Source organism: Podarcis pityusensis (assembly GCF_964106645.2).
Source record: "Podarcis pityusensis genome assembly, chromosome: 2".
Lineage (NCBI taxonomy): Eukaryota > Metazoa > Chordata > Lepidosauria > Squamata > Lacertidae > Podarcis > Podarcis pityusensis.
Genome location: NC_138029.1, coordinates 19,104,519 through 19,248,697, shown reverse-complemented (window position 1 = coordinate 19,248,697; position 144,179 = coordinate 19,104,519). Strand labels below are relative to the sequence as shown.

Sequence of the window (144,179 nt, the reverse complement as noted above, 5' to 3'; positions counted from 1 at the left end):
TTTTTACTTTAAAACGTTCTGTGAGAAAACCACTCCTCTTACTATAAAGTGCTGCCCACTGAAACTTAACCCTTTGAAGAATACAAGATGGCAGCTATCGTGCCAATTAGCAAGGAAAAGCTAATGCTCTTCTAGGCTGAATCAACAGTAGTATCAAGGGAAGTCACAGAACCACTCTGTTCTGGCTTGGTCAGACCACACCTGGAATACTGTGTCCAGTTCTGGACACCACAATTTAAGAAGGATGTTGACAAGCTGGAACGTGTGCAGAGGAGGGCAACCAAGATGATCAGGGGTCTGGAAACCAAGCCTGATGAGGAACAGTTGAAGGATCTGGGTATGCTCAGCCTGGAAAAGAGGAGAATGAGAGGAGATACGATAGCCATCTTCAAATATCTTAATGGCTGTCACATGGAAGAGGGAACAAGCTTGTTTTCTCCAGCTCCAGAGAGTAGGACTCAAATCAATGGCTTCAAGTTACAGGAAAGGAGATTCCGACTAAACATCAGGGAAAACTTCCTGACAGAAAGAGCTGTTCAACAGTGGAATGGACTCCCTCAGGAGGTTGCAGACTCTCCTTCCTTGGAAGTTTTTAAGCAGAGGTTGTCTGGCCATCTGTCATGGATGCTTTAGCTGAGATTCCTGCATAGTCCATTGGTTGGACTAGATGACCCTTGGGTCCCTTCCAACTCTACAGTTCTATGATTCTTGGCAGAGGGGCATTGACGCTTTTGAGTAGCACAAAGCCCTTCATTAGACAAAGTGGGAGAATACTAATTCCTGGTTCCCTAACAGTTCATGTAATGCATGGATCAATGGTTAAAGGCTGTTGTTAATGCCCCAAAGGAATGGATCAGCTACAAATTTTAGGCTCAGTTTGTTTTGTATCTGAAATACCAGAGGTTTAGTAACCATCAGGTCACAGCTGAGTAAAGCACTGCAGCCAAATTGTGTTGTGATGTATGAAAAAGTGAGATGAAGAGTCACCAGGACTGCAAATCTCTCTCTCTCTCTCTGTCTCTGTCTCTGTCTCTCTCTCCCCCTCTCCCTGTCTCTTGTATTCCAGCTTCTTCCCTGAAACCTCTTGTCTTAGCTCTCATAAGAGGCTCTCAGCCCTGCATTTCTGCCTCTTAGAAATATGGGTTCCTGGAACAAGTGTAGCCAGACTGCCCGGAATCACTCTGCTTTCCACTGTTATGACTCAAGTCACTGACCACAAGCCAACCAGGAATTCAATGTGCTTAAGTCCTGTGCACCTGACTGTGGACAGCGAATATACAGTACATACACTCCTGCTACTACTGTGGTTTAACACCAAGTTAGTTAATTCCTTGCCATCCTTCAACTTCTATTTCTAGTGAGGTTTACGAACTGGTATCATGTGATTTGAAGCCAACATCAATTTCAGTTTCTTCTTCCTTTTCCTAATCTGTTTTTGGGCATCGTCCTGCTTCATTCACTTTGCTGGCAACAGACTATGAAAGATCGTCCTTGAGGAGCAAGAGACTTCAAGACTTGCTTCCTTGTACTTAGGTTTGCAGCAACCCATTTCCCCTCCTTTTTGAACATTTGTTACACATTTCTAGAATTCTAATTGTGTTCTAAAGTAAAACTGACAAACCACTTTCTGAGGTTATATTACGCCATCACAAAGGGTTTTTGGGTTGGGCAGTAGAGTTTCAAGAGCACTTCGACTTGAAGAAATGTGCAAAATCACTGACAATGGCTCTTTTCTTTTTTAAAGCAGAGGTAAGCTGGAGATTTAAGAGGATCAGCATCCTTAAATAGCTCTGTCTTGGTGGCAAAGAGCAGCGTGTGCTTTGCCTCCTCAGGATCAAATACACCTGAGGAAATTTCTTTCTGCTTTCAGAGCAGATGTGCTGGGGCCAAATTTGCCAACGGCATCATTTTGTGCTTCTAGGAAACTGTCTAGATCACATCAGAATACAGTGGTATCTCGGGTTAAGAACTTAATTCGTTCCGGAGGTCCGTTCTTAACCTGAAACTGTTCTTAACCTGAAGCACCACTTTAGCTAATGGGGCCTCCTGCTGCCGCCGCGCAGCTGGAGCACGATTTCTGTTCTCATCCTGAAGCAAAGTTCTTGACCTGAAGCACTATTTCTGGGTTAGCGGAGTCATTAACCTGAAGTGTATGTAACCTGAGGCGTATGTAACCAGAGGTACCACTGTAGAAGAAATGTTACATGTATACCAGCTTTGTACATAACTGGACTCAATACCTGGAAGCCCATAAGCCTGGCCCCACAGGAGTTTCCCATGCCCCCTAGTACAATGAAAGAGTGCAGCCAGGAGGCAGTTTGGTCTAACTAACTTGAGTAGCTTCTTGAGTCTAATAATAGTGTTTGACAAGAGGCTCAAGTAACTAGATGCCATGTGGAGCATCTGACCTGTGTTGCACCCTGGATCTGCAAGGGGCAATGGGATCATAAACAGTAGCATTGAAGGATTCAAACATGTTTAGAGAAGAATAAGTTGCAGTAAGTTCAATGGACGTTACATCCCGTTTGTGTGTATACAAATATTTCTGTAAAGCTTTTCCACGCCAAGTGTCTACAAATTATGGTGGTAAAGTAGTTAAAGGGACTGTTTACTCTGAATAATTTCTCCTGGGATCATAGCAGCACTAGAAATTCACCTAAAACGATTGGCTGGTTAATTCAAATCTGCACGTGAAATGCAACAAACATTCCACATCTCCTTTGGTCAATGTATCCCCCTTTGGATTTTCGGCTGCAGTTCTTTCACATATATACAACCCCCTTTTGCAAATGAACAGCCCCACTTAGACGCAAATGTGTGCTCTACCACTACAGTCCAAAAAGATAATTACAGTGGTACCTCGGGTTAAGAACTTAATGCGTACTGGAGGTCCGTTCTTAACCTGAAACTGTTCTTAACCTGAAGCACCACTTTAGCTAATGGGGCCTCCTGTTGCCACCGCGCCGCCAGAGCACGATTTCTGTTCTCATCCTGAAGCAAAGTTCTTAACCCAAGGTACTATTTCTAGGTTAGTGGAGTCTGTAACCTGAAGCGTATGTAACTTGAAGCGTATGTAACCCGAGGTACCACTGTAGTGTGGGATCTCTCCTCCCCCCCACCACCTTGAATCCTTCCTACAAAAGCCAAGCAAAAATAATCTCTTAGGAAGAAATTGCCCTGGTAAACAAGATAACCAAATGGACAGCTGTGGAAAGCTGAAGAACAAGTGAGCAATGTCTAACAACCCTTTGTAACAGGCTCCTAAAATGGAAACAAAGTCAGATACATTATTGATGGAGGCTTGCATAAGCAAACAGATACAGTGACAAACACCAGGACCTCCTCAACCATTCCTGATAAAGGGGCCCATCAGTTTAGAAGAGGGGGAAATATCATCGGAACAGAGCTTTTACATCTTAGAAGCCGAAAAGCTTATCTTTGAGTCATTCTGAACATTCTTTTTTTAAAAAATAAGAAATAATGAATGGAAATAAGTTGCATATCACAGAAGACATGACGGTGATGCTCTAAATGCACTTGCAGAGTCTCTCTTGTTTTTAAAGCCAGAGTGCTCTGACTGCTTACACCACAGGATTCCCAGTGCTTTGTAGACAGGCAGAGGATGTATACAGCTGCAGTTCTAAGAACTGTTACGCTTTCCCCAGTTTCTTGAGCAGTGAGAGGTTCATAAAATCTTAGAATTGTAGGTCTCCAACTACTTTGGACTACAGTTCCCTTCATCTCTGACCAATGGTCTTGCTAGCTAGGGATGATGGGAGTTGTAGTCCAAAAACAGCTGGAGACCCAACTTTGGGAAACACAGTTCTATTCCAATGCAGGAATATGGGGTACTGCTGTAGGATTAAGTCTTGTTTGGATTATTATTATTATTTATTGACTTTATATGCTCCCCTAAACTAGGAGGTCTCAGGGCAGGTCACAGAATAAAATCAGAATATAAAACCACAAAATACATTATCAATTTTATAATATTTTATTTGTAAATACAGAAATTGGGGAACAAGGAAAGCAGCAAACAAATAACTAGATAATTATGATAATTTATGAAGAGTTACAATACTTAATTACCGTATTTTTTGCTCTATAAGACTCACTTTTTCCCTCCTAAAAAGTAAGGGGAAATGTGTGTGTGTCTTATGGAGTGAATGCAGGCTGCGCAGCTATCCCAGAAGCCAGAACAGCAAGAGGGATTGCTGCTTTCACTGCGCAGCGATCCCTCTTGCTGTTCTGGCTTCTGAGATTCAGAATATTTTTTTTCTTGTTTTCCTTCTCCAAAAACTAGGTGCGTCTTGTGGTCTGGTGTGTCTTATAGAGCGAAAAATACGGTACCTAGCATTCTCTACGGCCTGTTTTATACAAACAGGCAAGTGAAGGGGGTCATGTATGATGTAACTGAATGGACCATTTCACCCTACAGGTAAGAGAATCACATTTATAAATGTCCCATACATTAAACACACACACCCCTCTGCAAGTAGAAAACCGTCACAGCAAGAAATGGTTTCTCCTGAAGAGGCGAATTCTGCATCATCATGAGTTTTTATTGATCCATTCACTTTATTAACTTATTCATTGCCTCAATTATCCTTCATGTGTAGAACACAGAATCATAGAATCACAGAACTGTAGAGTTGGAAGGAAGGAGAGTTCACAACCTCCAGAGGGAGACGGTTCTACTGACGAACAGCTCTTACTGTCAGAAGGTTTTTCCTGATGTTTACTTGGACTCTCTCTTCTTGGAGCTTGAAGCCACTGGTTCGAGTCCTACCTTCCAGAGCAGGAGAAAACAAGGTCCTAAACATCTGAAGGAGAACAGGCTGGGGGTGGCTGACTTAGCAATTGCTTGGGGTTCCAACAGGTTAAGGCTTTCAGTCATCCCAGTGAGAATTCTCAACACTACGGTTTGCCACGCAAGCCCCAAACACATGTGTTTAAACTAGATCTATGTGCAGTAGCCCAGAGATGGAAAGAGGAGTCCACCATCACCCAGGGGAGACCATTCCACTATCAAACAGATCTTACTGTCAGAAAGTTCTTCCTGATGTTTAGCCAGACTCTCCTTTCTTGTAACTTGAAGCCATTGGTTCGAGTCCTATCCTCCAGACCAAGACTATATAATAACAACACTGTAATAATGAAGCAGACAGAGTGGCTCACCTAATGTCACCTAGTAAGTTTACAGCAGAGATTCAAAGAGGAACTTCCTGGTTCCTAAGCGCTATAATGCATATATCAGTGTAGTGTGTACATGAAATCAGTGCTAGGATCAGTATTTTGTCAGTATGTACTTGGTAAAAATGTTGTTGCCTTCATCTGGCTTACAAAGGGTCACGGTGCTGGACATTTTTAAGAATATTGAGGAAGCTGAATTTGTTGGATTGATTAAGCATCTCAGGTTGTAATAGCAGTACCATTGTGCACAGAGCAGCTTGTGCTGATGTTGCTCAAGAGATAGGCGAGTACTTTAGGCAAGAGGCAGCCAGCAAGGGTTGAAGGACAATAATCTGGTGGCCCTGGAGACTTGGTGTCCTATCTCAGTGATATTGCCCAAACTGAGGAAAGGTAGTGGATCTTGGGAATCTTTATATCAGCTGGTGGAATCTGGTTGGTCTTCAAGGGTTACCTGATTTCCTAGGTCAGGAAGATTGTGGACTGTTATCTGAATGCCCCAACTGGAACTGCCTGCACTTACTTCTCTAATCTGATCAGCCACCTGGTCACACCAGGAGCCATTGTCTCATTTGCAGGGCATGGTTAGAGATGGATTAGACCCATGTCAGAATCCCCTCTCAGCCATGAAGTTTACAGAGTGACCTTGGACCAATCACTACCACATGGGAGGTGGGGATCAGAAATCCAAGTATACCGTCCTGAGCCCTTAGAGGAAGTGGGGGGTGGGTATGAATTTTTTATTATATCTCACTTTTCTCTTAAAAAACTGATGAAGTGGATTACAAATAAAATAAAAGGTAGACAGTTAAAAACAGCAGTCAGACTAAAAGCATATAACAGCAGAATCACGAACGTAAATCGAACACTAAAAGCACACTGAATTATTTTTATTATTATTATTATTGCAGCAGCAGCAGCAGCAGCACTATCCTTATGGCCTTTTCATATTTCTCTTCACCCAAGGCTTTTAAATAACTTGTCCTTCCAGTTCTTAAATCTGTGTTTTAACTTTGGGGTTGCAATGAGTTTTGTTTTCTTATATTTATGTTGCTTTTGAGTTTATAGGTTTATGTTTTATTTTGAATTTAAATGATTTTATATCAAAGCTGCCTAGAAAACTTTATTATGAAGCAACATACAAATACTACTAATAAAATAAAGTACATCATAATGAATTCTTCATTATGAGCCCAGCTTGGCAACTGAAATGACAGGAGTACATTCTAATGAATCAAATGCTGGATTAATCATTTGTCACGCCCTTTCATAATGCTTTAAGCTGTTTGTTTGCCTCTCTTCATTTCTAAAAGATCTGAACTAACACGGATCCATTCTTTCATCACCTTTATTGGGTTAAAACAACAACAACACTCTGAACTTTTTTAAAAAGTGCAAAACCATACTAGAGTTTGAGATTTCCTGGGGACACACAAAGAGCAGCAGATCAGTGCGGTGCTAAGCCAGCAGCTGCATCAAACCTGCAAGAACTGCTTTTCTTCTTCTTCTTCAGAGGAAAAGGAAAACTGGGAGAGAGAATGGCAATAGGAGATAAGACACAGGACCAGGATGAGCCAAGGTGGGGTGGCCCACCTTACAATTTTTGTTGGCAGCAGTGATTGCAGCCCACTGAGGACATGAGAGAACCATGGTGGGCAAGGATTCCTTCTTGTATGGCCAGCTGACTCCATCACTGTCCTCAGCCAGTTGCAGGAGTCAATGAGATTTCCTACCAAAATCTAAATTTGAATTGGCCAATCAGGGTCTTTTTGAGAGGCGGGGCTTTGGTGATGGACCAGGTGAAGCTAGTCTTTGCTCAGGTCTGGCTCCACAGCAAAGAGCGCAGTCAGCATGATTTAGTCATTAGGCAGCACCAGATTTGGTTGTATCTGGGTAGAGTCAGTGGTTTCCTGCTCCTCTTTTCTTGCCCAAGAGAGATAATAATATTACTGTCCTTTAAGTCACGACACAGAACTCAGGTTGCATTTGCTTATATTTGCAAGTGTATAACTCATGAAAGCACACTAAAGTCTTTCGAAAAGGAAGTGGAAAAGTAAGCCAATGTGATTTAAGACAACTGCAGACACGAGCCAAAAGAACGAAGCGTATGAAACATAAAGGAGCAAGAGAGACACATAAACGTTTAGGAAATGACTCACCTCGTCCTGATTTGTCATTGAACAGTGACTTTAATGTTAATACATTTTACAATCGACCGGCAAAATGTTCAACCAATGCTGGGAATGTGTTTGGAAATGTGGTCATAAAGAAGGGGTGGTAAGGGGTGAGCAAGTATCAACCCAACTCCATCTTTCCATTCCTTTGTTGCTGTTTCTTCCATTGTTTCAGATTCTCACATCTGCCATTTCCTCATCTGCACTCGTTCCTCAACTATCTCCTCCTCTTCCCTTTTATTTCTCTTCTGCTGCAGAGCATTCTTGCGGTCCGATGAATGAAACGTTCAGCAACGTTTTTAAATCTTGGAGGACATGCCCCTGCTTCTCTAGATCTTAGGTCATTTACCTATTAGCAGCTTCAACCACAGTGAAGCCATCTCCCCCTGCTGTCCTTCAAGTTGCATTCACATGCTGTTGTGCACACCAAAGTTGGGGGGGTGTCTTCATCCAAAGCAGCTCCCACCACTCAACTCCTGTTCATGAAGCTTCCATAAGCACAGGGACAGTGGCTGCCTTAAATGTACACGTCTCGGCTTAACTGTGAGGGCAATGTGGCTTATCTTTTCAAATTGGATGGAACCTAGTTTGAGGGAAAATATATTAAACAGCGAGGGACATGGGTGGCGCTGTGGGTTAAACCACAGAGCCTAGGACTTGCTGATCAGAAGGTTGGCGGTACGAATCCCCGTGATGGGGTGAGCTCCCGTTGCTCGGTCCCTGCTCCTGCCCACCTAGCAGTTCGAAAGCACCTCAAAGTGCAAGGAGATAAATAGGTACCGCTCCGGCGGGAAGGTAAACAGCGTTTCCGTGCGCTGCTCTGGTTCGCCAGAAGCAGCTTAGTCATGCTGGCCACATGACCTGGAAGCTGTACGCCGGCTCCCTTGGCCAATAAAGTGAGATGAGCGCCGCAACCCCAGAGTCGGTCACAACTGGACCTAATGGTCAGGTGTCCCTTTACCTATATTAAACAGCAGTGTTTCTCAAGAAACTACAGGATAGAGGTGGATTGTGTGCATGGCTGGGGAAACTCAGCCAGATGGGCGGGGTATAAATAAATTCTTCTTCTTCTTCTTCTTCTTCTTCTTCTTCTTCTTCTTCTTCTTCTTCAAATGGCAGCAGTGGGAGCGCACTAGAGCCAGAGTAAATGGTCATGTGTACACAGCCCTAGATGGTACCCATGGTGGTGGTTGTTCACCTGTGTATGTTCAAATGTATTGCTGACTCTTTGCTTCTGCTGCTGCTAAGCCTAGCAATCATTGCCCCTTGCCTTAGCACAAAGTGAATTGGTTGCTAGGCATGCAAATGGGTCAGAGATGAGGGTGAGGATTAGAACACTAGTTTCTGATTTCACAAAGGCACTGACATACATTCTATAATTTACCGTGTCCAGGTGCCACTCAATAGGGAATGGTTCTGTTCCTAATTAATCACTGTGCTTAAGGTGTCCTCATTTTACCTTTGGGGCAGATCTAGCGAGCGGGAGCTGCCTTTTCTTCTTTTAAAAAAGGTATACATACAAATGCACTATTTTGTATTTATAACCTCCCATGAGTTTAAGGTGATGTACTTGGTTCTCCTCGCCCACTAGAATTCCCAGTATTGAGGCTTCTGCTTCAACTTGCAAGAGGTTAAATCTCTAGAAAATCTCAAGTTTCTAGATGAAGTTGGATATGGATGCCTCTCTAGATAGTAAGTTCCATGTAATTGAGTTGGATTGGGGGGGGGGGTGGAGGTTGAAAATAAAACAGGATAAAATAAAAAGTTTGTGGTCAGTTTATTAACAGAACATAACCTGCCAAAACAAACAGCCTTCAACAAGATGGAACAGGGTGGGTGTGAGAAGACTGATGCCAGGCAGAGATCTTTGATGTGAGACAGGCTTCACCAACCTGGTGCCCTCCAGTGGTTTTGGATTGTGGGTTGGGGCTGATGAAAGTTGCAGTCTAGATCATCTAGAAGGCACCAGGTTGGTGTAAGGCTGGTGTAAAACAACCATGTCCCTTTCTTCAGCTGTGAAATGATGAGTGGTAAGCACTAATGTCTTCCAAGAGAAAGATATGCTATCCCCATGTTCCCAGTACTGATGGGGAATGAGACGGCTCTCTCCAAAGTGAAAGGCTGTTTTCCCCATCACTCTCAGCTTTCAGATTGTACCTCTCCCACCTGAACTGGCAAAGCAGGAAAGGAGGAATTGGTCGTTATATAAGATTTGGCCCTAGGATTAAAATTTGAGATACTGTGCATTGCACAAGACTACACAGTGAGCTTCAAGCCTGAGCAGGGATTCAATAATGATGTTGTTGTTGTTGATAATGATAATGATAATAATAATAATAATAATAATAATAATAATAATAATAATTTATTACTTATACCTTGCCCAACTGGCTAGGTTTCCCCAGCCACTCTGGGCGGCTTCCAACAAGAGATTAAAAACACATTAAAACATCAGTCATTAAAAATTTCCCTAAACAGGGCTGCCTTCAGATGTCTTCTAATGTCTTCTAAACATCAGATAGTTGTTTATTTCTTTGACATCTGATGGGAGGGCATTCCACAGGGCAGGCACCACTACCGAGAAGGCCCTCTGCCTGGTTCCCTGTAACTTGGCTTCTCGCAGTGAGGAAACCGCCAGAAGGCCCTCGGTGCTGGACCTCAGTGTCCGTGTAGAACGATGGGGGTGGAGACGCTCCTTCAGGTATACTGGGCCGAGGCCATTTAGGGCTTTAGAGGTCAGCACCAACACTTTGAATTGTGCTCAGAAATGTACTGGGAGCCAATGTAGGTCTTTCAAGACCTGTTTTATGTGATCTCGGCGGCCGCTCCCAGTCACCAGTCTAGCTGCTGCATTCTGGATTAGTTGTTGTTTCCAGGTCACCTTCAAAGGTAGCCCCATGTAGAGCACATTGCAGTAGTCCAAACGGGATATAACTAGAGCATGCACCACTCTGGCAAGACAGTCCATGGGCAGGTAAGGTCTCAGCCTGTGCACCGGATGGAGCTGGTAGACAGCTGCCCTGGACACAGAATTGACCTGCACCTCCATGGACAGCTGTGAGTCCAAAATGACTCCCAGGCTGCACACCTACTCCTTTGAGTTGAGTTCCCAGATTCCTAGTCCCAGTTGAGCTAACGAAGGATGGCATACTGTCTCACCAAAGCCTCTGCTGCAGCCTGGTGGAATAGCTCCTAACAAAACACAGTTTCAGAAGAGGTGGAGCCAAAATGGCAGATGGTCCCGGCTGAGTAGGTGAATTATTATATTTGGCTAAATAGATCAAATGAGTCCAGAATACCACCCTGCATGACATTTTGGACCTGAACCCCCAAGGAAAAACTGGCCAGCTGCCAGCACAGCATTTCAACTGGCTGGTACTGCAATAGTTGCCTCAGAAACAGGGATGGTAGAGGGTGTGAGCAGCTGAATCGCTGTTGACAAGAACCTTTGCTCCATTGCCAATGCAACAAAACCCAATAAGACCCAGGGATCTTGCTGGTATGGTTTAGGGGGTTGACAGGATGCAAGATTTGCAGCACTGTAAACAGACATTGAAAGTTGGGTTGTTGGAGGTTCGGTTTCCCACAGCTCCTTTGACTAGATGGGAGAGGATACATGGGGAACAGGAGCTGACCAGATTGCTTTAAACAAATCACTCCAAAGATTAATGAAAAGACAAGTATTTCAATTAGCTTTGGGTCAGGCCCCAGGATAGATTACTCAATGTCAGTGCCAAACCTTGGGAATTAATCATGAAATGTAAATCATGTCCCGAAATTGTGACAAGCATTTAAACAATAAATAAACCTGACACAATTTAAAGCTTGATCGTTGAAGACAAGCCAAGTCTCTGATACATCTTGTCTTTCCCAGAAACAAATTGGTAATATTACATTAGTCAATGAATTCTGCAATGTCACTGAAATTCAAGGCTGACAACAAGCAATACAACAGAAGGTGCCTGAAAAATTGCTTCCATAGCAAGTGGGCATCTGTGCCAAGCTGTTGTCCTCCCTTCGGTACATCTGTTAGTCTGGAAAAACTGCCAGGAGTTGAGTTTATCAGAACTTGTGCAAGCCAATCATAAACCTCTGTAAATCTACTTTAATGCAACAACAGCAAAGAGTCATGTGGCACCTTAAAAGTTAACAGATTTAATGCAATGACCTTTCCTTACAAGTTGGCAGAGGGGGGAAAATTTGCTTAAGATGCACAGCATAAAGTATGCAATGGAAACTTTCTCCGATAATTTTGTTCTGCACAGACTCTGGATGAAGTGTTAAATCATTCTTGATTACTTTGCAGTAGGAAAGGAAAAGCAGGATTTGTATGCATTGGCTTTCTACGGTCTTAGCTCTGTAAATTGCTGGCAGGGGTACCAACTCAAGCAGGGGTATCAACTCAAATAAAATATGGGGGGCAGGTAAGCCCCACCCTGCTTAATCGATCACATGATGTGGTGCATGCACACCATTTGAATGGCAATGCTCATCAGCTTTGGGGGGCCTGGCCCCCTCAAATATTTTATTGGGGGCCCCAAAGACCCCTTTGCCCCTAGGAGTTGGCTCCTATGTGTAAAAGCATCTAAGGCTGTGTAACAACAACAACAACAACAACAACTTATTATTTGTACCCCGCCCATCTGGCTGGGCTTCCCCAGCCACTCTGGGCGGCTTCCACAAAGACCGAAAATACACTAATATGTCATACATTAAAAACTTCCCTAAACAGGGCTGCCTTAAGATGTCTTCTGTATGTCAGGTAGTTGTTTATCTCTTTGACATCTGATGGGAGGGCGTTCCACAGGGCGGGTGCCACTACCAAGAAGGCCCTCTGCCTGGTTCCCTGAAGCTTTGCTTCTCGCAATATGTGTACACACCATACATTTAAAGCACATTTAGAGTACATCTCTCCCAAAATCCTGGGAACTGTAGTTTGTTAAGGGTGCTGGGAACTGTAGCTCTGTGAGAGGCAAACTACAGTTTCCAAGATTCTTGGGGGCAGAATGCTTTAAATGTATGGCTTGTACAAAGCCTAATACTTAAAGCAATTCCACTGGCTTCACCTGAAAGAAACAACACATTTGTGTGCTTCATTTTGGCAGGTATTTGGGCTTCACGTTATTTGGTTGGAGGGAAAGGCCAACCTTTGCTCTCTAGGTCATTCTCCATCATACTTTGTAAACAAAAGCTCTGTTCTTTAATTCTGCAAGACTACTACTTGCCCAAACAGTCGCATGAGTAAGACTTGCTAATCTCTTACTCCATACCCATGTGGTGGGCGGACTAGTTTTTAAGTATGCCAATCCCAACTTTTTTTTTTTCCATTCTCACTCTTCAAGAAGACTGAACAAACGAAATCAACATACACCAGGAGGAAGCCAGGATTCCTGCCTGATTGCTCTTCTGTTACTTAGGAGGACTTTGGTGTTAAAGAATGTCCAACAGCTCATGGGGCAAAAAAAGGAAATATTTGACCAACAAGGATTCATTTGAGACTACAAAAAACCCAGAAAAGTGAGTATTCTCTGGGCAACAAGTCAGAACTAGCAGGTAACATCTGCCTCTGAACTTAGCAGCAGCAGTTCCACACTGCGCTCACTGAAACTAGCACTCAACATCTGCTACATCAAAAGTTGACAGATCTTGCTTCCATTCTCCACCCCTATCCCAATGTTTGCTCCGAGACTTGTAAGTTTCTTATGCATAATCTTATGTCTGACTGATTTCAGTTGAGCCGTGTTTCGGTTGAGCCATGGAATGTGTGTGGTCATTATGACAGCATCACTGGGGTTTCTGCATGAATTTACAGGTCTATATTGTTATCAAATGTTTCTGTGCAGGGACTTACTCACTGCTAGTACTAACCTTTAGACTTACCATGTAGTGTTGGCTTGCAGCACTGGAAGCTTTCAAGTACCTATATGTCCTTTTTCGTCTTGGTTGAGATTCTTGTCATTTGGCTTGAGCAATCTGTGGTATGAAGGATTTGATTTGGTTATAAAATGAAGATTGAAAAGGCAGCTGTTAGAAGAACTGCAAGCACCTCGTTTCTGACCTGTCACTCTGCTAGGTTTCTGTCTCTCAAAATGAACAATATGCACATATAATTCAAAGTGACTGTGATACGTATGAGGGTAGGGGGCTGCTGAGGAAACCTTTGTATATCAGAGATTAAAATGACAACACTGGAGTCTTCTTCTAAGAAAATAATCTGTGCTTGTTAAATTCACCCTGGTGAGTTGCTGCTGGAACAGATATTGGCAATGATGAGAAGTTGCGTTTTGCAATTTGAGACTCTACCAGGAATGATGCAAGTTTAGTTTTTAATGGCAGCTCCCTAAATTTACTAAATAGCCTTCAGAAGACGCCACCTATGATTATATATACACTATGTTACCACACTATTCAGGAGGAAAATGGCAATCCAAAGGATATATGGGTCTGTTATTCAGTTTGTGCTTTTTGATTTTTGGTGTAATCCAAATATTTAAATACCTAGAAAGGAAATAGTAAAGCCAGGGTTATATTCAACAGACAATTCAAACTGTCATTTTTTGCATTTAAAGCTTCCCATTTACAGCATCTACTATAACCTCCCCTTAGAAGGAAAAGCCTGGAACATAATAGCAGCAGCTGGAGATTAGAAGAGATTGCCATAAACACATTCAAGAGTTATTTATATATTGTAATTTTTGAAGATATTTTGTTGTAAGCCAATGATATAAATATAGGTTAGATATAATGAACAACCCACTGATTTCTATGAGACTACTTTGAGTATGACTTCATTGTTTGTTTGTTATGGGTTGACTCCAGAGTTTGACCCTTTATGTTCCTGCAGCAGAAAAGTAGTGAGGATGACATGCTAGTACTTGACCCATACCAGTGATGAGGATGTTCTATGCCTTATTTGGCAGCAGGCCCACTGAATGGTAGGTAGATCCCAGGTTACAGCCAAAAGTAGCATACCTATACCCTTCCCCCAAAGATCTGGTCCAACTTTCTGCACAATGTGACATCAATGTGACATCATGCTGTAAGTTTCCTTGCCCCTGCTAGTGGGAGCCAGTGAAATGGAATAGGGCAGGCTTCCTCAACCTCTGCCCTCCAGATGTTTTTGGCCTACAACTCCCATGATCCCTAGCTAGCAGGACAAGGGGTCAGGGATGATGGGAATTATAGTCTCAAAATATCTGGAGGGCTGAGTTTGAGGAAGCCTGGAATAGGGTCTGGGTGAACCCCACAATTTAATGGGATCTCATTACACAGGGAATTTCTTTTCTTTTTTCATTAAGTGAACAAGAACTAGGCACAGGTATAGCTATCACCCTGGTGTCTAATTCTACCCCAAGAAAGGGATCTGCAGCCAATCCTGCCTCATTTACACATGGCCATGATTTGTGTTTCCCAAACACATTTGTCTCATTTGTACTATATTTTTAGATGCGCACTTAAAGCTTAGGCGTGCACCTAAAAACGTAATGTTTGAATCAGTGTTAGTTTGCACTGCTTCAGTGACTGGCACAGCATTACTCCTTTGCAAGTCTCACATCCATAGGATCAAGCTATCAGTCCGAGTCAAAATAATGGGACAATGTGAACTGTGGCTTTGGAAATGTGGCGTAAGCTGGCTTGAATACATCTAAGTGCTCCTATTTGTTTTTTAAACTGCAGACTTAAAGGATGTTATTCTGATCTATACTTTTGGGGTGCTTGGCAACAATGCGGATTGACCACAATCATTCATGATACTTTCCTAATCAATCATTTCCCTCTTTGCTATCATTTTGCTATTGCTAGCCTTTTTCAATGCAATTCCTTTTTGTTCTTCTGCATAACACCTCTTTGATAACAAAACTTCCCCCCAGCTTTGTTACTTCTTTATGTTCAGCTGCAACTGATGTGCTTTGAATACGGCCTTTGTTTTTAAGCCTGAGTTACACACAAAGGGCCAAGCGGGGGGGGGGGGGTGGATGCTGTCTTTCCGCTGTCATTTGACGGAAATTCAGTTTGCTTGCCAGCCTGGTAATTCTTTTTCTTTAAAAGGACACTTCTGCTTGGTTTCAACTGCAAGGCTATGTACTTTGTAGGACAAAGTGAACTGTATTTAGCTGTGCCTCACATGGAAAAGAAATTATGAGCATTAAGAGGAAAAGAGAAATAAATGTGTTTCGAAACAATAGTAGTGACGCATAAAACATGATTAGAAGTTGCTACTTTGGCTAACAATCGCAGAGCAGCTCTCTCACAACTGAATGTTTAAATGACTCAGCTAAGAGGGCAGTGTTTGATTCCATGAGTCTTTCAGACATAATGGAAACCATGAAGTATGCCAATTATATGACAAAGGTAAAGGTAAAGGGACCCCTGACAATTAAGTCCAGTCGCGAAAGACTGGGGTTGTGGCGCTCATCTCGCTTTACAAGCCAAGGGAGCAGGCATTTGTCCACTTCCACAGACAGTTTTTCCAGGTCATGTGGCCAGCATGACTAAGCCACTTCTGGCGAAACCAGAGCAGCACACCGAAACGCCGTTTACCTTCCCGCCAGAGTGGTACCTATTTATCTACTTGCACTGCGTGCTTTTGAACTGCTAGGTTGGCAGGAGCTGGGACCGAACAACAGGAGCTCACCTGGATGTGGGGATTCGAACCACTGACCTTCTGATCGGCAAGCCCAAGAGGCTCAGTGTTTAGACCACAGCACCACCCACGTCCCAGTTATATGATAAAGATCCATGCAACTGGGTTCTTATGCTGTTAGTTCTTTCAAACATTCTTCTGTTTGCAAATCAGTGACTCTCATGCAACTGGAAGAACATCTATTAGTATCTGGCTGGTGGTAGAGACCACAGTTTCTGCAGCATCTGACCTGCCAGTTGACCAGCATCCTAAACTCCTACCTCTTTCTCCCTCACCACTTGCAATTCTAGGCTGCGATTCTGCGACCTCTTCTTCAGCAGAGGCTCAAAAGAATTTCTATGGTCAGTTTACCAACACACCTATTTCACAAGTCGGGGCAGCTCAGCCATTGCAAATTGTTACAGATAGGCAGAGAAAGGCATTCAGCAATGCATAATGCCATGTTTCCCATGTTAGCGACAGCTATGGGTGTCTAAGCGTGAATCCTGACCGAAAAGAGGTAAGCCCAGGCTGGCGACTCATGTAGAGACGCAATACTGAAGCCAGTTTGTGGTCCTGCTTTATCTCCAACTTAAACAACCCAATAGCATGCCAAAACCACTGGATCCCAGCAGAGGTTGAAGGTCCAGAACAGTGACTCATGAAGAGAAGCACAGGGCAGCCTCTTCTGTGGAGAAGAGCAAGTGTCCTGCATCACACCGTTCTCTTTTTCTTCAAGCACCGAATGTGAGAATTACAAGCGGAGCATCTCTCTTGAGGGAGATGCGCTGAGCCGGATGAGAACAGGATTGGCACAGAAAGGCCCTCGAGAGATACGTCTTTTGGACGTAATAGCTTTTTCTTTTGGGGGGTCTTTAGAGGTGCTTCTTTGTGTTTGGGTCAATGACTTGAGGCAAGTCAAGAACCGTCCCCATTTTCAACCATGGAAGGTCAGAAGAGAACAGCTCCCTCCAAAAAGACCCTCTTTTCCAGGGCCAGTCCCAGATTTAGAGAAGCCGTCCCGGTTTCTGATTTGATCCCGGAATGTCCCGCTTTTCCTTAGGACGTCCCTATTTTCATTGGAGAAATGTTGGAGGGGATAGCAGTTATCTGGCCCCCCGAGCCAAAGAGATAATTAACTATACAGCCTTTAGAAGACACGGGAAGGCAGGCCTGTATAGGGAAATTGTTTAATGTTTATTATGTTGGAAGCTGCTCAGAGTGGCTGGGGCAACCCAGTCAGATGGGCAGGGTAATAGAATAATAATAATTATGATTTTTATTAGGGTGCCAAACTGGTTCTTTGACCCAGGTGAAACAAAGTCTGTTTTTATTATTAAGGAATAAGATGTCCCTGTTTTCATAGAAGGGAACGCAACAAGCCCGCTAGGGGGTTGCTACAAGTCCTGAATTTTCTGGACACGTCAGGGATTTAACTGGCGTCTGGGGGAACTTTTGGAAAATAGGCAACAGTGTCGGGGATGTTGAGGTCCCTGTGGAGATGGGAGTATTGAGTCAGTGGCTCGTGTCCTTCTGGCTCGCACTCATAAAGCTCTGAGGAGTGAGGTTATTACCCCTTTATTATTGCCCATGCTGGGGGTGCTCAACCATTGCTACTGTGTCCTTTCTTTTAGCAAGATGATCAGGTGACAGCAAAAACTGCAAGGTTTTTTAATGGGGGGGTGATGAGAATAAGATCTATATTTGATTATGGTTGTAAACCCCTAAAATATATTTTCTTTAATTATGTTTTTAACCTCTATTTTCAGTACATTTTAATTTTATTCCTATGGCTAGTGGCTGATGCAAATAAAGATTCTTCTGATTATACACTGGTACTGGTTTGAATTAACTAAATACTGCTTTTTGTTTGATAGGTAGTTTGTTTTGTTAATTTTTCGGTTTTATTGTGCATTTTTCTTCTCTCTTTTTATTTCTTTTATATAATACACATTTATTCTAGATGCTTGACAACTTGTTTATGTATACTGTAATAACTACGTAAGATTAGTTTGTGGGGGTTTTTTGTTTTGTTTTTTGGATGTAATGTTTGTTTAATAAAAGTTTTTTTTAAAAAAAGATTCTTCTGATTCTGATGTTGAGGTCGATTGCCTAAAAAAAAAAAAGAAGCTGAACGACTTTAGAGTGTCCTTTAAAAAGAAAGAAAGATCTCAACAAGTTTGGAGTCCTGAGTTTTATTTCTGGAAAAACGGATGAAAATAAACTCAGGCAGCCAGAGAACTCTTCCTTCCCTTTCTGAGGAGGATTCCCCTTTGAGAGGAGAGGCAGCCGCTGCCCTGACTCATCCTCGCCTCCGCTTCTAAACCGCGTTCAAATCGAACCACCCTCCTTTTCACCTCACCGCCCGCCGCCTCCCTTTTCCCGCCCACCGCGCGCGCGCTCCCCGCCAACCGCCCATTGTTCTCCCGCCGCTTCCCTCCCTCTCCCTCTCCCCCTCCCACCCTCTTCTTCCTTCCCAACCAATCGGCGTCTCCGGCGGTCGGGTGTGGGCGTGGCTTCCAGACACGGCCTCGGCACCCGACTGAACTGACAAACGGCGCGCGCGGGGGGGGCGGGTCCGAGCCGAGGGCCGGAGCGCGCGGCGCGAGAGCCGACGGCGCCGCTTTAAAAAGCGGGAGCCCCGCCGCCGGCCGGCTGCTTCTCTCGACTCCGCGCGCGACCCCAAGGCAACGGCAACGGCAACGGCAGCAGCAGCAGCAGCAGCAGCAGCCCCGGGCCTGGCTTCGCCTCGCCTCGCCTCCTCCAGCTACCTCCGCTCGGGGCTGGCAAGCCAATGAGGGCCCGGACTCCGGCCCTCGCCGCCTCAGGAGCCGCCGGGAGCCCCCCGTGCCGACCCCCAGCTCGCCTGGCTCGACGTGAGGCGGCTGCGCTGGACCCCCATGCGGCGCCTCCAGGAGAAATTCAGGAGGTGAGGCGCGCGCGCGCGCCTGGGCGTATGTGTGCGAGCGACAGATTTCATTTCTTGGGATATATTCAGGGTTCTCTTCCCGGAATGATATTTTTCTCCGCTTAGGGACGAGGCGGATTCTTCTAGTGGATTTCCCTCCGAAGCCTTTGATCTCGCCCGGGGAAACTCCGCCCACTCTTGGGGATCCCCTCCCCCCCCCCTGCGATCGTCTCCTCCCGTTTGCACGGGCATCCAGATCACTTAATGCAGACAAGATATCCGCTCCCCCCCCCCCCCACTTTTCACATGGGGTGTTAAACCCACCTTGTCTCTAGTCGCAGCCTTTCTCAACCTGTGGGTCCCCAGATATTGTTGAACTACAACTTCCATCACCTAGCGAGCAAGGCCAGGGCTCAGGGATGATGGGAGTTATAGTCCAACAACATCTGGGGACCCACAGGTTGAGAACCGCTGTGTGCCAGGCATGACCAAAACTTGCCCTCCAGGTGTTTCGGGATGAAAACTCCCATGCCTATCTAACAGGACCAGTGGTCAGGGATGATGGGAATTGTAGTCTGAAAACATCTGGAGGGCCAAGTTTGGCCATTCCTGCAAGTCTAGTCTATTGAACCCTCTTCTCCTACACCCACACCGTAGTTTCTTACGTTTTCCGCGAATGCATTTGGGGAGGCTGCCCTGGTGCTTTTGCAGAACCCCAAGATGCTGCCGCCTAGGTTAGTTTATCCCTTAGCAAGGGTGCAAACTTGAATAAAATATTGGGGCTGGGGAGGAAGGGGTAGGTAAGCATCACATAATTGCATGATACACCATTTGAATGGCAATGCGCAATGGCAACTTTTTTGGGGGCGGCCCCCCCTCAAATATTTTATGGGGGGCAAAAGGACCTTGGCATCTAGAAGTTGGCTCCTATGTCCCTTAGCCTGTTGTGATACTATCACAGATCTTAATTCCACACAGGGTAGACCTTGCCTAAACAAAGCAAAGTGTGATTGTGCAGGTCATGGAGAGATTGCGACAACAGAATTGAGTGGTGGTAAATATTATGAATGAGTTAAAACTGAGGGAGTGCTGTGAATGAAGTAAAGTGTGTATGTGGCACCAGGGAAGGTGCTGGAAGTAGTTTCCTTTGGTTGATGTAAAGTAAAAGGGTGTAGCATGCAATCCTTTGTTTCCTGTTTATTTGACTCGTTTGTTTGGACACTCATGAGGGCCTTGGCTTAAGAAATCAGTAGGAATTTCTGTAGCTGATACGGATTTGATATTTCTTGTCTTGGAAAGTGCTTTGGTCTCCATCTATAAAACATTCTCATAACAGTGTTTGTGCAAAAGAGCAGCTGAATAGGACTAAGTACAAACAGGTTTGGGAATACGTGTGCTGGGTGAAAATCAATAGTGAGAGAGAGCAGTGGAATTGGATAATTCAAATACGACTTCTCCAAGATGGTGTGGAAAGGGAAAATGAGCTGCTTTTCAGCTAAATTTTCCTTAAGAGAGATCATATTGTAGTTTATAATGTAGTGAATTTTCTGCTTCATTTTGCATCTCCTACATGTTCCTGTTGTACCTTCATTGATGGGGTACAGATCCTTTTAACTCTCCCAGGGCTCTTCCCCATATTGCACTGTTCAGAAAGTCACACTTAAAATCACATTCTTAAAGTGGGGATGCTCTGACAAAATTCTTTTATTTTCTAGAGGGGGGAAAACATCTCACATATTTACTTGCAAAAGCCAGTGGAATTTGATTGTGCATTCCTGTACTGTAGTAACATTCATTGTTCTTGTATGAGCAAAGCAGTAAGGTGGTTTTCGTGCATCTGACCAGAAAGAAGGCACCTCCAAGATTAATCCCTTGAAGCAACAACACATTTACCCCAGATATAACACTTGCCTTGACCCTATTGGGTCATATTCAACTAATGTTTGCTCAGAGTAGTCTTATAGTACTGTACCTCCTTTACTGCCATTCTTCCTGAGAATGTTAGCACTGATCTCAGGGAGGCAAGTGTTCCTGGCTCAAGGCTGGGTATGAAAGGCATCTGAAATTCAACCCCCTGCACTAATTTCATGCTCTTGCTTCTCTCCAATTCTTCCCATGATTCTGTATTTTCCTGTTCATCTGTGGTTTTCATGACACCCCCTACCACTTTACCATAAGGGTAAAGCAAACAGAGTTAAGATAAACTTTTTGAGAATAAGAGCTGGGCTTCTGGGATTTTCAGAGAATGTGGGTATCCAGTACTGCACATTGCTGTTGTTTACTGGGCTCTTAAAACTTTATATGCAAGTGGAAGTCTTGTTTGCACAATTTTCTCTCTTCGAAAGGTGGGTAGGCATCTGATGACTGAGAGAAGAGGTGAGTACAGTATACTGCTCTGCTTTTAGAAAGGAAATAGATCACAGTGAAAGATGAGGCTTTTCCATCTTCTGGAAGTGGGTGAAAGTTCATATATCCGGTGTTTGTCATACTCATGTTGGTTGAACTAAGCTTCTCCTTCACGTATGGCTATTAGAGAGGATTTTCAGCATTTTTCTCCTCTCTCTTTTGAATGATTGACTCTGCAGTGAGACAGGATTCTTCTGTTTGTTTTGGCTATGTTACAGTCTAGAACTGGGAAAGAGGGGCAGCAAAGAATGTAAAAACAATTTGGAAATCATTAAAAAGGGGCAGAAATAGATTCTTGCTCAAATTAGGTCATTTCTGTCCAGCAATGTGTTGGTTCATAAATTGAATTAAGATGTCAGTAGGAATGTTTGTATTGCATAAAGAGGCTAATATCTGGAATTTAGATGTTTATGATATTTATCTTTTCTATTTGTACAGTATTGCTACTTCAGTGCTTGCAAAATACATCTATTTATTTTTTAAAAGGAAAGGAATAATAGAAGCATGGGGGAAGGAGGGAGGTGTAGTTTAATGATTGAGCCAGTTTTGTACAAGGTTCATCCCTATATTGATAAGCTTGCCTCCATCTGTTCTACACATGAGGCATACTGAAGCAATGGCTGCCTTTTTCCTCTTGGTTTCCCAGCTTTTCATTCTTACTTTGAACAGACCTTTCCTCTTTACAGTGGTGCCCCGCAAGACAAATGCCTCGCAAGACGAAAAACCCGCTAGACGAAAGGGTTTTCCATTTTTCGATGCGCTTCGCAGGACGAATTTCCCTATGGGCTTGCTTCGCAAGACTAAAATGTCTTGCGAGTCTTGAGATTTTTTTCGCTCCCCCCCCTTTTTCTAAGCCGCTAATAGCCTTTTAGCCGCTAAGCCTTTAATAGCCGCTAAACCGCTAATAGCGCTAAGCCGCTAATAGGGTTGCTTCGCAAGACGAAAAAACCGCTAGACGAAGAGACTCGTGGAACGGATTAATTTCGTCTTGCGAGGCACCACTGTACTTGTATGACCCTGGAACTGTTGACTATGGTCAAGTAGGTATATTGTTAAAATTTGGGCTCAGGTAAAGAGGTATAGCAGTGTTATATTTTATCTATTTCATTTCACTTTGATACATCCTCTGAGTTGTAGCCAACTAAATTCTACTCAAAAGTAGATTCATTGAAATAAATGGAGTCAAGTTAGTTATTCCCATTTAATTCAACGGGTCTACTCTCATGTATGGTTAACATTGAATTTGACTCTTTGTCAGAATGTTTTTGGCTAAAGCCAGAATCACCTTTCAGGTACAGGCAACAACCATTTTGCATGGGGGTTATTTTCCTGACCCCCACACATGTTGGTGGAGCATGCATAAGTCTGCTTTGCCACCGCCTCGCCCCTTTTCCAGACACTTCTGGGTTGCAGTGATGTGTGTGTTTGTGTGGTTGCGCACATATTGGACAAGCATAAAATGGTCATTGCCTGTATATACGTTCCAGCACCCAAATTCTTGGGGCCAGTATAAATTTTCTTTGTACCAGCCTTGGAGAAAACTAAGTGGTTCTTAAGTGTCGTTGGCTGTGGTGCTTGCTAGAAGCTTTTACCAACACAACTAGCACACTCTAGCCATAATGCCTCAAAAAGCTCATAACACAACTTGGGCACCAAGTTATAACAATATGAGCTTTCCAATCTGTTTCAGTTATCCATACAGCTGGACACAAGGGCAACTGAGATTCGTACTTTGAATTGCAGGCAGAACAGCTATCAGAAGTTAACTAATCTAACCTCTGAACATTGACCTAAAAAAATAAAAAATACTATATTTTTTATCTAGTAATTGTTGCCCCTTTTATAGATAGGCAGGCACTAATCCATATGTGTTTATAGGTTTAAAGACATGTTTGAATCTGTAAGGAGAGAGATGCAAAGCTGTGCCTTCTGGCAGAGGGATGTTGCCAGGCTGCAATATTGAGTTATTCAGTCCGCACAGCCGAAGACGTCTTTGAGCAGCTGTACCTTTGTGGATTGTCAGGCAGCAAAAATCTTGGTGGTGGTGTGGCAATGGATAAAACACTGCAATTCTTCCAATGTTTTGACCCTCACAAAGAATGTTAATCACAATGGAGGGAAATGGAGGATATTTAGCTTAGAGTGGGGAATATTTTTCTACCTGAGGGCCACATTTGCCAGTGCTGGGTGCGGCCAGATGCACAAGTGAACAAAGTAGTGAATGCAAATTTGCCATTGCACAGTCGGTTTGTTTTCTACACACACTTGCATAGCCTGTTGTATCCCCCATCCAAGCAAGGAAGAGGCATTGCCTGAGTTAGGCAAGAGCACTCATGGAGAGGGTGAAGCATAGGGTGTTTGTCTGGGGCAGGGGTGTGGCCTGGGTGTGGTGTGGTCTTGAGAGGCACTTCAAAGTCGGGAGTAAGGCTGATCACTTGTCACCCTTTCCATGGTAAGAGTGGCATTGACAGAACTGTAGAAGCCTGAGCATGTGTAATTTAATACCTGTATCTGGAGCCATATTTGCAGAATGAAAACCCCTAAATCAGGATTTTCTCCAGATTGACAATTGTCCACATTTATCAGTAAAGAGAAGGTTTTCCAGGGCAAAACCCTCGTAGACCTGTGCACGGGACAAGTGCAAGTCTGAATGAGCCCTCTATATCCTCAGATGAGGCTTTTGGCAGCTGGGTGTAGTCTGGAGAATAAATTCCTGATACATAAGATCCTGTGTATTTAGGCCATCAGATTCTTTTTTTTTCCCTCATCAGCTTTCCAAATTAAGAAACAGCAGGCTAAGTGTATAGCACAGTTGATATTGCCCTCACAACCTGAGGCTGTTACAAAAAGCAATTTAGCAAAACCATATCTTCCCCTTGCTTCCAAGGCTATTTAAAAATTGACTCCTTTCTTTTTAGCATGCACACTGAGCAATGTGTTATATAAACTCCTGTATGTGACTTTACTGGCGCAGCATAAAAGAACTTGTATGAATACCCATTTCCCCATCTCTTTTGTGTGTTACTTCTAGATTTTATTTTATTTTGTGTCTCTCTTAGATGGTGAGCCTGTGGGCAGAGACTGTCTTTCAAAAAATAAAGTGTGTATAGCTCTGCAAAACAAACTATTGTTATGAGTGGAAACAGGATATTGTCAGTCTCCACAAAGTTCAAAGAGTTTCTTTAAACAAATTATTTGTTAAGGCTGCAGTCCTAAACACATTAGCTAAGGAGCAGGCCCTACTGAATGCAGTGGGACTTAAAGCACAGTCCTATACATGTTTATTTGGAGATAAGATGATAGGTTTTTAATAATTGTTGGTGTTTGCAGCCATATGAGTTTTGTTGCCAAACTGCTAGATTGATTCTGTGGTCCTCTGCTGATATAGCTGCAGATTTCAGATAGACTAAAACAGTCTGGTGTGTATTATCTACACTGTGACAATATAATTTTTGAAAGCAAACAATTTTAGTGCAAACAGCTATCCATTTACTACTTTAAAATCATCACTTCTGTAATGCGGTTTCTAGCATGAAATTTACCAAGTGGCACTGGCACTATAGATGTTTATAGAGATTAGCACAAAATTTTATGCATGTTTTGGGAGTAAATAAAAATATATAGACTTTGGCTCACTAGTATATGCAACTAGCATGTATTATGAAGCTTGTAATTATTTGGTCACCCAGTAAGGTAGGAAAATAGTATTTTCATATTGTACAGGCGGGGCACTGAGAAACAGAAACAAGATAACCTAGAAACAATAGAGAGATCTGCATAAAATTTTATATTTAGATGCAAAGTTATTCCTGTTCATAGCAAATAGTATTTGCATAGCCACAGTAGGACAGGCAGCAATACTGAAGACTATAGTTAGAAACATTCATACTATTTCAGTCTACAAACCTTCTAGATGAGCCTCAGTGTATTTATTTGAGATAAATCCCATTGGGTTAAGCAAGATGTACTTCCCAGTAGTCCAAGCAAAGTTAGGCTTTGGGGTTTAGCTAGTCTGTTTGCTTATTTGCAATGGAATAACTCCGTGGAATTTTGCAGGAGTGGAATGGAATGGGTTGCATACATCCGAAACACAGTTGGATATTTCAGTTTCAAAACTCAACCCTTGTACGGGTTTTGAAGGGCACCATATTGAATGTTCAATGTGGCAACTCCCTTGAAGATTGAGACATCAGGGAAGCTGGTGTGCGTATCAGGACAGCTCTCTACATTTTGTGTACAAACCATAGTTTTATCCTATGTCTATTTTTGAAATGGACCATGTATAAAACAAAATAGATTGTAAGCTCATGACGTAATATATGCACTGGTGAGTGAGATATTAGAATTAAAGTTGGTGTGTATTTTCAGGAGATAGTTATAAATTACATGTTAACGTATGAACTTGCCCCCTACCCCCATTTTGAAAAAAGGGTCCAGGAGCAAGTGAGATCTCTTAAACACTGCACTTCACTACTGTTGCTGTGGTGTAATCTTACCAGACTACTCCAGTTTGTCGTCGTCTTCTTCTTCTTCTTCTTCTTCTTCTTCTTCTTCTTCTTCTAAAATTTATATCCCGCCCATCTGGCTGGGTTTTCCCAGCCATTCTGAGCGGCTTACAACATATATAAAAATGCAACAAAATCTCTAGCAGTAAAAAACCAAATAAACTATAAAAGCAACAAACAAACCAATAAATCAATAGAAACCAATAATAATAATAACAACAGTAACAACAACAATAATAAACAGTTTACAGTTATGCCCAAATTAAAATATCTGCCAACCCCAACTAATCATTTAACCAGCCCAACAAAAACAAAACAGAGGAACCAAAATTAGAACCATTTAAAACATTTTAGCTAGTTGCCCCAACCTAAGAGTTGTTCCAGCAATGTCCCTCCGGCCTCCCAGGAGCCCTTTAGCTATTCAGGGTGAGTCTGGACCCTACCCCCTAGGCCAGGTGGAAATAGGCCTTGCAACGGGAAGCAGGTCTTTCTTCCAGCCCTCACGGTGGCAGCAGAAGTCATAAAACCAGACTGAGCAAAAGCAGTGTTGCAGCATTTGTTTGATAAATACTTCAGAGTTGTGCAATTTTTTAAAAAAGGAAAGTTACTGGTATGAGAGCTTCAATGTATCCTGATCATCGTGGTGTTGTAAGTGCCACACATAATTTCTTAATTTTATCATTTGGGGTGTTACTTGTTAAAGTATCCTTATTGGGTTCATAAAAACAGAATGGCCTGCTTAGTAGTTTCAAAAGTGTCTGCAAGCTTCCAGCATTTGCTGAAAGTCAGTTGACAATTGGACAATTGGTGTGTTTGGCCCAGTTGTATGCTGATAATAAAGGTTACTGGTAACTGTAAAAGCTTGTGTTGGTGGTGTGATACCAAGACAACAGATGAAACTAGTTTCTCATATGCTTGTGACAAGAACACCTCTGTATGTGTCTCTCTCATCCCCATTTGTGGAAACAAAGACAAAGTATCTGCAACTGCATTTAGTCATTGTTCTCTTTCATCCCTTCCATTTTTGTAAACCCAAATAAGCCCATGGTGGTATATGAATAAATAAAAAACTTGTGGCAGTCCGTTGAAGTCCTAAGGCTTACAAAAACTATTTTTTTAAAAGATGCCTGTGGTTGGAGGATGTGATGTGTATGTTGAGATTTTTATTTTATTCGTAATTCACGTAGGCAGCTAATTGAGAAGTAGGTCCCTTGACGACAAAATCTGACTTGCTTTTCTTGTCACGAGTAAAGAAAATACTGCTGCCTTTTGTACTGTAGGAAAAAGTGTGGAACACAGTGCTTCCAAATGATGCATTACATTTCTTCACCTCCCAATTAACCTTGGTCTAGGTCACAAACTGCTATTGCTGAGCGTTCTGAGCTTGTTCCTCTACATCCTTTTAAGTCAGCGGTATGCTTTGCTTGTCTCAACAGATTCATGAACCACCCAGCTCCAGCAAATAGCCGTTACAAACCTACCTGCTATGAGCATGCTGCTAACTGTTACACTCATGCGGTAAGTAAATTGATCTATTGGCAGCACAATCAAAAGTAATTCTAATTCCCATCTGTGTAAGATTTTGTTTTATTCATAGTTTGAATACAGGTTGGTACTGCTGAATTGTCGTTAATACAGTTGAGACTGCTGCAATAAGTAAATGTTCTGGTACAACAGCAGAGTCCACACATTCCATTGATTGCTCATTCATTCATTCATTCATTCACTCATACATAACACATACAATCTTTTTCCATTCTGCTCCATGTTTAGGAATCAACAGTTCGCTAAAGCCTCACGAGGATCTACTTTCCCTAAACTAATAATTGCTTAAAGATTTTTCTCCCACTTTGGAGGATATAGAGAGATTTATTTCAAAAATGTTTTGACACTCTTTTTTAAAAATAAGACACTAGTGGTGTTTTAAATTGAAGCATATGTTCCATCTCAAAGTGGCTTCTAAGGCTGCCTAAAGTATTCTCCCACAAACAAAATATTTACTAGTCTTGCAGCCCATGCATACTGTTAGTAATCCGTGGCCTAAAAAAGAAAAAGCACAAATTCTTATAAAGCTTTCTTATCCAGTCCCTAAAATGGAATTATTTATTTCTCCCCAGGCTTTCTGCTGAACAAAACTCTGATTAATCTTTCAAACTAGGCGGCCTTAACTGTTGTGCACAACATATTATATCAGAGATTTTTGCTTATGTTTTGCTATTTAAAAGTTCTAGTTTGTTCTGCTTTCAGGATAAAGGTAATGATTAAATTATTGCCAGAAAGAACTTGGTCTTTTGATTGTTGTTTCTACTTTGTCTGAGTTTTATGTTTTGTTTTTTGTTTCATTTAGTAGCATTGATTCGTTCTTTGCCAGCTCATGGTAAAATGTGTGGTTTATTTCTAATACAGCCTTGGTGATGTTTGTCAGTTTCCAGTGGGCCACAGACATCAGTAAAATGCAAATACAGTGGTACTTTGGTTTAAGAACAGCTCAGTTTATGAACAACTTAGATTAAGAACGCTGCAAACCCAGAAGTAGGTGTTTTGGTTTGTGAACTGTGCCTTGGAAGCAGAACATGTTCCGCTTCCTGTTGAGTGTAAATTGAGTCCCCACTGCTATGGGAAAGCATGCCTTGGTTAAAGAACGGACTTCCGGAACGGATTAAGTTCATAAACCAAGGTACCACTGTACATTTGTATGTTTAAATGTCAGGTTTCATAGAAGCACTACAGCGGAAGTCAGTCCATGTGGTATAATGTGCTCCCAGTGTTCACTCTCACAGGAAGTGGGGCTGCTCTGAACCAGCTGATTCTTTTAAACTAGTATCAGGCAGATAATATTTCAATAGCATAATGCATACCAGCTTTTCTTAAAATTTAAAGGCCCGGGACATTAAGAGATGAATTACTTTTACCTTGCTGTCGAATGGATTGCTTTCCTGCTATAAAGCTGATAGTTTACAACATCTGCAATGTTTGCATATTGGCATTAAGAAGGCATCTGAAATCACCTCCTGGCATCACAGTGCGCAGAAAGTTTTACCTTGGGTGTGTGCCATGGATCACTAGATACTGCAGCTCTTTCTCAGTTTTAGAGTATTTAATAAACTGTTACATTGGTGATGTCAAAAAGCAAAGTGATTCATTGGGCTGGAAAACCATCAAGCAGGTACATATTGGGCAGGATGTTGAAATATTTTGGAAGTCTCACTTTGTAGTTTGAAATCAATGAAACAGTTGCAACAAATCATAACGATAGCAATAGTAATACCAATACTTTAGACTTTCAAGTAGTCACACTTCACCGACAATATCTAGTTGTGATCCTCACAACAACCCTTTAAGGTAAGCCAATATTATTGTGCTTAATGCAGGGTGTGAGGGGCTGGATGAGACTAAGAAAGAGAGGCTAGGTGGTCTCAACTAGTGAGTTCACAGTAGAGGAGAAATTCAGACAAGGACTTCCTGATATGTAGCTCAGACTTTTAACACCATCATTACTTTCCAAGCTCCCTCTTAAACTGAAAACCTGGTGGTATTTCTAAGGGTCATGCCTTGGTTCATAATTTTCCTTAAAATAAATTCCTAGCTGTAATTTTAAAAAGTAGGAACAATTTACCGTATTTTTCGCTCTATAAGATGCATCAGAACATAAGACGCACCTAGTTTTGGGAGGAGGAAAACAAGAAAAAAAATATTCTGAATTCCAGAAGCCAGAACAGCAAGAGGGATTTCTGTACAGCGAAAGCAACGATCCCTTTTGCTGTTGTGGCTTCTGGGATAGCTGTGCAGCCTGTGTTCGCTCCATAAGACGCACACACATTTCCCCTTACTTTTTAGGAGGGAAAAGGTGTGTCTTATAGAGTGAAAAATACGGTAAGTACCTAAGAGTGAGTAGGTTTGTCTGGAGAACTTGTAAAAATTCCAGCCTTCAGTAATAAGGCTAGAAAATACTCTTCGATTATTGAAAAGTCTTCTGATTAAAATGAAGCACAAAGGGGTAGCAGAAGAGGAACCCTGATCTCATAATAAAAATATCTTCTGTAAAATCTGCAACTTGAAAGGCCTTCCTTATACCAGTCATGCAGTTTCTGCATTTCCACTTCCTGTTTTAGTAGCTTTCATTATTTTGAAATTCGAATTGCTGCAGCTGCTGTTGACCTTGGAAGTAGCATTGAGGTTGACTTGTATAAGAAGTTGTTGTTTGAGTGTTTTAAAGGGCGGGGAGTAAATCAGGACATTATTTATACATCAGTGTGTCTGCATTTGTGTTAGTCCTTCTCTAAGCACTTTGCAGTTTTTGCTTGCACAGTTAACTTTAACAAAGTGTTACTTCCAGCATATTTTAATCCTAGATACAATATACCTTCTGACATTTTGGCACAGCGTTGGGATGGGATGGGTGGGTGACACAGCAGTTCTGTGACCTTCAGCCTAAGCAAATTCTTAAAAGTCTTACTGATGTCTCTGATGTAGAGATGTCTCTCTTTTCCATGATAAAGACAGAAACAACAATGTCTTTTCAACTGTAACAAACCTGGGTATAATAGGCAACTTATAAAAACCACTGGTTCTTTTTACTCCTCTTTGAAGCAAAGGGTAGATAGTAGGTGATTGAGGCCTAGGCATAGCAAGTAGAATGTTAAATGAGGATTGGTAGGCTAGCAAATAAACATGTTCTGTTGTTTCCCTAGTTTCTCATTGTTCCAGCCATTGTGGGTAGTGCCCTGCTCCATAGGCTCTCTGATGATCGATGGGAAAAGATAACAGCATGGATGTATGGGATTGGTCTCTGTGCACTGTTCATCGTTTCCACAGTGTTTCATATAATTTCCTGGAAAAAGAGTCATTTAAGGTATAAATCAAGTATTCATTTGGGGTTCATTCGTGCTGCCGTGCACACAACTTGCTGCTTGTAAATTAGGTTGTGAATTATCCATGTTGCAGCCATCACTGCCATTCTGCTCATGCAACAGACATCTGCTTGGGCAGCAGAACTTCCTCTCCCATCCCTTGCAGCCCTGCGTGCACCCTCAAAAACTCCAGAGAGTTGGAGCAGAGGTGAAGGCCACGCAGGGAGAAGAAAGGGAAGTCCTGTTGCAGGAATGGATTGCCACCTCTGTGCCACTGGATGTAACCCTCCTTGCCCAAAGGAGGTTGGGATGATTTACCGTAGTCACTCTGGGTAATAAGAGTTTTCCTGCTTGAGGATTCTACTGAATTTTGCGCATTATTGGTCTTAAAAATGTTATGTGTATAAAGTTTCAGAGTAGAATAGTGAAAGACACAAGATGAAAAAGATTTGTCGTTGCGCTGCTACTTTTACAGTATAGCCACAGACCACAAAACATTTATTTAAGGCATCTGTATCCAATCTGCTGCACAGGTACAGGAGAGGAAGGAAGGGATGCACTACCTGTGCTGCTTCAGCACAGGTAATGCAGCAGCAGGTAGTGCATCCCTTCCTTCCTCTCCCACACACGGTTTCTGTACTTCTTCACAAGTGTAGCTGAACGCAAACTGTATTTGCACAGGATTCCCTGACTTTCTAAGTGTCTGTCTGTCTATCTGACTTATCTGTCTACATACATATCTATCATGTGATATGTTGGGATTGTGATTGGCTTCTTTAGCCTTAGGTGAACAGCAAAATACCTTCAGTAAAACTAAGATTTAGGGCTACCTGTTCCTGAGGAAAGGAACTCTATGGCATGCCTACCATCCTGCTTTTAGATTTTTTAGAATAATGTTTCATGTTGGGTAATGTTTCTAGTAACATACCGATTTTTTTAAAGTGATCTGTTCCCTTGTTTGCCTTTCCATTTAGGACAATGGAGCACTGCTTTCATATGTGTGACAGAGTGATGATCTATATCTTCATTGCAGCATCATATGCACCATGGTAAGGGTTAAAAATGTGTACTTACTGATAGGACGAAATGGTGATGGCATATTATCAGTGACAGCTTCCACTTAATGGATTGGTTGACTAATTGCTCATGGCCTAATCTGCTGAGAGTTAGAAGCAGGGCAGTGCAATCCTTTTTCCATTTAATAAATAAGGGCTTTGCATTTTTGACAAAGCTGTTCTGATCCATCAAGGACAACGTGCATACATAAGGAGGCTTCTCCTTAGTCATCAACCGCATTCTTGGTAACTGCATGGAAAACGGTGTGTTGCAGATGTACAGGGGCCAGGATGTTTCATATATGACTATAGTAACTGATACTGCTTTTCAGTTCTGCCCTCCCAAAACACCAGTGATCTTAATAGGATTTATAGCATGTAGGGAGTTACTCATTTGTATTGCTTACAGTAGGGGGGCCCGGCCTTTTGGGGCCTGGGGCGCATTTGAAAATCAAAGTAATTGTTGTGGGCACCACAAATTACCCATTTCACACAAGAAAAACTGGCAATACTCAGGACCTAACCCTGCCATCATACAAACAAAAAGCCTATGACACTCCACAGCAAATAAAACTAAAAACAAAAAGCAGGCAGCAACCCCCCCCCCCAAAAATAGCAACCCATAAAACAACCCCAAAAGGGACCAAAACACCGAGAACCCAGGGTGCAGGGGAGGCACCAGTGGGATATCTGAGGGCATCATGGTTGCAATAAATTCCTTAAAGTTGTTGTAAATTGTTTTATTAGTAAATTCTTTAAAGTTGTTGTAAGCCACCTCAAGTGTCAAGAGTAAAAAATAAAAAAAATTGCTGTCAAGCTGATGGTTAAAACGAAATATTTGCTGTAAAATGTAAAAACTTCATAGGTATCATCTTTACACACATCAGTATTTTAAATTTACTGAACTAATTTGGAAAAAAATACTTCATGAATTGAATGGTGTAGAAATGAATATCTCTGTCTGAGTAGTTTTAATCCTTTTGTTATATCTGCACGTGGAATACAAATCGTCTTTGATTTGATCTGCCGTCAGTTCTGCATTTCATTTGATCACCTTAATTTTTTTTAGGTTAAATCTTCGTGAGCTTGGACCTCTGGCCTCCCATATGCGATGGTTTATCTGGTTGATGGCTGCTGGTGGAGCCATTTATGTGTTTCTCTACCATGAGAAGTAAGACAACATTGTGATTCGTATTTGAATTGGCATTTCGTAGACTTGGAATCTGTGCAGATGTAAATATTAGTCCTGGTTTTTGGAACTGTGACCAGTTCAAGTTAAGGCCAAGGTTGTGAGCTGGAAATCCAGCATTCCCATAAGTGGAGTTAGGACATGGTTAACTGAGTTTAGCAATGATCAGGCATAATGTTGAAGCAGTATAGAAGAGAGGAGGACTGGAACCCTTATCCCCATTAGCCTGCGTCTGATTTCTGAACCATGGTTAAAACGTTGTCAACACAGAACTCTAATATGTGTACTTAACTTACGATTTTGAAAATGGCAAAAATACATAAATGGAAGGGTATCGTGACTTGTGAAGGAACATTCTACATTTGGAGTGACACCTCTTCTTCGTGTATTTATTTTATACGTGGTGTTTCCTTGTAAGAAAAATTGGAACAGATAGTCATCTTGCTTATTTTTATTTAATGAAAAACAAAACAATTTTAACATAAGTGTATTCTCTTATCTCTTTTGAGAAACACAGACTGAAAAGGCTGAATTAATAGCCAGGCAGTCTTATTACATGTTGGCACCAGGCACATCACCAGAGTGTAGAAAATTACTCCCTTTCACTTGTGAGATTTCTTTTTGATAAATAATTCAATATGAGTGGGTGAAAAGAACCTGGATTTCTATCAAAGAAATAGAAACTCTGGGTGCAATCCATCTTCTATTCCACCGAGTGGAGACAGACTGTCTGCTTCTGATATTTGATATTTATCATTTTCTAGTAAGATTAATAGGTGTAAAAATTCTAGCCACATCAACAAGAGGAAGGCAGATTCTCTTAATGTATGTCCCTGCTCCTTTTCACGTCACCCAAATTTCCTCGTCCCACCTCCCAGCTTTTTTGCGTTCGGCTGCACGAAAGATCTCTGTTTTCTCTGGAGGATATCTTTCCAATGCAGGGACACACTGGGTCGTCAAAGGATAAAGCCTTCCTTTTTGATATCTGTTGGACATTTGTTTTTCCAGATAATGGAATGCTGAACCAAAAAAAATTATTTCCATTCTGTGGAAGCCCAGTGCAGTAGAGGGTATAACAAAAGATGTGCCACTAAAATTGGCAATGTATTGCTGAGAGAGATAAATGTATGCAAGTGAAAACTGCTGTCTTTTTGAGGTGGGAATGCATGTTTCTTTTGCTTGGTTGCAGGCTTACTTTACTTTATTTTTGTAGGTATAAAATTGTGGAGCTCTTCTTCTATCTAGCAATGGGCTTTTCTCCTGCTCTAGTCGTGACCTCCATGGTAAGTATGCTTGCTAAAGAATTTTAAAATCTAACTCTTGGGAGCTATTATTAATACTTATTATAGGTTTGTTTTTTAAAAAGACTTCTGTATTCATTTAGATCTTTGCTGTGTTTCTGTTGCCTAACTTTTTCTTTTTCCCTCCATTTTTAAAAAACTCTTAAGAACAACACTAGTAGCAGCACCCACTGTGGTGGACGTGGAGCTGCCATCCCAACCCCAGTATCTCTGCAACTTACCTGGATGGGGCCAACTAGCAGCAGCGAGGTTGGGGTCGCATGAATGCCCTGGCAGAACCAATCAGATGCAGGTTCGTCCATGCAGCCCCAACCTTGCCCCAGACCCTCCTTGGTAAGTTACAGCGACATTGGTGTAGGGAAGATAACACCATGGCTCCATCCCACCACTGCTGGCAAATGTATTCTCCAGTGAAGCAGGCACCAACTTAAGGCATCCTGTTTAACATAGCAGAATGATTATATATGGCACCATCCAAATGTCTATAGATTAACAGTGTTGACCCACATATACAGTACAGTGGTACCTCGGGTTAAGAACTTAATCCGTTCTGGAGGTCCGTTCTTAACCTGAGGTACCACTTTAGCTAATGGGGCCTCCTGCTGCCGCCGTGCCGCCGCCGCACAATTTCTGTTCTCATCCTGGAGCAAAGTTCTTAACTCGAGGTGCTATTTCTGGGTTAGTGGAGTCTGTAACCTGAAGTGTCTGTAACCCTAGGTACCACTGTATTGTCAGTAAAGGCAATGGAATTTGGGGTATACAGTCGTACCTTGGAAGTCAAACGGAATCCATTCTGGAAGTCTGTTCGACTTCCAAAATGTCTGAAAACAAAATTTTGGCTTCTGATTGGCTGCAGTAAGCTCTGGCAGCCAATCGGAAGCCGCAGAAACCCCGTCAGACGTTCGAGTTCCAAAAGAACGTTTGCAAACTAGAACAATCACTTCTGGGTGTGCGGCATTCGGGAGCCAGAATGTATGAGTTCCAGGGCATTTGACAACCAAGGTACGACTGTACTGCTATAGCCTAGATAAACCAGCAATGCCACTCTTGTGCTCTTAGCAGATTGAAATGGTTTCTTGTTTGATGGAGCAGCATGCAGTGTTTTTTCATTGGCTTTTAAGCAGTATATTGATAAATTACTCTTGGTCAGATACACAAAGCGGATGCAATTAATTTCACTTTCTTATATCCATTCAATTAAACTTCCATTACATTCACGTACGGAATATTATTTGGACTAACACAGCTAACCTTTTGGAAATGGTTTCAGTTTGGCTTGGCTTATAAGCCTTGGGATAAGAAGGATGTGATTAAGAATAGATGTTGCTGGAAGTGCAGCCAAGAAGGGTAGCAAACTGGTGCAATATATATAAATTGTAGACACGAAAAAAGGTTGGAATATTCCATCCCCACCCCCAGTGTGTGGCTTCACGCCAAAGATGTTTGCATGTGAAGAGTTGCCACTTGGTCTCTTCAGCCTGACTGAATGGTCAACCAATTGGCAGATGAGATTTGATATAACTAAATATAAAAAGGTACACACTAGAGCAATATATCCCAACTTAACATATGCACTGATACGATCTGAGTTGACTTGTCATTCTCCAGAAAAAGAATCTTGGTACAGTGGTAGATAGTTTAATGGTGAGAGCAACTGAGTCTATGCTGACAGGGGGAAAGGCCAATTATGTGTCAAGTGGTATTAGTAAGAAAATGGAAAGTGAAATTGCCAATATTGCAATGCCTTTCTGTACAGTTATGATGTAGCTGCACTTTGAATACTATCTACTGCTCTAGTTACCCTATATAAAAATGTATATCCAGGTTGGAAAAGATGCATAAAGGCAAGCAACACTGTCAAAATGTTGGCACACCTTCTTTTAGAGAAAATGTTAAAGCAATAGAATCTTATTATTTTGGCATAGTGTGGGGGAAGGAAGAGAGAACAAAGACAGGGAACAACTTAATAGTCTTTATAAGCCTCAATTAATACAGTGGAGACTGGATAAAGTGGTGCTTCTATCTCCATTGCATTACGACTTTGAGTCACCCAGCAATATTTGCAATAGATTTAGGAGAGACAAACAAAATTACTTTACACAGTGCAGGATTCATTTGTGGAATTTTCTACTGCTAGGTGAGATGATGGTTCCTGGATTAGATGGGTTTTAAAAGTGGGTAAGACCAGTTCTTCTGGAATTTTTCTAAAGGCCATGATAGCTAAATGGAACCTGCATGTTCAGAGCCCGCATGCCAGCAAATACCAGTTTGCTGGTATAGCAGGATAAGCTGTTGTGTTCAAGCCCTGCTTGTAGCCTTTCCAGAAGTCTCTTGCCGGCTGCCGTGGGAACGGGATGAAGGACTACATGGCAACTCCGCCTGAACCTGCAGGAACAGCTCTGTGCTAACACTCCTTAATAGTTTGACAGCTAATGCTTGTCTGTGTATACAGTCTCAATGGGCGTGATATTGCTGCACCACTCAGTAGGGGGAGTAGAATGTTATGACCAGCCTCATTCTCTCACAAAGAGTGCTTTAAAAATAAAATAAAAACTTTATTAATCCACAGAACAACACCGATGGACTTCAAGAACTTGCCTGGGGAGGCTTAATTTATTGTATGGGAGTGATCTTCTTCAAGAGCGATGGGATCATTCCATTTGCCCACGCCATCTGGCATCTGTTTGTCGCCACGGCTGCTGCAGTTCATTACTACGCTATCTGGAAGTACCTTTACAGAAGTCCTGCAGAAATCATCCGTCACTTATGATATTAAATACACAAGACACGCACACCTTCGAGCTGCACTATGCCTCCGACTCAGTATTACTTGGGTAAAAAAAGAAATTCTGGGGAAGTGGGGGAAATATTGCACAGGGTGGGGGTGGGAATGCACTGACTGATAGTTTTTCAAACACATTTACTGTGAACTAATGTGACAAAAATGTGTCCTTGAATTGCTGTTCATATATCAGGTCCCGGGCACACAGTCCCCACATGCATTTTTCCTGTGGAAGCCCCTAGTGGAATGAATGGGGAAAGCGCAAAATCACTGTACAAGGCCCATTCTTTTCAGCTGGGGTTTCCACAGAAGCATTTCCCTTTCGTATTGCTTCTGCTGTCCGTCAGCAGAAGCTGCACTCCAGCACACAAAGTTTAGTGCACTTAAGCCAATTGGGTGTAAGCATGCCTAACTTTGGTTTGTGGTTTAAAACACCATGCTGCATTATTAATAGTCCATTCTACATTAACAGGGAAAACAGTGTAAAAATGGTTGGTGGCCTGATGTTTACAAATTCTTTTTTTTTTTTTTTTTGATGTATTTAATGGGTTTAATTTCTTCGGTTTTTAAACTGCATAAACTTTTTGAAATGACAGTTTTGAATTGGGGAAGTTGATGTAACAGCAAATACTTAATTCTTTTCTTTTTTAAAGTTGCTTTCTACCACTTTTTCACAAGCAATTTAATAAAACGCAAATCATGGAGAGATAAGTTTAAGCTTCCTCTCCCCCCCCCCCACCACTTGTACTGATACGACTTTTTATATAAAAATGTTTTTTAAAAATAATTTTAAAAGTATATGCAGCTGCTGTTGTGCAGTTGTAGCTGCAGTGAAACTTTGCAAGAAAACAACTACATTCCACATACTGTCCTGACCTTATATACCTCTTCCAAAGCTTTTTATTAAAAGTGTGTGAATGATCATTATGAAATTTCAAAATTGGCTCTGCCAAGCTCTTACCTAAAAACCTGCTACCCTCCACAGTTAATTTAATTATCAGATTTGGATTTATTTAAAAAAACAAAACAAATAGTGCTAACTAATACAAAAAATCCATCCCACAGTGCCATTTCTAGACATAGATGCATGTGTTTATGTGAAAGCACTCTGGAAATAATTTGCTCTTGTAATACAGGTGGTTAGCAATTAGCAGTAAAAAAAATGAAATTACTCGTAAAGCGTTGGTAATTTTGGGAGGTGCCTAAGAGACTGGTGCTTAAATAATGAGGCTTACAGAGCAGTCCATTTGCATATTAACCTGGGAGTAAATCTCATTGTGTTCAGTGGGGTTTTCTCCCTAGCAAGTGTGTTCGGGATTGCAAGTTGAGGCAAATGACTCCCAGAGGAAGACTGTGGGAAGCAAATACCTTGCTCTTTCTCTCATTTTCTAAAACATAACCTATTAACAGTTGTTTATAAACTTTTGAGTATTAATAGTGGTTCGTCACACACCCAAATGGCCTTTTCAGGGAGGGAAGCTTGAAGAACTAGATAGGTTTCATCGGTCAGGGACTTGGTAGCAAAACTGGGCTTTAAATGTGCTGCTCTTTAGCATCTGGATCAATGAACTGTGGTAGCAATTTGATTGTAGAGCTTGTGTATTAAGTAACAAGATGTTAGAATCTCCGTTGTGATGATTGCTGTCCAGTTACTGTAGCATGTCCCACTGTATTATGAATGTCTTATATTAAGATTGAATTTATTCTTTTTCTAACTTGCTCTTTTTCATATCAGTGTTTTAAAAACTAAAACGGAACATGTTGCCTTTTTCAGATTTTATCTGGATATTTTGTCTGTTGGACCAGTAGATATGTACTCTGGGGATGGGAGCTTCCTCCCCAAGGTAATATGTAATTCTCTTCTAGATCTGCTGGTGCGTTGTTACATATATTAGAATTGGGTGCACTTGTATACAATTTGCAAGAAGGGGCAAATGCTCAGATTAAAGTAAGGCATTGGAAGCTTGGCTTCCACACAGTATTAGTGGATGACTACAAAATTGTCCCACATCAGGGACACTTCCAAAATTCTTCAGGGCTCCAGGATTTGCATCTGGCTCTGGCAAAGTAGTTGTTGTGTGCCTCTCTGGTCAGTATTGTAAGGTTCCGCATCATTGCAAGAGAATGGAGAAGTTGACACAAAGATCTCGTATGAATATTGGAATCCCTGAATTGGAGTAGAACACACTTATCTTCTGAGCAGCATGCAAACGAAACAGCAAAACAGAAAATATATTTTCTGTGACAGCCCTGGAACATCTGAATGCCTCAGTTGTCTTTGTTGTCGTCTTATTTTCTTGTTTCAACTGATGTGTCTGACTTTAATATATTCACTTTTTGTGAGTTCTTGTATTCTGTCCAAGTGCAGTACTGTTGAGACCACTGAAATGTGTTCAAGCTCTGGTTCTTTGTCAGAAACTATGAAACTAGCTCCAATTAATTCTGCTATCTTCATGATGATTTCTTGTGATCTTTTTAATGTGTTTGTTTTTACGAGTGAAAAGTGTTTTGGTTAAAAAAAAGAAGAAGAAAAAGAACTGAACTCGCCAAAAAAAACTTTGAATCCAGTCTAGCTCCTACAAGTTTAAATGTAACTAGATGAACGCAAATAAACATTTTGTGCAATTTGGAAATTTGTATTGTCCTTGTTAAATTGGGTCACAAAAGGCTTCACTGCTGCTCTTTCCTCATGGTGAATACATCCTGATCAAGATTGTGGCCAGTCTAGACAGCCATGCAACTTCATATACACAGTCTGACTTTAGTTTTGTGATGAAGATCACAACCACTAGACTAGCTCTAGAAAATTCAGAAATATCTATGCAGGTGCAAAGTCTAAATTTTTTTGAATGCACAGATAACCCCTCTAAAGGGAAGCAACCTGTTTTCACCAGTACTTGGGTACAATATGGCAAATTGCTGCTTCCCCCTATTCTCCCCACTGAAAACATCTTGCAGCTGTTTCTCTAATAGCACCCCAAAAATTTCAAAACAACCTTACCCTATGGTAAGGTAAAGGTAAAGGGACCCCTGGCCATTAGGTCCAGTCGTGGCTGACTCTGGGGTTACAGCGCTCATCTCGCTTTATTGGCCAAGGGAGCCGACGTACAGCTTCCTTTAAGAATAATTTTTTATTAACCGACCAATCACATCAAATCAAACCAAATTACATAAATTCCAAATTACACAGCCAAATTTTAAATTTTTGTTGGGGGTACCCATATTTCAAGTTCCAAAGGGATCCAATCAACTTCTTGCTTCTTACTGCTGTTTTAATGTCCACAAATCTAACCTTATGATGTTCACAGTACTATCCAGTCCTTTCTTATTTTTCCACATCTCTTGTTGTTATTTTCATATATTTTTCCTTTCTCTTTGTGACCTCTGATAGTCTCCGCAAGCTGGTTAGAACAGTTTGTAATCCTGCGTGGATATTAATTTTTTTATCCAGTAGCCATATCCAGACGTTTTCCATATAACATCACTTCCATACATCAAAACAGTCTTAGCGTTATTAATCTTCACCAATCTGCCTCCTTTCTCAAAACCTCTGAGGAGATTCACTAGGAATGCAGTCTGAAAACAAATCCGTTCTTCCTCGCGGCTATAAATGCTTTGGCAAGATGGCGACTCCGAATTAATTGCTGCACCATTCCCAAAAGCTCTTATTGCTTCTCGGTCTCCATAAAGCATACTTTTGGTTAAAGTTTATCTCCACACAGACCTTAATCATCCTGCTTGGGTCAGTTCAACCGATGGTTCTAATGAGGAGGGGTTCTTGTAAATCACATAGAAGGAAAGTAAAAAAGGTCCGTCCGTCCCCCCCATTCAGCCCCGTTGTCAACATACCCCGCCTTTGGTGTATCTTCATCGTAAAATATTCCTGTTTCTCCAGCCCGTCGTCGTCTTTCGCAGAGGTCGCTTAAATTAGCAGACTTCACTCCCCTTCTTCACTTGAAATATGTGCATTTGCTTCTTTTGTAATTAATTATTCCAAATTGCTGCAACTAGTGCGCGATCAGAGACAGCGTCCAGGAGAGCCGATGTCCACACGGGGGCATTCTGCCTAGGGCCCTCACCCCCTTCTTTCGAATTAGGGGGTGATTTATGGGCACAGCAGGCAAGAGCAGTGTTCCCCATTTCCTTGGGGCAACAAGGGAGGCTGCCTACTCCCATAACAGCCTCTTTAATTACCCCGTGTGGGTCGGAGAGATGGTATTGTCGGCCATCTTCCAATGCGCCCCTAGTGGCCCCATCCGACGTACAGCTTCCGGGTCATATGGCCAGCATGACTAAGCCGCTTCCGGCGAACCAGAGCAGCGCACGGAAACGCCGTTTACCTTCACCTTGGAGCAGTACCTATTTATCTACTTGCACTTTGACGTGCTTTCGAACTGCTAGGCTGGCAGGAGCAGGGACTGAGCAACGGGAGCTCACCCCATCACGGGGATTCGAACCGCTGACCTTCTGATCAGCAAGTCCTGGGCTCTGTGGTTTAACCCACAGCGCCACCCATCCCCTCTAAATCCCTTTACTAAAAAGATTTATCCACCATTGTCGGTTCTGGGCCACAGTCTTGCTATATTGTCTTCAGATCATGTCAGTTTCTTTTAAAAACCCATTTTCATAGATTTTTAAGATCCTGGGTTGTGTTGCCTCTGTTCTATACAGCATCAGGCATGATGGCACTGTGTTTATGGTAACCAAAACAGTTCTTTGTTTAACCTCAGGAAAGGATGCTTGCTGCCTTCATTCAATTTAAGTCTCAAGTGCTTATTAAAAGTGTGTGTTTGAATGTCCCTCTCATTATTAAACATTCAGCTGCTCCTGCCTTAAGACACCCATCCCCTTGTTCTTAACAAAGGCATTATAATTAATCAGTAATTGTATGCTTCACTTGTGTTCCCCTTTGCCTATATATCCTGTGTAAATAAAAGTGACGCACAGGTTTGGGTGGTGGTATACAAAGCCCTTGACCCACTGTGACATTACAACCAATAACAATCTTTTTGCCGTTTCCTTGATGTTAGCTGAGTTACCTGGAAGCCAGTTGCCATCTCTTGAGTCCTACACAGCAGGAAGTTTCTACAAAATCTCAGGAGGCTTCAATGGCGGCAGCAACTGACTGCTAAATCTGTTTGATATGTTTAACGTAAGCCAGCAGGAGAGGCAACTCGGCTACATTTGGAAATCTGCTTTTGCACTTTACGTAGCGTCATGATTTATTTCGAATGTGCCTTGCACAAGTGGCCGTATGATGTTGCTTGTTCACTTTAATCACTAAAACCTTTCTTTGGTGACGGAAGCAAATTATTTCTGAAACTGCATGCTTGGGCAAGTTGAGAACACTGAGGAAGTGCAATGCTACCACAAGACCGTTAAGAAGAAATGGTCTATTCTTAAATATAGCCTCCCTAATGAAGCTAGTCATTGCTGGTTACTATCATAGAATTTTAGAGTTTGAAGGGACCATGAGGGTCATTTAAGCTAACCCTGCAATGCAAGAATCTTTTGCCCAGTGTAGGACTTGAACCCTCAACTTTGAGATTAAGCGTCTCGGGCTCTACCAGTTGAGCTATCTGAATCATCACACTGCCCCATTTGTAAGGGATCTTGCTTTTAATAGTGTGGAAATCAAAGCATAAGATAATCATTTGAAACATGCCAACATCACTTACTTTTTTCTGATACAGTGGTACCTCAGGTTACATACGCTTCAGGTTACATACGCTTCAGGTTACAGACTCCGCTAACCCAGAAATAGTGCTTCAGGTTAAGAACTTTGCTTCAGGATGAGAACAGAAATCGTGCTTCAGCGGCGTGGAGGCAGCAGGAGGCCCCATTAGCTAAACTGGTGCTTCAGGTTAAGAACAGTTTCAGGTTAAGAACGGACCTCCGGAACGAATTAAGTACTTAACCCGAGGTACCACTGTACGCATATCAAGAGAATCACCTTGCCCATCTGTGCCATGGTGTTCTGAACATTGTGCAGAGTGCCGATCGCACAGCAGTTGACACAAAACAAGCAGCTCACTTCCTCAACTACACTGCAAAGTTAACAAATGTTGCAAGAAGATTTCAGCAAGTAACTAAAATATACAGTGGTGCCCCGCAAGACGAATGCCTCGCAAGACGAAAAACTCGCTAGACGAAAGAGTTTTCCGTTTTTTGAGTCGTTCCGCAAGACAAATTTCCCTATGGGCTTGCTTCGCAAGACGTTCTTGCGAGTTTGTTTCCTTTTTCTTAAAGCCGCTAAGCCGTTAATAGCCGCTAAGCCGTTAATAGCCGCTAAGCCGCTAATAGCCGTGCTTCGCAAGACGAAAAAACCGCAAGACGAAGAGACTCACGGAACGGATTAATTTCGTCTTGCGAGGCACCACTGTATTTGCCCTTTTGAAATCAGCTTGCCTGGCTGTTATTTTGCTTTACCGGCACTCTGGCTACATGGGTTAGAACAGTTTGGCACAACTTGGTTCTTGTGGCTAGGGCAGAATATGAACCAAACAAACGGCACCCTCGCACACACTGTAATGTGTAATCATTTGTTACATACACCAGAGGTTTTCAACCTTTTTGGGTCCACTGCTCCCTTGACCAACTACATTCTTTTTGCAGCACCCCTGTGGGGCTCAGGAGCCCGGTTATGTCACCCCTTGCCTGCAAACACCCTTGTGGAGTGTTTCTTCAGACTCCCCTCTTTCCTAGGAAGTCCCCTGGGCAGCTGCAGCTGCCGCCGCTGGTCCCTGAGCTGCCCCCCTACCCCAAAGAGAGGCACCTCCTCGCACAGCCCCACAGGGCCCTGGGAAACACCCCCTGGCCGGCCCCAGAGGGACCATTCACCCAGGGAGCTTGTAGCCAGGGCTGCTGCAACAAACAGCTGAGCAAGCCTTTGGGAGGCAGAGACGCGAGAGGAGGAAGGAGGGAAGGAAAGAGGGACAGAGGCCAGGGTTGCCCCCAGCACCCCTGACCATCATTCAAGGCACCCCAGGGTGCCACAGCACACTGGTTGAAAACCACTGACATACACACTTCAACTGCTAACCAGAGCAAAGTTTGTTAGCTTTAATATTGAAGCCCAAGTTTATTGATTTCTCTGACAATAGGTCTCCCCCTCCTTTCAAATGTCAAGACATGGATGCATAATTCTCAGGTGACAAATCAGGCTACTTTTAAAAATCAAACTACAGCGGTACCTTGGTTTACAACCATAATCTGTTCTGGAGGTCCGTTTGTAAACCAAAACAGGTTGTAACCGAAGGCGCGCCTTTCACCAATGGGGCCTACAAAATTTTTTTGTTCTTATTCCAAAAAAATTGGGTTGTAATCAAAAAAAAGGTTGCAAACCGGGACACGCACTTCTGAATTTGACGTGTTTGTAATCCAAAACATATGCAAACCAAAACGTATGCAAACCAAGGTACCACTGTACTAATGGTGCACAGAAGAAGGCTGAGAATTGTCATCACTTCCAGATGACCCATTTCGTGACCAGAGCACCCATCCTGATTTTGCTTGCATAAAGTTTGCAGGGAGGTTATATGGCACTGGCTGATTGAGCATCCTTTCTTTTCTTTTTAAAAATTTATTAAATTTTACTTAACATAACTATTGCAAAATACATACATATATATATATTTCAGATAAGTACACATATATAAAAAAAGAACAAAAAAGGAGAAAGGAGAAAAAGAAGAAGAAAAATTGGAAGAATTTCTTCCAAATTTATTCTACAAATATATCAATAATAAAATTTCATTGATTGACTTCCATCGTTTACACTGCACTTCCTATATACATTTTAAGCAAAATTGTATCTGTTATTCCATATTTTTCCCATACAATCTCATACAAATATTATAATCAATAAGTTTTCTAAATCTTTCATAAATCTATTCTAAACACAACCAATACCTTACACTTAATCATTGTCTTCATAAATAATCATTTAAACATTTCCATTGTTTCTGGATTATATTTTTTTGTTTTTGTCTTATCAAATCAGTCAGCTTTGCTAATTCCAAGTATTTACATAATTTATTCAGCCATTCTTCTTTGGTTGGAACGTAATTCCCTTTCCAATTATTGGCTATTAACATTCTCGCTGCTGTTGTCGCATACAAGAAAATATTAATTTTGTCATTCAGGATGTCACCATTCAAAATTCCTAATAAATATGATTCTGCTCTTTTATTATGTGATTTTTTTATTAGCTTTTTAATTTCCTCATGTATCATATTCCAATATTTCTTAATTTCCGGACATGACCACCACATATGGTATAATGTTCCAATCATTCTATTACACCTCCAACACCTATTACACCTGATTTTTTCATTTTTGCCAACCTATCTGGCGACATATACCATCTATGATGCGTCTTTTCTGATTTGTTTGCAGGGAGGTTATACAGTGACTTACCAAGTGATAGTATCCCACACTTTCCAGAACACTTTCCTGTCACTTTCCTTCCCACAAAATTGCTAGGTTGGGTGGAGAGAATCCACTTTAGTTGGGGAATCTGATGCAGTGCTCTCTTATTTTGTGGGTGGGATTCTGTCTTGATGCAGCCTATGTATAGCTGTATTCTAATTACACAGAATTTTTTATTTTTTAAGATAAACTAGACCGGCTAAGTCAATGGTACTAGGGGGGGAAATGAGGCTCCATAGCAGTCTTTCTCAGCCTTGGGTCCCCAGATGTTGATGGACTACAACTCCCATCATCCCTAGTGAGAAGGGATGATGGGAGTTTTAGTCCCAACAACATCTGGGGACCCAAGGTTAAGAAAGGCTACTCTAATCTCTATTTGAAGCCACCAAAATAGTCCCATAAAAGGAGGGGTCAACCTCTAGTCTTCTAGATGTTGTTGAACTACAACTCCCATCATCCTTGACCAGCAGTCATGTGTGCTGGGGCCAATGGAAGCTGGAGTCCAGGAACAGCTGGAGGACCAGAGGCTCTCCCACCTCTTCAACAGGTAGTTAGCTTGGGTGGAGGTTTTAGAACTGAATGTGCAATGATCTTAATGAAGGGTTCATTTTTAAATCATGCCACCCTCCCTCAAGGAATTCAGGAAGTGGAAATTCACACATTCCTGCCCTTTTCACATCGGGGCTGAAATATACTCAGAGTTGAGAGTGGATTTCCTGCTCTTTATTCAGCTCATAGTGGTGAAGAGGAATGGAAGGTCCCCAAGAATGTCTGCTTTATATACATTATTTACACAATGGGCCCCACATGATTGGCTAATTCCAGGATTCTCCTGTAGGCCAATCAGGTTGCGGATTCACTTCCACCTGGAGCCAGATTGGGTGGCTCCTGTGGACCAATCAGATTGCTGCATTCTGGATCCTATTGTTCTAGGACCAATCAGACTGCTGCATTCTGAATCCTACTGTTCTAGGACCAATCAGACTGCTGCATTTTGGATCCTATTCAACTCAGTACATAACAAGGGCCTTTTTTCTCCATGTTCGTGCCGGAATATTTGCTTTCCTTCTCTCCCAACAGTGAAATGTGACCGAGACTGTGAATGAATTTGCCTGAGGGATTGAGATAGACGATGGTTGAATATGTAGCTCTTGAATGACCCCTTGTGTAGAGAGAGAGGACTGCCTTCCTTGCTTAGACAAGGGGAAAGAGCTACAAAAAAAACATGCGCACAACACACATCAGTAATATGCAATGGTAATAAAAAAGGGTATAATCAGATCGAACCGTTTGCCACAAGAGGGCACCAGCCACTGTAGAAATCTTGAAAAGAAATGCTGTACCGAACATGGATGGAGTTTTCAGAAACTTGCCTTCTATGCAACACTTTCCCCAGTCATTATCTTCTTAAATTAACCTGATACATACTTTTTACAAAGTAAATGTGGAGGTGGGGAACAAGACCGCACAGCTTCATGGCCTCGTCTTGTGCCTGCACATAACACTAGGGTTATAACTTTTTTACAACCTCATGTTCCTGTAGCTAAGTTAGAAGAACATTTGCTGAAAAACAAAGGAACAAACTGTCATTTCTAAATCTTGTGAAATAAGGTCACCCCAAAATCAATAAATTGATTTTTGTATATGTATACGTAACTGGAATGTGCATAATTATGTAATGTGCATAGCATGTATACAGGAAAAATAGAGCTTGCAATTTTCCTAATACTTGTACAATGTTTTGTACATTGTACATCACTTCTTATTGCTTAGAATAAATCGAGATTGCAGCTTGTTTTTGTTTCTGCTGCAAGGACCATAAAGTTCCCACATTACTCTGTTTGCGCGTTCTGCGCATTGATTACTTCTTGGTGTCTGGAGTACGGATGGCTCCTGCTTCCAGTGATTCTCCAATACGGTTTTAGGAAATTCCAGACAGCTGTAAAAGTTCTGAACAGTTCCATAAAGTTTTTTAAAGTGCTAATTCTTATGAGTAGTAACATTATGGGAGACCTTTTTTTCACAACTAAGAAGAATTGGTCTCCTTTTCAGCATTTCTAAGCAAAAGTTCGTCCCTTTATGATACAGAGAATCATTTTTTTTTTTTAAAGAAAGAAAGAAAAAGTCAAAAAGTTAAAAAAGGAATGGGATTGGTTTAAAAACTACCTGATAAAATATGGTTCCAAAATTAATACTTGGTTGTGCTTAGATTAATGTCACAGTTATATGGGATAAATGATGTTAATAAATGAATACAGAATAATTGTTGCTTAAGGAAACCGCAAAGAGATAAGAGGGAAGTCAACCAACATAGAAGGGATTCAAACTAGTTTTCCGGAACAGAAAGAAAGTGACTGTAAAAAAAGAAAGGAAGGAAGGAGTACAAATGTAATCTCCTTCTGGGAACTTGGCATATAGAATAACCAAATCACTGTTTGTTTCCTTTGAATAATTTGGTGTACTATATATATATATATATATATATATATATATTCTTTTTTTCTCTTTCCTTTTTTCCTTTTTTTCTTTTTTCTTTTTTAATATGTGTATTTGTGTGTGTGTGTGTTTTCTCTTCTTAGCTTTGAAGATTTGGATGTAATGTTGAATACATGCTTTCTTTGTAATTTTAAAAATGCAATAAAGAAATTTTTTTTAAAAAAAAAAAAGTCAGAAAGTTATACCCCAAGTGCACACACAAATGTATACAGGTTCTTTCCCACATTTCCAAAGAGAAGCATGCAATAGCTACTAGCGGCAACGGCAATGTTCTTTCTCCACTGCCAGAGGCAGTACGATGGCGGCCAGGACAGCACATGCAATCGATTAGCTCCCATTCCTTCTTCCCCATCATCACATTCAGAATAACACATCGATATGGCTTTCCTGGTGATCTCATCTATGATAGTCTAGTTGTAGCTACCTCCATGGGAGCTGCCAAAGGCAACATGGCCTTATTCTCATAGCCACAAAGAAACTGAATTGCAGCAGCTTTAGACAGGTCCGTGATAAACCCCAAACAAGAGGAATATACATTTACAGTTTAGTTCAGCCAGGACTATACCACTCCAGCCTGCAAGCCTAAATATTTTCACATGTAGAAAGCTTCCTAAGCTTTAAGAAGGAAGAAACTGGCAATCCAGAATGAAACGTTAGCGTACTTCTCTCCCATATGCACCATTTCCTACATGGATGTAGAAAAAGGGATTCAAACATGCATTCTCCCACCTGTGGGATAAATAATAATAATAATAATTTATTATTTATACCCCGCCCATCTGGCTGGGTTTCCCCAGCCACTCTGGGCGGCTCCCAACAGAATATTAAAAACATGATAAAACATCAAACATTAAAAACTTCCCTAAACAGGGCTGCCTTCAGATGTTTTCTAAAAGACAGATAGTTGTTTATTTCCTTTGACATCTGGTGGGATGGCGTTCCACAGGGCGGAATGCCACTACCGAGAAGGCCGTCTGCCTGGTTCCCTGTAACCTCACTTCTCGCAGTGAGGAAACCACCAGAAGGCCCTCGGAACTGGACCTCAGTGTCCTGGCAGAATGATGGGGGTGGAGACGCTCCTTCAGATATACTGGGCCGAGGCCGTTTAGGCATAGCTGTCAACTTACAGATTTGAAAATAAGGGATCAGCAGCCTCGAAAATAAGGGATCAGCAGCCAAAATAAGGGATTTTCCAGGCAGAGGTATGTTCAACTTCTGAGCCCCTCCGAGCCAAAGGCAGAAAGCCCTGCCAGCAGCCAAATGAAGCCTCAAGCGGTGGTTCCCACATCACAGCAACCCGGCAAAGGGGATGCAGCAAGGAAAACCACTGTGGCCGATTTGATCGGCACAAGGCATGCAAGCTCCACCCCCCAGCCGTTCTTAGACTCCTTATTGGGTGAGCAACGCAGCCAAGCAACACAGTTGGAGCCTCCCTCCTCCCTGGCCAGCAGGGAGGGAGGGAGAGGAGCTGCTTCCTTTGAATCCTGGGAAGTTTAAGGGACATCATCAATAAGGGACAGCAGCGTGACACGGCGCTGGGATAAGGGAGTTTCCTGCCAAATAAGGGACGGTTGACAGCTATGCGTTTAGGGCTTTAAAGGTCAGCACCAACACTTTGAATTGTGCTCGGAAACGTACTGGGAGCCAATGTAGGTCTTTCAGTACTGGTGTTATGTGGTCTCAGTGGCCACTCCTAGTCACCAGTCTAGGTGCCATATTCTGGATTAGTTGTAATTTCCGGGTCACCTTCAAAGGTAGCCCCACGTGGAGCACATTGCAGTAGTCCAAGCGGGAGATAACTAAAGCATGCACCACTCTGGTGAGACAGTCCATGGGCAGGTAAGGTCTCAGCCTACATACCAGATAAAGTGGCAAAGCCTCAGCAGGGCTGCACCACATCATCTTTCTGGGCATGCATGTTCTCTCATTTTAGAAGGCAAGCTGTGGCATTCGGTTTTCACTCGCATTGGCCCCGAATAATGTGGCAAACACCAAATAAAACACACCTCTCTTAGCTGCAGAGGAGTCCACAGAGTAATGTCATCAGAGTATGTAAATCAGGGAATCGGAAAGCTTTCCCAGCCTGAGGGCAACGTTCTGGGCTACCTTCCAAGGGCGGCCAGCCAGTGCTGGGTGTAGCCAGAAGAAAATGGAGCAACCATTGTATCTTTGTAGAGCAGGCTAGTTTCTGCACACACTGAAACACTCCTCTCCTCTATCCAGACAAGCAAAAGGCGTCGCCACAATCCAAGGACACATCCCAGCTCGGCATCAGCATATACCCTCCAAGTGTCCCAGTTTTCCAGGGAAAGTCCTGAAATTACAAAAGCCATCCCAGCTTCTGATCTGATCCTGGAATGTCCCTATTTCTCCCGCCAGTGCTCAGGGAGGAGCAGGGCGGGATTTAGGTTTGATGAGGCCCTAAGCCCTTTATATTTCCAGCTGTCCTTTGTCAACAACAAATAGTCACTGTTTTTTGTGTTGAATATATGCTATATGGTAATTTAATGACCTAGTTGCTCTTGGACTACTGCAATGCGCTCAATGTGGGGCTACCTTTGAAGGTGACCCGGAAACTACAACTAATCCAGAATGCGGCAGCTAGACTGGTGACTGGGAGCGACCGCCGAGACCACATAACACCGGTCCTGAAAGACCTACATTAGCTCCCAGTACGTTTCCGAGCACAATTCAAAGTGTTGGTGCTGACCTTTAAAGCCCTAAATGGCCTTGGTCCAGTATACCTGAAGGAGCGTCTCCACCCACATCGTTCTGCCAGGACACTGAGGTCCAGTGCTGAGGGCCTTCTGGCGGTTCCCTCGCTGCGAAAAGCAAAGTTACAGGGAACCAGGCAGAGGGCCTTCTTGGTAGTGGTGCCCGCCCTGTGGAACGCCCTCCCATCAGATGTCAAAGAGATAAACAACTATCTGACTTTTAGAAGACATCTGAAGGCAGCCCTGTTTAGGGAAGTTGTTAATGTTTGACAGACTATTGTATTTTAATCTTTTCTTGGAAGCCGCCGATAGTAGCTGGGGAAACCCAGCCAGATGGATGGGGTATAAATAAATTATTATTATTATTATTATTATTATTAGGTATCTAAAGCCATTTGCACATAACAAAATATGTATTTTATCAAAGTATTTGTTGAACTGAAATACAATTAAGAAGAAGTACAATGTTTTGGGGGTTGTTTTTAAAAGTCTGGAACGGATTAATCCGTTTTGCATTACTTTCTATGGGAAAGCGCACATTGGCTTTGGAACGCTTTGGTTTTGGAAAAGACTTCCGGAAGGGATTAAGTTTGAGAACCAAGGTACCACTGTATATAGAAATGAGCAAACCAGTGATATTTTATGGAGCAGGCTAGCAGGCAGGCCCATTGCTTACACCACAGGAGCCTACACAACACAAAACACTTGCTGTATGTAGCTTTTATTTTATTTGTTTTTTATCATATTTTGGAAATGTACATCCAGGTTTTTTCCCCTTTAAATCTTTTTGGGGCTCCCAAGAGAGTGGGGTCCTAAGCTATAGCTTGTTTAGCTTATACGTAAAACCGGCACTGGGGAACAAGATGAGCCACGGCTTGCCCTGAGCAACAGTAGTGGTGGTGGAAGTGTGCACAAAGGAACATCTTGTTGCCTCCCCTGGGCTGCTGCCACTGGTCCCTTGGGCGGCTCGTAGCAGCTGCTGGAGAGGAGGCAAGGAGGAGGAGAGGGCACCACCACCGCCAAGGCCCAGCCTCTCATAACGCACCAGCTCTGAAAGGCAGGCAAAGCCACTCTGGGCAGGAAGAAAGGGGGAAGCAGAGCGCAAGGAGTGGAGTCTTGATTTTTTTATTTTTAAAAAATGCTTGGTGCATCCATGCCTAATCTTGCCCTTTCTAAAATTCATTTATTGGTGTGTAATAAACCTACCAAAAGGGACGCGGGTGGCGCTGTGCCTTAAACCACAGAGCCTAGGACTTGCCAATCAGAAGGTCGGCGGTTCGAATCCCCGCAACGGCGTGAGCTCCCGTTGCTCGGTCCCTGCTCCTACCAACCTAGCAGTTCAAAAGCATGTCAAAGTGCAAGTAGATAAATAGGTACTGCTCCGGCGGGAAGGTAAACGGTGTTTCTGTGCACTGCTCTGATTCGGCAGAAGCGGCTTAGTCATGCTGGCCACATGACCCAGAAGCTGTATGCCGGCTCCCTTGGCCAATAAAGCGAGATGAGCGCTGCAATCCCAGAGTCGGTCACGACTGGACCTAATGGTCAGGGATCGCTTTACCTTTACCTTTAATAAACCTACCAAAGAATCAAATCAAATCAAAGAGAACTACAGTGGTACCTCAGGTTACATACGCTTCAGGTTACATACGCTTCCGGTTACAGACTCTGCTAACCCAGAAATAGTGCTTCAGGTTAAGAACTTTGCTTCAGGATGAGAACAGAAATCGTGCTCTGGCAGCGCGGCAGCAGCGGGAGGCCCCATTAGCTAAAGTGGTGCTTCAAGTTAAGAACAGTTTCAGGCTAAGAACGGACCTCCAGAACGAATTAAGTACTTAACCTGAGGTACCACTGTACCTGAAAATGATTTACAGATGGTATTTAACTCAGAGTAGACCTGCTAAAATGTATAAGGCTGAATCAGTTAAGTGCTGAAGATGCAATGAGACCGAGGGTACGTTTTTTCATATGTGGTGGATGTTAGGGGACATTCGGCACAGAAACATGTGTATATACCTTTAAGAAGTTTCTGGGATTAATTGGCTGAAGCTGGCTGTTGCTATAAGAGAAAAAAGCTGAGTTTTGTAGCCTGCCTGCAGGAATAACACCCACCAGAGTTTGTGCTTATTTGTTTGGTAATCAAGTCTTCGTTTTAGTTTGGGTTTTTACACCTATGTCTCCTGGAGTCACTCTGTACTCTGCCACTGGCTGGAAATCCCCCTCCAACAGTGGAATTGTAAAAGGGTAAAAGAGAATTGGGAAATAATTTATAATGAATTGAAATAAATGTTTAAAAGTACTTTTCCAAAAAACAGAGTCCTTTTTGTTGGGGATAATTCAGATTGAAATCCCCAGATGTCAGAAAAAGTTATTTATGTATGCCACTACTGCAGCCCATGTTTTGTTAGCCCAAAAATGGAAAATGAGGGCGGTCCCAACTATATATAAAAAATAGGCATCTCAAACTGATGAAATATGCGTGGCTGGAAGACTTAGAGAACAAGAAGAATATTCCTTTAAAGAAGATTGGATTTTTTTAAAATTAATATATGGGTGAAAATTGTGTACATTTGAAAACTTGGGCAGCATTGAGATAAATTCAACAGTGTGAATAAGTTTTGATGGATCTAAAAATGGAATACTAAATGGCTTAGTTTATGTAAAATATGCAGGGATCTATGGCATGCAAATTGAACCACGGAAGGAGGTTTTGAATTGAATATTCTAAAATGCAAAATAGAAAAACCTAATAAAAATTATACCAAAAAATTCTAATAAAATCAGGATTAAGAGGTTTTCTCAGGACGGTGGAGGGCTTGTGTGCTGTGAAGTGGTGGAGACACTCGCCCTTCTTGTGATAGGAAATGCTCTCCAGGGGCAGGAGGACACACAAAAATAGCGGGTCGAGGGGGGTCAGTTGGGGGTATGGCCTGGGGGAAGGCCCAAGGGCCAGATAGCGAAGCCACGAGGGCCACATTGCCCCTCGCCCCCGGGTCTGAAGTTCCCTCCCCTGGTGTAAATTCTCTGCTTCTCTCCCCCAGCCCTCCCTCTGCTTCTCTCTTTTGGCATTTCAAAATCAGTTACGATTTATGAAACCATTTTACAATGCCAAAGGGAGGCAAACTTCACAAGCCTGGTAATAATCCAGTAGCTAGCTCGTATAAAATACTTTTAGGGACATTCCCACATCAAAGAAAGAACTTTTTTTTGTCGTTACAATTAGGCTGAACAGTGTTCCAGTAATTAAAACAACAACATAACCCAAGACTAATAAAAATGCCTGAAGGTTATTCATCTCCTCACATGCTCCTAAAACAAGGTATGTTCAAGGTAATGACAAACCTAACGTTGTTCAACAGGCTGATGTTACCCAAGTTCTTTTCCATTTGCTTATTAATTTCATGTGCTTTCCTTTCTTTCTCCAAAGTCTTGGGGCAGGGAAGAATACAAGCATCCTTTGGGTCACAACATACGTATCACAAGTCAAATTTTGCGGGTTTCACATAACACAGGTTTCCTTCGTTCTGTTCCACCAGCACAGAAAGGCAGAAAAAATCCATTTGCTATGCTATTCCTGTTCTTGCTATTCCAATGCCTTCTAAGAAATTATGGGCTATGGGAGCTGGAGGGGGTGAGCAGAAGATCACGTTTTACACCCGTCTTGCAATTTGACCGCCAAAGTCCTGGAAGTAAGTGTTTTTCGGTGTGCTCCAAATGGCAGGAGACCAAAGTTCCCATCTTCCAAGCAGGTATTTCCAAAGAGCTTGTCTCCATGGTGATGTGGCCTTGATATAGTCATTCTATACGCTGAACATTTCTCCCACGATTCCTCTCTGGCTATATACGTAGACGCCAGGTATGTGCTCCAACTTATTCCACAAAAAATTCCATATCCTCACCCAAAGACAACCCGAGACATTTCACTCCCTATGGCAAATAACAAGATGGTTTGGTCATTTCCCACCCCCCGTGTCAGGCGGGGAGAGTCCTAGTCTCCCTTCGGTAACTTCACAGATAAGAATTAATGAGCAGTTGATATAGTTATAGTCCTTTTATTACAGCATCAAATTGCAAGCACAAATACACAGAGGGCAGGTGGCTACTCTAAATCTTCCTCCCGACTTCTGCAGCATTTGGGGCGCCAATGTGAAGTTCCTCCCTCCCTCTGTCCCCTTTGCTCTCTGGTACATTCGGATCTCCGAGTCTGTGAAGAGGAGCGGGTCACCCCCACTGTCAAGTGACATCTCTGCTAGCTGCTCCCTCCCTTCTGGCTCCCTTGTCATTATCTCGAAACTGGGTAACTCCTCCCTAAGCTGTTCAGCTTCTGTCTCTCTCTCGCTGCTTCTGAACACGCTGTGGAAGGGGGGGACTCTTCCCCCTCCAGCTTTCCATCGGAGAGAAGCTGGCCTGCCATAGAAGGCCTAGGACCCTCGTACCTACGGGACCGCCTCTCCCGGTATGCCCCGCGGAGAAGAAGAAGAAGAAGAAGAAGAAGAAGAAGAGGAGGAGGAGGAGGAGGAGGAGGAGGAGGAGTTTGGATTTGATATCCTGCTTTATCACTACCCTAGGGAGTCTCAAAGTGGCTAACATTCTCCTTTCCCTTCCTCCCCCACAACAAACACTCTGTGACGTGAGTGGGGCTGAGAGACTTCAGAGAAGTGTGACTGGCCCAAGGTCACCCAGCAGCTGCATGTGGAGGAGCGGAGACGCGAACCCGGTTCCCCAGATTACGAGTCTATCGCTCTTAACCACTACACCACACTAGCTCTTAAGGAGGACCTTAAGGTCCATAAATAGCAACACTCTAGAGGTCCCGGGCCCTAAGGAAGTTAGATTAGCCTCAACCAGAGCCAGGGCTTTGTCAACACTGGCTCCGGCCTGAGACCAGGGCCCTGCAGGATCTGATTTCTTTCTGCAGGGCTTGTAAGACAGAGTTGTTCCACCTGGCCTTTGGCTTGGAATCAACTTGATCCCCTCCCCCTCTTCCCTTTCTCCTTCTGTGATGGAACTCCTATTTGGGGACTTCCCTGGCTTTTTTCTGGCCCACGTAGAACTAGTCTGGATAGTTGGCCTTGGTGAAGATTTGACGTTTTCATCCCCAAAAAGTTTTTGATTTGAGTTTCTACTGAAATGAGGCTGCATTTTAACGTTGTATTTTAATCTTGTTTTTAAGTTATATTTTAATCAATTGTTTTTATACCTGGTGTTAGCCGCCCTGGGCCCGGTCTTGGCTGGGGAGGGCGGGGTATAAATAAAAATTATTATTATTATTATTATTATTATTATTATTATTATTATTCCCCAGTCCTCGTCTTCAGACCATCCCCTGAAATCCCGACTCCACCTCCATTCCATTTACAAAATCTAACTGGACTAGCGTTTGAGTCTTACCTCAATGTTGGCGGTGGAACAACGTCCTCCACTGTCCTCAAGAGCAGCAGGCTAGCTTAGGAGGTTGGCTTAGGGGACATGAGGGGGATGGTGGGAAGGGCTGCTGCTGAGGCATCCCAGCATCTGCCGCCTGAGGTAGCTGCTTCACGCTGCCTAATGGTAGGGCCGAGCCTACGCTCAGCTTCTTCCTTCTAAACAGGGACTGGACGGACAAGAGAGGCAGATTTATTTGTAATTGTATCTTAGGAGTGAGCTCAAAGCAGCAGGCAAGGATAATCAGAATGTCTCTACTGCAGAGGTTTCCAAAGAGCTGTGGCAAAACGTGACCTCAAGCTGAGAAGGAAGATTTCATGCTTCTCGAAAGGAATGCAGTTGTCTTCCTTCCTTGGGGCCAGATAGTACAGCTGTCCTTGGCTCCAGCTTGGCCCTGACACCCCGTATATAGAACTAAAGGGATATCTGAGAAAAAGATTCCATTTTAATTAACGGTTCTTCGTTTCCCAATCGAGGCCTGAAACCTCTGTGTCCCTCTTTGAATAAATAACAGTCAAATGCGTGTCTCTGTGTCCTCCTTTAAATCAATAGCAATAAAATTCAGGATCAGCTGATGTTAATTGAAAACAGGAAGCGATGCGGGGCTTTAAAATATGAGATAAATGGTGTCCTGATTTGAATGTCTGAAATCTGGAGAGAGATTGGTAGCGGTGGAAAGAATAGAGAGTGTTTAAGAAGATTATTGACCACATATTGAAGATTATGCAGGAACTGAGGCTTGCTAAGTGAGGGATGGGATGAGATAAAATAAAAAAATAAAAATCCACCCAACCAACACCATGGCTTGTTAACAGGTGTGACGCTTCTTGCTTACTTCCAGGAAAGCAGCCAGCCAGGTTAATTTCCTCTCCTTTAGAAGATTATGTTCCCTCTTTCCACATTACAGCCAGACAAGAGTAAGCAATTACACAAGGGGCTTCTGCATCAGGTGGATCGCCTGGTGTTTATACAGAAAATAAATTTCCAGCTAATAGCAAACGATGAGCAAATGGCAGGAACATTTGGTGTTTGCGATAGGCAGAACTCACCCAGGCTGCTGATCTGAGGTGTTATTCACACAACGGGGACAGATGTGTGTGTGTCTCTCTCTCTCAGTAAACATCTTCGGGGAAGGCTTCCTTCCACTTCTAAACTACAAATGCCCTCGATCAGGGTTGGCCCAAGACATTTTGGCACCTGAGGCGAACCACAAAATGGCACCCACCTCCCCACCATGGAAGGAGGAGTGCGAGTGCATTGGGAACAAGGGGGGGGGGAATAAAGATCTACATCAAGATCTGCTACCCCTGTGAATTCTGCTGCCTGAGGTGGTCACCTCACTTTGCCTCATGGTGTCAGGCTGCAGAATAACCAACCCCCACGGCCGGTTGTCAGGAACCGATAAGGCAAGGAAAAGTCCTTACCATCTGCTTTTATTCAATATTTACAGAAAGAGGCTTCTGAATGTAGCCTCTTGGAATAATGGCATTGCCCCGAATAAATCTCCCCTCCCCTCCTTCATTCATCACCCCTTCTACAGGTGGCACTGAGGGCCCTTTGCTTCTGAGCCCTTTGCTCTCCTACTTTTAAGGCTTGCCGGGTTCTGGGAAATGGAGGGTTTGGAATGCTTTCTAGTGATAACGTGTCAGCCAGCTGCTCCAGCTCTGCCTGCTCCTCCTCTCCCGTTATTTCTCAAATTTTCCCCTCATCTGCCTCTGAGCTGCGACCTCCCTCAAACCCCTCTTGTAATTCTGAACTGTCTTCTTCTCTGGAAGGGTCAAGCTGGGGAGGCGGTCTCCACCATTCCTCCTTTGCCCAGTCCCTGACTCATGGTTAGGCCTGGGTGATGTATCAGTACATAGCCTGAAACCAGTTTAAATTTAAAACCGTGAGAGGGGTTTTAGAATTTCTGATCAGGCAATGTATCAAGAATCCCTGGCGCACTGCGATGCCCGGCTAGCAGCCTGCAAAGACAGCTTGCACCTCCTGAGCCTGAAAGTTCAGGCAAGCAGCAGGGGGAAGCTCGAGCACTGCATTTCCATTTACCTGCCTGGGACAAATACAAATAGCGCTCGCCCAAGGAATCTCCTGAGTGGAGGGCAGGAAGTGGTGCATCCATAGGTGGAATGGGAGCTCCCCGTAGCTGCTGCTTCCATGGCGAGAGATCATTGGGGCGAGCTGCGGCTACTGGGGGCTGGGGGGCTCTGCCCGCAGCAGCACCGCCTGCCTGACCTCGACGAAATTATATTCACCGTGTTTCTTTGAAATGCATCCCTGTTTCTTAGATGCAAGTTGGGACGAGCACTATTTTTCGGTGTATGGAGAAGCGGCATACAAACAAAATGATTGAACAAATGTGATACCTGAGGGAGCAACTTTAATGTGACATCTATGCGGTAGCCACTCTGTGTGTGTACGGATCTGCGGAAATAAGTTGATCTGGCAAAACCCTTCACCCAATCCCATATGCAGCCTGATAGAGGGCTGTGTTGGAAGCACCATAGGAAGTCCTCATTCTGCCGTTGCTTGAGTTTGGTCTTGTCGGGATCCCAGCAAAATGTACATGTGACCGCTTAGCGATAAATAAATCCAGAATCCACTCAGTGGTGAAAATGGCCTTGCGCTAGCCCTCCTCATGTGGCTTGCTGTGACCTTCTAACCACTAGAAATGCAGAAGAGAGACAATTGGAACAAACCTTCTAAGGGGATATTTTTTGGATTGGAATTGTCCGAATTGTTTTTATATAAGAAATTAGATGATAGATAGATAGATAGATGATAGATAGATAGATAGATAGATAGATGATAGATAGATAGATAGATGATAGATAGATAGATGATAGATAGATAGATATAGATAGATAGATTCATAGATAGATAGGGTTGTCATATTTCAAAAAGTAAAATCCCTGACCAGGGCCTGATTTAGGTTTGATGCTAAGCTACTGAAGGTAATGGGGCTCTTTATAAACTGCCTCGGCCCAGTATACCTGAAGGAGTGTCTCCACCCCCATAGTTCTGCCCAGACGCTGAGGTCCAGTGCCGAGGGCCTTCTGGTGGTTCCCTCATTATGAGAAGCAAAGCTACAGGGAACCAGGCAGAGGGCCTTCTCAGTAGTGGCGCCCGTCCTGTGGAAAGCCCTCCCGTCAGATGTCAAAGAGATAAACAACTACCTGACATTTAGAAGACATCTGAAGGCAGCCCTGTTCAGGGAAGTTTTTAATGTGTGACATTTTAATGTATTTTTAATCTTTGTTGGAAGCCGCCCAGAGTGGGCGGGGTACAAATAATAAATTATTATTATATGCCCAGCTGTTCTTTATATGTCCAACTGCCCTTTGTCAACAACAAATTGCCAGTTTTTTGTGTTGAATATACGCTATATGGTAATTTATGGACCTAATAGGTATGTAGGTTTTATTTAATTTTTTTTAATCTTATATTCAGGGTTTTTTCCCTTTAAGGTTTTTGAAGCCCCCAAGAGAGTGGGGCCCTAAGCTATAGCTTGTTGACCTTATACCTAAATCCAGCACTGTCCCTGACACCTGTAAAGTTGTTGAGCTATTTTAAGGAAACCACCCAAATTGTTGTGCTTTTCTGCTGAAACCTAACCCCAAAATAGGTAGATGGATGCGCGCGCGCACACACACACACACACACACACATGATTTATTGTGGATGTTTTTAAATGTCCTTGTTCTTTATTGTGAAATACTTGGAGATGCATCATAGGAAGTGATTCATAGGTAATAAAATCATCGCCATCATTATCAATGCAATAAATAAATAATGGTTGCAAATAAGCGCCTCTCGTGCATGAAAACGCTCTATTCCCCAGGAGGGGTCAGTGTTCAGATGCAACTCCACCAACGGTTTCTTTAGCTATGTCAGGATTTTCCCGAGACAACTGCTAGCTACACCTGGGGATTGCCCTTCATCCTTGAGGCAGCCTTCCGTGTGCGAATGAGTTGTACCTATGCTGTCTCTATGACAGCAAAAGCAGACAACCATTAATGACCTTTACTTTGGATTATGTCATCTTGCGCTTATGATGATGCACGATCCTTTGCACACCCGCAGCTAGTCATGATTTTAATTCTCTTTGCCTTCACTTTTGCCCTGGCCCGGGACGTTGCCTTCGCCCTGGCCTGGACCTTCTCCTTCGCCTTCAGCTTCACCTTCGCCTTGCTTTTGCCGTGGCCCAGGTCTTCTCCTTCTCCTTCACCGTGGCCTGGGCCTTTGCCTTTGCCTTCACCCTCGCCCGGGCCTTCATCTTTGCCTTCGCTTTCGCCCAAGCCTGGGGGTTCGCCTTTGCCTTCACTTTTGGCCTGGCCAAAGCCTTCTCCTTCTCCTTTGCCTTCGCCATGAACTGGGCTTTTGCCTTTGCCTTTGTCACCTTTGCCGCCGCCTCTACCTCTGCTTTTGCCCTGGCACTGGCCCAGGTCTTCGCCTTCACCCTTGCCCAGGCCTTCGTCTTTGCCTTCACTTTCGCTCTGGCCCGGGCCTTTGCCTTCCTGCTAGCCTGGGCCTTCATATTTGCCTTCACTTTTGCCCTGGCCCGGGCCTTCACCTTCCTGCTGGCCCGTGCCTTCATCTTTGCCTTTGCCTTCACCCTGGCCCGGGCCTTCGCCTTCCTGCTGGCCCATGCCTTCATCTTTGCCTTCACTTTTGCCCTGGCCCAGGCCTTCGCCTTCCTGCTATCTCGGGCCTTCATCTTTGCCTTCACTTTTGCCCTGGCCCAGGCCTTCGCCTTCCTGCTATCTCGGGCCTTCATCTTTGCCTTCACTTTTGCCCTGGCCCAGGCCTTCGCCTTCCTGCTATCTCGGGCCTTCATCTTTGCCTTCACTTTTGCCCTGGCCCAGGCCTTCGCCTTCCTGCTAGCCCGGGCCTTCATCTTTGCCTTCACTTTTGCCTTGGCACGGGCCTTCACCTTCCTGCTGGCCCATGCCTTCATCTTTGCCTTTACCTTCGCCCTGGCCCAGGCCTTCACCTTCCTGCTAGCTCGGGCTTTCATTTTTGCCTTCGCCTTCGCCCTGGCCCGGGCCTTCGCCTCCCTGCTAGCCCGGGCCTTCATCTTTGCCTTCACTTTTGTCCTGGCCCGGACCTTCGCCTTCTTGCTGACCCGTGCCTTCATCTTTGTCTTTGCCTTTGCCTTTGCCTTTGCCTTTGCCTTTGCCTTTGCCTTTGCCTTTGCCTTTGCCCTGGCCCTGGCCCGGGCCTTCACGTTCACCTTCGCCCAGACCCAGGCCTTCACCTTCGCCTTCACCCTGGCCCGGGCCTTCACGTTCGCCTTCGCCCTGGCCCGGGCCTTCACCTTCGCCTTCACCCTGGCCCGGGCCTTTCCTTCACTATCGCTCTGGCCTGGGCCTTTTCCTTCACTTTTACCCTGGCCCGGGCCTTCACCTTTGCCTTCGCCCTGGCCCTGGCCCGGGCCTTCACCTTCGCCTTCGCCCTGGCCCGGGCCTTCATCTTTGCCTTCGCCTTTGCCCTGGCCTGGGCCTTTCCTTCACTTTCGCTCTTGTCTGGGCCTTTGCCTTCACTTTTACACTGGCCCAGGCCTTCACGTTTGCCTTCGCCCTGGCCCGGGCCTTCGCCTTCCTGCTGGCCTGGGCCTTCATCTTCACCTTCACCTTCAACCTGGCCCAGGCCTTTGCCTTCTCTTTTGCCCTGGCCCGCGCCTTCAGGTTCGCCTTTGCCCTGGCCCAGGCCTTCATCTTTGCCTTCACTTTTGCCCTGGCTCGGACCTTCGCCTTCACCCTGGCTCGGGCCTTCACCTGTACCTTTGCCCTGGCCCGGGCCTTCACCTTTGCACTGGCCTGGGCCTCTGCCTTCCTGCTGGCCCGGGCCTTCATCTTCGCCTTCACTTTCACCCTGGCCCGGACCTTCGTCTTTGCCCTAGCCCGGGCCTTCACCTTTCCTTCGCCCTTGCCCGGGTCTTCACTTTCCTGCTGGCTCGGGCCTTCATCTTTGACTTTAAAGGTAAGGTGTCAGGGACCGCGCTGAGGAGGGCTGCACTGAGGAGGAATGGTGGGAGCCTCCCCCTCTCCCTGCTCCTAATCCGGATCCTGAATCTTCCCAGGAGCAGGAGGACAGTATAGATTTGGAACAGTGGTTTGCAGAGGGGCATAGTTCAGAAGGCTGATCGCCGAAGAATTGATGTTTTTGAATTATGGTGCTGGAGGAGACTCTTGAGAGTCCCATGGACTGCAAGAAGATCAAACCTCTCCATTCTTAAGGAAATCAGTCCTGAGTGCTCACTGGAAGGACAGGTCCTGAAGCTGAGGCTCCAATACTTTGGCCACCTCATGAGAAGAGAAGACTCCCTGGAAAAGACCCTGATGTTAGGAAATATTGAGGGCACAAGGAGAAGGGAAAGACAGAGGACAAGATGGTTGGACAGTGTTCTTGAAGCTACCAACATGAGTTTGACCAAACTGCGAGAGGCGGTGGAAGACAGGAGTGCCTGGCGTGCTCTGGTCCATGGGGTCACGAAGAGTTGGACAAAACTAAACAACAACAATGCCCACTATCCACAGAACCTAGGAGATGCTTCCTAAATCCCTTATTTGTCCAGGAAAGCTGTCCTTCCCCAGTGGAGAGGGTTCTATGGCTGCTCAGTGATGTTAATGCCCTAGTGACCCACAATGTGGCCCTCTTTGGACTGGGATCAAGAAAGATTAGGACGAAGAATCTGGATGAAATTACAGTAAACTGCAAGGGAGATTCAGAGGTTGAAACAGGAAAATACTGTATGCTGTGTGGAGACCCCCAATTTATACGTGCCCCTGCATTTTATGATTCTGATAGTTTACGCAGAGGTTCTGTTTTGATATATAGATTTATAGATATTTCGTTCTTTGATAGTGTCTCTATGGTTTTGTCATGGCCTCTGGCTAGTACAGTAAAGCTTATTTACATGCTATGTCCTGGTTATTGTGATCAAGTGCAAGAAGGTGCACATTTCTTCTTCAGAGAGGGAGACTGGATGCAACATCTTCTTCTTTGAACCACATACCAGCTGGGGCTCAGACTGTTCTTAAGGGCATGCCATGATAGAGATGATCCTTCTGTGGCAATGTCACTCAGGTCAAGAGGACAAAGATCCAGAGATCACGTTAAAGGTGGCCAAATTCTGTGTCACTGCCATAAAACATAGGGAACAAGCTGTGATATCATCATGATTAAGGTTTTTAAATGGTTATATTTTAGTGAATAAGATCTGACTTATAAATTTTAATTGCTGCTATATCTGTACTGTCCCTGTTATACCAAACTGCAAAATTAAATGTATCCCTATGACTTCCATGATTTTGTATGTGAGCTGGAACTGATCTGTGACCGAAATAATAAATTCATTCATTCACATACCAGCTGGGGCTCAGACTGTTCTTAAAGGCATGCCATGATAGAGATGATCCTTCTGGGGTAACTTTAATCAATGGGAGGCGATTCTTGTTCCTCCTTTTCAAGGTGGCATGGCCAACCCTAATGGGGTGAGCATCAGGATAGGCATTGAGGCAAGAGCAACGAGGACAGAAGTTCAGGTCACGAACTGTGGTTAGAAGCAGTCATCCAGTCTGAATGTCAAATGGACTGTCAAATTAACCAGTTGACCTCAATCAGTATGCACCAAGTTCCTAATCCTGCTTAATGGCAGTGCTTGAGCTAATTAGAACAGGCATAGGCAAACTTGGCCCTCCAGATGTTTTGGGACTACAATTCTCATAAAGCCACTTCCGCCCTGCAGAGGAGGTGGGGTTGCGGGCTGCATGCCACCACCATGCGCGCAGCGGCTGGAGCCTCGTGCGATTGGGGGAATCCCCGGCCACGTCACCCCCTGGCCAGCCAATCGGCTGACTCTGGGGGCGTGGCCCGCCCTATTTAACACAGGCACGGCTGGGGATCTCCCTCTTTTCCTGCCTACCAGCTGTTCCTGTTTCCCACCCTCCCGCCCTTTAAGGTTTTTGTTCCTTGACCTTGCTATGGACCTTGGCTGGCTGTCGTTGAGGGGCCTGGTAGGAATTTTTCCGCTTGGCAAATTGGCACCAGCCACTTGGTTTTCGCCTACCTTATAGCAAATCGTCACAACTTTCTTGGTATTGGCGGTCAGGCATTGGTATTGGTATTATTTTGTAGATGGAAGAGGGGAGGAAGCGCCATCACCTGCCCCGCATATTGAAGGGTAGTCCGATAAAGAATTCTGGGGGGCGTGGCCCTGTCCGAAGCCTATGGAGGTGAGGGCCTAAGGCACGCCCTGTGCGGTGACCCCGGGGGAGTGCCTGGCGTGCTCTGGTCCATGGGGTCACGAAGAGTCGGACACGACTAAACGACTAAACAACAACAACATAAAATGGTGATTTTCTTGAATCAAAATGAGAGTACCCCTAAACATTTTTTTTTAAGAAAAAAAAGCACTGGGTGAAGATAAGATTTATGTTATTGGGGGCCGGGCAGGACACCCACCTGTCATCGTCCTCTGTCTGGCTCTATCAGATTCGGAATGAAATGTCTCAACAACAGTTGTTTTACTTTCTTTCCCTCCCCACGTGCTCAGAAAAATTGGTCAATATCTTCAGTCATTTGAAAACCAGGAAGTTAAATAAAAATATAACACCAGAGAGTACCTTACATGCAGTATATTTTGCAAAATTACAGAAGAAACACCCTTTTCATCTTTTTTTTTTTTAAAAAATCCAAACTAAAACAAGTTTTCTTGGATTTGCCGAAAACCTTTTCAGCGCTTCTTTCTCAAGTTCCTCCTTTTTTCCAATGCAGTTTTTCTGTGCACACAGAAGGCATAGCCCATTTCTGCTTTTAGTTGAGTATTTTTATTGATTGATTTGTTGTGGGGGGGGGGGCAGCTGTTCCCCTGCCTCCTCTGACTATTCCCATGAGTGCAATATTTTGCAGCGTGAGCATATCTTATGAAGAACACTGAATGCACAGCGAAACATATGTGTCAACGTCAAGGGCAAAACTGCTATTTCAGGTGCGCTGTTCGAAAAAGCACAAGACGGTTGATACTTGAATATGGAAGTGTTGGAGGGAGAGGGGAGGAATTACAGGCGTGACGGCAAAAGTTAAGGCAAAGAGCTATTTTGGATCTCTGCCCAAAATCACCTTCGAAGCCAAAGATGGAGAAAAAAGATGTGTTGCGGTTTGATCAGCTGGGCTTTGTCTCAGTGTTATCACCGGACTTGAGAGCACTTTGTGGAGGCACTTTCCATAAACAGCATTTCTCAGGATGCACCTGGAAAAAGTCTTGGGCAAGTAACAGAGAATGTCAACAAGTCAAGAAGGGGAAAAAATTGATCACCAAGAAAGATAAAGAAATTAACTACCTGGCAGGTTTTATCTGATCCCCAGTGATGACATGTGAAGGTCAAACAAGGTGAGGACGACTTAGAACTTGTGATTGCTCCCTACCTTGATCCTCTTGTTTGTCATGACTTCACAGTTCCTATTTCCTCTCCCTTAATTACCGTATTTTTCTGTGTATAAGACGGTATTTTTTCCTTAGAATCAATAGGCAAAAATTGTGAGTGGTCTTATACACGGATAGCAGAGGGGGGATGGGTGATTGGTGGCAGCAGCCAGCAGGATATTGACAGCGGTGATTGGGCATGTGATTGGTTGCTGTGGCAATGCCTGCTGACGATTGGCTGCGGCTGTGGCAATTGGGCGGTCGATTTACGGCTGCGACATGGCGTACATGCAATCGGCTGTTGTTCCGTCTAGTTTGCAGGTGGGCTTTTGTGGCGAGTGTGCAGATGACTGGTGGAGGCGGCGATTTGTGCAATTTGCAGTGGCGAGCAGTCAGTAGAGTGATTGGTCAGTAGAGTGACTGGTTCCCCCAAAAGCAGAACAACTCTGGGCAATCTCCCCCCTCCTCAAAAAAAACTCCACAACTTTGGGCAACCCCCCCAATTTTTTGTTGCAGTCCCAAAAAACAGGGGTCATCTTATACATGGGGGCGTGTTATACATGGAAAAATACAGTATTTGTTGTTTAATCGTTTAGTCGTGTCCGACTCTTCGTGACCCCATGGACCAGAGCACGCCAGGCACTCCTGTCTTCCACCGCCTCCCGCAGTTTGGTCAGGCTCATGTTTGTAGATTCGAGAAAATACAGTATACTCCCTCTTATCTCCCTGCTTGTCTCATTCCATGTTGCTCCATAGATAAGCCATTTTAATTATTGAGTGAGCTTTACCTAAATAAATACTTCCTCAATGATTCATTTCTTGTAGTGAGGTTAATGCTCACTGGGAAATGATATACAGCGGTATCTTGGTAGTCAAACGGCTTGGCTCCCAAACAAATCGACTCCTGAACGCCGCAAACCCAGAAGTGAGTGTTCCGGTTTGTGAACATTTTTTCGGAAGCCGAATGTCCGACGTGGCTTCCGCAGTTTCTGATTGGCTGCAGGAAGCTCCTGCAGCCAATCGGAACCCGCGCCCTGGTTTTCGAACAGTTTCGGGAGTTGAACGGACTCCCAGAACGGATTAAATTCAGGAACCATGGTACCACTGTATAATGAATTGAAAAAGATGTTTAAAATAATGTTTGTAAAAAAAACCACACACCCAAAAGCTTTCCTTTTGGGAATTATAGGGACAGAACTACTCAAACTGTATAGAAATTTATTCATGTATGCAACTACGGCAGCAAGAATGTTACTTGCAGGAATGTTACTGCAGGAAGCTCCTGCAGCCAATCAGAAGCCATGGAAGCCCTGTGAGACCTTCAGGTTCCAAAAGAACGTTCGAAAATTGGAACATTCACTTTTGGTTTTCGATCATTCGGGAGCGTTTGAGAACCAAGGTACGACTGTAGATGAATAAACGAGTAAATTAAGTTAATTTGGAATATGCTTAAAAATTTAAGGAACCGCAGAAAAGGGGGGAAGGAAGTTGAGTTTTGAAATGTTAAAATGATTGTAAAATTATTGAAATGTATAAAATTGAAAATCATAAATAAAATAAAAAGGATTCATTTCTCAGTGGGGCCTGTTCTCCAGACTGAATGTTGGAAGATTTAGCCCAGATAAAAGAAAGTACGTTGTCACACAACGCTTTATTAAACTATGAAACAACCTCTGTTAACCACTCGTTGATGGGTAAGTGGGGAGCTGGGCAGGAGAGGGTTTGGCAATCCTCATGCTTTGCTTCCCCTATGAATGTCTAGCAATGCAGAAACCCAGAGTGCTAACACTTCTTTTACTTCAGCCAAGCAGAAATTTGCCTCAAGCTACATTACAGTGTCAAAACCCTGCTGAGGCCAACATTTACACATGACCCAAACAGGAACAGAAAGTCGAGTGCTTTCTCTCTCCTGGTTGCTCTGGAAGGTGGAATAAGTGGAGTTAGAGGATGCTCCAAGGACAGCCATTGGGCTTCATGGATGGATGAGGATTTTGATATTGGTCTCTTTGCTCCAAATTTATCACTTTCCAGAAAATTACACAGGCTCTTTATAAAGAAACACTGTCGCTAATGACCGTGCCAAAATTAAGAATCCCACCCAAACTTTGGGTGCAAGCTCACCTCCCCATCCTGATGCATGAAAAGAAATCGACACTCAAGAGAAGAAAAAAATTAAATGATTTTATTAAACATTAAAGAATAACAGACAGGAAGATTTGGGCTGAAAAGCATACAGAACGCAATCCATTTCATGACATACATTAAATTTGATCTTATTTGTTAAAATCCTGTTAACAGAGGTGGTCTTGTGGTGTGGCCAGAAATACAGTGGTTGATCATGGGAGAGAGCAAGTGAAAAAAAGATTGGTACCGGACTAAGTTCACTGTATTTTGGACACAAAGAAATCTGTGGGACACAAGGCCTGTCATGACTCAACTTCTCGCACTGATTTCAACGGGACATTTAACATAGTCCGGATCTAGTATTTTGTTTTATATCCTTTTCCAAGTTAAAAGAATAATATGCAAAATCACTATTCCGTTTTTCAAAGTACATGCATGCGCTAATCCAACCTCACAATCTCTCTCTCACACATACACACACTCCCGAGTAAAAACAAAGGCAGGTATCGCAGGAAAAGAAACAGCAGCTCAAAAGATAAGGCTAGGTTTTGCTCCTTTACATACACCTGACTCTCATGGAATGATGTGTGATCTCAAATCCTATACAGCAGGGGCAGACAGTTCATGGTACCAGGCCAGACTTGGGTTATTGACAACCGTCAGGTATAGAGAGCCTTTTAGCCATAGCCAGGCTTCCAGTTACTGGTTTCCTGTAACCTCCCTCCCAGCAGATGTGCCAGTCTGGAGATTTTAGAAGGGATATCTCTTCGTATCCCCACACGGCCATCTGTCTTAGATTGGCCCTCCAGCTTGTCAAATTGCTGACCAGAGTTACAGAGTCACCAATCAGAACAAAACCCAGTTCTGCCATGGGATCGGGTCAGGGAGCTTTTGCTGGCGGGTTCTGTGCCACGATGCAGTCCAATAGCAGCCACCCGTCCCTTGAGATTGTGCCTGTTATTTTCCTGGCGCCTGGCTTGTCGTTTTCACTCACTTTGTCCTTCCAAATAAGTTGGCCACCAGTGTGCTTTGGCGGGCCAGCTGTGAGGCTGGCCGGCCAGCCGGCCAAAGTGGGAATCCTCTCGGAAGCAGCAGGAAATTCACCTTGAGGGTTTGCAGACCAAGCAACAGGTACAGGGCTAAGAGGTGAAGCGATTGCTTCACCGCATGCTCAATGCCACAAAATATAGGCAGTTGTTATAAGTTACTACCGCTAACTGTTTGTAGAAACCTTTGTATAATTTGTGCAGTATAACCAAACTTAATCGAACATACCCCTAACCACTCTGCCTGGAAAATTCAAAGTTTACCTGGAACCATAAGATAAAGTCATTGCTTCTGAAAATAAGCTTTTAAAAGAGCAGTGCATACAAGACCACGAAGTCTGCAGCAGAACTTTATGTCTTGCAGAATATATATATATATATATATATATATATATATATATATATGCCATATGTATTTCTTTAATGCCTCAAAAGGTTCCGCTGAAGTCTAGCAACTAAAGATGCGAAAAGGATTGATTCACCCAACCCAAAAATTTAGGCTGAGTTTGGTAAAGCAGTCATGTTATTGGCTTATCACTTGGGTCTCCAACTACAATTCCTATCATCCCTGACCACTGGTCCTGCTAGCTAGGAATGATGGGAGTTGTAGCCCAAAAACAGGAGACCCAAGTTTGGGAAACCCTGGTTTACCGCAAGCCAAAGTTATTTTTTTCTTCTAAGGTTGCAGTCCTATACCTACTTACCCAGTGGGATTTATGTCTGATTAGACTTGTGAAGAATTGTGGTATCATATTTTTTTAAAAAAACCACTGACACTTTTCCAGGGTATGTAGGTTCTACGCCAGGGACCGGGGATGTGTGACCCTCCCAACTCCCATATATAACTCCCAATGTCTCTACTGGCCATTCTAGATGGGGATGATGGGAGCTGGACTCTGACAACATCCACCAGGTTCCCTACATTATTGCTTATGGACACTGTAACCTCGAGTCCTTTCCTCCCGACCTAATTGCACATTGGAGCATCAAAACACCCATGGCAGACATCAGATCAGCGCCTGCAGTCATATTCAAACATCATGTCGCAATCACCACATGAAACAGTCGTGTGCATTCTGCCATAGAAATGTGAGAATTATAATTTTTAAAAGGCCTTTTTTCCCCTTTATTTTTTGCTCCCTGAAATGTGCCCACAGCCTGGCATTGTCTTTTTAAAGGGCATTTTTTAAAAAACAAAAACCTGAGCATGAATCAGCCAGAGTTAAGCACTATTAAGTCTCATTGATTTCAATAGGAAGGAGTTTGAATATGTGCTCTCCCCATGGACTCAATGGGACTCCGTGGAACTTTTATCTTTGTTTGGGTTGCATCTATGACTTTCGTTTTTACAGACGGTGGGATCTTTTTATTTATTATTAAATAACTTTTTCCTTTTTCTTTTTTACTGGCCAGTAAATAATAGCTTACATTCTAAATAGCTACAACATATTCCCTCCACTGGAATAATGGTCCATAGAAATACAGACGTGGTCAAACAAGTGGTACATTTTTCGGAGGGGCAAAACCCTCTCCAGGAAATCTGCATAATAATGGGAAATCAAAATTGCCTATGCCACAATAAGGTGTATTTTTGACTAAATCACCTTCAGAATAAGGTGCGTTTTATTGGAATAAACAAGTGTTTGCTTTGAGAAGAAAGCAATTCTCGAGAAACCCATAGCACCATAACTTCCTGATGTACGAATAATGTGCACCCGTTTTTGTTTTTGCTTTGTTAGAGCAAGCCTCATCGTGACAAGGAAATAACTGTTCTGGCCTGTTTGAGTGTAACAATGGCAAACCATAATACAGATAATTCACCTGGCTGGGCCTGACCTAGTCCTCAACCAGAGGCAGAATGAGGTGGGCAAGGAAATGGCAGAATCAGTGTTTCACGAGTCGGAAAGTCATAACCCACAGGCAATAAGAGGCATAGGGATGACCCTGGCCCCAAGAATCCACACAAAAGGGTGCAATTCAGGTCAGCTAGGTTTTACACAGAGTAGACCCACTGAAATGAATGAGCATGACTATGAGTAAAAGTTCAATACCACCCAGTGTACCTTATAATTTCAACAGGAATTAAAAGCACCCGAGACCTGTCGCATACATTGCAATTTTCAGCTTAACTTCTGACAGTTTTCTTCTAGCTGGAACTCACTAAAACTCAGTTGCAGTACCTCTCAGGTGGGAGCCATTGCCTCACTGGCTGACAGGGCCCAAAAGGATGTTTTTATTATGATTTATCACTGATGTTCTGTAATGTGTTTTTAATGTTGTACACCACCCTGAGATCTTTTAATAAAGGGCAGTATATAAATTGTAGTAGTACAGTGGTACCTCGGGTTACATACGCTTCAGGTTACAGACTCCGCTAACCCAGAAATAGTACCTCGGGTTAAGAACTTTGCTTCAGGATGAGAACAGAAATCATGCTCCAGCAGCACGGCGGCAGCAGAAGGCCCCATTAGCTAAAGTGGTGCCTCAGGTTAAGAACAGTTTCAGGTTAAGAACGGACCTCCGGAATGAATTAAGTACTTAACCCAAGGTACCACTGTAGTAGTAGTAGTAGTAGTAGTAGTAATAGAATAAGGGAGGCGTTCATGGTGAGTTGCAGCACCTCTTTTTCTAGAAAAATAGCACCAACATCTGAAAATGTCAGGCATACAGGTGACAAATGTGGTGTTGCTCCTCAAGAAGCTATGAATGGCTAAACCTCCTTGTTGTGGAAAAAAACACTGGGCGGCAAAGCATGGTTTGCCTCTGTGTAATATGTGAATTGTTCCCCAAGGATAGTGCATGAAGCTTACAGTCTCCTTCTTCAATAGAGATGTTCATCAGGAAGTCATCCAGGAGACTCCACAGCTTGACCTTCCTTACAACTAATCCAGAAAGCGGCAGGAGACTGGGAGTGGCCGCCCTGACCATATAACACCGGTCCTGAAAGACCTACATTGGCTCCCAGTACATTTCCGAGCACAGTTCAAAGTGTTGGTGCTGACCTTTAAAGCCCTAAACGGCCTCGGTCCAGTATACCTGAAGGAGCATCTCCACCCCCATCGTTCAGCCTGGACACTAAGGTCCAGCTCCGAGGGCCTTCTGGCGATTCCCTCCCTGCAAGAAGTGAGGTTACAGGGAACCAGGCAGAGGGCCTTCTTGGTAGTGGCGCCCGCCCTGTGGAAGGCCCTCCCATCAGATGTAAAGGAAACAAACAACTATCTGACTTTTAGGAGACATCTGAAGGCAGCCCTGTTTAGGGAAGTTTTTAATGTTTGAAGTTTTATTCTGTTTTTGTCCTCTGTTGGGAGCCACCCAGAGTGGCTGGGGCAACCCAGTTACATGGTGTGTGTGTGTGTTTACAAATTTAAAAAATTACCGTATTTTTCCGTGTATAAGACGCCCCCAAGTATAAGACGACCCCTATTTTTTTAAAACCCCAAATTAAGAAAATGCACTATGCACGATCTGTGTATAAGACAATCCCTTATTTTAAACTTCAAAAATTTAGGAAAAAATATAGTCTTATACATGGAAAAATATGGTATTATTATTTGGGAAGCCTGCCTCACTCTAAAGAACCATTGGGTTTGTGAAGTGTATACATGAACAAAAGAAGAGGAAGTCACACAAAAAGGATGCTCCTCAGGGTGGAGGCGACACCTTGCCACAGCAGCAAATGTGAAATGTGAAAGAAGGCAGAGAATGTGCAAGCTTTATTACTGTTTTGGTCAAGATGCTGTTTAACTTAAGCCCTGTGATGAGCATCACAGAGTATTTTGTGCCTTTTTCCCTTGGCAAATGGGACTCACTGCATTGTTGTTGGAAAAAAACCATCCTCATTACATGAATGGGAAAACAGTTATTTATTTATTAGAAATACAAAGGACCCTGGAGAACCGTGGTTTGTTTGTTTTTTTAACTTTCATAAAATGTTTAGGGCACAATCCATCCGAATGTGGGCAAGGCCAGCTATGCACGGAGGAATTCTGCAAAGACCCAGTGAGGTATGTTCCCTTTAGCGGCTTTCATACACTGCAGCGCCCTGAACCAAGAAATGGATATATTGCACGACTCCCTGTCTCAATCCCGCCCATGGTCGCCCACGTGCGCAGTGTTCATCCTCTGAGCATGCGCCAAGGTGGCACGTGCTGAGGAGCGCAAGGAACAGCAGTGCCCGATTCAACCCAATGCGATCTCTTCGCATGCAAGCAGCTGCACCCACATGGCGATGGATCGTGCCCCAACGTAAAGCACAAAACCCTTCCAAAGTCTCAGTGGTAAGCAAAAAATAAGAAAGATCTCAAGGGGGAAGGGGGAACAACAATCTAGAAGCGTCTCCTCTCTGTACAATGCTAACGAATATATAAAGAGATATATATCTTTGCTCTGCCTTTAAACATGGAATAATTTCTTTTTATTTCTCCTCGCTGTGATATATGCTCTCTCTCTCTCTCAAAATACACAATCAGCATTCGTCCTTGAAAAATACTGTACAAAAAAAGCACACTCTAATGATTCTGTAGAAACTTTATACATATCGTAATAATCGTGTTCTTTTGGTCTTCAGAAAACATTTGTATGGATTGGATTCGCCACAGTATGACAACACCATCACCTTTCCATACAGACCTGCATCTCCTACATTCACTTTTTAAAAAAATCTCCTGCAGAAAGTCCACTATAATATAACACAAGTGTCGAAAGCAAAATGAGAACAAAAAGCGGAAAACAACAGGAGAAAGTTTGAGAGCCATCGGTTTTATGATGCAATCGGAAACAAAACATCTCAAGGAAAAGTAGGTTTTGCAAAAAGTGACTTCTCGCCGAGTCAAAAGAATCTAGAGAAACAGCAAGGGAGAAGTCCACAGAAAGTATTTTACAGAAAAGTTGAATATACAGCTGAATTTAAAGTCTTTAATCACATAAACAGGACTTGAATAAATGCAAATGGCAAAGGAAATAACAACCGTAACAGCAATAATAACAATAAACCCTCCAAACTCCAAAAGCGGTGAATATTTGAAAGTTTTCGTTTTTGTTCTCTTGCCAACGAATTGCCATGTGTCTTTTGCACCCCAATCCAGCAAGGGCAATCACTGCCCCCTTATGCCCTATTAACACCAGTGGGCTGTTTGAGGAATGGGGCAGGTGTGGGGCTGAGTCCAAACACAACCTCATCCTCTCCCCATTAATAGGGAATCGATGTTGCCATAGGAGTCTGGACCAGTTATGCTTTCAGTTTGGGGGGAAGGGGGTGGACATCTGCAAGCACAGCAGTATATTTGCACCAGGCTGGCCCAACTGGGGAGGTAAAACTACACAACCTCTTGTGGTGCCTCAATCTGAGAACTGCCTGTTTTGGCTGTCACCACCTTGACAAACTGTAGCAGCCTGCAATTTTGGAGGAGGTCCATAGGGGCAGCAGAGCAGCTCGATGGCTGGGTTGAATATCCCACGCAGCAGCAACGGGAAAGTTGTAGCCCACCAGTTGCTCCCGGACTCCAACTCCCATGAGCCACAGCAAGTGTGGCCAATGGCCAAGGATGATGGGAGTTGTAGTCCGGCAACATCCAGCGAGCCAAAGGCCTCTCCCCGTTCCTGCAGTCAACAGCCTTTTGATTTCTGCACAGACACACCCCTCACTAGAGGGCAGACATAGCTGTATGGAAGTGTAGAAGAAGTTAATGGGCAATTTTTAACAGAACAGTATCCTAAGTCAGCACTTGGTAATGTTAACGTTGTGCTCAGCGTATGGCACCAGCAGGGGGAGCAAGACTTTGATTTGTCATAAGGTGGCAAAATGCCTAGACTGGCCCTCTAAGTGCACCTTCTGCCTGCACCATCGCTTGACTGCTTTAGAAAACTTATCCCCCACTTTTCTGTTTGAGCATTTGAATCGCTCAGTGGGGACAGCTTCCAGCAATTAAAAACCAAACCATGTTTGAGAGGTTCTTGTAGCAGCCTATCAATAAGTTTTTACAAATTACAAAGGAAAACCCAGTGGAAAATTATCTTATCAGGTAGGGCAGGTGATCCTATGTCCACCTGGAACATTGCAAGTAACATACCAGAGTGCACAAGAGGATTATTGCTTAGGTTCAGGCTGTGCAAAACAAAACAAAAAATAACACTCCCTGTGATTTATTTGCAGTTTTTGGGTTTTAGAGCCATGAAAGGAAACTATCAGCTGTTTCTTACGAGATCTACCGAGAAAACTATCAGCAGCAGTGCGAGCCTGAAGATATCTTCTTTTTTTTAATCACCAAAGCTTAAGAACACAACAAAACAAAAGAAGGAGAAAAATCTATAAATTAAATATTTCTGCAGTGTAGCATTAAAATATCATTTGTGCATTTGCAGTAGCAAGTTAAAAATGTCTGATTAGGCATATTTAAACAATAGATTCAGGGAGGGTAGGCTTTGTTTTCTTCCCCCTCCATTTATAGCGTGATTCATTCTTTCCGTTCTCGTTTTCGAAATTAAATCAAGGGAATGGCAAAAGGGTAAAATAATAATAGTGATAATAATAATAATAATAATAATAATAATAATAAAACCTAGTTCAAAGCAGCACTGGAAAATATTTAATTATTTAATGAAAAGCTTAACTATGGCAGGTTTCAGCAGTCCCAGTGAAAACGAGTCACCCTTCCATTTCCATAAAATTGGGGAGTGCTGAGGTGAACATGCACACACGCCCACACATACACAGACCCGCGCATGCGTGTACGCACATAGAAAAAAAAAAGTTGTACGCTGTTTTTTTGTTTTGTTTCTGTTTTCCTGGTAAAGTGCTGATGGTGAAAGGTTGGGGGCGTTTGGGTGTGGTGCTATCAAGCAATAAACACACTGTCCATCGATTCAAATGCCAACCCACCGAAAAGAAAAAAGAAAGAAAAGAAAAGAAAGAAGAAGGAGGGGCAGAAAGGGAGGGCAGAAAGGGGTGGGTGGGAATGCCATTTACAGAGGACCATGCCGGGCTTCATACTTGGCGAGGACATTCTTGCATTTGCCCAGCTCTTTCCGTAGATCGGCCACTTCCTGGCGCAGAGCGGAGTTCTCCTTCTCCAGGAACGAGGCGCGAATGGCAATCTGGTTCTCCTTCAGCCTTCGAGCGTCTCTGGACCGCTTGGCAGCCATGTTGTTCTTTCTGCGTCTTGCCCAGTATTTGTCATCCTGCTCATTAATCACAGAGAGGGAGAAAGGCAGCGTTAGACTTCAGCAGATTAACGCAGCTTCTGCTACAAGGCACCAGGGCAGGGTCGGCACAGCGCACTTCTACTGGCAGGGCTACATATATTCTGCTTGGCCTTGGCTGCATACATGTCATACTGGGGACTGGCAGCGGCTGCCGGTACCATGTAACACCAGTCCCCAAAGACCTACACTGGCTCCCAGTACGTTTCCGAGCACAATTCAAAGTATTGGTGCTGACCTTTAAAGCCCTAAACAGCCTCAGCCTAGTATACCTGAAGGAGCGTCTCCACCCCCATTGTTCAGCCCGCTGAGGTCCAGCTCCGAGGGCCTTTTGGCGGTTCCCTCACTGCGAGAAGTGAGGTTACAGGGAACCAGGCAGAGGGCCTTCTCTGTGGTGGCGCCCTCCCATCAGATGTCAAGGAAATAAACAACTATCTGACTTTTAGAAGACGTTTGAAGGCAGCCCTGTTTAGGGAAGTTTTGGACGTTTGATGTTTTATCAAATTTTTAATATTCTGTTGGGAGCTGTCCAGAGCGGGGTATAAATAATAAGTTGTTGTTGTTGTTGTTATCACATAATGAATCCTCAGCACTATTGTTAAGGGTGCTGTGGGAGTTAAACTACAGTTCCCAGGATTTCTGGTAGGATTTCTTTAAATGTATGCAGACCAAATCTGAAAATCCCAAGTAGTACGGGCTTCTGTTGTTCTTGTTTTAAGTCTCTAACTCTCATGTTTATGCATACTTTTTGTGAATGTTTCATTTCTGAAACACTCTTTTCTGAATGTTTTAGTTCACTTTCAATTTGTACACTGCCTTTCTCTATCACTATACACAGAAGGCAGTGTGCAAGCTGAAGAAACAACAAAACAGAAACGGTCACACGCTTAATATCAATCTGATCCAATACAAAAAAAAAAAAGTCACACTAACTTTTAAATAGACAACTTATATCAAATAAAAAAATCTCTAATAATCTGTTCAAATGTATTAAATGTTAAATAACAGCAAATAATAATTAAACAGTTTGCACTTATCAATTGCAACAAAGAATTACTAAACTGTAATCTGTAAAAATAACAGCAAGTCACACAAAGCATACAAAACCCTGTAAAAAGGAGAAACAAGGACACACAACTTATTATTATTTTTAAAAAATATCCCTCAACTCCCTGTTGCCCAGAGAGGAAGACTGGAATAAAATGCAAGCACTTTAAGCTACCCAAAAGTAACATTTGCATGCTCTGAAACCATCCTTACAATGCAACCCTGTACAAAGCTAGCTACTCAGAAGTAAGTTCCACTGAGTTCAGTGGAGCTTGCTTCCAGGTAAGTGGGTACCAGACTGCAGTGTATCTCAGCAGCCTATGCCAAAACCCTCTTTCCCCTCCCATTCTTCCTACACCCTGTGGGCTACATCTTGGCTTTATAATTTCCCATCTCCGTCATCATCTCTGCAAAAGAACACAAAAACCAGCTTCAACTTCAGTTCATTCCTGGGCTTATCCAGGCCACGTACAACTTTATTTTAACAAATTACAAAGGCAAATCCTTTAATCCGGTCCTGAAAGAAGCAGGGCTGGCATCTAGAATCACATGCAGCCGAGAGACGATTGGCCGGCCTAATCTGCTTACCCCTTTCCAGAACTACTCTTCTGCACCATGGGAAACGGGAGAAAGCTGTGACCAAACATTCTGGGAAGAGGCGAGGGCAACTCTCGCTGCTATCTTAGAAGAAACTAGAATGACAGCCGTAAACTCCACTGAGCAAGCAAGGGGCTTGACAGCGCTTCCCTGCTCTTAGTTTTCCCCAGGTTCCGTCCTCTAACTGTTCCAATGTATTCAAAGGTTTATGTTTCTTGAGGCAAGCCAGTAAATGAACACGGTGAATATGCACGCACTGGTTGCACTAGGATGTTATCTGGACTTAATAAGCTGAGATATGAATTAGCCTTGTTCCCCTGCGCACAGCTACTTCGTTCCTCCTTTTGTGTAACCGGGGAAAGCAGGTCAGGAAGCCATAGTTGGCTACAGTTTCTAATTTATGCCCGAACTGAGAAACTATGGTTAAGGGCTTCCGAGCAAACTACAGTACAGTCGTACCTTGGAAGTCAAACAGAATCCGTTCCGGAAGTCCGCTTGACTTCCAAAACCAAACTGTGGCGTCTGATTGGCTGCAGGAAGCTCCTGCAGCCAATCAGAAGCCTTGGAAGCCCCACTGGACGTTCGGGTTCCAAAAGAACATTCGCAAACCAGAACAATCACTTCTGGGTTTGGGGTGTCCGGGAGCCAAAACGTCTGAGTTCCAGGGCGTTCGGGAGCCAAGGTACTTAACTTTAAGTTGCAGCTTAAAGGGTAAAGGGACCCCTGACTGTTAGGTCCAGTCGTGGACGACTCTGGGGTTGCGGCGCTCATCTCGCTTTACTGGCCAAGGGAAGCAAACAACTTCCGGGTCATGTGGCCAGCATGAGTAAGCCGCTTCTGGCGAACCAGAGCAGTGCACGGAAACACCGCTTACCTTCCCGCCGGAGTGGTACCTATTTATCTACTTGCACTTTGACGTGCTTTGGAACTGCTAGGTTGACAGGAGCAGGGACCAAGCAACGGGAGCTCACCCCATCGCGGGGATTCGAACCATCGATCTTCCAATCGGCAAGCCCTAGACTCTGTGGTTTTAGAGCACAGTGCCACCCGCGTCCCATAAGCTGCAGCTCAACACACCAATATTAAGAATATGTATGATTTGTTAGACATACCCCTCCATCCCTGTTTTACAAACAACAAATCGCAAACATAAGAATTTTAGGCAATTTCCCAATTAGCTGGGAACTAAATTATCCTGACTATTTATTTTTAGTATTAGTGTTATATCTTTTACTGTTCATTTTATTTATTTTTAAATGAGTTTCTTGATAATTTCAATATTCCTTGCAACTCAAAGGTTTTACAGTCGTACCTTGGAAGTCAAACGGGATCTATTCCGGAAGTCTGTTTGACTTCCAAAACGTTCGAAAACCAAAGCACGGCTTCTGATTGGCTGCAGGAAGGTCCTGTAGCCAATCGGAAGCCGTGGAAGCCCCATTGGACATTTGGCTTCCAAAAGAACATTTGAAAACCGGAACACACTTCCAGGTTTCGATCATTTGGGAGCCAAGGCATTTGAGATCCAAGGTACGACTGTACTACAATTGAGCAATTTATATAGTTTTCTTTGAATAAATACAAGAAATAAATTTATATTTATAATTACTGTATATTTATGTCCTGTCCTCCTTCCCAAATGAACCCAAACCTTTATCTCACATGGGAACTCAAGGATAACTGCTTGATTTTATTATAGATATTTTTATACTGCCGCCAGGTCCCTTCCCATATTCATGGTTGCCCATCTAAACATTGACCACACCTAAACCCGCTTAGCTTCAGCAAAGTTGCTACATCCTGCGCCTTCAGATCATGCCATGTTATGGGCAACCATTAAGATGTTTCAACCGGAGAACCATTCTACCCCTCGCTCTGTGAGTTTCACCATTCATTAACTTTTAATCCACTTGGCTCTCAAAATCTTATGTGCCGACATTATTTTTGGATGATTAAATAGCAGCTTCTTTCATTCCAGAGAATGAGGGAGCCAAGGAAGCACTTGTCTAGGGATAAAAACCTGCCACACAGAAAAATTGAAGTGGATCAGACAGGTCAAATGAAAGCAACACAGCTCAGATTTTTTTTTAAAGAAGGAAAGAAAGAAAGAAAAAAGGAAGGAAGGAAGGAAGGAAGGAATAGAATAATCAGAGACCCAAGGTGTATTTTTATTTTAATAATATTTTAATGTTTCACTTTTAATTGCATTTGACCTATTAGATAGAATGCAGGAAGGGGAAGTTTTGATTTGTAAGGTTCCTGTGCGCTTCAATTTGACAACCTTATTGCTCTCTGGGCCATAAACAAGAAACCCTGTCTAACCCTGAAAGTGGTACAAGTGGCCCTCCAGGATGTTATTCTATGTCCTAATCCCAGAACATTTTAGTCCATCTAGAAATCAGCAGAATGGCTCTAGGACCATGCCTTACTCTCTGGACCTCCAGAGCAGTTTCCACCAAGTTGGACACCGGTCCCAATTTACCTTCAGATCCTCTGGGATGAAGACTTTGCGGGCTTTCTTAATCATTGGCTGCGGCTTCAGTTCCTCCTCGGAGAACTTGCGCTTCCGGGGGTCAAACATCTCCTGGCCAGGAATGCTGGAGAGAGCGAGATCAGCCGGGTCAGGTTCATACCCCACTGGAACCTGAATGGTCTCTGGATCGATGGGGCTTGGCGTGTTGCGATTTGCAGGCACGATTTGACCTGCAGAAAGCAGAGACACCATGGTAAGGAAACCGAAAGGGAGAGAACGTTGCAAATTTGTGGTATAACACATACACACAAAACACACTCCATGACCCATGAAAATGGGGAGACCGAGGACCTCAAAAACTTTACTGAACCTTGCAAAGATGGCAACGCACATCTCAAATATGAAAACGCTTTTACAAGCAACCACACCCTAGGCCAACCCCAACCTCTCTCACCACCACAAGTGAACAGCAGAGAACCTGCACAAGCAACGCTGACACCAAACCCTACATATATTAAATAAAATAGAAACATCGCCACCCGACCCCACCCCTACCCATCTTCCCCCTCCCCCCTTTCCCCCTTTTCTTGCTAATATCTCAACAAATGAAACCGATTTGTAAAAACGTTACATGGAAAAAATACAAGAGAGAGACATTACACATACTTCTGTAAATCAAGAAAATCTTTAATAAAAATACATTAAAACAAAACAAAAACAAAACAAAAATATGAAAACCAGAGTGCATACGAGTTATAAAGTACAAATAATCCTGGAAAATATATGAGATTGATTACAGAGGAATAGTAAATCCTAGAACGATGAGACTTAACTTTAATTTTCTTTCCCTGTTCATAAAACCCGCAAGTGGATAAATGAGTCAAGAAGAGGCCACTCATGTTCCTCTATGTTTGTAAAAACAATGAAATCATTCCATATTGTACCCAAACAAATCTACATTGGTCCTCCAGACTGGACTCCAACTCCCATCGTGCTTTACCACCGGTCTGCATGGCTGGGAATGATGGGAGTTGGAGTCCAATACATTTCCCAAGCCCTCTGCTCTATGGCCTCATGCTCCTTGTTCCATGGAACTGCCAATGTTTGCGCCCAAACTGAAAAGAAAACACACACACCCAAATGTCATTTCTCTCATCTGAACTTGGTTCTCAGCCTTCCATGTCCAACTTTCCAGAATAACAGGACATTATAAAGAGGTGTAGGGGGGAAATAGGGTGAAGTTAGAGGTGCCACAAAGGACACAAGCCAAGCTGATTGTGCAACACGTTCTACAGACGCTACCAATAACATTTTCTTCCAGGAAGGGTTGGGAAACACTTGGGAGATGAGAGAGGCAGATCAAAGGGATATTTCTTCCCCAGAATACACAAAAAAATGGAAAGGGGCAGCAAGGAATTCAATTGTTATCCCTCGTACCCACAGAAGAGTTTCCTTCTCACACTGTGCGCCATGTCACTCAATGCCAAGATCTGAAGTGCTGAAAACTGGGCATATCCTGCCTGGTTTCATAAACACCGTCCCATTGATTAAACAGTCTTGTCGCAGAGAATCAAGAGTTGATGTTGGAGGATAAATCAGGACGTTTTAATATAATTCCATTTGTAGGAAGGGTGGCTAAGGAGCATTCTCAGAAAATCAGCTGTGAGCCAGAAAGTGCCTGGTGGTCGCCGGCTTGTCTCACACGTTTTCCTGTTTTCAGAGCACTTTTGAACATGTTCAGAATGCGCTCTCTAGATACGGGCCTGGATTTGAGACACTGGAGCCCTTTGGTTCACTTTGCCAACTCTGTGCTGGATTTGAGTCATTTTCACCACCCACCAAGCAATGTGTACATTTCCATTCTATTTAAGCAATCCTATCTTGTGCTGCTGGGACGTGGGGGGCGCTGTGGGTTAAACCACAGAGCCTAGGACTTGCCGATCAGAAGGTCAGCGGTTCGAATCCCCGCGACGGGGTGAACTCCCATTGCTCAGTCCCAGCTCCTGCCAACCCAGCAGTTCGAAAGCACGTCAAAGTGCAAGTAGATAAATAGGTACCGCTCATGCGAGAAGGTAAACGGCATTTCCGTGTGCTGCTCTGGTTCGCCAGAAGTGGCTTAGTCATGCTGGCCACATGACCTGGAAGCTGTACACCGGCTCCCTCGGCCAATAAAGCGAGATGAGCACCGCAACCCCAGAGTCGGCCACAACTGGACCTAATGGTCAAGGGTCCCTTTACCTTTACCTTATCTTGTGCTGCTATGTGTGACTGACAGCGTGGTCATCTGCATGTTTACTTCAAACCAGCGTTTCTCAAACTTGGGGTTCCAGCTGTTTTTGGACTACAATTCCCATCATGCCTAGCTAGCAAGACCAGTGGACAGGGATGATGGGAACTGTAGTCCAAAAACAGCTGGAGACCCAAGTTTGGGAAACACTGCTTCAAACCTACTGCTATCAAAGCGGATCATTTGATGCTCTGCAAACTCGCCTTATGATGATGCTTCACTGAGCTGAGCAGGACTTACTTCAGAGTAGTAAATGCTGATCCACACTAGGATACCTGTCGAATCTCCGGCCAGCCTCACTAAGATTCACTTTTACTGAGCTGTGTTTTCAAGATATGTCCTCCGCCATCCTAGATGGCTGATATAACAGGATACCGTACGAAGACAGACTCTGAATATGTGGGCAATTGCCGGTGGAAGACATATTGCACTATTTACTATATTGCCTGTTTTACATTGGACCTGGTGGACGATTTGTCACCATCCATACAGGAAAAATGTCTCTCCCCAGCAGCGAAGGTCCTATGGCTTCTAAGCGATGTAAATGCTTCAGTGACTCATAAAGTCGCCCTTTTTGCTTTGGCGGCAAAAAATATCAGAAAGAATATCCTGGACCATTTAACAGTGAGCTGTAAGGGAGACGCAGAGATCTAAATAGAGACCACTATTTGTGCCACGACACCCCTTTTGCTTGTATTTATTTTTGATTCAGATCTATCATGGCCATGGCTAGTACAATAACATTTTTTGTATTTACACACACACTAGAACGATGCTAACATGGCAGCCCATGTACCATATTGTTCCTGCACGCAAGGAGACAAACTATTCGTCTGCCTGCTTCTTGCTCTTAAAAGCCAAAATAGGATCATGGGAAGATTTCAAACTGACTACCACTTCCCTTGTGTGCCTTGCTTAATTGGTGAAAAAAACCGCAACACAATTCTAGGTGTGTTTACTCAAAAGAAAATCCTCTGGAATCTCTATGGCGCTCTGAGGTCAGTTCGGGTAGGACGACAGCATTGCTACAGGATTTGAAGATGCCAGCCCCCACATTCACAGCTTCATGCCAGAGAAGGGGAACCTGCGACCCATCACAGACCTTGTTGAACTCCAACTCCCATCAATCCCAGTCAACAGAGCCAATGGATGATGGGAGTTGCTACTGGTTGCCCATTCTTGCTTTTATAATTTGAAGCACAAAGGTCTGCCTCTCTTCAGGAACTTGTACTACAGTGGTACCTCGGGTTACATACGCTTCAGGTTACATACGCTTCAGGTTACACACTCTGCTAACCCAGAAATAGTGCTTCAGGTTAAGAACTTTGCTTCAGGATAAGAACAGAAATCGGGCTCTGGCAGCGCGGCGGCAGCAGGAGGCCCCATTAGCTAAAGTGGTGCCTCAGGTTAAGAACAGTTTCAGGTTAAGAACAGACCTCCGGAATGAATTAAGTACTTAACCTGAGGTACCACTGTATTATGCAGCCTAACTCACATTTCACAAAATCGCATCACGTGATCTACAAAAATTACACCAAAGAAGAAGCAAAAAATAGTTTTGATAACTCTACAAGAGCAACTGAAGACAGATTTCAAAAACATTACAAGAATGAACAGATAAGACATTTTATCCATCTGGAGAAGCTTCTAATAACAGATATATCACCCATTGTTTCCAGGAAGTACAGACAGCAGGGGCCTGTAAAAAAAAAAAAAGGAAAAGGACCCCTGGATGGTTAAATCAAGTCAAAGGCGACTATGGGGTTGTGGTGCTCATCTTGCTTTCAGGCCGAGGGAGCCGGTGTTTGTCCACAGACAGCTTTCCAGGTCATGTGGCCAGCATGACTAAACCGCTTCTAGCGCAATAGGACACAGTGACAGAAACAAGAGCGCAAGGAAACGCTGTTTACCTTCCCACTGCAGCGGTACCTATTTATCTACTTGCACTGGCATGCTTTCAAACTGCTAGGTTGGCAGGACCTCAGTACGGATGCTTCCTCAAAGAACAGGGGCAGCCATACTAAAAGCTCTGCTCTGAGTTACTATATAGCGTGTTTCTGATATTGGGGGGGGGGGGGGCTTTAGAAAAAAAACTATGATGCAAAATGCAGTGACCTGCTGAGTCTATATGAGAAAAGGCAGTCTCTTCCTATTTTGCTAAATAGGAAGAAATAATCCACATGTGAATGAGAGAGATCAATGAGAGAGAGAGAGAGAGAAATCAATTCCTCTTTGAAACAAAAGCATTCCAGACCTTTGTGCCAATTCACTCAAACGCTATCAGGGATACCAACCCGGAACATTATCTCTGAGGGACATTCGCTGTCTGCAAGCAATCCTGCCAGGAGACCTACACAACCTAACACAATTCTTATATGTGCACAGGTACTCCTTTTTCACGAGCAGACAATAGTTGGCTGCATTCTCCGTCCCGTTCCACCACGGTTCCACAGGTATTTCTGTTGAACCGCCCACCAAATCCCTACTGGGCCTGGTGTGCTATTTTTAGAAAGCATGGGTTCATCCCAATCCAAGGTGGGTCAAATGAGGACAGTGTACAAAAGGTCACATGTCTAGCAGAGAGCGCTGGGGACTAATCCTGCCTCAGCAAACTCCGCAGCTGTGACAACATCCAGTAGGAGAGGTGGTCAGCAAACCGCAGCCAGCTGAAAGGGAAACCTGCAAGCAAAGGGGAACACTTTGTTCCCTCTTAAAATTGCCTGCAGTGTTCGCGCTCACCCTTCATCCTAAAAAACAGTAAGAAAGAATTTAGTTCCACTGACAAAGGAACACAGGATACCAAGCCAGACCACGGGTTCATCTACAGTAGCTTTCGCTTCGAAAGAAAACACAAGCAGTTCCTGCTGAGGCCGAACACCTTCGCGCAGACGAAGAGTTCTGTGACGCTCAAAAGCTCGCTTCCAGTTGGTTTATTTATTTTATTTTCTACAAAAAAATAACAAAAGAGCTCTGCTCATTCCGTGGCACCAGCCTGATTTGGGCAGGGACCTTTAGGAAGTCCTGTGAAAAACAAAATTGGGGTGTGTATGAGTCATTGCCCGGGTGCCTTTTCTGTTCCCTACAGAACAACCTTCGCAATGTCTCTTCTGCGTTTTGTGCACCACGCCCGTGTGGCATAACTCTTCAGGAATCACCGGGCTGCTTGCTGACCTTCCCACTTAACTATGAAGCAACAGTGGTGGTTGCGATACTTAAACTCTGTACACAACCCAAAGCTCAGGTGCATGCCTTCAGTGGAAGCGATGAATACCCTCAATTGAAACCAAGAGGATTAAGTAAAACATATTGTGTAATGGGAAACAATGTAATGTTTTCGGCATATACAGTGGTACCTCGGGTTAACTACTTAATTCGTTCCGGAGGTCCGTTCTTAACCTGAAACTGTTCTTAACCTGAAGCACCACTTTAGCTAATGGGGCCTCCTGCTGCTGCCGCGCCGCCGGAGCACAATTTCTGTTCTCATCCTGAAGCAAAATTCTTAACCTGAAGCACTATTTCTGGGTTAGCGAAGCCTGTAACCTGAAGCATATGTAACCTGAAGCGTATGTAACCCAAGGTACCACTGTACTACATTTTCATCTGCTGTTAATAGCGTCCGGGCAGATTTTTCTATTTAAAATGTCCAGGAAAATCCAGCCCATGTTGGAAGTGGAGTTTTTTTTTTGGGGGGGGGGGCAAATTTCCTTTAAAAATTGCTCAAAATCTTTTTTTCTTTTTTTTTGAGATTTTGCAAAAAAAAAGGAAGAAGCTCAAAACTTTGGGCAAAACAAAACAAGAGCTCAACAACTTAGCAAAAGAACAAAACAAAACCCCAACCTTTATGCCAGGATCACTTTTTGAAATATGGCAACCCTAATTTTAGTGTAAGGAGTGAACTGCATTTTATCCTGCTTTTTTGTGTTGTTGGCACTGCTCTCCTTTTATTTTCTTGCACAGCTGAGATTCTTGGATATTAAACTTTTGGGATATGAAGCGATATCTGTTATGGATGCTTTAGTTGAGATCCCTGCATCGCACAGGCTCAGACCAGAAAACCTTTGGGTCTCTTCTGACTCTACAATTCGACGATTCTAGGAGATAGATGGTAAATAGGTAGATAAAGAAATAAAGAAATAAGCCTGGGAGATCAGTTCAACACGCTGCTCAGGCATGAAGCTGAGTAGATGTGCCGAGGCAAGGCGGTCTCTATCAGCCAACCTGCCTTGTAGAGTTGTTGTGAAGATTAACCAATGAGGAAGGGCGGGATTTAAACATGATAAAATCATATGCAGAGCCTTCTTCCCACAGATGAGTAACAGCAGAGTAATTAAGTGCAGAAGTGATTTTTTTAAAGCGTCTATTTGTTTTCCCAGTAGTGATGTATGCAAGTGAGAGCTGGACCATCAAGAAGGCTGATCGCCGAAGAATTGATGCTTTTGAATTATGGTGCTGGAGGAAACTCTTGAGAGTCCCATGGACTGCAAGAAGATCAAACCTATCCATTCTGAAGGAAATCAGCCCTCAGTGCTCACTGGAAGGACAGATCCTGAAGCTGAGGCTCCAGTACTTTGGCCACCTCATGAGAAGAGAAGACTCCCTGGAAAAGACCCTGATGTTGAGAAAGATGGAGGGCACAAGGAGAAGGGGACGACAGAGGACGAGATGGTTGGATAGTGTTCTCGAAGCTACCAGCATGAGTTTGACCAAACTGCGGGAGGCAGTGGAAGACAGGAGTGCCCGGCATGCTCTGGTCCATGGGGTCATGAAGAGTCAGACACGACTAAACGACTAAACAACAACAATTTGTTTCATAGTCCTATAGGGCGTTTTGTTTTGCTGCCCCTGTTTCTCAGTGTGCAGACTAACATAGAGAAACACAAGCAACAGCACCTCACAATTTGCGAGTTATTGAGAAATTTGAGAATCGGGTATTCTCCAGCAGGGGGAACACTTTCCATGCCACATTTTCCCTCCACACCTGAGATATTTAATGAAATGAAAAGGATGTTCAAAATAACCTTTGTAAAAAACAACAACCAGAAGCTTTTCTTTTGGGAATTATAAAAAATTGTATAGAAGCTTATTCATGTATGCTACTACAGCACACTTGCCCAAAAATGGGAAGAAGAAGAAGAAGAAGAAGAAGAAGAAGAAGAAGAAGAAGAAGAAGAAGAAAAAGTAATAGTAGTAGTAGTTCCAGCAAAGGAAGAATGGATACAAAAACTTATGGAATATGCAGAAATGGCAAAAACTCGCCGGACGAATAAGAAATCAACTTTTTTAAAAAAATGGAATGGAAATGGTTTGCTGAATATTTACAGATAAATTGTAAACAGATAAGAACATTGGCATTGTAATAAACTGCAGTTTCATAAGAGCATATATTTAAAGAAGATGAATAAATGAGCAAATTAGGTTCATTTGGATATGCAGAAGATATTAAAAATAAATTTAAGGAATTGCAGAAGGGGGGGAAGGAAGCCAAGTTTTGAAATGTCAAAATGATTGTGAAATTAATGCAATGTATAAAGTTAGTGAAATGTGTAAACTTGAAAAGTATAAATGAAAATTCAATGGAGGCTCTTTACAGCAGAGAAAACCATCCCGGGGCCTTTCATGTGGCGCTGCGCTATAACTCCTGTGATGGGACGATGAGCTGCTTGTGCGTAAAATCCAAGTCCCTCAGAGTTTGGTCATGTTTCCAAACCTCTGTCTGTAACGGAGCCCCTTAAACATGGCTCTGTCAGTCGCTTGCAGATTCCGACAGTGGTTGCTTTCGGAATCGCTTCCAACATAAAAGCTCCTTAACGGAAACACGTCTTCTGGACTCCCTGCGTGACAGTTTCCGGCGAGGAGTGGGTGTCCCTACAGGAGGTCCTGAAACCTCCCCACTGTTTTCGCTGGAAGTGTCTCGGAGCCATCCCTCCTGCTCACTTTCCCTCAGCTCAGCTCTTCTCCCCCTACTGGTTCCCTCTTCAGCTGCTGAGTCTCTCCCAACCTGTGTGAGCCCTTCCACCTCCCTTCCTTCCGATGCCAGTTCCCTGACATCCACCTCCCCTCCAGGGCCCCCTTCACCCCCTCCCGCCCCCTCCTCTATGGGCGGTGAGGAGGCAAAACCCCGGAAGGAACTTCCTTCACCTTCCGATGTCTCAAACACTTCTCTCCACCTGTTGCGGTTCCTGGTCTCGAAGTACTCCTCCTCCTCAGAGTCCATCTCCCCTTCCCCTTCCGAATCCGTGAATCCTTCCAACTCCTCCTCCTCATCGGTGGTCCCAAAGTATTCCCTCCGGAACCTCTCCACAGGCTGAGGTTTCCTTGGGAACCTTTGATGGAACGTTTCTATCAATACCTCGTCATTGATATCTTCTGCCATTACCCAAGTGTTTTCTGACTCCGGTTCTCCTTCCCACGCTACCAAATACTCCACCTGATCCCCCTTCCACCTGGCGTCGAGGATTTCTGCCACATGGCTGCTGCATTCCCTTTCTTCTATGATCGGTCCCCGAGTGGACATCCCTTCTCGTCCCCCCTCATACGGTGACAGTAACGACCTGTGAAATACTGGGTGCAGTTTCATGTGGTTGGGTAACCGGAGCCTGAAAGCCACTGGGTTGACTTGTTGAATGACCTCAAAGGGACCCAACCTCCTGGGTCTTAATTTCTTACAACCTCCTTTGAACGGCAACCCTTGGGTTGACAGCCACACCCGATCTCCCACCCTTATGTTTTCACCTTCCCTTCGGTTCTTGTCTGCCTGCCTCTTGTATTCTTCCTTCGCCCTTTCTAAGTTGAGTTGGAGCTGACGATGGATTGCTTCCATTTCTTCTACAAAATGCTCGGCTGCCGGGACGCTCCATCTCTCCCCTCCTCCCCCTGGGAATGCCCTGGGATGACACCCATAATTAGCCAAGAAGGGGCTCATCCCTGTGGACACATTCTCTGCATTGTTGTAGGCAAATTCCGCCAGCGCCAACCTCTCTACCCAGTCATTCTCTCTGTCATTGACATAACACCTCAGGTATTGCTGGAGGACACCGTTTGCTCTTTCCACCTGCCCGTTGGTTTCAGGGTGCCGGGCAGTCGAAAAGTTGACCTCCACCTGCAGTAAGCTCATGAGCTTCCTCCAGAACCTGGAAGTAAATTGTTTTCCCCTGTCTGAGACCACCCTCAATGGCATCCCGTGCAACCTAAAAATGTGTTCTACAAATAACTTCGCTGTCTCTTCCGCCGTGACTGCATGCGAACAGGCTACAAAGTGGCACATCTTTGTTAGTAGGTCTACCACCACCATGATGGCTGTTTTCCCCTTGGACTTCGGCAGATCAGTCATAAAATCTATCGACACTGCCTCCCAAGGTCGTTCTGGGGTTGGTAAGGGTTCTAATAGCCCCGCCGGCGCCCGCCTCTCCCCTTTGGCTCGCTGGCATTGCTCACACCCTCTTACATACTCCCGTACATCTTCCCTCACCTTAGGCCACCAAAATTCCCTGGTGACCAACCACATGGTTTTGTGTTGCCCAAAATGCCCCGCCGTGGGGCTGTCGTGCAACTGCTTGAGTACCCTCCCCCTTAAGTCTCCTTCGGGGATATACAGTGCCCCTTTGTAATACAACACTCCATTTCTTTCCTCAAAACCCCCTGGTTCCTCTCCCTCACCCCTAAGACCTCTGAGCTTATTCTGGGCATATTCATCATTCTCTGTTTCCTCTACCAGTTCTCTTTGCCCCACCAATGCCGCCCCACACACCCAGCGGTCCTCTGGGATGACATGTCTCTCTTCGGGTTCCCCCTCCCCTTCCAAATATTCAGGTTTGCGTGAGAGAGCGTCCGCCCTAACATTTTCTGGACCTGGCACATAACAAATTTCAAAGTGAATTTTGGAGAACTCCTGGGCCCATCGCACTTGCCGTTGGTTGAGCACTCGTGCCGTTCTCCAATACTCTAAGTTCTTGTGGTCCGTGCACACTTGCACCTTATGTTGTGCCCCAATTAATAAATGCCTCCATCTCCTGAACGCTTCATGAATGGCAAGTAGTTCTCGGTCATACACCGTGTAGTTCCTCTCAGATTTGTTCAGCTTTCGCGAAAAAAAGGCACACGGTCTCCACTCTGACTCCTCCTTCCCAGGCTGCAGAAGCACCGCCCCCACAGCCCGGTCTGATGCGTCCGTCTCCACTCGCATCGGTTTTTGTAAATCCACATGCAGGAGCTGTGCTTCCGAAGCGAACGCCCTTTTCAGCTCCTCAAAAGCTCGCTCCGCCTCCGCCGTCCAAACGAATTTCCTCTTACTGCTGAGACAGTCCGTAATGGGAGCCGTCAAGTGGGCAAAATTTCTGATGAACTTCCGATAGAAGTTTCCAAATCCAAGGAATCTTTGCACATCCTTCCTTGTTTTCGGTGTTTTCCATTCCAGTACCGCTTGGACCTTGCCAGGATCCATGGCCAATCCCTTGTCCGACAAGCGGTACCCCAGGAATTCCACCTCCTTGGCATGAAACTGACACTTCTCTAGCTTCACCCACAGCTGATTGGCTTGCAGTCTGCCCAACACTTCCCTGACGTCTTTTACATGCTGCTCCTCAGTCTCTGAATATACTAACACGTCATCTAAGAAGGCCACACAATTCTTGTAAAGCAAAGGCCCCAGGACGTGGTTCATAAACGATTGAAAGCACGCGGAGCCTCCTTGTAGGCCGAAGGGCATAACTAAATATTCAAATGCCCCCAAAGGGGTGAACATGGTGGTTTTCCATTCATCCCCCTTCCTTATTCGTATCAGGTTGTACGCCCCCCTCAGGTCCAGTTTAGTAAAAATCTTTCCCTTCCTGACCCTTGTCAAAATGTCATCAATTCTGGGCATCGGGAAAGTCACTGGTTCTGACACTGCATTTAAGGATCTGAAGTCTACTACAAGCCTGGGTTTGTCCGTGTTTTTTTTGTCCACAAAAAACACTGGGCTGCCCCCCACCGCCCTGGACTCTCTGATGAACCCTCTCTTCAGGTTCTTGTCAATGAACTCTCTTAGCTCCTGCATCTCTCTGTCTGACATGGCGTACAGCTTGCCTACAGGGAGCTGTGCCCCAGGGAGTAAATTGATTTGACAGTCAAAGGGCCTATGTGGGGGTAGTTTGTCTGCCTCCCTCTCGCTGAAGACGTTGCTCAGGTCGGCGTATTGTTGGGGAACCTTCCCCTTCTCCGTTACTTCCGTCCCTGCTAGAGTGGCTCTGGCCCCTCCTTGAGCCTCCCGCTCTTTGCAGTGTTCTAGACAATGTGCTGACCCAAAGGTGACCACTCTCTGATGCCAGCCCACTAGCGGATCATGTAACGCTAGCCAGCTCATCCCCAAAATAATGGGAGCTCCTCCCAAGGTAGCCACATTAAACGCTATTAGCTCAGTGTGTCTTGCTACCCTCATTATCATTGGGACGGTCTGCTGGCTGACTTCTCCTCCCAGCAGCTCCCTTCCATCGATCGTGGTCACCTGCAAAGGGTTACTTAAAGGGATAGTCTGTATCTGGTGCTCAGCAGCAAACTCCTTACTCATGAAATTGCAGGAGCTGCCTGAGTCCAATAGCGCCTTTATCTTTAGTGGGTGTCCGTTAGGCAGCTCTAGTAACACCTCTATCACTAGGGCGGGTTTAGGAGGTTCCGGCGTGGGCACTTTCACTGCTCTTTGGCCTGGCTGCTGTGCCCCGACGGTGGCAGCCAGGCGTTGGCTTTTACTTGCTCCGGTACCTTTTCCTCCCTCTCCCCAACAGCTCCCGCCATTCCTTGCCATTCCTTTCTTTGGGGGCAGACTCTGGCAAAATGACCTGGCTGTTGGCAGAGATAACATTTCTTGGCGCCCTTTCCCTCCTTCTTCCGCTCTTCACTGGGCTTTGAAACTGCGCGCGCGCTGTTCCAATCTCCATCGGCTCTCCCGGCGGGAACGGTGGCTCTGGAATCTCTGGAATGCGAAGCTCCCTCCAACGTTCCCCCTTCCCTTCCCGCCTCTCCAAGGCTCTCGCCTCTTGGCGCGCTCCTATGGTCAGCGCTGATTTGGTCAGCTGGTCCATAGACTCCGCCCTGGGCGCCCGGGAAAGTTCGTCTTTCACAGCCGAAGAAAGCCCTTCTTCAAAGAGCATTTGAATGGGTTCCGCCGATAGATCCCACCCCAATTTATGGATCAACATGGTAAACTCAGTCCAGTACTCACGCACAGATCGGCTCCCCTGTTTGCACGCCATTAACTGTCTGCGTACCACTCCCTGCTCAATATCGCTGGAAAACATCAAATCCATTGCACGAAAAAACTTCCTCGTATCCTTCAGGATGTCATTGTTTGTTGCCATCAGGGGCCTCACCCAGTCTTTCGCCCCCTTTTCGAGATGCCCAATCACAAAAGCCACCCGCGATTCCTCGTCGGGAAAGTCATCAAACTGCAGATTAAGGGCATATTGCATCTCTGTCCTAAAGGCATGATAGTCCTTGGCCTCCCCCCCAAACTTCTGCACCAATCCTGGCAACTTTCTGGCGAGCGGGGTGGTTTTCCCCTTCTCTGCATCTTGAGCCCTCCTCTCCTCGAGCCTCGCCGTCTGCAGCGCTAGCTGGACCTCCAACGCCCGGTACCTTTCCTCCAGGCTTGGACCCGCTCCAGCTCCTGCTTCTCCGGTTCCGGCTGGGTTGCTCATGATGCCTTCTCCTGCACAAACAGCTCACAGAGACTGTCGGAATGCTGTGATGGGACGATGAGCTGCTTGTGTGTAAAATCCAAGTCCCTCAGAGTTTGGTCATGTTTCCAAACCTCTGTCTGTAACGGAGCCCCTTAAACATGGCTCTGTCAGTCGCTTGCAGATTCCGACAGTGGTTGCTTTCGGAATCGCTTCCAACATAAAAGCTCCTTAACGGAAACACGTCTTCTGGACTCCCTGCGTGACAGTTTCCGGCGAGGAGTGGGTGTCCCTACAGGAGGTCCTGAAACCTCCCCACTGTTTTCGCTGGAAGTGTCTCGGAGCCATCCCTCCTGCTCACTTTCCCTCAGCTCAGCTCTTCTCCCCCTACTGGTTCCCTCTTCAGCTGCTGAGTCTCTCCCAACCTGTGTGAGCCCTTCCACCTCCCTTCCTTCCGATGCCAGTTCCCTGACAACTCCCACCGCCTCTTACCAGCAGCTATGCTAGCTGGGGCTAATGTAAGCTGGCGTTGGTTGCGCCTCCTCTATAGTGTTTCCAAGTATCCCCCCCCCCCCAAGCAGTTTGCAAGGCCTGGTGCTTGAAAGGATCGTCAAACGCGCAGGTGCGTTGAAGGAGCACTCAGCTGCCTCTTCAGTCAAAACGCCTGAAAATCTGGCACGACCAGTGACAGGGCACTCTGAGGTATTCGTCGTGAGAGCAAAAATAAATGATGCTGCGTTGCATGGCCAGGTGATATTCAAAGCCACGTTCAGCTATGTGCGGTTGTGAGACTGAGCTGCTACTGAAGCTCTGAAACAGCAAGTAAGTAATAAATGTTGGAAATGTAAAGAAAAAGAGGGAACATTTTATCACATGTGGTGGGAATGTAAAAAGGTGAAATGCTTCTGGGAGATGATATATAATGAGTTGAAAAAAATGTTGAAATATACATTTATAAAGAAACCAGAAGCACTATTGGGCATTGTGGGGAGTGATATAAATAGAAAGGAACGTAAGCTCTTCTTATATGCAATAACAGCAGCAAGAATATTATTGGTCCAAAAATGGAAGCAAGAAGAGTTACCGTCGATTGAAGAATGGAGGATGAAGTTAACGGACTATGCAGAATTAGATAAACTAACAGGAAGGATTCGAAACTGGCGAGACCAGAAATTCACGGAAGACTGGAGTAAATTTACGGACTATTTGAAAAGTAATTGTGAAGAACAGACGACGTTTGTAGGGTTGCAAGAAGTTTTGTGAGGAGTATTATTAGAAGTATTGTAAAAATGGACAAGGGGGAGGATGATTTGTTAAGAGATGCAAAGGCAATATAAAGTTAAGAAATGCATAAGAAGTGGTTAAAATGGTGGATCATCAGAGGTGCTGATGGAAGTCCAAAAAGATTGTATAAGTGATAAGTTTTGTGGTACATTTTATAATTTATATGTTAAAATTAATTTTTAAAATTATAAAAAAGAAGCTCTGAAACAGCGTCTTGAAGCTGCTCTGAGGGTCAGATATTCGGAACGGAAGGATCCCAATATTGGCCACCCCCTCTAGCCTACCACAAAGCCTCTGGTATATCTCCGTTGACTGCAATACAGCGGTACCTCGGTTTACGAACTTAATCCGTCCCTGAAGTCCAGTTCTTAAACCAAATCCGTTCTTTCTTTTTTGAAATGAATTTTTATTATTTTCTTCATATAATCCTTTTTCCAACAATCCTTATTATCACAATATAATCCCTTTGACTCTGCCGAGTCTTGACTTCCCTCCCTCCCCTCAGCTGGTATATACATCACATACTTATTGCATATATTATTGTCATAACTCTACTATTTTACATTGAAGGTATTATACCAGTCCTGCTAGTGTCTTTAGACTTTTATAGTTCTCCTTTAAATATTCAATAAATTTACTCCAGTTGTTATTGTATCTCTGGTCCTCTTGGTCCCGGATCCTCCCTGTCAATTTGGCAAGTTCCGCAAAATCTGTCATCTTCACCTGCCACTCCGGGATGGTTGGTAAATCTTGTGTTTTCCATTTTTGGGCCAGTAGAGTTCTTGCGGCAGCTGTGGCATACATAAACAAATTCTGATCTTTTATTTTAATCTCCCTTCCCACTAGATCTAGCAGAAGTGCCTCTGGTCTTTTAGGGAAAGTGTTCTTTCATATGTGGTGGACCTGTGACAAGGTTAAAAGATTCTGGGAATTAATTTATAATGAACTTAAAAAGATATTTAAGTAAACCAAATCCGTTCTTAAACTGAGGCGCGCTTTCTCTAATGAGACCTCCTGCTGCCGGTGCCCTTCCACCATTCAGCTTCCGATCGTAGACTGAGGTAAAGTTTGCAAACACTACATCTGGTTTTGCGGAGTTCGTAAACTGAATAGTTCGTAAACAGGACCGTTCGTAAACCGAGGTACCACTGTACTTAGGACAGGCCTGGATGTTATGTAACTGCATATGCAGTGCTATTTTTCTAGGGAAAAAAGGCACTGGAATGGCCCGCTCCTCCCTCGCCTCCCTTCCCCTTCGCCCTGGTCCCCCTCGCACCCTGCAAGCTTTTTCGTGGCGGGCTGTCGCTGCGCTCGAAGTGATCCATTTCCGATTGTGGCACCAGCGGGCTTCTCAACAGGAGGGATAGGCAGGCAGTGCTCCACCGGGTCGGAGCCAGCCAGCTTCTGAGGGGGGCGGAAAGGGAGCAGGGAGCAAGCAGAAGTCGAAAAAAAATCAAGGAAAGAAAATGGGATGGAGGGGAGGGTAAGGGGGTGATTGAACCTAGAGTAGAACATCTCACAAGCACCTCTCGGCTAGAAACAGTGTTAGAAACTCAGATCTGTAAGCTAGGCGCCAAATGGCTTCTTAAACCAGGGTGACCATTTTGGGGCCAGTCAAAAGTTGCATTTTTCAGTACGACTTTTGGGTTCCTGAAATTCATTCTGATTGTACGGATAAATTGCTTTGGGTCCACATATAGCTTGCCTCTGCAAGACCCATAATAATAATAATAATAATAATAATAATAATAATAATAATAATAAATTTTATTTATATCCCGCCCTCCCCAGCCAAAGCCAGGCTCAGGGTGGCTAACAACAAACAAATAATCAAACAATCAAATAATCCAACATTCTAAAACATTTAGAATGAAGTTTAGACCTTTTCAGGACGAACCAAATGTCTGCTGTCCCTCATCGGAGGCACCAGAAAGGCCTCACAATTGCTTTGGCAGTGAGGCCAACCCTAATTCATCAGCTCGGGAAATTCTGTGTGATCTACTGTCGTGAAGTCCCATCTCTGTCCTATTTTTATAGAGTTGGCGGTGTTGCCGCGGCAACTGTCATGTCATCTCACTCCTGCTGTATTTGACATACAGATCCATCACCATCATGGGAGGAGGAGGGGGGGCAAGTGGTGTTTTTTATTATTACTTCACAACCCCCACCCAGGAATATAATAAGACCAATTTCAGAAAAGCCAAATATAAATGGAAGGGGGTTTTTTTAATATAAAAAAACCAGCCCTAAGTACATGCCACACGTCTCATCATCTGAAGGTTCCTGTCCCGTCCCACCCCCCGCCTGCGTTGCTGAGGGAACAGTGAAGTCAGCACTTCTAGGAAGATGCTGATTTATATATTCCCCATAATAATGTCATTTCCATGCACTGGTGGGAATTCTAAGAGGAATTGCTGGTTCAAGTTGTGGAAGAATAAAAAAGAAAAGCAAAGAAAGAAAAGCAAAGAAAGATCTAGAGAGAAATCGAGAGAAATGTGCTTGGTCTCTCTTCATATGCATTCATTCCACATTCGCCACACCCTATCGAGACAGTATTTACACACACACACCCCCACAAAAGCAACAAGATCAATTCTGCCCAGGTCAATTTTGCATGCAGGGCAGCTGTCTACCAGCTCCATCTGGTATGCAGGCTGAGACCCTACCTGCCCGCAGACTGTCTTGCCAGAGTGGTGCATGCTCTGGTTATCTCCCGCTTGGACTACTGCAACGCGCTCTACATGGGGCTACCTTGGAAGGTGACCCGGAAACTACAATTAATCCAGAATGCAGCAGCGAGACCGGTAACTGAGAGTGGTCGCCGAGACCATATAACACCGGTCCTGAAAGACCTACACTGGGTCCCAGTACAGTTCCGAGCACAGTTCAAAGTGCTGGTGTTGACCTTTAAAGCCCCATCGTTCAGCCCAGACACTGGGGTCCAGCTCCGAGGGCCTTCTTGTGGTTCGCTCCCTGCGAGAAGCAAGGTTACAGGGAACCAGGCAGAGGGCCTTCAGGGTAGTGGCGCTCGCCCTGTGAAACACCCTCCCATCAGATGTCAAGGAGATAAAGAACTACACAACTTTTAGACATCTGAAAGCAGCCTTGTATCAGGAAGTTTTTAATGCTTGAAGTTTTACTATGTTTTTATATATGCTATAGGGACGCGGGTGGCGCTGTGGTCTAAACTGATCAGAAGGTTGGCGGTTCAAATCCCTGCGATGGGGTGAGCTCCCGTTGCTCGGTCCCTGCTCCTGCCCACCTAGAAGTTCGAAAGCACATCAAAGTGCAAGTAGATAAATAGGTACCGCTCCGGTGGGAAGGTAAACGGCGTTTCCGTGTGCTGCTCTGGTTCGCCAGAAGCGGCTTAGTCATGCTGGCCACATGAACCGGAAGCTGTACGCCGGCTCCCTCAGCCAATAAAGCGAGATGAGCGCCGCAACCCCAGAGTCATTCGCGACTGGACTTAACTGTCAGGGGTCCCTTTACCTTTACCTTTTATATGCTGTAAGCTGCCCAGAGTAACTGGGGAAACCCAGCCAAATGGGTGGGGTATTATTATTATTATTATTATTATTATTATTATTATTATTATTAACAACAACTCACAATACACAGGACACACACAAAAGCATGGATGCTTTAGCTGAGTTTCCTGCATTGCATGGTGTTGGACTAGATGACTCTTCGGGTCCACAATTCTATGAACTCTCCCAACGGGACTGTTATCCACACGTCTACACTGGTCACAAATGAAGCACTGAAGGGGGTGGGTGGGAGGTTTTGGGTGTTGAGACTATGTGTTGTTTCTTTCAGGGGAATGGTTTGTGAGCGACACAGGGAAAGGTTCCACCGAACGGTACACAAATGTTGTGTTTGCCTTTCACCCTTTTCTTCACTGTTTGTAAAAAGTGGAGTTTAGATTGCTGTCAGAAAAGCTTGTCCATTAGTAAAAGAGCTGATCTGGTAAAATGGAACTAATAGAGAATCAATACCTTTGAACTGAACTTTGACCCCTCTGATCAACCACCCTTCTCTTTTTGTTGCAAAGCAGCAAAAACAGGTTCATTTCAACAGTGAGGAAAAGTGGGCTTCTACAAGCTTAAAGATATTTTTTCACTACTAATAAAAAACTACTTAAGAGTCCAGAATTAAACTTCAGACTAAGAGACATTGCCTGTAGCTGGTTAGAAATCCATCAACTCACACATTTTCTCAACAAGCCAAAAAAAAATCGCTTAAGCTACATGACACCAGAAGCCCCAAAAGGAAAAGGAATAATTTCCCAAACTCCTGGTGTTGTTGTTGTTGTTTTTACCTTGCTACACACACCTCTTTGCCATTTTTCCAATGGAAACTCATTATTCACATTATTATTGGGTAGGTCAAGTATTGAATGCAACCGGATGACTCTTTGAGACTCACCTGATTCAGAGAGTGCTTATGAAGGCCCCCACAAAAACCGAATTGCAGCACCAGAACGTAAAGTACTGAGTAAATGAACCTGTCCTATAATTACTTTGCCCGGGGAAGTAAATTGGACTCTGGAACGCCCATCTCCTCGTATTTGCTATTTAGCTTTGAACCACAACAAGTTGGGACTGATTCACACACACATGCGCACACACCTACATCCCTTGGTATGTCTCATTCGATGACTAATCGCAGGATTGCCGTATTTTTCGCTCTATAAGACGCACCAGACCACAAGACGCACCTAGTTTTTGGAGGAGGAAAACAAGAAAAAAAATATTCTGAATCTCAGAAGCCAGAACAGCAAGAGGGATCGCTGGACAGTGAAAGCAGTGATCCCTCTTGCTGTTCTGGCTTCTGGGATAGCTGCGCAGCCTGCATCTGCTCCATAAGACGCACACACATTTCCCCTTACTTTTTAGGAGGGGAAAAGTGAGTCTTATAGAGCAAAAAATACAGTACTTGCGGCTCAAACCCGCAAACTAGCTTCCTTAAAGGCTCGTCTACACATGCAAGGGAATGAAGCGATGGACCACTCAGTTGGAAGAATGGACGGCATCACTTCAGCCTGTATGTGGTGATGGGGGGGCCTCCAGTTTGGAGGGCCTGTCAACATGAAAAACAACTTGCAAATGAAAAGATGATATTACTATATTATTATTATTTTGTCCCATGCCTTTGACCCAAGTATTTTAGTTTTTTATCTCCAGTGAGTTTTTAGCACATCTTTCTTTCTTTCTTTCTTTCTTTCTTTCTTTCTTTCTTTCTTTCTTTCAAAAAAAGGGTTCAAGCATCACCCATCATTGCGCAGCCAATAGGGAAACTCCACCTGCCGCATTCTGATCTGGGATGCCTGTAGGGCTGGGCGATATCTGCTTCTCAACATCACAGTCTATCGCCAGCTAATCGTCACAATATACCGACACATCACAATGTCTGAAATAAGGATGGAGCTGGTTTTTTCAACTTTGTGATACATCGCCAGCTAAACATTGTGCTATGCTGATATAACTTCTTCTTTTTCTTTGGTGATCACTCGTAGCCAAGTAAGATTGTCTTCCATAAACACAGTTTTAACAGTGAGTCTGTAAGTGACTGTGGAGGCCAATTCTGGATCCACATGTCCTTCCACAGTGGGGACATAGGTTTCTGGGCGGAAGGTGATCACGGTGAGAGTTTGCCAAGTGTGCCTTCCTCTTAGCATGTTTCTCCCTTTCGTCCTGAGTTCAAGCATCTTCAAAGCCCATGACATCTTTGCAAAAGGCTGTTCTCCAAATGGAGCACTCGCAGGCCAGTGTTTCCCAGTTGTTGGTGTTTATACTACATTTTTTAAACACTTGTCTTGAGAGAGTCTTTAAACCTCTTTTGTCGATCACCAGCATTACGCTTTCCATTTTTAAGTTTGGAATAGAGTAGTTGCTTTGGAAGACAATAATCAGGCATCCACACAACATGACCAGTCCAACAAAGTTGATGTTGAATCATTGCTTCGACACTGGTGATCTTTGCTTCTTCCAGTACACTGGCATTAGTTTGCCTGTCTTCCCAAGTGATGTGTAAAAATTTTCTGAGACACCGTTGATGGACTCTTCCAAGGAGTTGGAGATGGCATTTATAAGTGTTACATGTTTCACAAGCATGCAGTGATATATCACAATGCATATATCACAATATCTGAAAAAAGGATGGAGCTGGTTTTCAACTTTGTGATTCATCGCTAGCTAAACATACTGAGAAAGATAGATAGATAGATAGATGATAGATGATAGATGATAGATAGATAGATAGATAGATGATAGATAGATAGATAGAGCTATGTAGAGGCCATCGGCCAGCTTCACGGTTTTTCCCATATTGTGCATTTTGCATCACACACACACCCTAATACATCGCGATTTGCAGTAGGCCAGAAATTTTTTAACCAATATCTTGATATGGACTTCAAACTGGTTTTGGATTATATATCACCCAGCCCTAACAAACATCATGATTTGCAATATATTGTTAGGTCAAAAACTATGAAATCACGATATGAACTTCAAACCGGTTTTTGGAAGATATATTGATGCCTCACCTAGCCCTAGATGACTGTTTCTCACAAGTATACCATGATGCTGCGTCGGTCATAAAAAATTGAATAAGCATGTGTGTGTGTGAACTCTTCCCCAGTTCGGCTCTGAATAAACACAAGCAGTGCCATTTGTTGATTCATCTAAAGCAGGGTGGGGGGAGGTGGGGGGAGAGTGTTCATTGTTATTGCTACGTTTACAGTCCCCACACCCACAGATTATTTTTCTTCCCCAAACTATGATTAATACCTAGAAACCCAAGGTTTCTTCAGGGATTTCAAGGCAATATGCTGCTTTGGCTAATGACGATCTCAGAGTCAAGCTTATCTCAAGGCATGGTTCAAGTTTGCAACAAGTTTAGCACGTCCACCGCCTGTGACAAAATATATTTATATCTCTTTCCTTTGAACTGCATCCAGCCCCAGTCCTAAAAGGAGGGGACCCTGACATCTGAGACCCTCCGATCCCACTTTCAAGTGAATGGGCCTCTGGCGAAGGCCGGACGCCGCAGTTTCACATCTCAAAGAAGACACTGTGTCACAGACATGCGCTCTGTTCAATTTATTCAAGCATGAACCGGGCTTCCAAAAGTTCTGATTATTACAAATCACGATAGCCTTGGCAGGAAGAGAGGGAGGCGGAAACAGTGATCCCCAATCCCTTGCAACCATCTTCGCACCAACGCTTCTAAATTCTCTGAACAGTTCTTCCGTTGAACAAAACAACAAAACAAAATGTGGGATCCATCCTTTTCTGCAGCCAAAGTCAAGCTGTCGTTCTGGAGCCAAGCAGAACGTCCCCTACGGGCCGATTCCAAAGACCGCGAAACAATCGTTTTCAGACGCAGGTGCAAATCTTATGTGAACTCTGCTGAACTTGAAACAGACACACAGCCTGTGGCTGTTAGCCTTAAAAGAAAAAGAAAAAGGGCTTGCACAGGAATGGCTTTGAAAAAGATGAGGCTATCACAAGGAGGGATGTGAGCTCGACTAGATACAGTCCTAGGGTGAGCTCCAGCTTAAAGAATTAGAAGTTTCAACTGCTCACCTGGCGCATTTTGCATTGCTACTTGGGGCTGAGCCTGATCTGTGCGCATGAGACCAAGCATGACACTTTACTGCTCAGCGTCAGGAAAAATCTCTTGGTTTTGCTCCGTATTGTTCCTGCCTCCTTGGTTCCTGAGAATCACAGGATTTAACAACAACAATTTATTTATACCCCCGCCCATCTGGCTGGGTTTCCCCAGCCACTCTGGGCAGCTCCCAACAGAATATTAAAAACACAATAAAACATCAACCATTAAAAACTTCCCTAAACAGGGCTGCTTTCAGATGTTCTCTAAAAGTAAGATAGTTGTTTATTTCCTTGACATCTTATGGGAGGGTGTTCCACAGGGCGGGTGCCACCACCGAGAAGGCCTTCTGCCTGGTTCCCTCACTTCTTGCAGGGAGGGAATCGCCAGAAGGCCCTCAGAGCTGGACCTCAGTGTCCGGGTTGAACGATGGGGGTGGAGACGCTCCTTCAGGTATACAGGACCGAGGCCGTTTAGGGAAGGCAAATGACACTAGCCCTGTTCTGGAGCAGGACCTCACATCATGCTGTCGTGACTCAAAGTGCCAACTCTTGCCCAATGCTTTCCATGCTGGCCTGCCTTTCAAGTGAGGGAGTTCCTCCCAAACACTGCATAGATTCACAGGTAACCATAGTAAGAGAAGGTCAACTAGTCCAGCCCTCGTTTAATGCAAGAACTGTTTGGCCTCTGAACTCTCTCTGCTTCTCACTCAAACACATGGAAGCTGGGTGGTGGAAAAGTCCCTGTCTCTAGCGTTCACACATTCAATGGGGATGCCCAGCTGCATTCGGTTGCTTTTAAAAAAAAGATCAGACAAATTCACAAAGGAGTTGAGGTTACGTCAGTGGCTGTTAGCCATGATAGCTAAAGCAGGGTTTTTCAAATTTGGGTCTCGGGCTGTTTTTGGACTACAAATCCCATCACCCATGACCACTGGTCCTGCTAGTTTGGGATGATGGGAGTTGTAGTCCAACAACAGCCGGAGACCCAAGTTTGGGAAACACTGAGCTAAAGGGTTGCTAAATGGGACATTTTCAGCAGGATGTCTGCAAAGGGGCCCTGGCTCAATGCCACAGTTTCCCCTCCTGATATATTTTCCTTTAATTAAAAACTAGCAAACAATTCCCCCTTAAAACCGTATCTAAGCAGAACACATGTATGGAAGTGAGAGCTGGACCATAAAGAAGGCTGATTGCTGAAGAATTGATGCTTTTGAATTATGGGTCTGGAGGAGACTCTTGAGAGTCCCATGGACTGCAAGAAGATCAAACCTATCCATTCTTAAGGAAATCAGCCCTGAGTGCTCACTGGAAGGACAGATCCTGAAGCTGAGGCTCCAATACTTTGGCCACCTCATGAGAAGAGAAGACTCCCTGGAAAAGACCCTGATGCTGGGAAAGATTGAGGGCACAAGGAGAAGGGGATGACAGAGGACGAGATGGTTGGACAGTGTTGTCGAAGCTACCAGCATGAGTTTGACCAAACTGCGGGAGGCAGTGGAAGACAAAAGTGCCTGGAGTGCTCTGGTCCATGGGGTCACGAAGAGTCGGACACGACTAAACAACAACAACAACAACAAGCAGAACACAGCCAGAGTCTTCCAGAGAATTCAGGGCCTTTTATCATCATCATCATCTTTGTCGATAGCTCTCTTCTTGCCTCTCTCCAAATGAAATAAAACAGGAGGAGGATGAAGAAGGAAGGGGTTAAACTTTTGTGTGTGTGTGTTTGAAGAGAGAATTAATCTTTGGGAGAAGCACCATTCCTCTTTCTGCTCAGCTGGTTAATTGCTTAACAGGAACCTGTCTGATTAGTTTTAGCACTAAAAAGAATCATCTGAGGACATCGAGGAGGAAGGGCTGTGGTTGCGAGATGAACTCTCTTGAACCATGAGGACCAGAGGCTTGCTTTAAAAAACAAACAAAAGAAAGCTGAAACTAACAGGTACACAGCAGAGAGCATTTCTTGCAAGATTTTCAAAGGCAGGCAAAGTAGTAAAAATAGAGAGTCATTTAATAGGCAGCACACGGTGTGTGGTAAGTCTCCTCTGTAATATCTATATTTCTGGCCAACTCCCTGGCTCAAACAGCTGGGTGACAATGCTATTAAACAACTAAATGAAGTCATGTCAAGGAAATAAACAACTATCTGACTTTCAGAAGACATCTGAAGGCACCTCTGTTTCAGGAAGTTTTTAATGTTTGATGTTTTATCGTGTTTTTAACATTCTGTTGGGAGCCGCCCAGAGTGGCTGGGGAAACCCAGCCAGATGGGCGGGGTATAAATAACAAATTATCATTATAATAAATTATTATTATTATTATTATTATTATTATTATTATGTGTTAAGTGTGCACACTTAAGGAACATGTCCATTTTGCCGAAAAGAGTGAAGCTGGGTTGACAATGCTGCTATACTATAAGATGCAGAACAAAAACAGTATAACGTCGACAAAGTCTCTTTAAATATATAGCTTTTTTCTATTTAAAATTTGCCGAGAGCCCCGAATTCTTAAAAAGTGTCCCTGCTGTCACAGGAAGCCACCTCAATTGTGGCAGCAAGCAAACGTATTCAATGTGCTGGCTATTTTCACAGATGTTGTCGAGTGGTGTGTTTGACCTACCAAGATGGACATGGAAAGTGGGAAGGAGAAGGGAGGTCTTATTTGGGACTACAAAATGGGTGTGTATACACACACACACACACATGCACACTCATTTGTGTGGGTGGTTATCAAGCACCTAGCAGGTTACATTACATGGTGGGCACAGTGTTCAGCACAAAGGGCTGCAATTTGCGTAGACCTGAGTGAACAAGTCCCAATAAACGTGGCTAAACTTACTTCCAAGGAAACCTGCATAGGGTTGCGTTGCATGGGCATTTTTATACAGTGGTACCTTGGTTCTCAAACTTAATCCGTTCCGGAAGTCCGTTCCAAAACCAAAGCGTTCCAAAACCAAGGCGCGCTTTCCCATAGAAAGTAATGCAAAATGGATTCATCCGTTCCAGACTTTTAAAAACAACCCCTAAAGCAGCAATTTAACATCAATTTTACTGTCTAATGAGACCATTGATCCATGAAATGAAAGCAGTAAACAATGTACTGCAGTCACACAATCAATCAGTAGCTGAACTGGGTTCCACACAGTCACAAAAACAAAACAAAAAAGGCGCAAAAACAAAAACACAAGATAAATAGCAACAATAGACAGACCTTAGAGTAACACTCAAAACGGGAATATGGCACTCAAAACGGAAATGTAACACTCAAAACAGAGCATGTTCAGCTTCCAAAAAATGCTCGCAAACCGGAATACTTACTTCCGGGTTTGCAGTGTTTGGGTTCCAAGTTCTTTGAGTACCAAGGCGTTTGAGAACCAAGGTACCACTGTATATGGATCTTTGGCTAACAGATCGTTATCCTCCTGGTTTAAACCATGGATTTTTTTTTCTTAACTAACAAAAATTGAGGGGGGGACGGGACATAATTAACATGTTATGTTCAGCTCTCCCCTCCCCCGATTCATGGAGATCCTTCTGCATGCTTGCAACTCGCAGATCTCAGCCATGGTGAAAATTCAGCAGGTGACAGTTGCTGTAGATTCTGCATTGTGCTGCCCAGGCAAATGGAACAACCTTCATGGGTTAAAACAAGGGTGGAGGGAAACAAGCAAGCAACTTGAAAGGATCATGTGAGCCAGCTCTAACACTTCTGGCATTGAAATATGCTATTTCTGAATAATCAGGCACATAAGGTGACATTAAGCCTAGGTGAGATAAACAGAAAGGTACGTAGAAGGAGGAGAAAATAGAAAGCCCAGTTTTAAAACTTCGAACTCCCAATGATATCAGCTGGAGAGATTTAGCCTTAACCCATTTTTTGCAGGGGACGACGACGGGCTTTGGATAGGCCACATTCAAGGTTTTGAAAGAAATTTAAACCTACATTTGAGAGAGAGAGAGAGCATATAATTCAGGGCAAATAGAGAGAACAATTATATTTGGTTTCCCAAACTTAGTTCTCCAGCTGTTTTTGGACTACTATTCCCATCGTCCCTGACCACTGGTCCTGCTAGCTAGGGATAATGGGAGTTGTAGTCCAAAAACAGCTAGAGACCCATGTTTGGGAAACCCTGATAAAATTTTCCTCTATTTGCCATGTACGGAAGTGTGTGCCATCGATTATGTAGCCAAAACAGCACCCCACACATACTAGATGAACCCTAAGGTTTGCAGACGTGCAAAACAATTTAAAAATATCATTTGGGGGTGAAAAACTCCCCTTAGCCCAATGAAAACATTCACCTTAAAACACTAGTGGGAGTTTGCATGGCAGAAACTTCCTCTTCCACCTCCCATCTCAAAGTTTAGGTCTTTCAGGGTGCTAAAATCAAATCTGTTACTTGGTTTAAGTTATGGGCTATAGTCTGATTGAACGCAAGCAACTAGACAGAGCAAAGTAGGTGCTCAAAAGCCAACCGGAAAGGAGTTTGCAGAAGATAAAATACTTTCTCTGACCACATTATTTTCCCTACGCAGTGACTGGTCTGCCTATGAGCAATTTCGTTCCACTTAGCCTCAGGGCAAAAACAACCATTTCAAAAACCAGGAACATTAAAACACGCAGGAAGGGGAAGAGAGATGTGCTTGATTTGCTATTTTGGATGCCCAACCAAAAGCTGCTTCCTTTCCTATTTAAACTTTGATTTTAGGTTTTTGATCTGAGAGAGGGTAACAACAATATCATCAGAAGCTAAGCCAGAAAAACACATTAAACTAACAAACAAATCTTAGAATAACCTTCCCCAACCTGGTGCTCCCCAGATGTTTGTAGTGACCTCCCACCATCACATGCTGGCCGGGGTGATGAGAATTATCATAGAATTGTAGAGTTGGAAGGGACCCAAGGGTCATCTAGTCCAACCCCCTGCAATGCAGGAATCTCTGCTAAAGCATCCATGACAGATGACCATCCAACTTCTGCTTAAAAATCTCCAAGGAAGGAGAGCCCACAACCTCCAGAGGGAGAGCGTTTCACCGACGAACAGCTCTTAGTGTCAGAAAGTTTTCCCTGATGTTTAGTAGGATTCTCTCTTCTTGGAGCTTGAAGCCACTGGTTCGAGTCCTACCTTCCAGAGCAGGAGAAAACAAGGTCCTAAACATCTGAAGGAGAACAGGTTGGAGGTGGCTGACCTAGCAATTGCTTGGGGTTCCAACAGGTTAAGGCTTTCAGTCATCCCAGCGAGAAATCTCAATGCTACGGTTTGCCACGCAAGCCCCAAACGCATGTGTTTAAACTACCGTATTTTTCGCCCTATAGGACGCACCGTCCCATAAGGCGCACCTAGTTTTTTGGGGGGGAAATAAAGGGGGGAAAATTATTTTTCCCCCCCCCAGGCGTGGGGCTGGGGCGGGGGAGGCCCGAGCTTCCCCCGACCCCAGCCCCCAAACAGGCAGCTCTCTGCAAGCCGTGGGAGCCCAGCGCTGGCTCCCGCTGCTTGCGGAGAGGTCCGCGAAGCCTGGACGGGCTGATCTCAGCGCGCACAGGCTTCGGCATGCAGGCAACTCTCCGCAAGCAGCGGGAGCGCTCCCACTGCTTGTGGAGAGGTCCGCAAAGCCTGGACGCGCTGATCTCAGCGCACGCAGGCTTCGGCATGCAGGCAACTCTCTGCAAGCAGCGGGAGCACTCCTGCTGCTTGCGGAGAGGTCCGCGAAGCCTGGACGCGCTGATCTCAGCGCGCGCAGGCTTCGGCATGCAGGCAACTCTCCGCAAAGCCTGGAGAGCGAGAGGGGTCGGTGCGCAGCGAAAGCCTGCATTCGCCCCATAGGACACACACACATTTCCCCTTCATTTTTGGAGGGGAAAAAGTGCGTCCTATAGGGCGAAAAATACGGTAGATCTATGTGCAGCAGCAGAAAATACTTTTTATGTATGCGACGACAGCCACACAGATGCTATTAGCCCAGAGATGGAAAGAAGATAAAGTCCCTACCAGAGAAGAACGGCAAATTAAACTGTTGGACTATGCCAAAATGGCAAAACTGACCGGAAAGCTCAGGAACCAAGAAGACCAAAAATGGGGAAAATTTATCATTTATCTTGGCGACCACTGTAAGCAGATGAACACTAGCAAGATTGCAGTAACACTCGTAATGTAGCAAGTACCATGAAGATAATGGATTTATATAAGATATGGACTATTGGAGAAGATGCAGTAGAAAAGGTTTCATAACAGGACCCACAGAAAGGAAGGTGGGAAGTCCAGAGGTTCGAGGAATCTTCAAATGTGGATGTATATGGTTGTATTGTTAAAATCAAATAAAATTTATTTAAAATAAATAAATAAACCAGATCGATGTACAAATGGACTCTGGAAATCTTCTACCCTATTTGTGGGCAGAGAAATTGGAAGTGTGTGGGGAGGTGATATTTGCCAAGGGAAGAAAAGTATCTCCATCAGGGATGAGGCTCACCATTATCAACACAGCTTCTTCTTTGTGGTCTCAAACCAAAAGTGTAGAAAAGTGCATATATTCAGTGCTTTTCCCCCCAGCTGGAGCACAGCGGAGCGCAGTTCTGGCACCTCTCTGGTGGGCACCATTACGGGCCGGCGCTCCCCCTGCCCACGTCTTGCTTTTATGCGTGGGTGGCGCTGTGGTATAAACCACCAAGCCTCTTGGGCTGGCTGATCGGAAGGTCGGTGGTTCAAATCCCTGTGATGGAGTGCGCTCCCACTGCTCTGTCCCAGCTCCTGCCAACCTAGCAGTTCGAAAGCACACCAGTACAAGTAGATAAATAGGTACTGCTGTGGTGGGAAGGTAAATAGCATTTCCATGCGCTCTGGTTTCCGTCACGGTGCTCCATTGTGCCAGAAGTGGTTTAGTCATGCTGGCCACATGACTCGGAAAGCTGTCTGTGGACAAACGCCAGCTCCCTCGGCCTGAAAGCAAGATGAGCGCTGCAACCCTATAGTCACCTTTACTCCCCAAAAACAAACCTTTCAAGTCAAAATGAAAGCTGGTGAGTGTGTGCGAATCTACACATTTTCCAAATCTATGATGCCTCCTAGTTCCGAGCCGCTCCTAGCCACGATTGGTCAAGCTACAGGACAGGGACAATTCGTATTTCCTTTTCTTCGATCCATCTCCGAAGTAGCAGTAGCAGGCTTGCAGCTTTCTAGCCAGGCTTCTAATGTTGCACACATGTGCATTTGTGCAAGGCCCTAGCTACCTGCCTGAATCCACTAGAATGAGGGAGGTGGGGATGCATTTATTGGACCTGCACCAGAACCAGGGGCGACCCCCAAACCAGCTAGGGAGACAGCTTGCGATTGTTTTTAGCACCTCCACGGGAGTTGGACGCTGCTGATGTCAAACTGGCATCTGTTCACAGCTGCCTCGAGTCGCCAGGCGACTCTTTGTAATGACTTCATGGTGAGCTCCAGTGCCTGTTTTTATTGAAAAAAAGGACTGCATATACAAACCATGAGTAGGCAAACTATGGCCTGGGGGCCGGATCTGGCCCAATCGCCTTCTACATCCGGCCCGTGGATGGTCCGGGAATCAGCATGTTTTTACATGAGTGGAATGTGGCCTTTTATTTAAATCGCATCTCTGGGTTATTTGTGGGGCATAGGAATTCATTCATTCCCCCCCCCCCAATATAGTCCGGCCCACCACAAGGTCTGAGGACAGTGGACCGGCCCCCTGCTGAAAAAGTTTGCTGACCCCTGTACTAAACGAAAGTGCTCATCAATGTACCTATTGGTGAACACAGCACCTCCAATATTGAAAACTCCCTGCAAATTAAAAACAACAACAGCATAGCTGATAAAATGCTGAGCTAGAACCTCTTGCCCTGATGTGCTAGGTTTCTAGATGCAGGGAGTGGGTGGTTTGTTTTGCTTATAAGGGAGCTTCCACCAATGGAAACCTCCACCTATCGTTCAAAATAGTATAGCCCATCCATTCTGCTGCACCTCCGGCCTCTAGGCGGTATAGTGTGTTCTCCTTCACGGAGAGCACGTGTTGCGGTGGGGGCCGCCAGGACACTCCAAAGTTGGGGGCGGGCTAATTGACCGTTGGCCACTGATGTGATTGGGGCTTCCCTTGTTGTTGTGAAGAAGTTAATGTTGCCATTTGTTGATTGACAGCCAGAAATGCTAAAACGCCTTGCACGAGGCTAGGACTTCCTCTTTTCGCCCATGCATCGGATTGCCCGTCCCTCCCTCCCTAGAATAGGGTTGTTCGCTTTGACCTTGCTATGACTGTCATGGGGTCGTCTGCTTTGGAGCAGGGGCCCGTTAGGAATTTTGTCCATCTGGCTGATTGGCTGGGGCCATTTGGTTTTTGCCTACTGCGTAGCAAATCGTCACAACTTGTAAGGTTCGCGGTTAGGCATTGGTTTATGGTTTGGTTGGTTGAGGGGCATGGATTGGCTGTGCCTGCCCCTCTAATGCTGCTGCTGCTGCAAGGGATTCCGTTAAATGAATTGGGGGCTAACTATTGCTTGTCCACTCTGTCAAGGGGGCTCGGGCCATAGCAATGAGCTCCTGGTTGCATTTGGGGAGGGCTGAGGGCAGGTTCCCTGCTCCGACGCTACCCCCAAGTGTATTCCCCTATTCTGACTTTCGCATTGTGCAGAATGTCAGTCTGTCCCCCATGGTGGGAGCAGATAGTCGCAACCAATGCCTAAGCAACCACTCACATGTTTGTATTTTAATAAAGTTGTGGCCAAAATTATGCCAAAAATCTTAAACAAAAATTATGTGTGAGTTATTGGGGTGGCCCTGGGGACCTCGAGACGCAACAATGGGGGTTATCTCGTTTCCCCCATCACACCAACCCTGCCGAGTCGGTTAGGGAGAGAGACAAACAGAAGGTCTCTCTGTGTTCCCCGCAGCCCATGGTCTCCCTGTTTAGGTGCATGTCAGCCCTGCATGTGCTTTCCCGAAAGGGGTCCGAGAAAGAAAGAAAGAGAAGGAGAAGGAAGATGAACTGTACTCGATTACTATCCAAACAAACCCTGGCATGGATGTCCTGCCAAATAGCAAATGTGTGACTGCGTGCTCCAAGCTGGAAGGAAAGCTTGGCTGGCAGCCCAGGGCTTCACTGTATTTTGCTCAGCCAGCCCCAGTCTGGCAGAACACAGTGAGCACACTCTGGGACACGTGACGGAAGGGTAGCTCAGGCCAAGCTGATTTCCTTGTGGCGGTTAAATGTAATCTTCGCGCTGCACAGACACCGGCAGCTCCGGGGAAATGTGAGAAAGCAAGAGGAGGAGAGGAGGAGGAGATGGAGGAGAACACAAGACACAGACAAGTACTCTGAGAAAGTGCCTGTACCTTGAAAGAGGTGTATTATTATTAATAATAATAATAATAATATGATCTTGACAACCCACTTACAATATTCAGCCGTCATCTGGAAAGACCTAAAGCCTGCTGAATTCTAGCTGGCTTTAAATGGATCTAGACAGCCAGAGTGCAGGATTTCCCCCGCCTGTCATTCCCCCCCCCCCATTCTCAAGTTGCTTTTCCAGGTTTAGCTTGTACAGTGGTACCTCGGGTTAAGAACTTAATTCGTTCTGGAGGTCCGTTCTTCACCTGAAACTGTTCTTAACCTGAAGCACCACTTTAGCTAATGGGGGCCTCCCGCTGCCGCTGCCACCACGCCGCCGAAGCACGATTTCTGTTCTCATCCTGAAGCAAAGTTCTTAATCCAAGGTACTATTTCTGGGTTAGCGGAGTCTGTAACCTGAAGCGTATGTAACCTGAAGTGTCTGTAACCTGAGGTACCACTGTAAGGGTAAAGGGTAAAGGGACCCCTGACCATTAGGTCCAGTCGTGGCCGACTCTGGGGTTGCGGCGCTCATCTCGCTTTATTGGCCGAGGGAGCCGGCGTACAGCTTCTGGGTCATGTGGCCAGGATGACTAAGCCGCTTCTGGCGAACCAGAGCAGCGCACGGAAATGCCATTTACCTTCCCGCTGGAGCGGTACCTATTTATCTACTTGCACTTTGACGTGCTTTTGAACTGCTAGGTTGGCAGGAGCAGGGACCGAGCAACGGGAGCTCACCCCGTCGCAGGGATTCGAACCGCTGACCGTCTGATCAGGAAGTCCTAGGCTCTGTGGTTTAACCCACAGCGCCATCCATGTAACTGAAGATAACTCAGAAGTGGAGGTGTGCAGCGCCAACAAGCCCTTCTAGAAGGAAATATCCTGCTAGGACTTCGCTGTGTGTGTGTTTTCCTTTTCAAACAGCGGCAAAGTAATAGAAATAATGATGGAACCACTGCTAGCCTAAAAACCATGTTATTTATCTTATCACCGTTTCTTATTGACAATTTGCGTTTGTGCAAACGACTGAGGTGCTTGTAGAAGCAAGCTCAGGCCCATTCCTTAGGAAAGAGAAGGAAAGCAAGGTCTGTGGTTGATGCAATGTTTCTTTCAGCCCCGGGATGGACACCATGAATGGCATCTCGGGCGTGGGAGACTCAGGTGCGAGAGACTATTTAGCCGCATCGCTCTGGGTGAGTCAATACTTCTCAGCCCTGCCCCCACCTCACAGGGGTGTTGTGAGACTAAATGCAGTAATAATATTTGCGCAGCAACTTACGCATCGACTCACGCTGCGTTAGAATAGCATTCACTGGGTGGCCTTACTGAACTTGAACCCAAGTCAAGTGGCAGCAAATCAGATAAAGGTTACAGCCACGGTGATCCATGCAGTGGTCACCTCCAGGTTTGATTATTGTAACTCGCTCTATGAGGGGCTGACCCAGAAACTCCAGCGGGTCCAGAATGCCGCTGCAAGGTTCCTTACGGGATCCTTGCCATGGGATAACATTCATCCAGTGCTTTATCAGCTGCACTGGCTCCCGGTGGAGTACAGGATCAGGTTTAAAGTGCTGATTTTGACCTTTAAAGCCCTATGCGGCCTAGGACCCTCGTACCTACGGGACCGCCTCTCCTGGTATGTCCCGCAGAGGATCTTAAGGTTCACAAATAACAACACTTTGGAGGTCCCAAGCCACAAGGTGGTTAGATTGGTCTCAACTAGGGCCAGGGCCTTTTAAGCATTGGCCCCAACCTGGTGGAACACTCTTGTCACAAGAGACCAGGGCCCTGCGGGATTTGACATCTTTCCGCAGGGCCGGCAAGATGGAGCTGTTCCACCTGGTCTTCAGCTTAGAATCACTCTGACCCCTTATATGGGATTTGGTATATAAATTGTCCCTTGGCTTTTTTGCTGGCCCATGTGGGACCAGCATGGATAGCTGGCTTGGGTAAATATCTGATGTTTCCTCCCTTTATGGTCTTGATTTATGGGCTACTACTAAAATGAGGCCGCATTTTAAGCTGTATTTTGAGCCGTATTTTAATTAACTGATTGTTTATTGTTGGTTTTTTCCCCCTATTACGTTTTATTGTACAGTGGTACCTTGGGTTACATATGCTTCAGGTTACAGATGCTTCAAGTTACAGACTCCACTAACCCAGAAATATTACCTTGGGTTAAGAACTTTGCTTCAGGATGAGAACAGATGGGTGAGGCCCCATTAGCTAAAGTGGTGCTTCAGGTTAAAAATGGTTTCAGGTTAAGAACAGACCTTCAGACTTAACCCGAGGTACCACTGTAATTTATATTTGGTGTTAGCCTCCCTGAGCCAGACCCTGGCCGGGGAGGGCGGGGTGTAAATAAAAATGTATTATTATTATTATTATTATTATTACGCAAGATGCTGGCGTAATAATTTCCTAACTTAAGTGTTTTGCTATACTGTCCATGTGGGCGATCCATCGCAAACTAAGCAACCGTGTTTTGAGCCACTTTCTGTTTTCTTTTCTTTTCTTATAAAGCAGTATAGAAAAGAAAATCCTCATCACCAGAGCCTTTTCCCTGCTAGGAAGTGGGGTGGCAGAATGGCCCCACGCCTCCACTGCAGTTTGCCAGAATTACCAAGACAACAATCTTCACCATCAAGCACAAAGTTTCCTGGACTTCGGCATGGATACAATCAAAAAAATCACATGATGGCATCTCAGAAACATTCACCTATAAAAGTGGCTCGGTCTTCCCTACATAATTAAGCCTCAGGGTGGGGGTGTTTTCATTTCGCTCCGAGTCAAAACCTTGCCTTGAGATCCTACAGGGACAAAAATCCCAAGGCGGTATTCCATTATAGTTCTGCAGTAAAATAAAAATTCCCGGCATGGTGTACTCAGCGCTGCGTTGCTTTTGGTAAGTTTTTGGGAAAGCATAGCTGCCGCTGTAAGCAAAATCAACCACCGTTTTTGAGATCATTTCTTTCCATACTTTACCATAAAAGCAAATTCTTCAGGCCCAACGTTCAGCTGTGCGTGGAAATGTTTAATGTGAGCAGTTCCCCAGGGCAAACTTGCTGCTCCTGACAACTGTCCCTGAAATCATCGATGTCTCACTAGGGAATTTTGGAGCAGGTGTTCGGAACTGGGAGCCTCAAACTGGGAAACTGGTACCAACCAGCTCCTTGCTCGCTAGACCCCCCATGGGTGAGGGGACCCAATGGCTCACCAAGCCAACCAGTAAAATCCTCTGGGCAGCATCTTTCCAGCCAGGAAATCATGTGGTAAAGAGGAACCATTTGCATACTGAAGCCACAGAATCTTATCTTGCACCTCAGCCTGAGCAACAAGATGAGATCAAGGCCCGCCCCCTTGATACCCCAGCACTGGACACCAAAGCTGGAATCTGAATGGCTAATCCCTCTGCCACTCTGGGATCAGATATTATTATTAATAAAATGGCAGGAAGCTGGAGCCTTGAAAGAGCTGGCCAGCCCTGCTGGTTGCTTTGCAGTGTGCACTGGCAAGCAACCTAATAACAATAACAATAAAAAAATGTATTATTATTAGTAGTAGTATTATTTCTACCCTGCCCATCTGGCTGGGTTTCCCCAGCCACTCTGGGCAGCTTCCAACAGAACATTAAAAACAGAATAAAACTTCAAGCATTAAAAACTTCCCTAAACAGGGCTGTCTTCAGATGTCTTCTAAAAGTCACATAGTGTTTTTTCCCCCTTGACATCTGATGGGAGGGCCTTCCACAGGGCGGGTGCCACTACTGAGAAGGCCCTCTGCCTGGTTCCCTGTAACCTCACTTCTCACAGGGAGGGACCCACCAGAAGGCCCTCAGAGCTGGACCACAGTGTCCAGGCTGAACAATGGGGGTGGAGATGCTCCTTCAGGTATACTGGGCCGAGGCCGTTAAGGGCTTGAAAGGTCAGCACCAACACTTTGAATTGTGCTTGGAAATGTAACTTGCCCTCTCTGTGCCACACAGCCTACAAGCAAGAGGGAAGAGCAGTGGCAATGCACTGTCACAGACAACAAAAGGTTAAATAAACAAGGCGGGGGGGGGGAGGTTGAGGGGGGAAGAGATTGGAGCAGCCACAGCAGGGTGAGTAAGGGCTGGAGAGGGGGCAGCTCAAAGCTGGCAGGAGCTCTGGGTGCAATGCTCTGAGTCTGCAGCCTTGCTGCCAAGAAAGCACGTTTAGTTTGCTGGGGGGAGAAACTGGGTGGGTGGGGAATCCCCAGTAAATCGCAACTGGGAAAGATTCCCATGCAAATGCCACCCCTGTCCCAAGTTTGCATGTCAGATTGCTCTTTTTTAAAAAGAAAAACAAGCGCCTTGGGTGGATTCAAGTGCTGCCAGGGGAGAACATAAAACTCACCACAGCGCACCCAAACAACGCATTTAACTACCTTGGCAAAAGCTGAAGGAAGTCTCCCCTGCGCGGCACAGCTGTGCGATTATTCTCCTCCCGCAATACTTCTCTGGCATGAAAGCTCGAGGTCGACACACCCATATTTACAGCACACTGTGTACTGTACCCGTGTGCCCCTTGCCAAGAAACTCAACCTATCTAACTGGCGGAAAAACAGAGTCATACCAGGTTAATCCGATTCTTAAAATTGCACAACTTCTATAAAACTGAAGGGGGGGACTCTCTCTCTCTCCCCTCCTCTCCTATTTTCATTTCCCTCCCTCCTCCTTTTTGATCCTTTCCCTCCTCTCCAACTTGCTGGAATTCATCCCTCTCTCCCTCCCTGCCCCGTTCACAGCCAAGTTTGTATCTCACTTCCAAAATAGTAATAATAGTACAGTGGTACCTCAGGTTACATACGCTTCAGGTTACACACTCCACTAACCCAGAAATAGTGCTTCAGGTTAAGAACTTTGCTTCAGGATAAGAACAGAAATCGTGCTCCGGTGGCGCGGCGGCAGAGGGAGGCCCCATTAGCTAAAGTGGTGCTTCAGGTTAAGAACAGTTTCAGGTTAAGAACGGACCTCCGGAATGAATTAAGTACTTAACCTGAGGTACCACTGTAATAAAAAAGGGCCTTCTATTCCTTCTCTTTTAGTAATCCATGGGGGGGGGGGAGGCAGGGGAGAGGCAGCAGCTGCGGGCAGCGGAGGGGGGGGAGGTCGATGCATAGGAATGACGCCCAAGGTCATTTGGACGCATTTCTGCACTTGTGATACGGGAACCGCTTTGATAAGATGAAAGGCTCACGATAATAAATCCCCAAATTTAAACTCCGGAGAGCCGAGTGCATAATTATTTCCAGGAGGCACCATCTACTAGCGGGAGGTTCCCAAAACTCTCTTCCTACCCTTTTTCTTTTTGTGTGTGTGTGTGCCAGCCTCCCATTTAGACCTCTCCATTCCCAATTGTGATCCTTTCAAAACCGTCCATTTGTCTCTTCTCCTCACCCTTTGCCTACAATGGCATCTGCTCGCTCATCTCCCCCCCCCCCCCCCGGACTCAAGGGGTTTAATGCCATCCCTCCACTGCCAACAGCATGAGCTCGCCTCAAGCCAGGGATTACTTGGTCGCAAACTGGGAATGAGCGTTTGCTTAAACAGCTGCAAGCAGCCTTTCCAGCAAGCCAGAGCTGCTCTCTCCTGTAATTAACTTTGCATGGGGCATGGCTAACTTCTGACCGGCATGTCTGGGGTTGCTACTAGCAACATGCTTTCCAAGCCCCCCACCCCACCCCAAAGCTAATAATAATAATAATAATAATAATAATAATAATAATAATAATAATTTATATCCCACGCATCTGGCTGGGTTTCCCCAGCCACTCTGGGTGGCTTCCAACAGAATTTTAAAAGACAATAATCTATTAAACATTAAAAGCTTCCCTAAACAGGGCTGCCTTCAGATGTCTTCTAAAAGTATTACTAAATAACCCACCAAGACCTTAACGAAAAGCATCACCACCATCAAAATCTTGCATTGCTTCTGAAAGATGCTCAGGTCTGGGCTTGGGCAGACTTTGAAGAGCATATTCTACAACCACAGGAGAGAGCTGGCAATTACTATGAAGACGCTTCCGGTTAGAGCGTGGTGCTGATAATGCTCAGGTTGCAGGTTCAATCCCCGTAAGGGATGGCTGCATATTCCTGCATTGCAGCTGATCCGCAGGGTCCGTTCCAATTCCGATTCTATGATTTCTCGCCTGCCGTGCTGTTTCCACTAGCTGAAAAAGGCCACTTTTAGTAGCAAGAAACCACCAATGGCTGATTTCAGAGCTTACAGGAAAACAGTAAGACAGCACTGAGGTGCCTGAAGGGGTTTTGCTGGCTGTTGGGCACAGTGATGGTGGGCTTTAATGGCTCAGAGTCAACAGAGGCTGACTCCTTCCCCGTACCCTCCAACATTTCTCCGATGAAAATAGGGACATCCCATTCCACAATGATAATTCTACTATTGATACCCCCCCACATCTTACTGGGTTGCCCCAGCCACTCTGGGCAGCTTCCAACCTATATAAAAATGTAATAGAACATGAAACAATAAAAATACAGGATTGCCTTCAAGCAGCTTGGGGGGTCAGATAACTCCATACTCTCCAACATTTCTCCAATGAAAATAGGGACATCCTGCGGGAAAGCGGGACGTTCCAGGATCGAATCAGAAACCAGGACGGCTTCTCTAAATCAGGGACGTCCCTGAAAAATAGGGTCTGCTTCCCTTTTCCTGTTCTTTGGAATCCATCATTTATGGTGGTAAGAAAAAAAGGAAGGAGGCAGACTCTGTTAAGCATCATCACAGTGCTCAACAACCAGAAAAAAATAAAATACTCTTCTTCTTCTTCTTCTTCTTCCTCCTCCTCCTCCTCAAGCTCTCCTATTGTAAGGTAAAGGGTAAAGGGACCCCTGACCATTAGGTCCAGTCACACACAACTCTGGGGTTGTGGCGCTCATCTCGCTTTACTGGCCGAGGGAGCCGGCATACAGCTTCCGGGTCATGTGGCCAGCATGACTAAGCTGCTTCTGGTGAACCAGAACAGTGCATGGAAACACCGTTTACCTTCCCGTCAGAGCAGTATCTATTTATCTACTTGCATTTTGACGTGCTTTCAAACTGCTAGGTTGGCAGGAGCAGGGACCGAGCAACGAGCGCTCACCCCATCGCGGGGATTCGAACCGCCGACCTTCTGATCGGCAAGTCCTAGGCTCTGTGGTTTAACCCACAGCACCACCCGCGTCCCTCCCATATTGTAGGCCATGCACATTTCTTAGGTATTGATTCTAATTTTAGGACATACCTCTTTCACCAAAGATAGTGATCTAAAACTAACACCCCCCAATGCTCGGCTTTGTAGAACCAGCCAGAGCAAAGGTAAGACCTACTGGGGGGACACACACACACACACACACACACACACACACCCCGACCTTCTGAAAGCAGCTCCCATTTTGCACAGAGATTGTGTGAACACGGCCACGAGGAGAACCTGACTGACCCAGCGCAGGTGGGGCTCACTCCCTTGTGTCAAGCCCTACCCACAATACTTTTGCAGACTGCCTGCCCCTTGAGAGAGGCATGTGGCTGAGCGCCAGTGGAACAGAAGTGTAATGTCTTCCCTCACCCCTCTAGCTTGGGCCACAAAAATATCCAGGAACGAAAAGTGCAGGTTCGCATCTACTTCCCCCGCCAGTGGTTATTTGCAGAGCTTGAGCTTCTCAACATTTCCCTCTTAACTCTGCAACGTGTCGAGTTAATAGGCTACCTGAAACACAGCCATTGTCACTTCCAGGTTCTGAAGACCACAGAGAAGGCTTTAAGTGGTTTGTCAGGCATGACGCCCAATCTGTGCCATACAAGAAAAAGGATTTCTCTCCCCTCTTATTTTCTCTCCTTCTGCGCACTACAGATCGGCAGCTGTATTCAACAGTTTGTTTATCAAATTAAGTGGCACTGAGCAGGGTTGAGATTCTGTGTGTGTGTGTGTGTGTGTGTGTGTGTGTGTGTGTGTTTCCCTCTCTCTCTTTTGCAGTGCTTAATCTCTGACCTATTGTCCCCAGCCATGTTCCAGGCAAGAAGAACACATTTCGGGCTGTGCTCCCGAAGGATAATTGGGCAAGAAGTTTGTTACGGCCGCCGCCGCCCCCTCCCTCCTCGCCCCCTCCCCCCCTCAGCTTGACATCGTCAATGAGAGATCCCCTGCCAAAAACAACGCATGCAGGCCTCCTATTTATGCTGCTGCACATTAGCGAAGGACATTTTGTCACGACTGATTTATCGCCAGAGCTAGTTTCTGACATCTGCCAGTGACAAGTGTGCGCTAATCGAAGGGACACATTGATTCGGAGGCACCTGGCAAGGTCTGCTTCCCTAATTATCGGCCTGTTCTCTCGCCAGCTACTAAGCCCTGCGGGGTTATCCGAGGCACTGTTCCCCTGTCGAGCCCTCCCCGCCGACACAAACACAGCCCCTTCACCAGTTCGCATAGTACTTTCTGCATACTAGTGAAGAGCAAGCTGAGTTTTACCCAGGCAGAAAATATCAACAAGTTGCAGCAGGGGCTCATGTGCCACATCAGGATGTGTGCATGGGTGCGCATCAGTCCGGACACTGAGGTCCAGCTCCGAGGGCCTTCTGGCAGTTCCCACACCGCGAGAGGTGAGGTTGCAGGGAACCAGGCAGAGGGCCTTCTTGGTAGTGGCGCCCTCCCATCAGATGTCACAAAGATAAAGAACTACACAACTTTTAGAAGACATCTGAAGGCAGTGTTGGGAAGTTTCAAAACGTTTCATGTTTAATTGTTTTTGTATATGCTGGAAGGTGCCCAGAGTTGGTCAGGTAACCCAGTCAGATGGTCAGGGTACAGTGGTACCTCAGGTTAAGTACTTAATTCGTTGTGGAGGTCCGTTCTTAACCTGTAACTGTTCTTAACCTGAAGCACCACTTCAGCTAATGGGGCCTCCCGCTGCCACTGCGCCACCGCCGCACGATTTCTGTTCTCATCCTGAAGCAAAGTTCTTAACCCGAGGTTAGCAGAGTCTGTAACCTGAAGCGTCTGTAACCTGAAGTGTATGTAACCCAAGGTACCACAGTATTATTATTATTATTATCATCCTTCCACTGCCCTTTCCTGGAGTCTAGGGCAGGAAAGAGACAGGGATAAATGTACGCTTGTGTTTTGAGGGCCAAACCAAGCAAAACTGAGAGAGTTCTGTGATCTGGGTTCTATGGAGTAGGGGAAGGATTGACTTCAGAACAGTGGCTGGGTTAGAGGTTGGAATCCGACCTGCAGCATTTTCCTGATCTAAATTGTCCGCCTTACTGCTTTTTCTGTCTCACAGTAGAAGGCACACCGGGTTTCTTTTTTCAGACACATTTTATTATTACTATTAAAACCCATTTCTTCCAAAGTTACAATACAGCTTTGTCCACTGCCATAATATCACAGAACGATCACGCTGATCCTCAATCACTGTCATGTTGGCTCGCCTAACAGCCCCAATAGGAACCCAACTACTGATGTGGTTTACTAGACATTGCAAGGTAACCACACTAATTAACCCTAGAGATTGAGGGATGGATCATCGAAGTAAGAGAAGCTGCCTTATACTGAACCATCCCCATATATTACCCAAAACCACTTCAAAGTGCATATTGTGACATCGGTTTTTTATATTTTGACCTGGCAATATACTGCGCATCATGACGTGTGCCAAGACGATATATTGTCCAAAACCGGTTTCAACTACATATCATGATATTGCTTCCATTTCTGACCTGGCAATCTATCATAAATCATGACGTGTATGTGTGTGCTATGCAAAAAAACACAATGTGGGGGAAACCGTGAAGCCAGCCAGCGCATCTATGTAGCTCCATCCTCATTTCAGACATTGTGATATATCAGTATACAGTGGTACCTCGGGTTAAGAACTTAATTCATTCCAGAGGTCCGTTCTTAACCTGAAACTGTTCTTAACCTGAGGTACACTTTAGCTAATGGGGCCTTCCGCTGCTGCCACACGATTTCTGTTCTCATCCTGAGGTAAAGTTCTTAACCCAAGGTACTATTTCTGGGTTAGCGGAGTCTGTAACCTGAAGCGTCTGTAACCTGAGGTACCACTGTACTGTATATATCACAATGTTGAAAACCAGGTAGAGTCGTACCTCGGAAGTCGAAAGCCTTGCGACTCAAATGTTTTGGCTCCCAAATGCCGCAAACCCAGAAGTGAGTGTTCCGGTTTGCAAACGTTCTTTGGAACCCGAATGTCCGACATGGCTTCCGTGGCTTCCGATTGGCTGCAGGAGCTTCCTGCAGCCAATTGAAAGCCGCGCCTTGGTTTCTATATAACGTTTTGGAAGTCAAACAGACTTCCGGAATGGATTCCATTCGACTTCCGAGGCACGACTCTATTGCCCAGCCCTACTCTCAGGACTCCTGACAAACTATAGTTTCCATGATCTTCTGGGGGAAAGCCATGGTGGTTTAAAGTGGTCTCATATTGTTTTCAATGTATGTCACGAATGTGGCCATTATTAATTCAGCACAATCACCCTATATGCTAATAGCAGGTATCATATCTCTAAGGGCTGAATACCTTACAAGCCAAAATACCTCACAAGAGAAGAGGTACCAGAAGACTTGGGGGAACCTCGGAGTTAGAAGAAGTATTAAAAAAAGCTGGGGGGGATGCACAGGGAGCAGACCCCCCCCAAATAAAACAGTCCATGGGGGATTGATGCATGCTCAGTTGCCATTGCAAGCTAACATCTATGCATGCCTCTCTGAAATGAACAGTTCTTGCATATTTCCTATTCATTTCTCTCTGTGTGTTGTTGTAGTTTTGCGAGAGGTGTTGTTGTTCCGCGCCAGTCAATTCCAGCGACTTGTGCCAAAAAGGTGCCTCAAACAGGTCTACTCTGGAGCAAGCAGACTGAGGCAGCATGCACATGTTTATAATTGAACAAACAAACAAACAAGCAAACACAGTGACCGTTGCCATTTCCCCTTCGCCCACCAAAAACATTTGAGGGCAAATATGATTAATTGCAATTTTACGGCAAACATTACGCCTCAACATTCTAAGTCAAAAAAGGACGTGTTTCTCTCCCTCCCTCCCTCTCTCCTCCAGTCTTTCTGAGCTTGTGCATTCAGCAATTTTCCTTCCCTTGCCCCAGGAGAATCTATTTTTAAATTTGCCTAAATGTATTCTACATCTCCTTTTGATCTAAACTGCAGCTTCTCGCAACCCAGAGAGGGAGGAAGGGAAGCGAGGAGCAAGGAAATCTTTAGTCTTTTCTCTCCTGCCCCCCCCAATCTCGATCGGCACGGCATATACCACCCGGACTGCGGCTGAACTTTCCCATTCTGCTCTGCGTTTTACTCCAAGGCCGGTCGCAGCAGGGACACGGGCTAAGGGATATGCCTTGCTCCGCGCTGTTCCAGATAAAGTCATGCTCTGCACAGCGTTCTGCCATGTGCCTCGAGCACATGGTGGTTCCGGCTACAAACCAACGTTGCTGTGGTTTTTCTCCTCCTTCCTCCAATGCGAAAAGGCAGAGCTTTAGAAAAGACCTGCTTGACGGATTAGCCGCCTCTCCTCCTGCACGACCCATGTGCGGAGGCCAAGGATAAGGGAGTTTGTAGCAAAACGACACTCTCCAACCTGCAGACTCGTGAAAGCAGCACACAAGGGTTGTTTACACGTCGTGGAGCTCCGGAGCAGTGTTAGAAACTCAGATATATAACCTAGGTGCCAAACGGCTCCTTAAACCATGGTTACAGTCGCCAAAAAGGAATGTCTAGTTGCCATTTTTGGACAAGATGGCGCTCAAGTCTTATTTTTCAAAGGACGAACTGGCTGTGACGTCTGACTAGTTCACATGACAACCTTGAGCTAGGTTAAGAACTTTGAGAACTTAAGGAAGAAAAGTCACTTAATCCAGGGACAGTCCAGATAGATAATGGCCACTTCCGATGGTGACTGCTCCTGTTCAGGCTCCACAAAAAAAGGGAATTTGGTTCCAGAAATGCAGCATGCCCAGTTCAGATAGTGTAGCACATGTGGTGCTGTGGTCTAAACCACTGAGCCTCTTGGGCTTGCTGATTGGAAGGTCGGCGGTTCAAATCCCCATGACAGAGTGAGCTCCTGTTGCTCGGTCCCAGCTCCTGCCAACCTAGCAGTTTGAAAGCATGCCGGTGCAAGTAGATAAATAGGTACTGCTGTGGTGGGAAAGTAAATGGCGTTTCCTTGCGCTCTGGTACTTTTCACAGTGTTCCATGTGCCAGAAGCAGTTTAGTCATGCTGGCCACATGAACCGGAAAGCTGTCTGTGGACAAACGCCGGCTCCCTCGGCCTGAAAGCGAGATGAGCGCCACAACCCCATAGTTGCCTTGACTGGACTTAACTGTCCAGGGGTCTTTGCCTTTACCTTCTTTTTTTTTTTTTTAACCATGTTGTACCTTTACAGATCCTGCCAACCTAGCAGCTCTAAAGCACATCAAAGTGCAAGTAGATAAATAGGTACCGCTCTGGCAGGAAGGTAAAAGGCGTTTCCGTGCGCTGCTCTGGTTTTGCCAGAAGCGGCTTAGTCATGCTGGCCGCATGACCCGGAAAAACTGTCTGTGGACAAACACCCGCTCCCTCGGCCAGTAAAGCGAGATGAGCGCCGCAACCCCAGAGTCGTTCATGACTGGACTTAACTGTCAGGGGTCCTTTACCTTTTTACCTTTAGATGGTAAGCCTGCCATTGGACACAGGGCACTAAAGGATTCTGAAGAAGGCAGGGTGATCACAGAGGACTCTGTGGGCCTATGTGATCATCCCTGAATGGGATGAGTAAGGCCAGACTGAGCCCTTGGAGAACAGTCCTTGGAGAACAGCTGTGGGAAACCTGCTCTGTCAGCGTAGACAGTACTGGCCTACATGGAGAAACAGTCTGACCTGGTGACCTTTGGCTACGATGCTCATGGGAGTTGAGTACAGCAACATCTCTGGAAGGCCCCACAAGTCCCCCAGCCCTGCTGTATGGTTAACAAGTTTTAAGCTGGGTATTCAGAATAACTCTTCTATCTTTTCAGTGAAGTCACATAGGACAGTAGATGGGAAGCTACCCTAATACCAGGTCAATCTGTTTCTCCATGTTCTGCCTACTCTGACTGGAAGCTGCACTCCAAGGTGTTTTCACCTGCCAGGGATTGAACCTGGAATCCTTTGGCATTATAGGAACTGCTCTACCAGTGAATTATTGTCCTTCCTTACCCAGAGGAAGGAAGGTATTCAACGTAGCGCTAAGCAGGTCTCTCCACTGGCAAAAGCATTTCTGCTTGCCGGATGAAACCATCAGTACAAGCAAGAGTAACAAACCACTATTCTTTGTTTATATATATATTTTTAAAATGTATACTCTGCTTTTTGAGGAACTTCCTCCACAAAAGCTGCTTACAATCCTTGGCTTAGCGTTGCATCTGAAAGCGGACAGTGGCTTGTTTCACTCAAACAGACCACAGAGTAAACTTTTGTTTCGTATTGCAAATTGGTTTTTTGTTTTTGCTTTCAAGGAAGAAACTGCAAAGCCCAGTGCACATGCAACACTAAGATAGCGTTCATGATTTGCTGCTATTTCTCATAATAGCTTGCCACTTCTCATCCATAGGAAGGAGCAAAACAAGAGTCATTTGTACATTCACAATAAACCACTTACCACGGTTTATTATGGTAAGTGAGCATAGTCAATGATCTTTTAAAAAGTCTTTAGCTAGCTAGAAGCTAATTACATTGTTCAAACAATGATCAACTTCAACAGCTGCTCTTGGACAATGTAGCCATAGAACTTTAATTGAAGCCATCATCAAGCAGAAAATTAAAATACCCCCCCCCCTTTAAAGTAACTTTCTTCTGTGTAAGACGGGGTAGGCAACCTAAGGTCCGGGGGCTGGATGCGGCCCAATCGCCTTCTCAATCTGGCCTGTGGACAGTCCAGGATTCAGTGTGTTTTTACATGAGTAGAATGTGTCCTTTTATTTAAAACACACCTCTGGGTTATTTGTGGGGCATAGGAATTCATTCATTATTATTTTTTCAAAATATAGTCCGACCCACCACATGGTCTGAGGGATGGTGGACCGGCCAACAGCTGAAAAAGGTTGCTGTTATAAGACATTCCCTGGCTGCTTACCCATCTGGGAAGCAATGTGAAAATTACTTTTTCTGCAAGGTTCCCATTGGAGCTATTACATGTTATTTCTGCTGCTATTTTGGTGTGTGTGCTTTTTAAGGAATTGCACATGTTTTTCTGCCATTACATCCTCTGTGATTTTTTTTTAAATTATAATGTAGTTTTACTTATGCTCTTAAGTATGCTACTTGGCAGCATATGAAATTCACCAGGCACGTTTTGCGCCTGGCTATCTGTCACTTGCCACCAAGTGAAGATGCCCGAGCACCAGGATAGTGCCTGACGTCTTCACCATCTGTAGGCACATGCCATCTTCACCATCTGTAGGGATCCTTGGATCCTGACTGTTTTCCCACACTAGCAAGCCATCCTGTAGAATTCTGTTATATTTTATCTGCACAATCAGAATGAATTTCAGGTACCAAAAAGTTACATTGAAAAATACGAATTCCGAGCCATCTGCCCCCAAAATGGCAACGAGGAATTCCATTTTGGGGACCGTAACCCTGGTTTAAGGGACGCGGGTGGCGCTGTGGGTTAAACCACAGAGTCTAGGACTTGCCGATCAGAAGGTCGGCGGTTCGAATCCCCGCGACGGGGAGAGCTCCTGTTGCTCGGTCCCTGCTCCTGCCAACCTAGCAGTTCGAAAGCACGTCAAAGTGCAAGTAGATAAATAGGTACCGTTCCGGCGGGAAGGTAAATGGCATTTCCGTGTGCTGCTCTGGTTTGCCAGAAGCGGCTTAGTCATGCTGGCCACATGACCCGGAAGCTGTACGCCGGCTCCTTCGGCCAATAAAGTGAGATGAGCACCGCAACCCCAGAGTCGGTCACGACTGGACCTAATGGTCAGGGGTCCCTTTACCTTTACCTTTAACCCTGGTTTAAAGAGCCATTTGGTACCTAGCTTATATAACTGAGTTTCTAACACTTGGAGCCTTAACAAGGGATTAACAAGTTCAGTTGATAATGGCACTAAGGATACACGCTGAAGATCTGCAGAGACGGCTCTGTTGTTGAACCTCCTGCCATAAGAAGCATCTTCCGTAGGGGTAAAGGTCTTCTCTGCCATAGCCCTACACACCAAGGAACAACCTCACCAAGGAAGCCCATGTATGGAAGCTAACTTATGAAACCTTCTATTTTCAGAAAAACTTTTCCTTGTGGCCACTGAGGTGGTACAGTGGACCGCACCACTTCAGAAGGTAGGTGAGAGGAGCACCGTTTTGAAGTCTCTCCTGTTCTTTTTGCTCTGTACCAATTCACATGACTGGTGAGGATTTATGGTGTGACTACCATGATTCCCTACTCCATTCTACCACACTGGTCTGGTCTGGACTCCATATTTACCCTCATCTGTGGTCGTTCCACTGCGGCCTTATACTGAAAGCTCAAATACATCGTTCCAAAAGGAGAGAGCCCCACAGTGGTCATGTGAGTTGGTCCTTGGGAGATTTAGTGGGGCAGAATACATCACAAATTTAAACTTGCTTCTGTGGGGCTTGTCAGTTCTCAACCGCTAGCATGACTCGCCATCATGTCTTCAAAGTATTTTTCTTGGGGACTAGAAACTTTTTTTAAAGGAAACACACTACACAAAAAGTGCCTCATAGGCACTATGTTTTCTAGCCCCAGAGTACAGTATTTGGCATGTTTCTATCCAAAAACCATTAAGGTTGCCTGAGGGCTTATAGAATTTCTTCTGAGAGCAATGTGAACTACACTTCACAATATTCTGAAAGAATCAGTGCTTGTTTGCTTGCTTGCTTGCTTGCTTGTTTAACTGTGCACAAAGCTTGATTTCCAGAATTAATGTGCTGCAGTTCAGCTCTGTCAGGAAAACAAAGCACCCCTGAATTTGGAAGCTCCCCCCTGCGTTCCCTCAAGTTGAAGGACTCTCCCTCCCTCTCTAGTTAACTTAGTGATAGAAGAAATGAATTCTGCGCCTGCTCTGGGACACTTCGATTTCGTTTTACTTCATTTGTTCCAGGGTGGAGGCCTCCTATTAAAAACAGATGCCAAGGCCCAGAGGTACAGTAAGCCCTGGCTGTATATCTATGCCATCCGTGCTACATGCATTTCATGGGAAGTTTTGAGTCGGCGATCCTTGCCTTTAACCCACACGCACAATGTTCTAATTCCGCCCCAGTGTTTTGCGCATGACTGGCCTAATTCTGCCAAGAAAACTCCTCCAAAGCTCAGTGAACTCGGCAGAGGCATTCCGTTCAAATTTGTCGAGCTTTGATCACGCAGGCCCCGGGTTTTAAGGTGCTACAGGCCTAGTGGGTTTCATCGCCTGCACCTTAAAGTTCAAGGGACGCAAAACACAAGCCGGGTTCCCAAAGCAACCCTCTAAGACGACACGACAGAATGCAAGGTACATCAAGGGTATAATTATCAAAGTGACATCACAGCTTTGCCAACAACACAGGCTGGGGAACGGCACGTTCCCAAGCCCAATAATAACTTCAGAGTTTTGCAGTAAAATAATGCAAAATATATTAGAAAGCCAGCCACAGGGCAAATTTAAAAAGCACAGCCAAATGCTGAGTTAGATCTCCTCGCAGACCCCAAACTGATTTCTATACTCCCCTCTAAAGGAAGCGCTCACATCCAAAGGCTTCTTTTTATCAATTTTTCCTCCAAATCCGGATTTTCAGAACCTTGTGTTCACTTTCATGAGCCAGATTTAGGAAGCAACCCTATACAAACGTAACCTGGGATTAAGTCCTATTGACTTGCTTCTTCTTCTTCTTCTTTATACTTTATTTACAACATGGTCCGCAACAACTCATACATACAAACAAACCCACCACCATCGACAATTTAATTATCAAAATTAAACTCCTATTCCCTTAAACAAAGAAAACATAACATAAAAATAAAAGACATCCTTTATCCTGCAAATGGCCTCCTTATTTACTTTTTTATACTGTTTCTTTTATATGTGATTATTACAATTTTTCCTAATTATGACTTATAAACCGCAAAGTCTCCTGTAGAAATTAATCAAAACAAGTCCAGGTGTATCTTTTGGGGCACTGTCTGGTAAAGTATTGTCTGCATTTCCCCATTCTTTTTGAAATTCTTGTCTAGGTTGTCCCCTAATTGTCTCTGTTAATCTGGCCAATTCAGTATAATCTGATAATTTATCCTGCCATTCCTTTTTTGTTGGCACAAATTCTTTTTTCCAATTTCTGGCAATTAAGGTCCTCGCCGCGCCTGTGGCACAAAGGAATATTTTCCGATCTTCTTTTGCTATACCTGTGTCTGTTATTCCTAACAGGAAAGCTTCTGTATTTTTCACAAAGTTATATTTAAACATTTTTTTAAGTTCATCACATACTATATCCCAGAAGCTTTTGATTTTTTCACAGCTCCACCAGATATGTATAAGTGTCCCTTCTGCTCTGCCTTGCCTGGTGGAAGACAGACTTGGGTATAAAGGTGAAGCCGGATTTCTTACTTGAAAACAGCAGCCCTTATTCGTTAACGGGAGAAGTGAGGAGGGAAGGAGATGGAGAAATGTAACTCACAACTCCATAAGGCCACTGAGCTCGCCACTGCTTTAGTGGCTTTCCGACTCTCAGTCCGTGGGTCTTAATTAAAGTCTGTTGCTTATTCTAACAGTTTTGGGCAGCAGGGACACAGGTGGCGCTGTGGTCAAAACCACTGAGCCTAGGGTTTGCCGATCGGAAGGTCGGTGGTTCGAATCCCCACGACGGGGTGAGCTCCTGTTGCTCGGTCCCTGCTCCTGCCCACCTAGCAGTTCAAAAGCATACCAGTGTGAGTAGATAAATAGGTACTGCTCCAGCGGGAAGGTAAACAGTGTTTCCGTGCACTGCTCTGGTTCGCCAGAAGCAGCTTAGTCATGCTGGCCACATGACCCGGAAGCTGTCTGCGGACAAATGCCAGCTGCCTCAACCTATAGAGCGAGATGAGTGCACAACCCCAGAGTCGTCCACGACTGGACCTAATGGTCAGGGGTACCTTTACCTTTACCTAGCTCTCCAGAACCCTCAGCACAGGTCTTTCCCATTACCTGCTACTGCAGGGAGCTGGAAACTTGTAGCTCTCTGGATGTTGCTATATTGCAACTTCCATCATCCTTGCCCATTGGCCATGCCGGCTGCATCTCGTGGGGCCCAACAACACCTGTAGAGCCACCAGTTCCCCATCCCTTTACTACTAGGTCCTTTTAACTGAAAGCTGCACCCACTGCCTTGCCCCCAGTAAGCAGTAGTCACACTGAGGTCAACAGTGTGCCTCAATGGCACTTCCCCAACTGGCCGCTGTTCTCCTGGGGTAGCTCAGTTGGTAGAGCTTGAGACTGTTAAGCTCAGAGTCGTGGGTTCAAGTCTCACACTGTGCAAAAGATTTCCCACATTAAAGGAGGTTGGCCTAGATAATCCTTGTGGTCCCTCCCACCTCTACAATTCTTTTATAACATATTTTATTAAATTTCCCATAAGGTTCCAATTCATAATATATTTTTTTCTTTTGTTCTATCGACTTCCCATCCCATTTCCCATGGTGGTTGTTTTTTTATTCTATCCCTTTGCTGTACCCTAGCGTCACTGTTTTATTTTTATTTTTTTTATTTGATTTTACAAATATAAAATCATAACAATCCCAATGCTCATCCATATACAGAGATAACTCTGAATCTCCCCCACCGCCTTCATGGTTCCTATTGTCAGCATTTACAACTGCATATTATTCAATAATCTATATTTTATATCAATCCATATTGTCCATAATATTTATTACATTACAAGTGAGATTAAAATCCTGCTAATGTTTTCATCTGCTTGCAATGGTCTCTTAAATAGATTGTAATTTTTTCCAATTCTTTTTAAAAGTTTTTTTTTGTCATTTTATCCAAGAGGACTAGCTTCACTGTTTTCTATCATAACCACAAAACAATAATCTCTCATTCTGGATGTTGCTCGTAGTTCAAATCCTGCTTGCGAATTGATCATTTTATAATATTTCTTTAAATGGTCTGGAAAAGGCTTCCATTTTTCCATAAAACCAAGTCTATGACTCTATGACCTCCCACCAGCCCCAGACCAGGGCTGGATGTAGGTTTGATGAGGCCCTAAGCTACTGAAGGTAATGGGGCCCTTTATATGTCCAGCTGTCCTTTGTCAACAACAAATTGTCACTGTTTTTTGTGCTGAATATATGCTATATGGTAATTTATGGACCTAATAGGTATCTAAATCCATTTGCACATAACAAAACACGTATTTTATCAAAGTAATTGTTGAATTAATCTTATATTTTGGAAATGTACATCCAGTTGTTTTTTTCCTTTATTTTTTTGGGGGGCCCCAAGAGAGTGAGGCCCTGAGCTATAGCTTGTTTAGCTTATACATAAATCCAGGACTGCCCCAGACAACATGGCCAGTGGTCAGAGATGATGGGAACTGCTATCCAACAATGTCCAAAGGACACCACACACTGGCTACCCCTGCGTGCGACTGAACCTCAGGTCCTCTCAACAGGAATTCAGCGCTCTGCCACTGAGCTAGTTTCTACAGTGAGCAGAGCTGAGATTTCCTGAAAGTCAACATCCAGAATACCAAACCCTCCAAAATCCCAAAGCTCATAAGCGCTACTTGGGTCACTGAGCGGTGAAGAAAATGCACTCTCCATATGCCCCAAAGCCCCTTTCCTTGTTATTAGTCTCGCATGTTGCCGAGCTAAACTGAAAACAACTTTCCTGGACTTAAGCCCTGGTGAGTCAAAGTCAGCCTTGGGCCTTGTTCTTTCAGTATGAGAGGAATCCATGAATATTAAAAAAGAAAACCTGCAACCAGAACAACTTTGCTGAAGGAAAAGTTTATCAGCATGCTTTGAGATTTCCAACGGTGCTGCATGCAGACTTCGGGGGGGGGGGGACGACGAGTGGGACCGGGGGGGGGGGCTTTGAATGACCAACCGAGAGCACAAATCACACGAATGACTGACCCATAACAGAGGTTGCAAATTAACTCTGACAGGTGATCATTAAAAAGTTGGCAGTCTCCCGAAACAGCAGAAGATTGCCGTTCTAATCATTTGCCCTCCCCTGCGACACGGCTTGGTGCATGTGGCTTGTGTTAGAGAGCTGATTCAAATGTCCAGCAAGGCAACTGGTAGAGTCCTCCCAACTTGTTGAGCAGTGTGGAAGTTGCTTATCTGAATGTTTCTCCCTGTACCTTGAAAGAACAGACATGCCAAAGGGGCCCAGCCAGGCCTTTCAGCAAAACCTTCTCTCCCCTTATGTTTGAGGCTCAATTTTACCTAGACAGCCTTATGCTGCTGAGGACCCCAATACAGTGGTACCTTGGTTCTCAAACTTGATCCGTTCCGGAAGTCCATTCCAAAACCAAAGCGTTCCAAAACCAAGGCACGCTTTCCCATAGAAAGTAATGCAAAACGGATTAATCCATTCCAGACTTTTAAAAACAACCCCTAATACAGCAATTTAACATGGATTTTACTATCTAACAAGACCACTGATCCATAAAATGAAAGCAATAAACAATGTACTGCAGTCACACAATCAATCAATAGCTGAACTGGGTTCCACACAGTCACAAAAACAAAACAAAAAGAGCCGCAAAAACAAAAACGCAAAATAAATAGCAAAAACCGACAGACCTCAGCGTAACACTCAAAACAGAAGTGTGGCACTCAAAATGGAAGTGTTTCACTCAAATCGGAAGCGTAACACTCAAAACAGAAGTGTAGCACTCAAATCAGAAGCACAACACTCAAAACGGACCACATTTGGCTTCCTTCCAGGTTTGCTGTGTTTGGGTTCCAAGTTGTTTGAGTAACAAGGCGTTTGAGAACCAAGGTACCACTGTACCTCAAGGATGACTTTTCCCCACATAAACCAAACAACACCTTGCAATAATAATCTGAAGCCCTTCTGTGTGTTCCCCCTACGATGAGATGCAGAGTGTGGGCCTTCTCAGTGGTGGCTCCCTGCTTAGGGACCGCTCTCCCCAGGAAGGCTTGTCTGGCACCATCATTATGTATCTTTCAGTACCAAGCAAAAACGTTTCTTTTCAGCCAGGCCTGAGGTTTTTATCTGTGGCTTCCTTCAGTGTGTATGATATTTTAGTTCTGAGATATATATATATATGAAAGTTCTTTTTTAGCTTTTGCTCTCCTTTAGTTCTATATGAGCTTTGATGCACGTTCTGTTATTTGTAAGTCACTCTGAGTTACCTTTTGCACACACACACACACACACACACACACACACACACAAATAGCTGAGGGCTAAACCACGTGCCTTTCTAAACATTTTAATCGGCTCTCGGAAACAAACTGTCGATTTTTTGTGGCCTTTTCAAATACGCACGCAGATTGAACACACCTTTGAAACAAAGAAGCAAGGAGACTTTTCTCCTTCTCTCAGGGCTGACCTACAAGAGATGAACTTCTGCTGGAGGTTATGGTAGGCATTTACAGGGAACAATCAACAGGTTGCTCAGCCGTTCCTATGCCACTTAAGGATCCATTGGAAAAGGTCCTTTTGGTCCAAGGACTGTAGCAGAATCATAGAATCTTCGAGTTGGAAGGAACTGCAAGGGTGATCTCGTCCAACCCCCTGCAATGCAGGGATCTCAGCTAAAGACCATCCATGACAGATGGTCAGCCAACCTCTGCTTAGGGACCTCCAAGGAAGGACAGTTCACCACCTCTCGTGGGAGTCTGTTCCACTGTCGAACAGCTCTTACTGCCAGAAAGTTTAGGACTCTCCTTTCTTGTAACTTGAAGACATTAGTTTGGATCCTACCCTCCAGAGCAGCTTGCTCCATCTTCCATGTGACAGCCCTTGAGATATCTGAAGATGGCTATCATATCTCCTCTCAGTCTCCTCTTTTCCAAGCTGAACATACCCAGCTCCTTCAACCACTTCTCATAAGGCTTAGTTTCCAGACCCCATATCATCTCTGTTGCCCTCCTCTGCGCACGTTCTAGCTTGTCAACATCCTTCTTAAATTATGGTGCCCAGAATTGGACACAGTATTCCAAGTCTGACCAAGCCAGAATAGAGTGGCCCTATGACTTCCCTTGATCTAGACCAGCCTTTCTCAACCTGTGGGTCCCCAGATGTTGTTGAACGACAACTCCCATCACCCCTAGCTAGCAAGGCCAGAGCTCAGGGATGATGGGAGTTGTAGTCCAACAACATCTGGGGACCCACAGGTTGAGAACCGCTGATCTAGACACTACACTACTGTTGATGTAACCTAGACTAGTGTTAGCTTTTTTTTTGCTACTGCATCACACTGTTGACTCATGTTAAGCCTGTGGTCCACCAAGACCCCTAAACCCTTTCCCCATGTACTGCTAGTAAGCCCAGCTGGAGGAAACCTGGCAATGGAGGTTGAGAATCAGCAAGACCCAGGAACACTTAAGCACATCTGTCCCATTGAGCGATATCTTCCCAAGCAAATTTGAATTGGGGAGCATGTAGCTCAGGAAGTCTTAATAACGTTTTCTATCAACACTCCTTCACACACACAAACTTTTTATTTATACATCTAAAAAAGCAACAGTGTGACCCATTCACACTTGTGGTGCATGGAACTGTCTCAGTAAGCCCAGATTGGCTGTGGTCCTCTGCCATGCGCACGTGTGGTACAAAACACACATTTTTATTCCGTGGGCATGACACCGCAAGCAGCCTTTGGAGGCCAAGCGAAACTACATAAACCGCAAAGTGCAGCCTTTTCAACTCAAGGTAGCCACTTGGGAGCCATTTCACACATGCGTTCAGATCACTGGTTTACTCAACACTTGACGACACTTAAGGGAAAGTCCTCCATCAGAGTCAACTTCATTCAAAACACAAGTTTTATCTGTGATGGCACACAAGTCATCAAGCAATGCTATGACATTAGGCCCTGTTTTCAGAAGAACAAAACTAACCACAGGATAAAAACAATGCCAAGTTAGTGGCAGAAGAACCAAGCACAGTTCTAGCTTTTCACGGACAAGAAACATGTTTTTATAGGTTCCTCAGGAGGAGGTTTGCACCATGTTCCACTCCCAACGCTGGTCATTCTGTTTATTTATCTGGACTTCTTATCTCATGCTTTTGAAAACAGTCTCGGATTTGAAGCCTGTCCCAGGATAGGGGAGAGTGGAGCAGTTCCTGCTCCAGGAAACTGCGTCTGGCTCCAAATAAACACATTTGCGTGCGCAATTTTGCCCAACGCACACATTTTTGCAATGCGATTTCCCCGAAGATAATGCTTCAGGAACAGATGCGTTTATCTGCACACTTTAACCCATGCTTGTACACATTACTTGCCTGGAGAAATAAAATTCGGAAAAGTGCGCATTTCGAAGGATGCTTGAATTTCAGTTAGCGTATTGTTTCAGAAAGTGAATCCTTACTTCCGAGTAAGGATTCCTAGGGTCGTGCTAGAAGGCCCACTATATTCAGTGAAGCTTATTCCCTATGAAGCAAATTTTGAACTCCCCCCTTAATTTGAAACCACTTCCAGATTGCTTCTCTATTATAAATGCTCCGAGCCGTTTTGCAATTTTCTTTCAGAACTCAGCAGCCCCGGGGCCGTTTGCAACACGATGTTCCGAGCTCGCTAAGAGGCTTTTCGAAGTTGTCATGAGAGCACTTCCAGAAGGAAACGTTAGGTGGGGAGGACAACCTTTCCAGGATGAGCCCATTGACAAGGCCTCTGCCAGGGGAAATCCTGCTCACAGATGCCACTCAGGACAGGCCCTATAGATAACTAATCCTTTTACAACAGTTCCATGCAAATGATCTCATAATGCTGCCTGTGCAAATGAGCCCTTGCCAAGAGAACATAAATGCAAGGCTGCTTTTCCAAGGGAGAATCACAGCAGGTGGGAGGCAGGCCGGTGCAACCCTCTCCTGCTAATACCCACCAATTCCCCATTGCACATCCTTCCCCTAGCACTTTTAACTCACAGCAGGGCTTGCTTCCAGTTTCGCAGCCCAGCTGCAGGGCAGGGAGCTGCAGAAGGAAAGAATCAGGAATCGACCAAGCTATTCCCCACTCCCATTAGCTGTATCAGGAAAACGCCAGTTAGGAAAGCTTGCTTTTCTCACAACATCAGCCCCCAATGAGGCCCCACAGTCCCTTGTTTTGGAAATCCAGACTCGTGGCTCTCTCCTTGCAAGCCAGGTCCTTGGCATAATCACAGCGAAAAACAACAACACCTCACTAATATAAGCCCTTGCTGGCACATGTTGCTGGTGGAGCAGCCAGATGCTGCTTTTTGCAGGTTGCAAAAGAAAAGGGGGATAAAATCCAAGCCAGAAATTTCATATCCTTATCAAGATCCATTAAATCTCAAACCGTTTTTATTTTCTAGGCTAATGTGCAATAGGAAACGGAATAGTTAGATGACTTTCTCCTACGGAAAGCAAATGAGGACTTGGTTGCTAAAAATATAGCAAGTTCCGCTTGCCTGCAAAAGCCTTACATGGAAGATGCAGGTTTCTTGATGTTTTCTGTGTTTGACAGTAGCTACTTTTAGGAGTTCTTTCCCACTGATGGAGAACCCATCGTTTGAAAGCCCTGGGGCGGGAATCTAGATTTTCATCCATTTTAAGTCGTGGCCGACAGGACAGTCTCGACGCAAAAGAACAAATGGATACAAACCTGGCGCCAGAAATGGCAAAATGAATAAGTAAATAATAGTGGGGGGTGGGGGAGTATTTCAGCCACCCTGGTCACCCCAGAACTGACTTTAGCAGCCATCTTTCAACAAAGAAACTTCAAAAGGGAAAACGCAGCTTGAAACCACAGAATTGCAAGTCATCAAGAGATTTGGTGCCATCCACTTGTAGATTGAATCAAAGGATTTTTATCACACTGTATGTGTCGATTGGCTTACCAATGTTGGGGTTTCTGTGTTATAAACAACAACTGGTTCTGGGTTTTGGTTTGAAGAAACACAATTCTCACAGCCTGTACTTTTCTGCATTCCATTTCCTGCTCACTTCAGCTACATTTCTCTCCTCCCCCCCCACCCTAGAAACAACCAGGAATGCATATGTATGTATTTGCAACTCAGGATAACACTTCATAACATTTGGTGAAGGGGACTGCGGTCCACAAAAGCTCGCGCCGTAATAAAACTGCAAGCTGTTGCAGCAAAAACAGCAGTTTTTAAATCTGGAGGGCCATGTCTGAATGGGAATTGGAACCCCTCGTGTTCTTCCTGGACTAAAGCACAGTACATTTCCAAGCACAGTTCAAAGTGTTGGTGCTGACCTTTAAAGCCCTAAATGGCCTCGGCCCAGTATACCTGAAGGAGCGTCTCCACCCCCATCGTTCAGCCTGGACACTAAGGTCCAGCTCCGAGGGCCTTCTGGCGGTTCCCTCACTGAGAGAAGTGAGGTTACAGGGTACCAGGCAGATGGCCTTCTCGGTAGTGGCGCCCGCCCTGTGGAACGCCCTCCCATCAGATGTCAAGGAAATAAACAGCTACCTGGCTTTTAGAAGACATCTGAAGGCAGCCCTGTACAGGGAAACTTTTTAGTGTGTGATTTCAGGGCTGGAACTCACTTGGATTCCATTCCGGCACCTCTCAAGTGGGTGCCACTGCTATTATAGAAGAATAAGGGAGGCGTTCACGGTGAGTTCTGGCACCTCTTTTTCTAGAAAAATAGCAGTGTGATGTTTTACAGTAAAACCTCGGTTGTCGAACGTAATCTGTTGCGGCAAACCGTTCAACTTCCGAAATGTTCGACAACTGAGTCGCGCCTTCTGATTGGCTGCAAGAGCGTCTTGCACTCAACAAGAAGCTGCGCCGGACGTTCGGGTTCCGAAAAACGTTCGAAAACCGGAGCATTTACTTCTGGGTTTTCAGCATTCGGGAGCCGAAACGTACGATAACGGAGGCGTTCGGGAACTGCTGTGTTATGTTTTTATATATATTGGAAGCCTCCCAGTGTGGCTGAGGCAACTCAGTCAAATGGGCAAGGTATTGGTATCCTTATTATTGTTATTTTATAAAGGTTACTGAGATGGCACAGGAAGGAGCTGCTGGAAAAGCAAACCTTGTTGCTAGCAACATACAAACTGGCCACAGAAATAAACCTCCTTGAATAAGCTGGAACTTTATTCCAAATTAAGTAAGTTCATGACCAGGGTATGTTGTGTGCAAGGCTTTTTTTCCCTGCCAGAACTCTTTTTCTAGAAAAATAGCACTGGTTGTGTGGAATTCACGATCAACGGGTGGGGTGTGGGGATGTAAGACATGGGGTGGAAAGAAGAAGCTCTAGGAGGAGGTTGCACTGCCCCTTATATAATGAAGCAAGAGAACGATTTTTAGCACCTATAATGACAAGCTCCCCTGGCTAGAACCCCTCTGGCATGATTTTATATCTCCTCGCAGACATAGATAAGCATGTGACCTGGCGTGTAGCACTCTTTGCAACTGCCACTAGGAAAATTAGAGCAAATTATATAGCCAAGATAGCCACCAACTGTAAAGGAGATGAATTTATTTGACCCTATCTACATCAAGCTATATTCTATCTTTATCACCAAACTCTGAATATAATTGCACATTGTATTAATTAACATTCTTTTTTAATATGTTAGTGGCCATGTGGTGATTTTAGCCTATACATTTTATTGTTTAATGTCTTAACCTGTATATTAAGGTACTTTTATAGCTCTGTTTAAGGGACGCGGGTGGCGCTGTGGGTTAAACCACAGAGCCTAGGACTTGCCGATCAGAAGGTCGGCGGTTCAAATCCCCGTGACGGATTGAGCTCCCGTTGCTTCGTCCCTGCTCCTGCCAACCTAGCAGTTCGAAAGGACGTCAAAGTGCAAGTAGATAAATAGGTACCGCTCCGGTGGGAAGGTAAACGGCGTTTCCGTGTGCTGCTCTGGTTCGCCAGAAGCGGCTTAGTCATGCTGGCCACATGAACCGGAAGCTGTACGCCAGCTCCCTCAGCCAATAAAGCGAGATGAGCGCCGCAACCCCAGAGTCGGCCACGACTGGACCTAATGGTCAGGGGTCCCTTTACCTTTAGAGCTCTGTTTAGAGTAAGTAATGTCTTGATAATATAAATGTTTTGAGTTTTTGTATTAATCCAGAATATTTTCTTTTAATTGTTGAATGATTTCTTGTGTACATTGCAGCAGCCTTTGGCTATATGCAATAAAACTGACTGACTGACTGATTAGGAGGGGATTGGTTGTTGAGGCACAACAGCCCCTAGTGTGTATGTATGCGCGCACACACACTCACACAAAAACACACACAATCATTCTGTTTGTTTGCACTCGAGTCTCCCCAACAAATCTCCTACGGCTGATTTACCTGGCCTGACTGGACTCTGCATGCAGTTCTGAGAAACCATGGTAGGGTGGGCCGACGTGGATGCTCTGCTGCTGAGGTCCATGACGGAAGGTGATGCTGAGGTAGATTGCTGAAGAGTTGGTTGGTGTGGGCTGTGGTCATGCTGGGCCGGGCTGGGCGGAATGCCGTTCTCCGAGAGAAACTCTTCCAGGTCCATGTATTCCAACTGGAAAGTGTCGCCATCGTAGGGAAGGGTCTTGTCCCATAATGTAGGACCCAGAAAAGCGGACTGTGGGACCATAGCATTGGTATTGTCCTCATCCAGCTTTTTCTCTTTGTCTTTTTCTTTATAAAACCCTGAAAGGGAAAGAAAGAGAAAGAGAGAGGGGACAGGGAGGGGGCGGAAAGTCAGTACGTCCACAGAGGAGTTTGTTTGTTTTCTTTCTTGCTTTATAGGAAAACGACAACAGCAACCCTAAGAGTCGGTTCTCCTCCTGCAATTACGGCTCTCTCCGTACGGAAAGCTCTACGTTTCGGTATAGGGTTTTGAAGGGCCTGGGATAAATTATTTTCGACTCATTAAATATATGCAGGGTTTCCGCCTCTGTTTCTAATTAGCAATTCATCTGTACACTTGGCTTCGAGCAAACGTCAAGATCCAAACAACACTGTGAGGTTTCATCAGAGCAGTCGCAGCAGAAGACGGAATTGGAGGCGGGGAAAGGGGGAAGCGGGAGAGAGAGATGATAGAATCGTAGAATCGGAAGGGACAACAAGGGTCATCTAGTCCAACCCCTTGCAATGCAGGGAGGGAGGGAGGGAGAAATTAGAACAAATATTGCCTAAAAGGACATGCTCCACAAGTTGAGAGTGTCATTTTAGAGGATGAAACTTAATTTTTGCCAATTTATTCAATGAGGGGCGGTCTTAAAATAGTGTGTGTGTGTGTGTGTGTGTGTGTGTGTGTGTGTGAAAGTCAAACCTGCTATTATTTTTGTGATTGGGCAACACTTCGCTTTGCTATTCTACGTCTAATTAAAAAGCACATAAACTGCTCTCGGGAAAACCAAAGAGATTTAATTTTACCTTCTGAAAATGCCAGGTAACGCTAAATGAGATAATGATAATGATAATAATAATAATAATAAAAACTGCAAGTGCGTGACAATCCTTTTTAGTGATTTCCGTGCAATTTTACACACATTTTCCTTCCCAAGCAAAACTAGACTGCCTTCCTTTCACCAAAACATCTTCTGAATTCCCAAGTCATGTTACAACTTTTTAACACCCCTCGTTTGGGGAATCTGAAAGTTGAAAAATCCAACAGGCCCTTACTCTGCCAGCAAGTTCTCTTGCACAAAGCCCACTGAGATGAATCAGAGTCTTGCAGGGTTCCAGTTTATCCCAATAGGGTTTTAACGGGAGAACTTCTCGAGAGCTAAACTTTTAAAGGAGAAGTTTGATCCCCACCCCACTCCTCTCAAAAAACCTCACTGTCTGGCTCTGAAGAATGACCTGAATTGTTTTCTGTTTTACAAAGTTGCGGAGCCTATAGCTCACAAGACATACCATGGTCCCATTGATGGAGACAAATAAATATAATAGCCTCTATCGTCCACAAGAAAGCAGAGTTCACAATATACTAGAATGTCCTGGTGATTAAAAGCATGCAGCACACGAGCAGAAATGGTCTTTGATTGCAAAGACGTAAATGAGCAAACAAAAGGTTATTTAATGTGGAAGTAAATCGTGTGATTTAAATGAATCTTTCCCAACAAAAAACGGTGGTCGCTGTACTGCATAGGATGTTCCCACACATTGATCTCCCTTGGTTTTTAACTAAACTGCTTTAGCAGCAAGAACAGAGAGCTGGAAAGGCAAGGCTGAAGTCCCCCACTTCTGTATCTACCATTGTCCTGATCTATTCTGCCCCATACACCCAAAACATTTGGGTGTTGGTTTGGGGGACGGGTGGTTGTTGCAGCGTTTTGTTCTTCACAGCTCACATTTGCTTGAAGCCACGAATGCATATGAACTGTTTGCCCCTTAGGACTGAGGAATACAGGTACATTAGGACTAACAGCTGCCATAATTTAGGTTTTCACTGGGAAAGTGGCTGTGGGGAAAGGGAGACAGTCAACACACCCATTCTTTCCACTACTCAGAGTAAAGCCACTGGAGTCAGTGTAGCATAGTGGTTAGAGTATCAGACTAGGACCTGGGAGACCAGGGTTCAAGGCCCCGCTTGGCCATCAAGTTCACTGGGTGAGCTTGGGCCAGTAACCGCCTCTCAGCCTAACCTACCTCACAGGATTGTTGTGGGGAATAAATCGGGGGGGGGGGGGGATCATGTACACCACCTTGAGCTTTCCCAGAGCAAAAGGTGGGATATAAATGCTATATACACACACAAACAAATATATTCACTGCATCCCACAGCTGTGTTTCAGTACAGAAAGAAGAGAGACCTAATCAAGGATTTCCAACGTATCTTGTAGCTCAGTCTTGACTTCCACATAAACTGGGTTTAAGATTGAGATGCATAAAAAGAGATTTCCTGTCATTATGCTGGATAAAAAAGGCACTATAACAGCCCGAAGATTCAAATAAGCAGAGTTACACATCTACTCAGACATAAGTTCTGTTGTGTTCAGTGGGGCTTAATCCCTGGTGGGTAGAGGATCCTATAGACAGGCTAGACTGCAGCCTAAATTTCTAAGGAAGTTAAGAGCCTCAAACGACACAGTGGTCAACATATTGATCAATATACAGTGGTACCTCAGGTTACATACACTTCAGGTTACATACGTTTCAGGTTACAGACTCCACTAACCCAGAAATAGTGCTTCAGGTTAAGAACTTTGCTTCAAGATGAGAACAGAAATTGGGCTCCGGCGGCGTGGTGGCAGCAGGAGGCCCCTTTAGCTAAAGTGGTGCTTCAGGTTAAGAACAGTTTCAGGTTAAGAACGAACCTCCGGAACAAATTAAGTACTTAACCCGAGGTACCACTGTATCTTTTTTAAAAAAAGGTTTACAGACCCATATATGTTTCTAGGATTTAGGGAAAGAGATCAGCTGTCCACAACTGACCGTTTATGATTTGCCATGATCTTGGATTAATTCTGAACTTTCCTTCCAGATACGCTCCCTCTGGAAAAATCATTATAATCTCTGTGTCCTTTTCTTATTTATGGATTTCGTGGATTGCTGTGTGTCACTCACAAGACCGAATGCTACAGGTCCATGCGCACTTACTTGGGAGTAAGTCCCACTGAACGAAGTGTGACTTGCTCTAAAGGAAGCATGCCTTGGATCAGCCTGCACAGGCAATACTCAAATATCATATGCGGTATATGAAGCTGTCTAGAAAACTACAGGGAAATACTGAGCGCTGCGCAGTCTGCAACAGCTAACAAGCCCCATTGCTGTGAATTGTAATGGAGTGTGCATTGCACCCTCTGTGTCAAAAACACCACAAACACTCACACTCTTAGAACCTACAAAAGATGTAGAATAAGTCCTTGCGAACATATTTACAAAAACCTATTGCAGCTTCTTAGTGCAAAGAGGTATTTGGTAAGGGTTCTGTTTTGCTTACGTGCAAATCCAGAAGCATAGCTGAAAGACATTTTGCATGCCTTCTTCTCTTTAAACTTTAAAAATAATAATAATCTAACACATAAATCCATTCTCCCACGTGAGAGAAAGACTGAATTTTTTAATAGCTGTAATTCTAGGCATGCACTTCCTTGGAACTCGGGTCCACAGAAATAAAAGATTAAGACTTCCAAGAAAACCGATGGCAGGAGCTGATTGATATCTAAAAGCACTAAGACGCCAGCGCCTTAACTTCCCATTTAAATCACCTTCAGAAGTAGTGCTCCAAGTGTGCTTTACAGACAAACAAGGAGAATAATAAAAAAGCAATAAAAATAATAATCAGCTGGCTTACTCTTTAACTACACATGCCATAGTAAACAAATTAAAGTCCAACCCTATGAATGTTTCTATTACAGTAAACCCACGGTTACAGCACAAGCCTAACGCATAGACTCCGGCTGCGCAATTCTAAATACACTTCCTTGGGAGAAAGCGCCCCTAGACCCCAGCTGAGGTTCCAGCTGAGCAAAACTCAGCAGTATTTTCCTGAGAAAATTCCCGGCGCCTCTCAACAAGCAACGGAGTTGTAGGATCCACAACCTAAAGGAAAGCGCTCCGGCTCCTGCCCGGGGCGCACGGCGGACGCACCGCGCTCTGCATTGATGCGCAAACTTAAATGTGGGCTTTTGCGCGCTTGCACGAAATGCGCTTTTGCGCGCTGCTGCTGCTGCTTAGCCAGAAGGCAGTCTTTTAAATATCTTTGCGCTCTGTACCGTGTGTGTGTGTGTGTGTGTGTGTGTGTGTGTGTGTTTATATATTGGTCCAGAGGAGAGGAGAGGAAGAAGCAAGCGGGATAAAGCGGGGGGGGGCACCCCAAAACCACTACCCCAGCCTTTATTTCCCTTGCCCCCGCTCCCCATTTCTCTCACCGTCTTCATGCTGCAACGGTAGCTTGAGCGGGTTTTCCAGCAGAGATTTCAGCACCCCGTAGGTTGGAGGTAGGAAAGTTGGATTCAGAGGCAGAGGTCGAGCCATGGTCCTGATCTCTCTTTCTCGCTGCCCCCAAATTATTCTTTTTCAAACCAAGAATAAGAAAAAGGAGGGACGACAGGAGGGCGGGCGTGGGTGGGAAACCCCAAATTAGGAGGTAAAAGGAAGAGAATGGGAGGGAAGGGGGGAAGGAAAAAAAACCACCCCACTGCTAATAATTTTTCTGAAAAATAAAAATAAAAATCATCAAGGGCTCCTCCTTTTGGCGAAGTTCTAGCCGGCTCCAGACGCTCCGAGGAAATGGGGACGTCCTTTTGCTCGCTTGATCCCCTTTCGCATCAACAACAACAGAGGCAGCAGAAGGAGGGGAGTAAAGGGGGGTGGGGGGAGAGAAAGAGGAAAGAAAAGAAAGAAAAGGAGAGAGGCAGCCCTGACAGCCAGGCAGCCAGGCAGCCAACCAACCAAGCTCGCTCGCTCCGCCCAGACCGAGGAGCTGCCGGGGGCCGCCTGCGCCGCGCTCAGAGCAGTTGGCTGTCCATGTGCGGACGCCGACGAGCGTGACGCCCAAGGGCGGCCCTGCGCCCAGGGAGGCGGGGTAAGGGAGGGGCCGGCCAGATCGCCGCCCCCGACCCGCGATCGGATCCCGCTTATCCGCCGCTGCCACCCCGGTTGCTCTTCTCGGGCGCCTTTCTCCTCTTCTGCGCCGGAGAAGCGGCGGGAGAAAGGATGGGCGAGAAAGGACTTTTAAAGGCGATGGGGGGGGGGGGGGCACCGGAGAGAAGCTGCAGAGGAAGGGAAAGGATGGGGAAGGAAAAGGTTAAATTCGTTCCGGAGCGCCTGTTTTGCAAGATGCACTTCTGGAAACAGAGAACTGTAGAGTTGGAAGGGAAGCCTGAGCAGTGCTTCCCAAACGCGGGTCTCAAGCTGTTTTTTTGGACTACAGTTCCCATCAACCCTGACCACTGGTCCTGCTAGCTAGGGATGGTGGGGGTTGCAGTCTAAAAACAG

General features: G+C 44.7%; 2 protein-coding genes across 4 annotated transcripts; one reads left to right on the top strand and one right to left on the bottom strand.

Annotated features, from left to right (window-relative positions):
- Positions 1-12,688: 12,688 nt before the first annotated feature.
- MMD (monocyte to macrophage differentiation associated) lies at positions 12,689-39,616 on the top strand. Of its 2 annotated transcripts, none has more exons than XM_080995047.1 (7): positions 12,689-12,881; positions 27,243-27,324; positions 30,498-30,658; positions 31,631-31,705; positions 32,781-32,882; positions 34,114-34,183; positions 36,771-39,616. In XM_080995047.1, the coding sequence occupies exons 1-7, from the start codon at positions 12,802-12,804 to the stop codon at positions 36,969-36,971; spliced, it is 771 nt and encodes a 256-aa protein (XP_080851173.1). In that variant the 5' UTR covers positions 12,689-12,801; the 3' UTR covers positions 36,972-39,616. The 2 variants fall into 2 exon arrangements, with proteins under 2 accessions (XP_080851173.1, XP_080851174.1); XM_080995048.1 differs by lacking the exon at positions 12,689-12,881 and adding an exon at positions 18,551-18,916.
- A 28,019-nt stretch (positions 39,617-67,635) lies between these two features.
- Positions 67,636-143,691, bottom strand: HLF (HLF transcription factor, PAR bZIP family member). Of its 2 annotated transcripts, none has more exons than XM_080995004.1 (4): positions 143,111-143,691; positions 138,603-138,938; positions 79,959-80,179; positions 67,636-75,817 (listed from the first exon to the last, which is right to left on the bottom strand). In XM_080995004.1, the coding sequence occupies exons 1-4, from the start codon at positions 143,214-143,216 to the stop codon at positions 75,599-75,601; spliced, it is 882 nt and encodes a 293-aa protein (XP_080851130.1). In that variant the 5' UTR covers positions 143,217-143,691; the 3' UTR covers positions 67,636-75,598. The 2 variants fall into 2 exon arrangements, with proteins under 2 accessions (XP_080851130.1, XP_080851131.1); XM_080995005.1 differs by having other exon boundaries at positions 67,636-75,814; positions 143,111-143,689.
- Between the last annotated feature and the right edge of the window lie 488 nt (positions 143,692-144,179).

Excerpts from the sequence above, each read along its gene's own strand:
- MMD (XM_080995047.1), top strand. The coding sequence starts at position 12,802 with ATGTCCAACAGCTCATGGGGCAAAAAAAGGAAATATTTGACCAACAAG. Across the intron at positions 30,659-31,630 it reads TGGAAAAAGAGTCATTTAAG|GACAATGGAGCACTGCTTTC; the intron begins GTATAAATCAAG and ends CTTTCCATTTAG. Across the intron at positions 34,184-36,770 it reads CTCTAGTCGTGACCTCCATG|AACAACACCGATGGACTTCA; the intron begins GTAAGTATGCTT and ends ATTAATCCACAG.
- HLF (XM_080995004.1), bottom strand. The coding sequence starts at position 143,216 with ATGGCTCGACCTCTGCCTCTGAATCCAACTTTCCTACCTCCAACCTAC. Across the intron at positions 80,180-138,602 it reads GCAGAGTCCAGTCAGGCCAG|GTCAAATCGTGCCTGCAAAT; the intron begins GTAAATCAGCCG and ends TGCTTTCTGCAG. Across the intron at positions 75,818-79,958 it reads TCATCCCAGAGGATCTGAAG|CAGGATGACAAATACTGGGC; the intron begins GTAAATTGGGAC and ends GTGATTAATGAG.